The sequence below is a fragment of the Onychomys torridus genome, chromosome X, assembly GCF_903995425.1.
Source record: "Onychomys torridus chromosome X, mOncTor1.1, whole genome shotgun sequence".
NCBI classification, from domain to species: Eukaryota; Metazoa; Chordata; class Mammalia; order Rodentia; family Cricetidae; genus Onychomys; species Onychomys torridus.
In genome coordinates this window covers 51305856-51448705 of record NC_050466.1, presented here as the reverse complement: position 1 = coordinate 51448705, position 142850 = coordinate 51305856, and the positions used below count along the sequence as shown (strand labels likewise).

The window sequence follows — 142850 nt, the reverse complement described above, 5'->3', positions numbered from 1 at the left end:
TTGATGAAGAATTGAAGCCATGAAAAAAAAAATTGGAAATCCTAGAACTGTAAAATGACAGTGACCATAATTCAGAAACCATTGGATAGTTATAGAAGCTGAAGAGTATGCCAAGGAACCAGCTGGAGGATAAATCAGAAGAAACTATTCAAATCGAAGCATGGAGAGGAAAAGGCTGACAAATTTAAATGGGAGGGTGGTGAGATGGTTCAACAGGTAAAGGTTGGCCATCAGCCTCATGGCCTGACTTTGAATCCCAATAACCATGTAAAAAGCTAGCTGTAGTTATATGATGCACCTGTAATTCCAGTACTGGAGTTTACAGCCTAGCCAAAAGGGGGGGGGGAGAAAAGGCAAGTGAGTGAGCCTGTCTGAAGGGAATAAAGCAGGAAGTGATGGAGCAGGGTACTAGACATTGTCCTCTGGTCTCTACACATACACCAACAGGTGTGGACACCCATATATGTGCACACACATGGAGAGAGAGAGAGAGAGAGAGAGAGAGAGAGAGAGAGAGAGAGAGAGAGAGAGAGAGAATGGTACAGTGTCACATGCCTGTAAAAACCAGAACTTGGGAGAGTGAGGCAAAAGGACCATGAGTTTCAGGCCAGTGTGGGCTACTAAGCAAGACCCTGTCTCAAACACTAAAACAATGAATACAAACACAAACAAAAAATGGCCAAGGCTTTCCAAAGTTGAGAGAAAATATCAAACTGCAAAGTAAAGAAGGTTTCAGAACTCCATATAGAATAAACAAAAAGAAATGCTCACTTAGTGACACCACAGTGAAGTCCCCAGAAAACAAAGCAGTTAATGGAGGGCCATTTAATGCTTTCCTTTTGAGACCAGGTACAAGATCAAGTTACTGGTCAGTGCCAATACTATTTGCCATTGTGCTTGAGCTTATAACAGTGCAGTAAGGTGAGGCAAATAAAATTATTTACAGAAGATAGACTGCTCATAAGAAAACCAGAAGAATCTACATATAAATTACTCAAAGTAACAAAATTTAGCAGGATTTGTAGATACAGAATTGGTATACAAAGTCAAAAGAAGCTGAGTTTGTAAAAAAAAAAAAGGAAAGGAAAAGAAAACAGGATTTACAATACTCAAAATATATGATAACCTAGGAATGAATCTAATAAAGATATTCAGGAGTATTTTATAAAAAATGTGGCTGGGTGGTCAAGGCATATGCCTTTAATTCCAGCACTCGGGAGGCAGAGGCAGGCACATCTCTGTGAGTTCAAGGCCAGCCTGGTCTACAGAGGGAGTTCTAGGACAGCAGAGCTGTTACACAAAGAAACCCTATTTCCAAAAACCAAAAAAAAAGTAACAGTTTAAAAGAAATTAAAGTACAAACTAAAAAAATATATATAGGGGCTGGAGAGATGGCTCAGCAGTTAAGAGTATTTGCTGCTCTTGCAGAGGACCAGGATTCAGTTCCGCATGGCAGCTCATGACCATCTGTAACACCAGTTCTAGGGGATCTGTTGCCCTCTTCTGACCTCCAAAGTCTTCTACATGCACATGGTGCACAGACATATATTAAGGCACACATATACACATAAAATAACGTAAAATAATAGAGGAAACTACACCAATATAAACTATATCATGCTCAAGAAATAGGAGACAATATCTTAAAAAAACTTTTCTCTAAAGCATGATTTTATTTTATTTTTGTATTTTTTCGAGACAGGGTTTCTCTGTATAGCTGTGGATATCCTGGAACTTGCTGTATAGACCAGGCTGGCCTTGAACTCATAGAGATCCACCTGCCGCTGCCTTCTGAGAGCTGAGATTAAAGGCATGTGCCACTGCCGCCTAGCTTTAAACATAATTTTAAATTGACAGAAAGGGTAAGAAACATCTTTGATTTAGTAAAGAGCATCTATGAAAAATCTCATGGTTAATAGTAAAAGGTAGAAAGCTTCCCCCTCCCCAGATAAAAAAAAAATCAGACAATTTTTTTTTTTCAAGACAGTGTTTCTCTGCGTAGTTTTGGTGCTTGTCTTGGATCTTGCTTTGTAGACCAGGCTGGCCTCAAAATCGCAGAGATCCACCTGGTTCTGCCTCCTGAGTGTTGGGATTAAAGGTGTGTGTCACTACCACACAGCTCAGACAATTACTTTCAATCAACGTCATACTAGAGACTAAAGTAACTAAAAAAAAAACCAAGTAACTAAGAAAACAAAATAAAAGACAGACAGATTGGGAAACAGGAAATGAAACTATCTCTGTTCAAGGGTGATATGTAGGAAATCCTAATAAACAACTTCTTTTTGGAGACAGATTCCCACTGATCTGGAACTTGTTATGTAGCCTTGAACTCACAAAACTTCACCTGTCTCTGCCTCCTGAGTGCTGGGATTAAAGGTGTGCACCACTATAATCAGCTCTGAAAAAAATTTTAACTTTGTTTTTTTTAACTTTAATTTGAAATTGTACCTCACCCTAGTCAAAATGGTTATCATCAAGAAAACAGAGTCAGTTGGTGGTAGCGTATGCCTTTAATCCCAGCACTCAGGAGGCAGAGGCAGAGTCAGGCAGATGTCTGTGAGTTTGAGGACAACCTGGAATACACAGAGAAACCCTGTCTTGAAAAAGAAACAGAGAGAGAGAGAGAGAGAGAGAGAGAGAGAGAGAGAGAGAGAGAGAGAGAGAGAAGTGGCCAGCCAGGTGTGGTGATACACATTTTAATCCCACGTAATGGCTAAACTAATCTGAAAAGAGAAAAAAGTTCGAGGATACACTCTTCCTTTTTTAAAAACTTGCTACAAAGCTATAGTAATAAAAATTGTAAACCAGGTGTTGTGGCGCAGCACCTGGAATGCAGAGCCAGGCGGATCTCTGAGTTGAGTCCATCTTGGTCTACATAGTGAGTTCCAGGACAGCCAAGGCAACATAGGATAGACCAGCTGGAATACAGTTGAGAGACTAGGAATAAAGAAGTACCAGCCATGGCCAATTCGTTTTGACAAGGACATTAAGTCCATTCAAAGAGAAAAACAATGACTTTTTGACAAACAGGGCAACAACAATGGGCTATCAACTTGTCAAAGAATTCTGAAATTGAGCCTCGTATCCTATAAAAACTGACTCAAATTGGAACAAAGATTCAAATATAAGCTTTAAAATTATAAGACTTTTAGAATAAAATGCAGGTATAAATCTCCTTGGCTTTGGTTTAGGCAATAGTTTCTTGGGTAATGTACCAAGATCACATGACCAAAGAGAAACCACATATTTGGATTTCATCAGATTTACATGATTCGTGCTGCAAATGTTACTATCAAGAAAATGGAAAGAAAACCCACAGAAAGACATAAATTATTTGCAAATCACATATCAAAGAGGACTGTGTCTAGAATATAAGGAGCCCTCATGACCTCATAACAACAACAACAACAACAAGAAGATCACTTTTTTAAATTGGAAAAAAGTTTTACACAGAAAATTTTCTAGATAAGACACCCAAGTGGTTGAGTATACACAAAGAGGTTCAACATTATTACTTGTTAGGGGAAGGCAAATTGAAACCACAGGAAGTACCACTTTATACCAACTAAGATGGCTGTAATTCAAACTTACAATAATGATGGTTGATGAGGATATAGCAAAACTGAAGCTCTCATATGTTGTTGATGTCAATGTGATGTGGTACAGTTGCTAGGGTTTCTCTCTCCTAGCACCCAACATGGGACCTGAATTTCCACATAGGACACGAAAAAGTTGAAAAAAAGAGAGAAAAAATCAACCACATACACAAAGAAACAAACAGACATAGCTCCTTTAAGAGGCACTGCCGTGCAGCAGAACACTTGAGCAGCCAACACAATAAGTAGAAACAGCAAGCTAAGTAAAAATGCCTGCCACAGTGCAAGCATCAACTTCCTAGAGCTATGGAGGTTAAATGCAGCTCTTGGCTAAACACAGTTCCCAGTTAAATGAAGTTCTCAACCTGGCCTGTGGGCTTAAAGCTTGGCTCTTATGGTCTGAGAAGGGGCAGAGCCAACCATGAGAGCCTCATGGTGTAAGGCCTAGCTTCCATTTACCAGTTTAAGGTTTTGGTCAAGCAGTCAGAGAATGCTACAGGTACACAGTAAAACAGGTTCAGACCAAAGAAAACCTGTAAACAGGTTACAGTGTGTGTAGGTACTTAAGAAAGAAAAGAAAATGGTCATAGACAGTCATAGGAAAAAGTAGTTTAAAAATAATTAGTAAAGTCTTTGGAGAAAATAAAATAATATAAAAATAATAAGCCACATAAAGATGGGAAATACATAAGGAGTCTGGATCCTATATGGTGCTTTGTTGACTTGGAATTTTTTAAATGCTGATGAGTGAACAACAGCTGAGGACAGACATGAGATTATAAGAGGGACTGATGAATTAAACCAACCTAGATAATTTAGGGATGCCTTAACTTTAAAATGAAATTCAGAGGCTGGAGAGATGGCTCAGAGGTTAAGAGCACTGGATGCTCTTCTGGAGGACCTGAGTTCAATTCCCAGCAACCACATGGTGACTCACCAGTGTCTGCAACTCAAGCCCCAGGATTTCTGACACCTTCATACAGATACACATGCAGGCAAAACATCTATGCGCATAAAATAAAAAATGGAATTTAGAAAGTGTATTAAATCAGGGGAGAGGTTATGCTTTTTTTTTTCCATAGGAAATGAAAGGCTGTAGATTCCTTCAAAATTGATAGAGACCAGATTTGATTGGGGAATACTCCTTGAAAATCTTGGCTACAGACATAAAGAATAAATCTAGAAACATTACAAGACAGGTGACATGTATGCTGATTCCTTTACATGGGAACAGCTTTGAGACTGGATGAGACAAGGTAACTCTTGTTGGCTACAGAGTCCTCATGATTTATTATTACAAGCCATCCTTTCATATGGCATAGATAGAGGTTTGGTTATACAGTCCAAAGAAACTTATAAAGTTGACATATGCCTTTTACCTACTAAAAAATAATCTTTGGCTGACTTGTGTACAACACCAGTCCATACTTGTATTAATGCAGATATGTACGTTACCTTTGAAATTTTGTGTGTTTTCAGAGCAAGGAGACCAGACACCAATGAAAATGGGTGGCCCATGTGATCTAGCTTTGCAGGGTGCCTCTGTTGCCATTTCCTCAGAGTTCTGCATTCAGGACAACTTCAAGGCTGCTAATTGATAATAAATAGTACCCTAGCCTTTGAATCTCAAGTCTTACTTATAAATAGATCAATAAAGATTTAGTTAAAGCTACCTTTAGTGGCAGTGACAGAACCAGTACCTACAGAACAGAATTCCTGCCAGGTTGCAGCCTGAGTGGCCAGGCCTCTGCCAGAGAAGCAGGCTGGTAACTGGAGACACAATTGCTGGCTGAAATAGCAGTAGATTAAGGCACTGTTTTGGGAGGTTGTGGAATTTTTAAGAGGTGGGGCTTAGCTGAGGAAGTGGACTCCTTCCTTCCTTCCCTCCCTCCCTCCCTCCCTCCCTCCCTCCCTCCCTCCTTCCTTCCTTCCTTCCTTCCTTCCTTTCTCCTCCTCCTCCTTCTTTTTTTGATTTTCTGAGATGGGGTTTCTCTGTGTAGCCCTGTTTGTCCTGGAACTCAGTCTGTAGACTGGGCTGTCCTCAAACTCACAGAGATCCTCCTGCCTCTGCCTCCCAAGTGCTGGGATTAAAGGTGTGTGCCACCATCGCCCGGCTAAGGAAGTGGATTTCTAAGGGAAAGGACTTGAAGTTTATAGTACTGATCTTCCTGTCTTCTCTTTGCTTCCAGATACACCCAGAAATGAGTAAACAGCCTCACACTCTACTGCCACATCCAAGAGTTGTTCCTGTCTCCATGTCTTCCTTGCTACGCTAGACTGTATCCTTTCAAAACCATGAACCAAAACAAACTCTTCCCTTTTAAGTTGCTTTGGCAGATATTTGGTCATAGCAAACAGAAAACTAATACAAACCAAGTTCAAAGAATATGGACAAAATATTTCTGTTCACACAAAGTTCAAAACAAGTAAGATACAAATACATTTTGGGGGATGAATGAACTTATAAAGATAAACACAGGGGTAGGCTGTGACTGTGCATGCCTATAACCCCAGCAGTGGAAGGGGCAGGCAGGCAGGAGAGTCACAAGTTCTATGACAATGTGAGATCTCTCTCTCTCTCTCTCTCTCTCTCTCTCTCTCTCAAATAACAACATCACAAAACACAAGTTCATTGTATTGTTTTTTTATATACTCGCACTCTCAGAGGAGAGAAGATCAAGGTTACAGCTGCCTGCTGGCTTCATGTGCTGCCCTGGCCACCCTCAGCCAGTTTGCCTAATGACCAGTTCACCTCATTACCAGGTCACCTCCATTGAATTTGGAATTCAAATGAAGGAGTTTATTTTCACTTTTTATTCTAACAATAGCTCTTGTTTGATCAGTTCTCTAATGATCAATTTGCCTGATTGGAAAAAACAACGTTATTTGAAACCAGTTCACCAAAGGCCTTCTGTCTGTCATCTTTGCACCAGTTTCGACAAGGATCTAGATCCTTTTCTGGAGATTCCTTTTTCCTGTTCCTTTAAAAGTGGATGTGTCTAGCTGCAACCATGTTTTCTGTATCTCCACACCACAGCCCTTGCTACAGAGCTGTCTATTCAGCCCTGGGGCTCCTCATGGCCACGCCCTGGTTAGGGCCACCTGGACAGTTATCTCTATGCTGAGTTCTGTCAAGGTGACATAAGACTGAAGCACCACACCATATCTAGCTCAAAACTAAATGACTCAAGAGAAAATCCCAAATATCTTCACATACTGTAGGACAAAACACCTTTAGATAAAGTTCTTTTATATGTGAAAGGCAGAAGAAAAGCCCTTAAATAGTCCATCATAGAAGACAGAAAAGGACAAAGGTTGTAAGTGGCAGGGGTGGTCTCTGGACCACTAGCTGACGGAGGAGGGACTGAGCTACAACTGCTTGGAAGCTGCTGAGCTGTGCTAGATTAACCAGAATGGAAGCACAGATGAAAGCCCACTGCACTCACAGTAGTGCTTTGTTGAGGTTGGCCTTGTAGTTTGGAAAATGACAAAAAGTTGGGAGAAAAGAAGGAGTTGTTGCAGGGATGACCACAGCCTGCTGCACTTGGGGCTGCCAGGGCTCTCTCCAGGTGCCTGGTCTGGCCCTGTTCACACAACCCTTGCACCTGGAGAGCTCAGGCCATGGTCTCAAACCTAAGTCCTCTGTCCAGCATCCAGCCTTGCCATTGCCTCCACTAAGCCTCTGCCACCCACAGACACTTGAGGGTGGGACCTAGCTCTGTCCTCCACTCTCTCTCAAAGTGACATTTTGTTAATGGTTTCACTCCCCAACTCAATGAGGGGTTGGTTCAAAGAGTGCCACTAGAAGAGAACTGTCTCCACCGGACCCCTGCCCCCAGCCAGGGACTGCTCACAGGGAGTGAGAATTTGAAGAGCTGGGCTTGGGGATGAGTGTGCTTGCTAGACATGGATGGCAGCCTTTGCCAGTCACCTAGGGTTTCTAAAGGCAGAGGGCTAGCTGGGAAATCAATGATGGGTGCTGGGAAAGAAAAGCAGGCATCCTTAACCCAGATTCTTTCTGCTTTTGCAGCACAAAGCATGGGCCTAGAGCCTGAGAGGGGCCAGGAGGGGCAGGAATCCTTGTCTGGGAACTGGGCTACAGGAACTGGTGAGGCCTAGAGAAGAAGAGTCCCAAAGGGGTGGGACAGATAGACATTATAAAACCCAGACAAAGATGAACACCCCTTGCCTCACCTTTGGCACAAAAAGAGCCTTGCCTGTCTCAGCTGAGGAGGGGCTAGGGTTGGAGCAGGGATGACAGGTCAGGCCACCTCCCTCTCCATTCCAGTCCTTTCCAGCTCTAAGGATGTGGGGAAGGGGGCAGGATTCCAAGGGGATTTGAGTCTGGGCAGAATTTTAATACTGAAAAAGATCAGAAAAGTTAATGGGCGGGAGTGGGGGAGGTGCAGAATACACAGTGAGCGTCATAAACAAATTCTAGTGAATTGCACTAACAGGAAAGGTCTGGAATGGCCGGCAGAACGCCCGGAAGTGCTGGAGGGCTGCGGGCCCAGGTGTAACTCTACCCCTTCATTCTTGGGTTCTGGTGGCGAGCCTGGAGCCTGGCTTCCACCGTGGAGGGGTGGTGGTAGTGTTCTCTTTCTCCCTCTGCTCCAGGCAGGACAGTTCCCAGAGCAGCCCACCCCCTCCTTGGAAGGATAGCTGGCTCTCTTCTTTCAAAATAGCTGTATTGACCTGAAGCCTTCTGACTCCACAAGACATTTTGAATGAGCAAGGGGGAAGCTAGAAGGTGGGGTGGGAACAGATCAGAGTGGACAGAAACCACTGGCTGAGAGGGAGTCCTTCAGTTGTCAAGGCCTTGCTCCATTTTCCTAGGATGATGTCAGGGGCGGACCTGCTGCTCTAGGCAAAAAGGGAAGCTGAAGCAGGCTAAGCTCAGACCCTATTTGCAAATTTCTAGCTCCTCTGAGTCTATTGTACTCTGTTAGCTTGGAACCCCTCTGCTAGGCCTCTGCTGGCCAGAAAAGAAGAAGGGCCCCACAGTTCTGAAAAAACATGTCCAATGCCCAAACCAATAGTATGTTCTATTTGTGCATTTGTTGGCTTTAGCCTGTTTCATCTCCACTGTCTCTCAAGTCCTTTGATCTATGAGCTCAAGAGTATGTGATAGCTCCCATTTCCTCTCTGGATCTTGGTTGGATCTAAGACCAGGGAGTTTGCCACCCTCTGTGTCCTAAGCAGCTCTCAGCTGCACACAGGCCATCACCAGCATCCCATCATGTAAAATGTCTTCCACACACAGGCTGCCTGGTAGCAGAGTGGAAACCATGGCAACAGGAAGCAGAGAGGATATTCCCATCACCCCTTAGAAAGTGCAGCCTATTTCTGGGATCTGAGCCCATTTATTCACAGGTTGTGTACTTTGCTGTGCATTTCACTTTTGGAGATATGGCATTGAGAGGGGCTGGTGGGGGCGGGTAAGTGGCATGCTTTCCATTTTATCCAAAGGACATTAAACTACTGTCTCCAACCTCCAAGGCCATTTTTGAGCTCAAACCTATCTTCAGAGCACAATTGGATCCCCTTTTCAGATAGACAGGGGAAAATGCATTGGAGTGACTGGGGACACTCCTCACTGCCTGAACTCTTCTGAAAACCCTTCTCTCCTGTTTCCAGCAGAAGGGCCCGCTTAGAGCTTCTAGGCCAGGGGCAACTTGGGACTTCCTGGAGAGGCAGGGAGGGACAGCTCAAGAGAGCATGTTCCCAGGAGCCAGCACACTTCTCCAGTTTGTGCCTAGTGCACCCCACCACGAATGCGCACACATCTGCACACACACTCAGCTGAGTGGCTTTTGGTATAGACAACTCTGCCCCCTAGTGACAGGATGTAATTAGCATGCAGGGCAGGGATGGGGAGTAGGCTGCCCTAGCAGCTAGAACTCACTGGGATTCCCTAGGGGGTCTTTGGAAATGAACCATATGGAGGAGCAGACTGGGATCCTCATCCTCTTGATGCTGGGTGCAAGGAGATGCCACAGGTTGAGTTCAAGGTTGAAGATTCCAGGAGGAACTTGGAGTTGCCTGCTGCCATGGCAGCTCTTTTTTTCATTCGTGATCCTCTGCTTGGTGGAAATCATGGCTACAAGATCCCAAAGATGTGGATAACTCCAGGGAGACACTGGCTCCTCCTCAAAATACACATTAGCATGAAACTCACGTTCTCTTTCCTGTAGCTACTCCTGTATCAGACACTGCCTCTTTAGCTCACTCAGTTGCCATGATGGTGGGAAGTGGTCCCTTGCTGTTGTTGGCTGGAAGGTCAGGGAGGACTGTGTGCCAAGAAAGTGGAAACCTTGATCCTATGGCTGTCTGCCAACACTTATCTGCATGAGCTCTTTAGGCTTCCTCAGATGCAACATATATTTTTTTTTAATTATATGACATGGGATGTTACTAAGATAGTACAGGCAGCTGTGTACCCTTGTCTTAGTTAGGTTTTTATTGCTATGAAGAGACAACATGACCACAGCCACTCTTATAAAGGAAATATTTAATTGTGGCGGCTTGCTTACAGTTCAGAGGTTCGGTCAATCATGGCAGCATACAGGCAGACCTGATGCTGGAGCTGAGAGTCCTACATGTTGACTTAGAGGCAGCAGGAAGTTGACTGACACACTGGGCAGTATCCTGAGTATATGAAACCTCAAAGCCTGCCCCACAGTGACACACTTCCTCCAACAAGGCCATACCCACTCCAACAAAGCCACACCTAATAGTGCCACTCCCTGTGGGATTATGGGATTATGAAGGCCAATTACATCCAAACTACCACAACCCTTTAACCAGTTTCTCCAAAGAGTGACATCTTTTTGTTGTTGGTTTCTTGACATGGTAGCTCTGGGTTTCCTAGAACTCACTCTGTAGTCCAGACTGGACTCTCTGTCTCTCAAGTGCTGGGATTAAAGATGTGCACCACCTCTCCCAGGAGTGTTGTCTAGTAGCAACATCTTACAGAACAATGTACAAATCAGGTTCCAGAGATTATTATCCTGGGTTTTCATACAGTGCCACTGAAGTTTGTGCATGATCTTAATTTAAGGTAACCTTTTAGGATAGATTTGCCACACGGCAATAACAATAAAGGGGACTCCACTAAACTCTTTATTAAAAGAATTAATTCATGGCTGGGTGTGGAGGTGAACGCCTTTAATCTCAGAACTCCAGAGGCAGAGGCAGGTAGAACTGAGTTTGAGGCCAGTCAGGGTTACACAGAGAAACTCTGTCTCAAAAAACCAAAATAAATAAGTAAACAAATAAAACAAAATAAAAAATAAAATAAAAAGCAAATTCACATACTATGCCTAATTCACTCAAAACATACAATTCCATCATTCTTGAAATATTCACTGAGTTGTACATCCACCACCACTGTCTTATTCTAGAATATTTTCATCACCCTTAGGAGAAACCTTGTGCTCATTAAGCTCTAATTCCCCTTACCTGCTTCTCCAAACCCTGGCATCAGTTCCTCATTTTCTGTCTCTGAGAATTTACTTAGTATTCTTCCATCCAAGTACTAATCAGGCTGGATCAGTAAATAGAATTTACTTATTTGGATCCTTCATATAAATTGGGTCATATACTACATGTCATTTTCTACCTGTGGACTGTATGAAGGATCCAAATAAGTAAATCTTATCTACAGCCATAACATCCTGGTCACAAAACTTTTTCTTGGAACATGAAACACACATGCCTGCTATCCCTAGTTAGGGAACCCAGGACAGACTAAAGTACAGATACCGCCAAAGTCAGCTTTGTGAACCAATGAGTTTCATTGGTGTTACTCACAGGAATATAGGTGAGGAGGTTACTTAGAGGAGCAGAAATGACTCAAAGGCAGCTGCATCACCAAAGCCCACCCCAGCACAGGTGACAGCTCACGAAGCTGGGAACCTGGAGCACACTACACAGCCTGCAGGCAGCTCAGCAGGTTGGAGAGTGTCCTTTCCAAGTGACTCAGTTGGTCAAAAACTTCTCCCAGACAGGTTGGTTGGTTTCTGTTTCTTCCAGTCTGGTCTCAGAGTCTTCTTTGCAGCCTTTTATCCTCTGAGAGTCTTCTTTGAAGTTTAGCTCATCTGAGAATCTTCTGTACAGCTCAAGTTTCTTCCATTTGAGGAGGACTCTCAGATTTTATTGTTTACTTTGGCAGGGAGGGAGGGGCCTAGTGAATCTGGCCAGGTTTAGGGACTTCCTGATGCTATGTTGAGTTGTCTTCTTACTTTCTTTCTTTCTTTCTTTCTTTCTTTCTTTCTTTCTTTCTTTCTTTCTTTCTTTCTTTCTTTCTTTCTTTCTTTCTTTCTTTCTTTCTTTCTTTCTTTCTTTATGGTTTTCCGAGACAGAGTTTCTCTGTGTAGCTTTGTGCCTTTCCTGGATCTTGCTCTGTAGCCCCGGCTGGCCTCGAACTCATAGAGATCTACCTGGCTCTGCCTCCCGAGTGCTGGGATTAAAGGCATGCGCCACCACTGCCTGGTTGTCTTCCTATTTAAAGAGCTTCCTGCTGGGATGAAATGTTTCACTTAATAAAGAAACTGTTATACAACATCACATTTGATCTCAAAAGCTAAGTAGGGTCCAACCTTTTATGTTAATGGATGCTTTGCTTGCTTCTATGTCTGTGCACCAAATGCATGCAGTATCCATGAAGGCTAAAGGAGGTAGGTGGATCCCCTGAAACCAGAATTACACACTGTTATTAGCTGCTGTGTGGGTGCTGGGAATTCATCTGGAAGAGCAGTTAGTACTTTTAACCACTGTACTATGTCTCCAGGCCCCTTTTCAGCTTAATTTTTGAAACAAAGTCTCTCTCTGAACCTGGGACTCACTAATTGGCTAGAAGGGATGGCCAGTAAGCTTCTGGGATCTACTTGTCTCTGCTATTCCCCACCATACCTCAGAACTGGGATTACAGCCGAATACTGCCAACTCAGCTTTTATGAAGTTGCTAGGGGTCCAAACTCAGGTCCTCATGTTTGACTGGCAAGCACTTTACTGACTGAGCCATCGTTGAAGCCCCTTATGTCTATCTTTGTGCCAAATTCCACACAGTCTTTTTAAAGGTTCTCTTTTGACTTTACTGGCAATTGCCATTTATTTTTAGTTATTTTATTTTGAGGGAGGATAGGGTCTTTCTCTACATAGTCCTGGCTGTCCTGAAACTCACTATGTAGACCAGGCTGGCCTTGAACTCAGAGATCCACTTCCTTCTATCTCCCAAGTGCTGGGATTAAAGGTATGCTGACTGGTAATGTCTTTTTAAATTAATATTTTCAATTACTACCATAAATAATTGACTGATTTTTTACATACTACCACATAGTTTTGATCACTATAGCTTTGTTATAAAACTTGAAATTAAGAAATGTGAGTCTTCTAAATATTTTTTCCCAAGATTATTTTAACTGTCTTGTGTTTTTGGTTCAGAATGAACCCAATGTGAACCCATACAAATATATTTTGCCCATACAAATTTTAGGAACCAGTTTGTTAATTTCTACAAAAATTCCAGGCACATTTTGATAGGGTTTGCATTGGATTTGTAGATCAGTTTAGAACATTGGTTCTCAAACTATGGGTCATGACCCCCTGGGAGTCAAATGACCCTTTCCCAGTGGTCTCCTAAGACCATCAGAAAACACAGACATTTACATTATGATCCATAACAATAGCAAAATTACAGTTATAAAGTTGCAATGAAAATAATTTTATGGTTGGGAGTCACCACAACACAAGGAACTATATTAAGGGGTCACAGCATTAGGAAGGGTGAGAACCACTTGGGTAGAGAGTATTGTCATCCCATCAGTACCAGGTCTTAATCCATGAATGTGGAGGTTTTAAAATTTAGATTTTTATAATGCCTTTCAATAACATTTTTGTACAAATTTGCCCTTCTTTTTAAAGTTTATTCCTAGGTATTATTCTTTTTAATTCTGTTATAAATGTCACTATCTTCTTATTTTTTAGAAATATTCTCTTAATTTTTACTTCTTATGGGTATATATTCATTATACATAGTGCTGAGTTTCCTAAAGAATTTGTTTCAAGTATATAATGTACTATGACCAACTTTATCCATCCTTACTCTTTCCCTTCTTCCCCCTTTTCACAGTCTTCTTCTTTCTTCAGCCTCACTTCTGATTTTATGTCACATGTGTGTATGTGTGTGTGTGTGTGTGTGTGTGTGTGTGTGTGTGTGTTTATGTAACTAAATATAACCTAAGATCCTCAAATGACAGAAAGCATGACATTTGCCTTTCTGAATCTGGCTTATTTCACTTAATATAATGATCTCTAGTTGCATCCATTTTCCAGAAAATGATACAGTTTATGGTTGAATAAAACTTTTTTATGTGTATATACACTTTCTTTATCCCTTATTCTGTTGATGGGCACTTAGGCTGATTCCATAATTTGCATATTATGACTAGTACTGCAATGAATATGGCTGTACATGGTTTGGGGACATTTCTGTTAAGTTGCCTCCACATTGCTAACCAATTAACTTTCACAGTTTTCTTCAGCTATCAAGGTAGACCTTGTTCATTGATCATCAAGTTGTGTTTTGGACCTTAAGTAGTTCCCAATAGCTCCTATGTTGAAGCCTTGATTCCCCAGTTGATAGCATCATTGGGAGGAGAAAGAAACTATAGGAACTGGGCCTTGTTAGAGGAAGCAGGCCACTGGAGGCAGGCCCCTGAAGACTATACTGTGTTCCCAGGCCTTTCCTTTCTCTTTTGCATTCTCTTTGCTTACCAGATATTATAAGGTGAGACATATGCTATGTCTCCATGGTCATGATGCCCTTCTTTGCCACAGTCCTGCACTGATGAGGCCAAGAGACCATGAAGTGAAGCCTTTAAAACTGTGAACCCAAATAAATCTTCCCTCCTTTAAGTAGTCATCTCAGGTATTTTTTCTTTCCTTTCCTTTTCTTTTCTTTTCCTTTCCTTTATTTTTATCCTTTTAGACAGGGTTTCTCTGTGTAGCCCTGGATGTCCTGGAATTCATTTTTGGCCCTGAGCCTCAACAATATGAACTGGAACTAGAGAGGTGGTCTAGCTGATATGGTTGAAAGTGGGAAGCATGGATGGCACAGAGTACACAAGAGAGGGGCCAGGCAATGGTGGTGAAACTGATTAGGCCTTCTCTTTCCAAGTTAATGTGAGGGCATTTAGAGTCAAGGGGAAAACTCAGAGGCAGGAGTCAAAACTCTTAATGTAGAGTGGTACCAACATACTGAGTTACATCAGATAGTTACCTCACCTTGGAGCTGATTTTTTTTTAAATTCAAGGAATATCATGTTATAACTCTCTATGAATGGGACCAGATTTTTGGGAAAAAAAAGGTCTTTGCAGGTATTATCAGTTAAGGGTCTTTTCTGTGTCATAGTGTTGCCACCTTCACTGCAGCTGTCCTCCTGTTCATGTCCCAGGTCTGAGCTCATATGTCTTCATAGAATCTTGAGCCCTCCAAGACCTTTCATTGGTTCCTTTGCTTGCCTAATCACCTGTAATTTTGCTCTCCTACTTCCTTTGTTGGTTAGTCTTGAACTTGTCCACTGGGAAGCTTTTGTCCTTAGTGCCCCAATTGCTTAGTATAATTCTTTTTAAAACAAGAGCTTTATTTAGGTATAATTCACATGGTATAATAGTTACCCCTTTAAACTGTATAATTCAATGGTCTTTAAGTATATTCAGAGATGTTCATCTATCATCAAAATATAGGTCTAAGGGAATCCTCTTTTCCTGTCCCCAGTAGCAGCCACCTCTTAGTCCCTCTTTCCAACACCCAGCAATCATACTTCTTCTTTACTTTCAGGGTTCCCAACACATATCTCTTGCACATCTTGGTGTCCACCATTTAGCATTTCTCATGTCCCACTTGTTCACACACAAGGTCTTATGTATGCCTAGAACTTGTGCTAGTATTTTCTGTATGTTACTGGGAAGGGCCATGATTAGACCTTCTGTGATGAAGTTGCTCTGTGTGGAGTGGGACTGAGGAGGAGGAGGCAAATCTATTGAAGGGAGACTGTTTGCCCATGGTTGCAGCTGTGTTTCCAGCACTAGGCCAGCTGAGTAGGTATATACTTGGATCTAGATGAAAAAAAAAAAAAACCTCTAAAGGGGTTGCAGTGTGTTTAAAAATGTACAAAGGGAGAGAAAAAGGGTATAGACAGTCATCATATATATATAGTTTTAAAATAATAGTAAAGCCCTTAAAAAGGGAGTGAAGTAATATAAAATCACCATGTAAAGATGGGAAATATGCAGAGAATCTGGATCTCGTATGTTATTGTGTTGTATTTAAATTTTTTGGCTGCTAAGAAACACTGGATTATTAAAGTTGCTAGATTAAACCAACTTATATATTTCAAAAATATCTTGACCTCAAAATGGAAGTCAAAAGGTAGGTTGTTTTGGGAAAGAGGTTATGCTTTTATTTCCACAGGGAATGAGAGGCTGGGGATTCATTCCAGGTTAAAGATGATCATGTTTGATTGAGGAAGACCCCCTGAAAATCTTGACTATAGACATAAAGAAATAAACCTTAAAAAACCCACAAAACACATAATGTATATTTTACCTGTTCAAACATAAAAAATCATAACTGACTTGTGAACACCACATATTCCATAGTTGTAATGTGTATTACTTTTAAAAGTTTATATATTTTCAGCTGGGCAATGGTGGTACACACCTTTAATCCCAGCACTCAGGAGGCAGAGCCAGGTGGATCTCTGTGAGTTCGAGGCCAGCCTGGTCTACATAGAGAGCTCCAGGACAGGCTCTAAAACTACACAGAGAAATCCTGTCTTGAAAAACCAAAAAAAAAAAAGTTTATGTATTTTCAGAACAAAGAGACAAAATAGAAATATCAATGAAAACAGATGGCCCAGGTGATCCAGCATCTCAGAATGCCTCTGTTACTGTCTCCTCAGAATTGTACATCCATAACAGCTTCAAGGTTGCTGACTGAGATGATCCCGCCTCACAGAATGCTACAGCCAAGATTTAACAATTATCCTGATTTTATCAAGGTTCCCCCAAAGATACCAGCATCCACAAACAACAAGAAGTAGTCTAGAGAATGACACCCACATGCTCAAAAGATGGGTTATGGATGTTTATCATCATTTAAGTGGGGTTGATTACAAGTTGTTATTAATCACAGTTAAAAAAAAAGCTTACAAATTAAATTCAAAGATCTCTTTCTAAAGGAATAAAGAGGGATATGATACAGGTATGATAGTAAAAAGGGGTAGATTATTGATTCTACTTTAATCCAAAAAATAACTATTAACCTCAAAATATTTTACATTGGTATGGATTTTGGCTTATTGATATACATTTAAAGTTATTTTTATACTGTATGTATGCTACTACTATTGTTTGCGGTATTGTGCTTATGCAGCTCATTTAAGTGTAATGTATAATTAAGAAACACAAGTTAGTAGTTAGTTATCTATAATAATCAAACTTGTAATCATATTAGGTATGTTTTCAAGGTTAAACAGATATATTTAGATAGATAGATGGTCTTCAAACACTTCAAAGGCCTACAGAATATGGTATTTAATATGTTTAATAACCTAAGGCTTTTCATGATGGGCATCAAAGAACCTCCATATGGAGTTTGCTTTCTTTTTTTATTATTATGTGTTTTAATTTTATACATCAGCCATGGGTTCCCCTGTCCTCCCCACTCCCATCCCCACCCCCCCCTTTCCCCCAGGCCCTCCCCTCCATTCCCATCTCCTTCAGGACCAAGACTCCCCTGGGGACTCATTTAAACCTGGTGTATTCAGTACAGGCAGGTCCAGTCCCCTTCTTCCAGGCTGAGCATGTGTCCCTGTGTAAGCCCAAGGTTCCAAACAGCCAGCTCATGCACCAAGGACAGGTCCCGGTCCCACAGCCTGGGAGCCTCCCAAACAGATCAAGCTATTCAATTGTCCCACTTATCCAGAGGGTCTGATCCAGCTGGGGGCTCCACAGCCTTTGGTTCATAATTCATGTGCTTTCATTCATTTGGCTATTTGTCCCTGTGGTTTTTGCAATCTTGGATTCAACAATTCACACTCTTGCAGTCCTTCCTCCTTCTCGACAGTTGGACACCTGGAGCTCCACCTGGGGCCTGGCTGAGGCAAAAGATAGCCATTTGGGCAAGAAACTGCCCTTGCTTTGGCTGCTGACAGTATGCTGTCCAAATTGGACAAGCAGGACACAAAAGAAAGCAACTGCTGAACTTTGCTAAGACAAGGTGGAACAGTCCTTCAAAATACCTGTTTCACAGAAAAGTCTGTCAGATATGCTAGACCTGTAGGTTGTAGATAAATGCCTCAACATTACAGAGAAACATTGGGTGACTGTTCTGGCAGCCAGCTGTTTCTGTCATTTAGTTTTGGAAGTTGCTTGCTCTGTATTTCCTGTTTATAAGGTAATATTATATCCTTCTGGCATCTTTGATAGAGTTGAAGACTAGATAGTTATAATTAAAGTTTTCCTTATTTATACTAAAAGGTAAATTAGGTATAAAACTTTAGATTCACAAAGATAGAATAAATAATAGAGTATTTTCTCTAATTTTGCCAAATACAAACAGACTGGATATTGTAACTGTAATACTCACTTGATAACTGTTTTTGTTGTACATACTTTTACTATGTTAAAGTTAAAACCTTCCTTTTTTAGACAAAGGGGGAAATGTGGAATAATCCTTCTGTACACTCTGTAAATTATACTGTGATTGGTTTAATAAAGAAGCTTACTGGTTAATAGCCGGACAGGATAAGGTTAGGTGGGAGAACCAGACTAAAGACACTGAGAAGAAGAAGGGTGGATTCAGAGGAGATGCCAGAGAGAAACAGAGAAGAAACAGGAGGTGCAAGATGAAAGAGAGGTAATTCCATGTGGCAGAATGTAGATTAATAGGAATGGGTTAACTTAAGTTAAAAGAGCTAGCTAGAAAAAAAAAGCCTGAACTACCAACAGAACATTTATAATTAATATTAAGTCTCAGTGTCAGTTATTTGGGAACTGGCAGATAGGAAAGAAAAGTTTGCCTCCAAGTCACTTTTTCTTAGTTAATAGCTGTCACTGTGGGGAGGGTATGTGGTGAGAAGGATGTGTTTCTGCCAGGGATTGCCCAATCTACCTTTGCTGAGCATCTTCACTCCACTGGGATTGGACAGGAGAAACAGGTCTATGCCTTCAGGGAGGTCAACAATTAAGCTAGGGGTGAGGGGACCAGGATGATATGAGGGGATGTACTACTTGAGGACATTGATGATAAGTGTCATGTAAGTGAGGGACTTTGTGATAGGTGACGCTTGATAGAGGGAGAGCCCTTCTTAGGGGTTTGCTAGCTCTGATTGGTCACTTGTGAATTATTTATTTATCAACCACTGTGCTGAGGCTGCCTGCCAGTAGAGTGCCTTGTGACCTAGGGCTTTAAAAATTAAAGTGTTCATTGAGTCATTCCCTTGACTCACATTCACAAGCACCTATTTATTACTTGTTGAGCATAGACTCTTCACACCACAAATACCCAATGGAGAAGCAGGCATCCACACAACACTGTTTAACTGCAGGCAAGACTCTGAGAGGCTAAGTAGGCTGGCTTTCAGGGGAGGGAGAAACATCACATTTTCACATAGTGTTTGTGTTTGTGTGTGTGTGTGTGTGTGTGTGTGTGTGTGTGTGTGTGCGTGCATGCATGTGTACGCACTTGAGGGTGTCATGTGCTTGAATGTATGGTGGAGGTAGGGTAAGACATTGAAAGGCAGCAGCTTGATCCCCCAAGGTCCATGTCACTTTAGGGAGTGGACTACAAGAGCATGAATTGTTGAATCCAAGATTGCAAAAAGCACAGGGACAAATAGCCAATCGAATGCAAGCACATGAATTGTGAACCACAGGCTGTGGAGCCCCCAGCTGAATCAGGTCCTCTGGATAAGTGAGACAATTGAATAGCTTGAACTGTTTGGGAGGCACCCAGTCTGTGGGACCAGGATCTGTCCTTAGTGCCTGAGCTGGCTGTTTGGGACCTTGGGCTTACACAGGGACACATGCTCAGCCTGAAAGGAGGGGACTGGACCTGCCTGTACTGAATCCACCAGGTTTAAATGAGTCCCCAGGGGAGTCTTGGTCCTGGAGGACATGGGAATGGAGGGGAGGGGCTGGGGGAAAGATGGGGGGGGGGGCGGGAGAAGGGAGGACAGGGGAACCCATGGCTGATGTATAAAATTAAAACACATAATAATAATAATAATAATAATAATAATAATAATAATAATAATAAAAGAATTTCTTTTTAAAAATTTTATAATTAATTTAATTTTACATATCAGCCACGGATTCCCCTGTCCTCCCTCCTCCTACCCCCCAGATCTCCCCCCGAATCCTTCCCCCATTTCCACCTCCTCCAAGGCAAGTTGTACCCTGTGGATTCAGCTCGGCCTGATAGATTCAGTTGAGGCAGGTCTAGTCCCCTTCTCCATCACCAAGGCTGAGCAAAGTGTCTCAGCATAGGCCCTAGGTTCCAGAAAGCTGGTTCATGCACTAAGGACAGGTAACAGTTCCACTGACTGGGGGCCTCTTAAATAGTTCAAGCTCATCAACTGTCTCAACTTATCCAGAGGGCCTGGTCCAGTTACATGGGGGCTCCTCAGCTATTGGTTCGTAGTTCATGTGTTTCCACTGGTTTGGCTATTTGTCCCTGTGATTTTTCCAATCATGGTCTTGATATCTCTTGCTCATATAATCCCTCCTCTCTCTCATTGGTTGGACTCCTAGAGCTCCACCTGGGGCCTGGCTGTGGATTTCTGCATCTGCTTCCATCAGTCACTGGAGGAGAGTTCTATCATAACAGTTAGGGTGTTCAGCCATCTGATCACCACAGTAGGTCAGCTTGGGCTTTGTCTCGACCATTGTCAGTAGTCTATTGTGGAGGTATCTTTGTGCATTTCTGGGGACCTCTCTAGCACGTTGCTTCTTCCTGTTTCCATGGGGGTCTTCATTTATCATGGTATCTCTTTCCTTGTTCTCCCACTCTGTTCTTGATCCAGCTGGGACCTCCCACTCCCCTAAACTCTCTTTCACCCGACCCTTGCCCCCCACTACCCCCCACCCTCCATGTCCAGTTTGCTCATGTAGATCTCATCCATTTCTCTGTTGTTGGGCAATCCCTGTGTCTTTCTTAGGGTCCTCTTTTTTAGATACCCTCCCTGGAGTTGTGAGTTGCAGTTATCCTTTGCTTTACATCTAGTATCTACTTGTAAGTGAGTACATACCATGTTTCTCTTTCTGAGTCTGGGTTGCCTCACTCAGAATGATTTTTCTAGATCCATCCATTTGCCTGAAAACTTCATGCTGTCATTGTTTTTCTCTGCTGAGTAGTACTCCATTGTGTATATATATGACATTATATTTATCCATTCTTCAGTCGAAGGGCATCTAGGTTGTTTCCAGGTTCTGGCTATTACAAATAATGCTGCTATGAACATAGCTGAGCATGTGCCCTTGTGATATGTTTGAGCATTCCTTGGGTATATGCCCAAGAGTGGTATAGCTAGGTCTTGGGAAAGATTGATTCCCAATTTTCTAAGGAAGTGCCATATTGATTTCCAAAGTGGTTGTACAAGCTTGCATTCCCACCAGCAGTGGAGGAGAGTTCCCCTTGCTCCAAATCCTCTCCAGCATAAGCTGTCTTCTGTGTTTTTGATCTTAGCCATTCTGATGGGTGTAAGATAGTATCTCAGAGTCATTTTGATTTGCATTTCCCTGATGATTAGGGATGTTGAGCAATTCCTTAAATGTCTTTCAGCCATTTGAACTTCCTCTGTTGAGAATTCTCTGTTTAGTTCTATAGCCCATTTCTTAATTGGACTGTTGGGCATTTTGATGTCTAATTTCTTGAGTTCTTTATATATTCTGGAGATCAGCCCTCTGTCAGATGTGGGGTTATTGAAGATCTTTTCCCTTCTGTAGGCTGTCATTTTGTCTTGTTGACTGTGTCCTTTGCCCTGCAAAAGCTTCTCAGTTTCAGGAGGTCCCATTTATTGTTTCTCTCAGTGTCTGAGCTACTGGTGTTATATTTAGAAAGTGATCTCTGGTGCCAATGCGTTCAAGACTACTTCCTACTTTCTCTTCTATCAGGTTCAGAGTAACTGGATTTATGTTGAGGTCTTTGATCCACATGGACTTAAGATTTATGCACGGTGACAAATATGGATCTATTTGCAGTCTTCTACATGTTGACATCCAGTTAGGCCAGCACCATTTGTTGAAGATTCTTTCTTTTTTCCATTGTACATTTTTGGCTTCTTTGTCGAAAATTGTATGTTCATGGGTGTGCGGATTAATGTCAGGGTCTACAATTCGGTTCCATTGGTCCACATGTCGGTTTTTGTGCTAGTACCAAGCTGTTTTTATTACTGTAGCTCTATAGTAGAGCTTGAAGTCAGGGATCATGATGCCTCCAGAGGTTGTTTTATTATACAAGATTCTTTTGGATATCCTGGTTTTTCTGTTTTTCCATATGAAGTTGAGTATTGTTCTTTCCAAGTCTGTGAAGAATTGTGTTGAGAATTTGATGGGGATTGCACTGAATCTGTAGATTGCTTTTGGTAAGATTGCCATTTTTACTATGTTAATCCTGCCTATCCATGAGCATGGGAGATCTTTCCATTTTCTGACATCTTATTCAATTTCTTTTTTCAGGGACTTAAAAGTCTTGTCATATAGGTCCTTCACTTGCTTAGTTAGAATTAACCCAAGGTATTTTATATCATTTTGCCTATTGTAAAGGGTGGTGTACCTCTGATTTCCTTCTCATCTTGTTTGTCTATTATATATAGGAGGGCTACTGATTTTTTTGAGTTAATCATGTATCCTGCTACATTGCTGAAGGTGTTCATAAGCTGTATGAGTTCCTTGGTCGAATTTTTTGGGTCACTTATATGTACTATCATGTCATCTGCAAATAGTGAAAACTTGACTTCTTTCTTTCCAATTTGTATCCCCTTGATCTCCTTATGTTGTCTTACTGCTCTGGCTAGAACTTCAAGTACTATATTGAATAAGTATGGGGAAAGCGGACAGCCTTGCCTTGTGCCTGATTTCAGTGGAATTGCTTTGAGTTTCTCTCCATTTAATTTGATGTTGGCTGTTGGCTTGCTGTAAATTGCCTTTTTTATGTTTATGTATGTTCCCTGTATTCCTGATCTCTCCAAGTCCTTTATTATGAAGGGGTATTGAATTTTGTTAAAGGCCTTTTCAGCATCTAGTGAGATGATCATGTGGTTTGTTTTTCTTTCAGTTTGTTTATATGGTGTGTTACACTGACAAGTTTTCATATGTTGAACCACCCTTGCATCCCTGGGATGAAGCCTACTTCATCATGGTGGATAATTATTTTGATGTGTTCTTGGATTCAGTTTGCCAATATTTTATTGAGTATTTTTGCATCAATGTTCATGAGGGAGATTGGTCTGTAATTTTCTTTCTTTGTTGCATCTTTGTGTTTGGGTATCAGGGTAACTGTAGCCTCATAAGAAGAGTTTGGCAATATTCCTTCTGTTTCTATTGTGTGGAACAATTTGAAGAGTATTGGAATTAGCTCTTCTTTGAAATTCTGGTAGAATTCTGCACTGAAACCACCTGGTCCTTTTTTTTATTTTTTATTTTTTTGGTTGGGAGATTTTTAATGACTGTTTCTATTTCCTTAGGGGTTATTGGCCTATTTAAATAGTTTATCTAGTCTTAGTTAATTTTGGTATGGGGTACGTATCCAGAAAATTTTCTGTTTCTTTCAGACTTTTTCAATTTTGTGGAGTACAGGTTTTTGAAGTATGACCTGATGATTCTCTGGATTTCCTCATTGTTGTTATGTCTCCATTTCATTTCTGATTTTGTTAATTTGGATGCTCTGTCTCTGCTTTTTGGTTAATTTGGATAAGGGCTTGTCTATCTTGTTGATTTTTTTCAAAGAACCAACTCTTTGTTTTATTGATTATTTGTATTGTTCTCTTTGTTTCTATTTCATTTATTTCAGCCCTCAATTTGATTATTTCCTGGCATCTGTTTCTCTTGTGTGAGTTTGCTTCTTCTTGTTCTAGAGCTTTCAGGTGTGCTATTAAGTCACTAGTGTGATATTTCTCCAACTTTTTTATGTGGGTATTTAGTGCTATGAATTTTGCTCTTAGGACTGCTTTCATAGTGTCCCATAAGTTTGGGTATGTTGTACTTTAATTTTCATCAAATTCTAGAAAATCTTTAATTTTTTTCTTTATTTCTTCCTTGACCCATTGGTGATTCATTTGGGCATTGTTCAGTTTCCATGAGATTGTAGGCTTTCTTTAAGTTTTGTTGTTGTTGAAATCTAACTTTAAGCCTTGGTGGTCTGATAAAACACAGAGGGTTATTCCATTTTTTTTGTATCTGTTGAGATTTGCTTTATGACCAAGCATGTGGTCAGTTTTAGAGAAGGTTCCATGGGGTGCTGAGAAGAAGGTATACTCTTTTGTATTAGGGTGGAATGTTCCTTAGATATCTATCTGTTAAGTCCATTTGAGTCATAGCTTCTGTTAGGTCCCTTATTTCTCTGTTAAGTTTCAGTCTGGCAGATTTGTCCAGTGGTGAGAGTGGGGTGTTAAAATCTCCAACTACTTATGTATGGGGTTCGAGGTGCGATTTAAACTTTAGTAATGTTTCTTTTACAAATGTGGGGACCCTAGGAAGGATGCATGGATTACCCAGCGATGGAGAAATGGATGAGATCTACATGAGCAAACTGGGGGTTTTGGGGGTGGGTAATGGAAGGCAAGGGATGGGGGATGAGAGCTTAGGGTAGTGAGAGGTTTGAGCTAGATCAGGAACAGAGTAGGAGAGCAAGGAATGAGATACCATGATAAATGAAGATACCATGGGAATAGGAAGAAGCAGAGTGCTAGGTAGGTCCCCAGGAATCCACAAGGATGACTTCACCATAGACTACTGGCAATAGTGGAGAGGATGCCTGAGCTGGCCTCCTCTGGTGATCTGATGGCTGATTACTCTAAATGTCATCATAGAACCCTCATCTAGTGACTGATGGAAACAGGAGTCCAATCGATGAGAGAGAGGAGGCTATGAGCAAGGGATATCGAGACCATGATTGGAAAAAGCACAGGGACAACTAGCTAAACTAGTGGAAACACATGAACTGTGGACCAATAGCTGAGGAGCCCCCATGGTACTGGACTAGGCCCTCTGGATAAGCAAGACAGTCGTTTAGCTTGACCTGTACTGAGGGCGCCCAGGCAGTAGGATCAGGACCTGTCCTTGGTGCATGAGCCTGCTTTCTGGGGCCCAATGCCTATGGTGAGACACTTTGCACAGCCTTGCTGCAGAGGGGAAGGGCTTGGACCTGCTTCAGCTGAGAGTACCAGGCTCTACTGATTCCCCATGGGAGACCTTGCCTTGGAGGAGGTGGGAATGGGGGGAGGACTGGAAGGGAAGGCTGGGGGTGGGAAGAGGGAGGAGAGAGGAATCTGTGGTTGGCATGTAAAATGAATAGAAAATCTCTTAATAAATTAAAAGAAAGAAACTTATAGGGCAAGGAGGACTAGAACCTCTAGAGGAAGCCCAACTGACCCATTGACCTTGATTACCTTTGGCCATCAGAGTGGTGAAATAACACATTTTTGCTGGTTTTGCCACTTGCTTTGTGGTCATTTATTATAGCAGTCCTAACACACTACCCTAGCTGGCATGGGGGAAATACTAAGGAGCTTGTTGGAGGCAGGCCATCTTGAGGAAGGAGAATGAAGCTGAACAGGTTGTGAGGATTTCTGCATTCTCGTGAGATTAGACCAGTCACATATAAGGGCTTAGGGAGGAGTAGCTCTTTCCATATTCCCAGTGATCTGGAATGAGAGCAATTATTTGAATGTATCAAAATGACCCGAGTTAGTCATTAGTTTGGGAGTTCTTTTGATGTCTTATGTTCCTAACGCTTCATGCATATTTCCCTGTTTGTAGAAGACAAATGACATGGGATGTTAAGTAGGTGAGTTTCATATTCAATTTTCTTTCAGTAAACATTTACTGTGTTCCAGGTTTGAAAGGTAAGAAACCACTACATTTGCAACAAATGTTGGGAAGCAGTGAAGGGCAGACTTAAACACTCTTAATGTTTCCATCAGAAAAGGCCATCTTCACATTTTGGTACAGCATTTCCATAGGTCTCATCTGCATGCTGAAACTCTTGCAAATCTGTATTTGGGTTTTGCAAACTAACATTTCTCATTATTGGCAGCTGCCTGCTCTGATGCCACAAAAAAGAGCTCAGAACTTTCTTTCACCTAGGGTTTACTAGGTGCTGTAAAACTCTCCCTGTCCTAAGCCACTAAGAAAGACACTCTGGGCCACCAGACCAGGTCAACACCTTGGTTGGATCATGGGGATTCTTGGGCTACAGTGTCTGGATATGCCTTCATGCCTCAGGGTGCACTCAGTTCTGAACTTTGCTGCAGTGACTACAGTGCTTGTTTGCACCTATTTCCTGGGTGAGGCACTAGGATTCTACAGAACCACTTAATTTTTTTTATTTTTATAATTTAATTTAATTTTACATATCAGCCACGGATTCCCCTGTCCTCCCTCCTGCCCCCCTCCCCCAGCCCACTCCCCATTCCCATCTCCTCCAGGGCAAGGACTCCCCTGGGGATTCAGTTCAGCCTGATAGATTCAGTCGAGGTAGGTCCAGTCCCCTCCTCCCTTCACCCAGGCTGAGCAAAGTGTCCCAGCATAGACCCCAGGTTCCAAACAGCCAGCTCATGCAGTAAGGACAGGTCCCAGTCCCACTGCCTGGGGGACTTCCAAGCAGTTCAAGCTAATCAACTATATCATTTATACAGAGGGCCTGATCCAGTTGGGGGCTCCACAGCTATTGGTTCATAGTTCCTGTGTTTCCACTAGTTTGGCTATTTGTCCCTGTGGTTTTTCCAATCACGGTCTCAACAATTCTCGCTCATACAATCCCTCTTCTTTCTTGCTGATTGGACTCCCGGAGCTCCACCTGGGGCCTGGCTGAGAATCTCTGCATCCTCTTCCATCAGTCATTGGATGAGAGTTCTATCCTGACAGTTAAGGTGTTTGGCCATCCAATCACCAGAGTAGGTCAGTTCGGGCTTTCTCTCAACCATTGCTAGTAGTCTATTGTGGAGGTATCTTTGTGGATTTCTGGGGACCTCTCTAGCACGTTGCTTCTTCCTGTTTCCATGGGGTCTTCATTTATCATGGTCTCTTTTTCCTTGTTCTTCCTCTCTGTTCTTGTTCCAGCTGGCATCTACTGCTCCCCTAAGCTCTCCTTCCCTCGACCCTTGCCCTTCATTAACCCCTCTCAGATCCAGTTTGCTCATGTAGATCTTATCCATTTCTCTGTTGTTGGGCGATCCCTTTGTCTTTCTTAGGGTCCTCTTTTTTAGGTAGCCTCCCTGGAGTTGTGAGTAGCAGTCTAGTCATCCTTTGTTTTACATCTAGTATCCACCTATGAGTGAGTACATACCATGTTTGTCTTTCTGAGTCTGGGTTACCTCACTCAGGATGATTTTTTTCTAGATCCATCCATTTGCCTGCAAACCTCACGCTGTCATTGTTTTTCTCTGCTGAGTAGTACTCCATTGTGCATATATACCACATTATATTTATCCATTCTTCAGTCGAAGGGCATCTAGGTTGTTTCCAGGTTCTGGCTATTACAAATAATGCTGGTATGAACATAGCTGAGCATGTGCTCTTGTGGTATGATTGAGCATTCATTGGGTATATGCACAAGAGTGGTACAGCTGGGTCTTGGGGGAGACGGATTCCCAATTTTCTAAGGAAGTGCCATATTGATTTCCAAAGTGGCTGTACAAGCTTGCATTCCCACCAACAGTGGAGGAGATTTCCCCTTGCTCCAGAGGATGTGATGCTGCTAGAACCACTTTAACTATGTCAGCTGGTGGGCAGTTAGTTAATCCCTTACAGTTTGCACTTTGGGGAGAATGGTAGAGTGTAGCTGGAGACCTTCTCTCTAGCCCCAGCAGTAGACGGTCCTATGGAATGTTACAGGATTGCTAATCTCAATGATATGTAAATTTAACTTACAAGAAGAACTGCAAGACATATCACAAATGGACAGTAGTGTTCTCTGTCTACTTATCCACACTTTCAGAGGGTCATGCCAGCAGGACCACCTTATTTGCCATCTTCTAGAATGGGGGATCTCATGTAGGAACTGTCCATATAACTGATACTTAGGCCTTGAAATATTAAAAGTTCTTAATGATGTTTGAATGGTTTCTTTATAAAGTATTGCATATTGTAAGCACCTGTGCTTACTTACTGGGCCAAGGTCACCTGATGTGGCTGGGAAGAATGAAATCAGGCCAGCTTGGAGGGGCCACAGCACAACTGAGACTGTGACAATTTTATTGAGAGCAATAATACTTTTTACACCTTTGTCTGAAACAGAATATAACAGCAATTGCCAGGATCCATACAGTTATAGTTGCCAGGATACAATGAAGTTTGCAAGTCATACAGGGTATACAAGATTAATGTCTAAGATCAATTGTCTGTCAAGTTTCCATGTTTCCTTGACTTTGAAGGGAACATACAGCGAAACACAAAGCAGCCTGAATGCTTCAATGTCTGAGGGAGTGCATCAGTCTCTCAGGAACTGGAAGGCACATTGTGCCCCAGGAGCCATGGACTCTAACCTGAAAAACCTATGACACATGCCTCTTAAGGCAGCCAGCCCAGGCCAACTCCATGGTTCCCTGCAGTATGTATCATTGTTCTTTGTAGGAGTTACATCTTTGTCCTCTGAAGATGCCCTAATTCCTGGAACCTGTGAAAGTCATCTTATGTAGCAAAGGGGACATTGCAGGTATGAGACCTTGAGATAGTGAGATCACGGTCTATTTTCACTACATCTGTCTGTGTAAGAGAAAGACAAGAGTCACTGAGAGAAGATTATATTGTGAACAAAGCAGTGTTAGAAGATGTCATGCTACTGGTTTTGAGGTAGAGGAGCGAGCCAGATGCAGAGGAGTGCAGGACTCTAGGAGTTCGAAAAGTCTAGGAATCTGGCTTGATGATACCTTGATTTGGCTATCTAAGGTTCATTTTGAATTTCTGACCTCTCCAGGGCTATAAGAATATAAATGTGTGGGTTTTTTTCAGCCACTGAGTTTACTATTATTTATTATTTCTTACAACAGCCATAGAGGACCAATCCAGTTTCTTAGAGAATACTGTGGTCTGTTTAATGCCATTTTATCTTCTCCTGCTTTTCTTCTTCCTCTTTTTCCCCCTTTTTTTTGAGACAGGGCTTTTCTGTGTAACAGCTCTGGCTGTCCTGGAGCTCACTTTGTAGACCAGGCTGGCCTTGAACTCAGAGATCCACCTCTCTCTGCCTCCCAAGCACTGGGATTAAAGGCGTGCACCACTACTTCCTGGTCCTCTTTTTTTTGGAGCCAGTCATATTATGTAGCCTTGGCTGGCCTGGAAGTCACTGTATAGACCAGACGAGCCTCAACTCACAGAGATCCACCACTCTCAGACTCCCAAGTGCTGGGATTAAGGATGTGTATTACGATCAATCCACGTGAGTCTATTAAATGAGTAACAGGATTTATTAAGATATAAATTGAAGAAATACACTCACGATTACAGAACCGAGCAGACAGCAGAAGTCGTCCTCTGATCTGACTGAGAGTGAATCCACCTCACAGGCAGGAGCAGGGAGAAGGGGCATGTGACCCTTGTCCCTCTGCTTTTAAGAGATCACTTACAACAGCAGGAAGCACCACCCACTTCGGGCCATATAGCCTAAGGTCAGGGGTAGAGCAAATACCACAACATTTCCCCTTTTTGTCTAAATAAGAAGGTTCTAATCTTAATGCAAACTATATACAATAAGAATGATTATAAAGTATTGTCCAGGAAAAACAAAGGGTAATAACATAAACAAAAATGGGATTACAACCAGCAAAAACAATATCAAACATGAAAGACATGCTAAGTGTCCAGAAATGTCCAGAATGTAGGTAAATGGCAAATTACCAAGATTACTCCAATTGCTGTTCTATCTTGAACATTCTGACTCTAGTACTAATATGTTCTAGCTAAGATACGAGAAGATTGTAACTGTAACTATCTAGTCTTCAACTCCATCAAAAACCTGAGAAGGAACATAACAATACCTGAGAAAACAGGAGATGGATGCAAGCAACATTTGGGAATCTTTCGAGAGTAGACAGAGACAGCTGGCAGCCTGGACAGTCAACTAAAGTTTCTCAACATCATTGATGCATTCAAATTGGCCACAGGCATAGAGTATCTGACAGACGGTTTTCAGAAGCAGGAATTTTGAAAGCCCATCTTACTCTGTCTTGGCAGAGTTCAGAAGTTACTTTTCCTAGTGTCCCGCTTGTTCAGAGAGGACAGCATTCATTCTGTCAGCCCTAGAGGTAAGGGCAGTTCTTTGTCCAGCAGTCCATTATGTGCCAGGAAGAAGACAAACTTCCACAATACCACTACAGATGTGTACCACCACATTTGGCAAACTAGAACCTGAGTGTGATCTTTGTTTTGTTTGTTTGTTTTTTTTTTTGGTTTTTTGAGACAGGGTTTCTCTGTGTAGCTTTGCGCTTTTCCTGGAACTCAATTGGTAGCCCAGGCTGGCCTCAAACTCACAGAGATCTGGATCTGCCTGGCTCTGCCTCCCGAGTGCTGGGGCTAAAGGCGTGCGCCACCACTGCCTGGCCCTGTGTATTTAACTGTAACACTAGGACTTTTGGCATCTATTTGGTGTCACAGAGGCTCTTTCTTCTATGTCATGTTGGCAGGATTTTAGTTAGGTGAGCTGTGGGTTAGGTGACCTCTAGGTAAGTGCTTGGTCAGATGTAAACAGACACAGGGCAGTGTATTGTCCTTTCTAAGTTTCTGTCTACATCTTGATGTGCCAGCTGGTAACTGAACAATAGTCTGAACTCTTGCTCATGAACAGGATTTTGTACACCATATCATAGGCAGGAGCTTGTGGCTTCTAAGAAGTATAGAATCTCAAAGCCCCAGGAGGCCTCATGAAGGATGTTTGCATTCAAACTCCAGCCTCAAGGGCTTTGCTAGTCCATTGACATTTGAGAAGCCTATAGACTGAAGCATGAATCTATTTCATCTTATCAATAAAAACCAGGAGTCAAATATTGGGGTAATAACCTGAAATATTAGAGCAGCAAAGGAGCAGCCACTGGTGACTTCTTACCTCTCTGAATCCTCAGACTGAAAGGTGGCTGAGATCCTGTCTCAGCCTTATATTCCTGTCTCCACTTCCTGATTGTGCTGGAATTAAAGGATTGAGCCTCCCAAGTGCTGGGATTAAAGGTGTGAGCTATCACAGCCTGGTCTCTATGGCTAACTAGTGGCTAGCTCTGCCCTCTGATCTCCAGGCAAGCTTTATTTGCCAGAACACAAAATATCATGTGACAAGAGATCCAGCAGCAAGGTGTTATGAAGCTAAAAGGTCTTGGTAGGCCATGTAGCATTAGAGCTTAGTCCAGTGAGTAGTGAGCATTGAACTGGAGGACTATCAACCTGTTTTTTTCTCTGTAGGGGTCAAGCTGGACATGCAGTTCATCCTTATTGCTTGTGCAATTTACCACAAATTCTTCTGCAAGATCAACCTGGACACCTATGACTGTTACCTGGTTGCCATACCTTCTATTTACTTGGCTGGCAAATTAGAGGAGTAACACCTGAGTACTCCTGACATCATTAATGTATCCAACAGGTATTGGCATCCTGGGTGAGGCATGTAGGAGAGTATTCCACTGTCCACCCTGGCAAGGAGGGCAGATAAAACTCCTATGTGCTTTGCTTTTCAGGCACCAACAGTCAGGCTTGGAAGGAAGCAGCTGGGTCACCTTGATGCAGGTCCCAAAATGCTAGCTACAAAATCAGAAAGGAACCTAATTAGGGGTCTTTTTAGGAGGGAAGCTATGAAGTCCCCCACCCCCATCTACTCCAGCTGGATATAAGGCTTGAGAAGACAAAGATTGGAGAAGTATGTCAGAGAAGAATAGTGTGGAATCTTGAATAGGACAGAGGAAGCAAGGATGGATGGAGGCAGAAGATCATGGGAGAGAAACTCTCCCAGTTACATTGTGGGATTGGGCAGATCTATAAGGCCTACAGGACCTTGGCTACAAAGAGAGTTAGGCAATAATCATATTTAGATCATGAAAGAAATTGAGTCTCAGTAGCTGAGCAGCCTGTCTCCCCCTGATATTGGTAGTAGACTGCATAGCTAGGCAATGCAGTTATGTTCTGCCAATGGATGCTAGGCCCAGCCTTGAGGTTGCACCAACATGCTGGGGCCCTGGAGACAGCCATGGTATTTAAGGAAAATTACTGACTAGTTGTGTGTCATAGGCCTTTCCCAGAACTCAAATCATTAAAAAGCAAACTATTTTATTCTGCTGCTTTTTTTTCAATAAACAAGTAACAACAACAGCAACAACAAAATCACTCCTCACCCACTAAAGCATGGTGTGTTCACAGTAGACAAGGTGAGGTGAAGATAAAAAACAGAAGCAGAGCTGTAGAAGGGTGTTTGGAGTCTATCTGTAATTGCCTGGTCCCCAGCAGGGAGGAGCAGCAGAAGGGAAATTGTGTGGAGCCCTAATTAGATGTGGACATGGGGAGGGAGATAGTGTTCTGCAGCTCAGAAGGATGAGTCATGGCACAGAGTTCTGAGCACTTGATGTGAACCCTGTTTGTATCCTTCTTGGAGTTCTTTCTCAGGAGGTTGTAGATGTAAAGAGTGTAAATAAGGACAGAAAGTTCTGGAAGAAAGGAAAGACAATATGAGACATAGGAAACTAAAAACACATTCACCTTTCAGAATATACATGTATATGGCTGTGTTTTTATATGTTCCTTGAGCCTGGAGTAAGAATCTTGGGTATTGCACCCCAGATACAAAGAGCCACCCTTCTGCACTACTCACTGTGTTAGGGAACATAACTGGCTTGAGTGCTTGTGCCTCTTGTTCCTCTGGAACCATTGTAAAAGGTCAGTGTTTTTATTCAGCATCTTACTGACAATGCACAGCCTCAGGTTAAAACAGCAGTAGAAGCCTCTCTGTTAGTGCCTGTGACTTCCCTAGCAATGGGCTTTTGACTGCTTACCAGAAATAAATTCCTTCTGTGGAGTAGGCATCAAATTCAGTCAGAAAGCAGTTGGTTGCCCCATAACAGACTTGCCAGTAGTGCATCAGTGGACATCTCTTTCCTCCTGGTTGGTAGTGTAGCATGCAGGATCCATAACTAAGACTGTTGACCATTCCTCCCCAGCAGCCTGCATAGTACCATCTGGTACTATAAAGGCTAGCTAGTTGGAAGGAAGCTACCTGGTCAATTCTAGCTTACTTTCTGTATGTCCTGTGACCAGAGCATGTGGTCTATTCAGCTTTAGGCTTTTAGCATCTTATTCTGGTAGACAACCAACAATTTTACAAGACACTTTAATGTGCAACTGGAAATCATTGCCTTAAGGGCTTGCCTGCTGGAGCCACCTCATTGCTTGGGAATAGGAGGCTATCATTGGCTACTGTAAGTCTTGCAGGGTTTTTTTGCAGGTACTTTAACCAGAGCAGCAACCCTTTGAAGCTGGAATATGGCTTTTGGGGGTTCTGAATTAGCATTGTGTATTGTGAGCTCCTCATGTTGAGAATTTTGCGCTTCCAGGTCTTCTTCCAGCATCCACATAAGGTATCTGTGTGCTGGATGCTAGGAACTGTTTCTAATGGCTCTAACGAAGTTTTTCATACCATAGTCTAGAAACAATCCCCTCCAGTGTACAAAAGCACAACAAGTGAGGAGGATCAAGGACATTGGGAACCGGGGCTCCTGATGGGTCAGCTGACTTCCTCTGCCCTATGTAGGGCTGTCCTCAGCCAGTTTTCATTTCAGCTTCTGCCTTTCTGTACACTTCCCTGTGGCCACATCTGGGCCTCCTTCTGCTTTCTGAAGCCATTGCAACTTCTGTAGTCTGTCTAGATTGGTGCTCACTGACCCTCAGAGAAGCAGGGCTGGTTTTGTGATGAGTTGCTATTGTATCTGACTCTGTTGTGCTTAGAGTTCTATGGGGAGAGCCAGTTATTAAGCTGTATTCTTTTAACTTCCATGGTCACAAAAGTCTCAGCAGAAGACCATTTGCAAAAGCAGCACAGGAGAAGGCCTACTGGGGAGCACTTTGGCACCTTAGGCACATGTACAGGGACATGGAGGGATGGCCTACGGACAAGGGAGCTTGGGCTTGGGGCAGAGCTAGGACTTCTGGTATTTTTAGATGGATCTCTTATGGAGGTAATTACAGATTGACATACAGCTGTAAGAAATATTCAAGAATGATCTTGTGCCCTTTGTCCAGCCACCTCCAGTGAGAACACTATGTCAGACTATAATACAGTGTCATGGCCAAGATGTCTACAGCAACACAGTCCACTGGTTTATGTATATTTAGTTCTGTATGATTTTATTGTGTATCTACATTCACGTGTCCACTACCAGAGCATATGTGTGAAACAACTCCATTCATGCAAGTGTCCTTTAGATTCCCCTTCATAATTTCAACAAAACTCCTCACAATTACAGAAATCTCTTATCTTGGGTTAGCGGGCAGACTGTCTGATCAGCATTCCAGAAGACGGGAATTGCATATTGGCTGAGGTTGTCCAGACAACAAGACTTGGAAAAGAACAGCATTCTGGCCTTGGAAGTTCTATGATCTGGGCCCAAATCAGAGCTGGTGTCAGGTGTTGCTAGAAGCCTGTGCCTCTCTTTGTTTGTTGCAGGCTTAAGTAACAGGTGTTACCCCTCTTGGCATACCAGGATCACATGCATATGGGAGACTCTTCCTGGTATCTTTCTGCACTGTAAGAGACTCAGTCTGAGCATCTGTCTTCTGAGAGCAGGAACTGACCTCTATAATCTGAGAGACTATGGGGATGTGGCTGAGACTGCCATTACTTTGGGTTCTTGTTATGACCTAGGAAAACAAGCCGCCAGTTTCTGGTTGTCCTGAAAGCAGTGCCTTCATGGCAGGAACATTGTACAGGGGAATGATGTCTTCTGTTCTGAAGATAAAGGTGCTGCCTTTAGGAGCACCAGGTTTCAAATGATTTCCTGTCAAACCAGACAAGTGGTGTGTATCTGTAGTCCCAACACTCAGGAGGCTGAGCAGGGGATCACAAATTCAAGGCCTTCTTGGGCTGTAGAGTGAGTTTAAGGCTAGCCTGGACAGGCCATGTGGTGGTGACACACACCTTTAATCCCATTTAATCCCAGCACTTGGGAGGCAGAGGCAGGTGGATCTCTGTGAGTCTGAGGCCAGTCTGATCTACAGAGAGAGTTCCGGGATGGCCAGGAATGTTACACAGAGAATATCCAGTCTTAAAAAACAAACAAACAAACAACCCCCCCCCCCAAAAAAAAAAGTATGAGCAAGTTAACCTGAAGAAGAGATCAGGAACATATGTGGGGATTTGGGTTAGGTTAGATCATTAGAGTGGAGCAGATCTGTCATATCTAAATCCAGGAGGGTGGTTTCAAGGCATTAGGAGATGAGACCAGAGAAGAAGGCAAGGCTTGGCAGCCAATCGATGGCTTTCGAGGTGCCATTGGAGGACTTAAGCAGGGAAGTAACATGATTGGCAGCCTGCCAGAAGGCTGGATGCTGTTGGGAATGCAGTGAAGCAGTGAGGTGGCAGGACCTGCACCTGGAGGCTGATGTGTATGTCTTTGCATTTCCTGCTCCACTACCTGATTTCTGTCAAGGACAGCTGGCAGTGAACCCTCATCTCTGTCACAGCCTGGGCCTTGCTGCGTGATAGCTACCATGGTAGGCAGTGCCTCCAGCTCCAGGCTCAGAACCTAGCTGTGGCAGTGTAATACCCGGCTGGCCCTGCAGGTCTTTGGAGTTGAGGTGCCTGCTGAGGCTGAGGCCAAGAAGCCATGGTGGCAGGTGAGGTGGCTGCTCAGGGCACAGTGTTGTACTTTTCCTTTCTGAAGTCCCTTCAGCTGGATGCTCACCCATTTCTTTCCAGTAGTTTCCTATGAATAAGGTTGTGAGGCACTTGGGCATATTGACTCTTGAAAATAGTCTGTACTAGCAGTCTTCAGCTGGGGCTTTCCTCTTGATACTCTTGCCATCTGGGGCCAGGTTATTCTTTTGTGGTAGAGGCTGTCAAATGTTGACCAGAAGCCCTGGCTTCCACCTAGGCATTGCCAAATGTCCTGGAGAAGGAGTTACTCTGGTAAAGAACAACAGATAAACCAAGAACATGAGACACATATTGAATTAAGTAAGATCTTGGCGTTGATCAAGATGAATGAATAGACCTAGTTTCACCTCAGAATCCTTGGGGTTCTTATTGGCAAAGATGGATTGGTGAACAATAGGAGAGGTGATAGGTCAGATGGAGTGATGGAGAGGTAGACACTACAGGAAGATAGATGATGAACTCATAGGTACCTGAGACCAGTAAATAGATTGTATAGATGGACAGATATATTAGAGGGATGGGATGGATGGATGGATGCATGAATAGATGGATGATATGCTGAAAGTGCCATTGGTAGGCAGCACGCTGAAGTCCTCATTAGAGAAGCTGTGTGGATGATAAGCAGAAAGGCCCTGGTCTCTTACACACACTTCTCTGGCCTGTGTCACCTCTACAGGAGAGCTGACCTTCAAGTTTTCTATCTACTTAATTTTGTGTAAGTTAGGCATAGAGTTGGTGCTCAGGGTCCTTGAGTAAATGTATTTATAGTCACAGTGTCAAGCCAGGAGTTCCTCTCAGGTCATGTGGGATGAAGAGGGCACCTGTGTAGACAGAAAGTACTATTCCATGCTTAGTCAGTCAGGGGCTTTCAGATAAGAGGGCAACAGTAGCCTTGCTTCCTTGGAATCAGGTGGTAGTAAGGGACTGTTAATCCATGGCTCTGCTCTCTGAGGACATCTGGTGGGCATGATGACCTTGTCTCTCCCAACTGCTTGGATCTGTAATGTTACTTGTTCATTTGTACTGGCTTTTCTTTTTTCTTTCTTTACTTTTCCTTCAGTAGCATATAAACTTCACTTGGTACAGCAGTACTCCTTCCACTCCAGTCCTCAGCCCCCTCAAGAGGAATGTTAGCTACACTGATCCAGCACTGCCAGTATGGATCTACCCAGCAATTACTCAGCCTGGGAAGAAGTTGCCCTCTCTGGGGTAGTGGACACATGTTCATCCATCTCTTCTTTAAAAAAATTAGATTTATTTATTTTGTTTTATGTGTATGAGTGTTCTGTCTGTGTGTGCACCACATGTGTGTGCCTGCTGCTCAGAATTCAGAAGAGGACGCTGGATTCCCTGAAACTGGAATTACAGAGAATTGTAATGCTATGTGGGTGCTGGAAATGTAACCTGGGTGTTCTGCAAGAACAAGTGCTTTTAACCCCTGAGCCATGTCTCCGGTCCACCTCCACAGCCCCAGCTCTTCTTAAAGCCTGTCAAACTAAGTTGAGCATTTCTGGCTCACTCAGAGCCACATGTGCTGGGCAGTTGTCCATACAGAGATCCTGCAGGTCATTACACAGCAGAGCCACCTGTACCGTGACCTCATTGGCTCCTTGGTTCCCTAGGCAGCAACCCTCCTGGTGTAATATGAGTATGGTACCCATCAGGGCTTCTTTTAGAGTCTTCAGAGTCCCTTCAAGCTTGATTGCTGGGAACACTCTCAGAACCAAGAGAAGCCATCATAGCACAATTAATTTATTACAGTGAATGGGTCCAGATGAAAATCTGCCAAGGTACAAGATACATAGTAGAGGGATCAGGAGAGGCTTCAGAGAGGTGTGAGCTTTCAGGTGGCCTCTTGGGGAACAGTGCTTTTATCAGTGGAGGGGGGCAGTATGCACAGGGTACTATCATCTGGGAACCTCACCTGCACCCTGGTACTAATATCAGGTATTAATACTTAATAATGGGCTCAGTCATCCAGACATAGAGAACTTGGGTGCCTAACCTGGCTTACTTAGGCCTCAGCCACTCTGAGGTCCAGCTAGTACCATACTGTGTGTTCCACCTCCCTCACTTGAACCCTGCTGTTAGACAACCTGGCAGGGCCTTAGGCCCCTGGCAAACCAGGGCACTCAAAACAGGCAGGATTTCCCAGGGCGCTCAGAGATAATCCCCAGGCACCTTGGGAGAAAGTGTATGGTCCTAGGCATGTGAATTGGCTCTGAACTGCATACCCCTCTTGCTGGGGGCTCCTGAGGATATGCTTCCATTTTATGAGTGATCTCACACATTCATCTGCTCTAGGTTTTCCACAGGCAGGGCCAAAGTGTGGGCCCTAGGTTGTCTATCCAGTCTGTTTCTTGAAATGAGACTCCCTCTTCTTTAGTCAACATCCATTGCCAAGGCTTCTGGAATGTTCTCTACTTGGTGAAACTTTTGATCAGCCCCAGCAGGCTGGAACTGGATTGGCTTGCCAGGAAAGCCACCATAACCCAGCCAGTCAAGTTCCAGTGTACCCTGCCCCACCTGGACAATGCCACTGTGTGCTAGTAGTCAGTACCTTATTGAATACTGGTGTGTGTGTATATGTGTGTGTGTGTGTGTGTGTGTGTGTGTGTGTGTGTGTGTGTGTATGTGTGTGTGTGTGTGTCCCCTAATCAGAGCCTGTTTTCCTTCTCCTTTCTAGGTGTTTAGTGATGATCTTTCCAAGCCAACCATTGATAACATTGATCTCATTCAGGTTTATATCATGGACACAGAAACTCCCTTAGGCTCTGGTCCAGGACTCTCCAAAGAAGCCCAGTATGGTTGGCTACCTGGGGATGGTGCCACTACATCACTGTGACAGCCAGTCCCCAGAGGACCAGCTGAGAGGACTAGGTGTACTGCTGGAGATGGGCTGGTGAAGGTGATGACATGTGCTGCCATTATGACTATGCCCAGCAGCCCTGGTCTAGATGATGTCTGGTGTTGCCTCCAGCCTGGCATACTGGAACTCACAGGAAGGTGGCTGCCTTGAGTCTGTTGGGAAGACTTGACTGCAATTGAAGTGTGATATCATTGACAGGAATGTCAAAGAACAGATGGGACTGCATTCCTAGGGATTTTTAACATTCATCTATTTATTTTGCATCTTGGCCACAGCCTCCCCACATCTTCCCCTCCCAAACCCTCTCTCATCCCCTCTACTCCCACTCCCCAATCCCTTCCTTTTCTGTCTCCATTCAGGAAAGAGCAGATCTCTCACGAATATCAACAAAGCATGGCATATCAAGTAAGACTAAGCACCTCCCCATGTATTAAGCCTGGCCAACACAATGCAGTATGAGGAGCAGGGTCCCAAAGGCCTGTAAAAAGTCAGAGACAGCCCCTGCTCCTCCTGTTAGAAATCCCACAAGTAGCTCAAGTTGCACAACTGTCACATACATGCAGAGGGCCTAGATCAGTCCCATGCAGGCTTTCTGGTTGTTGGTTCAGTTTCTGTGAACCCTTATGAGCCCAATTCCCTGAGCCATCCCATGGTGTCCCTGACCTTCTGGCTCCCACATTACTTTCTCCTCCTCCTCAACAGGATCTCCAAACTCTGATGTTTTGTGGGTCTCTGCATCTGCCTCCATCAGTTGCTGGATGATGCTTCTCTGATGACAATTGGGCCCCTAGGGATTTTTTAAAGCCAGATTTATAAAAAGTATGAATGTGCAACATAGACGGAATTTTATTTTGTGTAATAAAAATGATGTGAATCAACAGAGGTCTCCATCTTTGCGCTACAGTTCACATTGCCCTTGGAGTTTTTGTGTCAAGACAATGTAGAACAAGAGTCCAGGGGCATTCTACCCTATGGCACCCTTCTGATTCTTACCCTTTCAGAAAGTCTGGCTTTGACTATAGGGGCAACAACAGCCTGCTGTGGGCTCCTTGCACCTCTTGCTGGTCTTGATCTGCATTCAGCACATGGCAGCTCCTTCCCCTAATGTGGTAAGTTGTCACCACTGGAAAGGACTCTGGTGCCTACAGGTATGCAGATTGGGGTAATGTTAGCACTTGCTCAGGGAGCTTCAAGCAAGAGGTTCCCAACATTTGGGCCTTACTTGTTCCTGGTGGGCAAAGAGTGCTCACATACTAGGCAGAGTTTGGCAAGGATTTCTTGACTTTACAAAGTGCATGTGTTATCTATCCCCAGGGTGAGGACACCAAGAAAATGTTACAGCCTTCCTGGTAAGCTAGTCTCTCCCAGTGGCCTGGCTTCCATATCCTAACGTTCTGCTCTGAGTGCTAATGATAAACTGATTATGGGTTCCCATTTCAGCTATTCTCACTGTAAACATTTTGAGACAAGCAGTCATGAAACATTTACTGAGCTGCTGCTATGTACAAATTCCTTTGTCAGCTGGAGGATATAGCCACACAGCAACTTGACCAAACTTGCCTCACTTCTGGGAGGAAGACCCATGGGGTGGCAGTGAAAGGCACAAAAGAGGAAGAAGGTGGCTCTCCTGGGATAAGATAGGCTTCAATCCCTCATAGGTCCAGTATGTGCTTGGGTCCTGGCTTCCTGAACACACAAGTGGCAGCTTCATTTATCTCTTCACTGAACACCTGCATGGGAGTGGGCCCTGGCTAGAGGAAGTTCAGGTCTCAGAATGACAAATGACCAACACAGAAATTTGACCTGGCAGGCATGTGGGACTGGATACTCCTGCACACTTTGTGACTCTGAGTTCCTCTTAGTAACTTGCTTGAGTGTCTTGTTCATTACACAGCTGGTCAGGTGACCTCTGGATTTTTCTGAATACAAAAGTGGCATCTTGGCACCATATCTGATGTGGATAGTCTCCAAGAGGCATGTAGAAGAGGGCCAGACTTCTAACATTCCTTCTAGGAGGGCTCACAGTGGTGGACCTGACAAAAATCCCCTAGGTCCTCTTGCCACCCATTCTGAGACACCATTGACCTGCTTTGGGAAGTACAGGTCACCCTTGCAAGCAAGCCAGGAAATGGGAGGGAGGAGTGTGCAGCCATCTCTATCAGTGGTTCTGTACTTCTGTCCACTCCTTGTAGGGCTCTGCTCCTTACAGGCCGTTTGAAGTAGACTTGCTCTGTCACCCACTCTGCATCTTATACTTCCTCATCCTTTCCTTCTTAGCCTTTAACCTGAATGAATGGTTGTGACACTGTACAAATGGATGCGTCTCTGAGTCTCACTGTCCCAAGAGGGTTCCTTTTCCATAGTAACCACCCAGTGCGGCTGAGATACCTGGAGGAGACCTGTGGCAGACCCAGGGCCTAGGGCAAGGGCTCTGAGCATGGAGTGAGGGCTGAAATCCAGCCTGTCCTTCCGCTGTCTGCTGGTTCTAACTGTGTTGCCTGTCCCATTTTTTAGCATTGACTGCCCTGTCTCTGTGCTAACCATACTTGATCAGACTTTCAAGACAGATGTTCTACTCTTGGCTTCTTTTATCTTCCCCAATGGGCTTTTGAGCCCTCTGCTCCAGGCTCCAACTTCCAACAATGCTCCCTGGGCTCTCACATTTACTTGTTTCTTGGTGTGTTTAGGCAAGAAGCCAGGGCAAGTGCTCTATCACTGAATTACACCCCAGCCCTGTACCCACTCAGTCCTTTGAGCTCATCTGACTTACAAAAAGGTGTTCTCTCAGCTCTCTGAAGACTAGCAGTGGTGGATGATGGAAACCATAAAGAAGGCCCTGTCTGCCCACATCTACTTCAGTTTGCTCCACTCCCCTTCTCAGGGCCTCTGTGGAGCATAGAATGGGAGAGACAGTAGGTAAACCTCCCCAATGGTTAGGAAGGCATCCCCAGAGTGCCCCCATACAGTGCATAGCACCTAGAAACCCAATTATTTCCTTTCCTGCTGATTATCAGCAGTTCCTCTTTTTCCTTGGGACTCAGTTTCCATTTGTAAATTGAGCTGGTTGTACCAGATAACCTGACTGTAACTGCTATTTTAGAATTCTCCCATGTGTTGTGTGCCTGTCACACTGCCCAGGAGTCTTGCTGGCCTTACTTGGTGTTATTTGTGTGCTGCCCTCTGGGCCTATCAACTCAGTGCTTGTCACTTGGCCTGTGGGACAGTGAGGAGAAGGTCTTGTTTCTAGGCATCAGAAAAGTAAAGACATTGTTGTACTCTGGGGCTTTTGGATTTTATTTTTTACTTCCCTTTATCAAGACTTTTGTAAACAAAATGATGTAGATTAAAGAATTGCAACCTTCTATCTCCTTTATTTTAGGTTTAAAAGGTCAGCAATGACAGACCAAGATAAGCTATTCTAGAGCCTGAAGCTTCCAGGATCTTGTGGTGAGGAACATATCTTACAGCATAGTGATAAGTGGCTGAGTCGTACTTAGCCCATGAACCCAATGGAATGAGGAGGAGGGCAATCAGGTCCTGGGAGTTGCTTGGCCCTTTCTTCCTGACTATGGTGCATTGAGTTTTGTTTCTCAAAAGATCTGTCCATGTCCTCATCCTGAAATCTATCAGGGTGGCCTTATTTAGAAAAGTTTTTTCACATTTGTAATCAAGCTAAGTGGGGCCACTATGGTGGGCTCTGATCCACAAACTACTGTCCTTGTAAGTGAAGAGACATAGGCAGATATGCATATGACAAGACCGCATGAAGACAGACAGAGGTAGAGGGGAAGGGTCTATCAGTCAAGTAATACCTAGATGGATAACACCAGAAAATAAAAGAAAGATCTGGAACATATTCTCCGGGACACATCCTCAGGGAACATCCTCAGAGGGAGCTTGGCCTTGCTAATGCCTTGATTTTGGACTTTGGGCATCTAGAACTGGGAGAGGATACATTCCTCTTGGTTGTTTTTCCCCCTGACCAGTGTGAGGAAGTCTGCCAAAACAGTTCTAAGACATACAGACCTTCCTCTAATTCCCCAAGCTGCACTGCTGTGGTGTGTTCTTGCTCCCAGCCATTTGACTAAGGACAAATTCATGCTTTATGGGCAGCATCACGTCTTATCTCTTCATGTGGAGCCAGTTGTGTTGATATGGAATCTGTCTTGTCTAGACTTCCTTAGTCTTATGACTCAAGCTGTGCTGCTTGCCTTTTTGCTGCGGAAGCAGAGGCTTAAGGGATCTTTGGAAACATGTTACTTCTTTTTGGCTTTTGCCTTGGAAAATTGTCCTCTGATGCTAACAAATATAAAAGGACATTTTGTGCACCAGATAAATAGAAATACAATGAAGAGAGCCTGAAAGACGGTTCAGTGGTTGGGAGAACTTGCTACTCCTCCAGAGGACCAAAGTGAGGTACCCAACTGCCTGTAACTCCAGCTCCAGGGGATCTGATTCCCTCTTTGAGCCTCCACAGACATTGCACATGCATGCACATACACATAGGCACATCAATAGAAATAAAGGAAAATGAAATAAAAATCATGAATAAAAGTTGAGGACAATATGCAGAGTGCTGTGGATGGGACTCACAGTGCTGTGACCATGGTGGTCATTTGTAAGGCCTAACCACAGAACTATCTATGGGGCTCTACCTGGCCCAAAGAGGGTGCCACAGAGCATTGATGTCTACACACAGGCATTCAGAGGGATCTGGAGAGGGTAGGAAAGAGGCACTGAGAGTAAATGAATGTGAAATGTTGGGCTTTGTTTTTGTAGCTTTAGGACAAAGAAGAAGTCAGTGATCAGAACTCAGGTACATTAGTGATGATGGGGCCTTAAAAAGTTGAACATGGGCTGATGAGCTGGCTCAGTTGGTAAAGTTCTTGCCTTGCAAGAATGGGGACCTGAGTTTGATCTCCAGAATCCTTGCAAAAAAAAAGAAAAAAAGAAAAAAAAAAAAAGCTGTGTGCTTAAAATCCCAGTATTAAGAAAGCAGAGACAGGAGGATCACTGGGGTTTGTTGGTCAGCCAGACTAGCCTAATTAGTGAGCTCTAGGCCAATGAGAGAACCTGTCTCAGCAAACAGGGTGAATAGTACCTGAGGAATGAGACTGGAAATTCTGGCTGGGTATATATATCAATTCCCAAAGGAAAACAGGACCTCAAAGAGCAATTTGTGCACCCAGGTTCATAGTACTATTATTCACAATGCCTAAAAGATGGGAGGAGTCCAAGCATTTGTGATTGTGTGAATAAACCCAGAATGTCTGTGCAAGTGATGGAATATTATCCAGCTTTAAAAAGGAACAGAAGGCTGACATCTACTACAGCATGGACGGCCTTTCAGGACATGATGCACAGTGAAATGAGCCAGTTACAAAAGGACAAATACTTCTCTCATCATACTTCTAGGAGAGGCATTGTATGAGCATGCTGCAGCCAGTTTGCTGACAGACAATAGAACAGGGGACTGGGGAGGAGGAATGGGAAGTTGGTGGGAAATGACATGGAGTTTAAGTTTGGAAAGGTGAAAAAGTTCTGAAGACAGAATTGCCACAGTTCTCCCATTGACTCATTGAAGGACATGGACCTGGATATTCACAGCAGGCTTTACCTGGTCAAATCAGTCAGTGGGAGGCCCCACAGGTGGGGGACCTCTTGCCTGCAGAGCCAGTGTTCCTTCTTGTCATAGAACCCAGCAGGGCAGCAGTCCACAGGGAAGGCCATGCTTGTGGCTTCTCCTACTTTGGCTCAGTGGCATGAAGGTACCTTTGTTCAGTTCTACATGGGAAGTTACCAAATAATAAATCACACATGTGACCCAGACCAAGACTGTAGGTGCCTTTCTTTTTTTTTTTTATACACAGAAATTTTGGTCTATTCTTTAAATTAAGAAATTCAACTACAGACTTTAATTTCTTATGCATCTGTGATGTTTCTTATTTTGTTCATTTTTATAACAAGCAGATAAAAATGTAAAACATATTTGTGAACTGAACACAGTTGACCAAGCCATTCCGTACAGTATAATGCTTTATAAAGAGAAACTTCCGAGGAGACAGGTCTCTCGGTCTGAAGACTGTACAAGAACCAGAACAGATGATGTAGGTTTCCAGGGCCTTTTCTGAACCCCACAGCTCAGCACAAAGGCAGCCTGGGTATCACACAGTTGACACTGACACCAGGCAACTTTACACAGCAGCCTTGAGGGTTGGCTTTTTAATATATAGTGGCCATTTGCTCTATCTGTGTGTCTACAACAGAGGATGACAAGAAGTCCATGAGCATATCTGGACATAGCTGACCCGCTTCAGCTGCAATACTCCACATTTTGATTTCTTGTTGAAGAGCACAAAGACCCTCAGCAAGCCAAGTTGCCCTTTTGCTGTGGTGGTTTAAACAAGGACATCAGGGAACAATTTACAAATGGGAAACATTCTCAATATGCCCTTTAGAAAAAAAAGGGATGGCTTTGAGTGATCTGTAGCTGGCATTTTAAAGTGGAGTTTCTCTTGTAACTGAAATTCTTTTGCCCGAGATGTGACTATCCTGTTCAGGGATGACATGGCATTGGTGTGACCAGTGAGGACAAAGCACATTGCCATTACACTTTGTGTGGATGCCTGGGAGCTGAGACAAGCTTTCTGTGTGGTGGTGTGGGATGGGAGTGAGGCAAATGCAGCTCCTGAGGGTGCCTGTCCTTACTCTCCATCTCTCAGCTCACATCTATCTCCTGCCAGAAAACCTCAGGGCCAAGTGACAAGCATGTGTGGGAGTGGAGTGAGATTCTAGACATCTTCCTGCGAAGTGTGACACTCATAAGTTCAGAAGGTGAAGGGACCTCAAGGGCAGGATGCTGCCCATTTCACTGGTGTCATTGTGGATGTCCAGATTCAGGACCTAGAAGCACAGGGGAGGGTCAATTTTCCACCAGAAAGAGACTCATCAGCTTGGGCTTCCCTGCAGGGCAGCAGACATTAGACCTCTCTCCTCTGCCTTCTTCCCTCAGGTTATCACTTCTTCTAGGAAAGCAGGCTTGGCACAGTGGATACCCACACTGATGGGATAGGTTCCTGGATCCCAGACCTTGCTTTCTTAGCCTCACCTGCCTAGGTGGGCCCAAGTCCTGTGGACCCTGTGCTTAGCCCCCCACAGGCCTAGAAGAGCCACCAGCAAGAAAACAGCAATGACAACAGTAATGAAGGCCATTTCCCATCAGGATCTGTTTCTATAGTGTCGCCTTCTGGGTTGTATTTCCCCTGTGGGCAAGAAGACCTGGGTTGGAAGCATGCTTTGGTGGGTGGCACACCCATGCCTTGGCAGACACGGAGGTGGTCCAGTGAGTACTCACTGTCATTTGCCAAAGCACAAAGTGCAAGTCTAGAGGAATGACTGAGATGAACCTGGACTGTCCTTGCAGTTTGATTTTGATGATCCCTCTTCTTCAGGTGGTCTTTGTAGCAGTCAGGCCTGGCGTCTGTCTCTGCTCTATCATAGCTGTTCCTAGGGTTTTTCATGCTTTCAAACTTGGACAAAGAAAGCCATCAGCCAAAATGAAGGTGTTGGAAACAAAGTGGGAGGAAGCCAAAACTAAAACCTGCTTTGCTTTGTACTGGGGGGGGGGGTTATTGTCATCAATACTTTGGTATTTTCCTTTTAAATAAAAATGCCATTGAAAAGTCTTTTTCCTCTATAGGCAGAGGTCTCAAAGTGCAAAGGTTCTTGCACAACACTCTCCAGACTGCCTCCTCTGGAATCAGCAGGGTCAAGCATGGACATCCTCAGGCCAGGTGCTTGGGGAGGGAAGTACAGTACTGAAAGGATGTTCTTGCAGTCTTGTTCCCTGAAAAGAACCTTGCTACATTCAAAAATGAAACTTCAAAAGGAAAACGCCTGGTGAGAGGAATGGAAATATCATGCCGATAAATAGTTCCTTATTCTTTAAATATGCATTTGCCATATATATATATATATATGTATATGCATATAGACACACATACATATAGACACACGCACACACATGCGGTTTGCAGATGGGTCTAGTGTGCTTTGCAGTAGAAGGTACCTTTGCAAGTGGCTCCCTCCGGTGGCCGGTCTGCACAATGACTTCCTTTTATAAGTGTGTGTGTGTGTGTGTGTGTGTGTGTGTGTGTGTGTGTGCTCGCACGCGCGTGTGTGCAGTAAAGCTCCAAATAGGCTCAGCTAGCCCCTACCATGCTGCACAGCCCAAATGGTGAACACATGGTGGAACTAATTTTTTTTTTTAAAGAAGCATCAGTAGAAAAAAAAGATGGAAAGTGCATCTTGACTCATGCTCTCTTTTTTTTTTCTTCACATTGGGTGAAGAACTTCCTCTCCTCCCTTTTCCTTCTTCTTCCTTCCTCCACCTCCTGGGAGCCTAATGAGAAGCCTAGTGGGGCTGTGCCCTTATTGAATGTAATTGGCTTCTTGCAAATACCACATAAGAAAAGTCTTTAGCCTCTTTAGCAGGTTTCCCCTCTTTGGCAGGTGCATGGTTCCCCTCTCTGTGTGTACATGCACATATGTGTGCATGTGTGACTGTGTGTGTATGTGTATGACCGTGTGTATGTGTGCATGTATTTATACATGTGTGATGAGAGAAGTTCTGGTTAGAGGGATGTCTCCATGCTGTGGAGTGGGCTCCCAGGCCTGGAAGAGAATGCTGAAGAGGTAGCTGACTTGGTGGCATGCGTGGTCAGGTAGATGCCGCTGTCTATGGCGTTGTTGTTCTGGTTAGGGGGTGAGGGAGGCGGGGCCCTCAGGCGCTCTTCATTTTCATCCACATCCGTGTCATCGATGAGCGGGATGTTGTGGGTGTAGTCATTGATTAGAAACTCGGGCGTTGCCATGAAGTTATGGATGCAGCTCTTGGATTCCGGTTTCTCAAGGCCTTCATAAAGTGAGCTACGGAATGCTTTCACCACCCGGATCTGAAGTGGAGGGGGAGGGGCAGACCCCATATAGGAGACAGGAAGGGCAAGGAAGGGAAGAGAAGGGAGAGGCAAGGGGAGGGGAGAGGAGAAAAGAGGGAGAGGAAAGGAGAGGAGACAGTCAATGGGTAGTTGGTGCTGGAAAGTTGTGCCCACATCAGAGGCTGGCACATTGTGTGATGAATGTTCACACACTGGAAGACTTGTAGGGAATGGGCGGCTTTGCTAGACTGTGGTAAGGGTTTGAAGGTCTGGGCCTTGGTGTTGAAAACATTCTGACAGGGATAGATATCCTGGAACAATAGGCTGATGCCTGCTACCTTCCTGGTCCTTACCCTGGGAACAGTAATGGCTTAGGTGACACCTGAGGTCTTTGCTCAATTTGAATTCCAATTTGGTGGATTCTCCAGAGTGTGCCAGTGGCCACTTCTGCACCTGCATCTTAGTTCTTCCTTCAGGAGCACACCACACACTTGACTTCCCATTTCTAAAAACTTTCCAAGCCTCTCTAACATTGTTGTTTCTGCCTGGCCCTCTTTCACTTTACCGGTCTTGGCCTTCAGGTTAGGGCTGGTAGACTCTTAGGCCCAAAGCTCTGGACTGTCCCTGTTACTCTTCTTCTCTGTCCACATCTCTGAATAGTGCTGGAAGCCATCTAGGAATATGGCAGAGCTCTGGGCCTGAGAGTCCACTGGCCTTAACCAGGAGGCCAAGACTAAAAATGGCCACACTTGGATTTGTATGCACCAAGCCTGCTCCTATTCACCTGTCTTGATCTACTAGTTAACCTCATGGTCTTCTTATAGCTCAGGGTCATAGCTACATGTGTCTGATTGGGTCTGATTAAAAATTGGTGCCCTCAGCAGCCCTTTGCAATCTACCTTTCTGGCCCTTCTCCAAACCATCTCCCTCCTCTTCTCCTCATTGAGCGTCTGTTCAGACAGCCCTGTGCTTTGCTACATGCTCCTTGTCCATCCTACTCTTGTTTTCAGTTCACATCAGCATTATATTCTACAAGGAAATGCTTCCCACAACACTTGGACCTCCCCACCACTGTGGCCACATGCTGTGAGCCAAGCTTGCATCCCCTCCAGTCTCCTCTTCCTTCTCTGGCTTTTCCACAGTTACTCACACACTGATTCCAGTCTCATTATTTTTTCAAGAAACAGAACAGCTGCCTCTCTGATGTCTCCCTGGCCCCACATACAGGGCTTCTTCCTGCTTCTAGAACCAGAGGCCAATGAATAGGCCTCTGTTAGATCTCACACAAGCCAGTGCCAGCACTGCTGCCCATATCAACTGGCCCTACTGCAAACACGAAGCCAGTCCTGATGGCCTCCAGGTAGTTTAGAGGACAGTGGAAAGATTGCCAATTCTCCAGGAGGGTAGCTGGGTTCCCCAGATCTAGTTAGTCTCTCCCTGTGTGAAACATTCTAAGTAATTTCAAGGAGCTAGGACTTACTTTTCATGGTTTAGGTAACATATCTGTAAACTCTGGCAAAAAAGTGAATGAACCCTGAACCTCTTCTGGTTTCATAAATAAAGTTTATTGGCGAGCTGCCATGCCCATTCATTTGCATACTGTCTGTGGCTGCTTTCACTCTACAAGGGCAGGGTTGTGTAGTTGGAACAGAGGCCTGGCCTGAAAAGCTAAATATGTTTACTTGTTGGCCTTTTATAGGAACAGTTGACAATGAATCATCCGGGCTACAATGAGTCCCTTTCAACCCTCCAGTCAGGATCTTAGGGCTGACAACTCAGCCAGGTCAAGCACAGTGCTCCTAAATCATTTTAAATGGGGCAAACCTCACAGCCTTTGGAATGGAAAGAAGTAAGCCAAAAGGGTCTAGAAAATTGGGGTTTCCTAAATCCACATCTGAGGTCCAGTTAGAATTTTTTTTGTCATATTGGGGATGGCTAGCTGTTCTTCAGGCCACTATTTTCAGACTGGTTGCTTAAATAGGCTTAACATAGGATTTGAAAACAATTGCCAATTTTAATGAGAAGAAAACAATTCACTTTTTGTATCCAATGCCAATGCTGTTCATTAATTAGGTTTTCTAGGACAAGACTGGAATGTTGGTGCTGGGAACATCACCTAACTCCAGCTGTCAGCCATACCATTATGTCACAAAAAAGAAAGTGAGTTGCACATTGTTGCCCTTGACTCTGGGAGAATCTGTTAAGTCTTCCAGCAATGCCCAGGTGACTGGCCACAACATTCTTCTCAATTGGACCTCATATGGTCAGGCCAGACACCTGTTCAAACCTGTCCATGCGTTTCCACTGCACCTGGCTGAGCTCCAAAATCTTTCCCTGAAGAGAGAAGCCCTGGCCACAAGACAACCTTCATATGCTGTCATTGCCTCTTGCAGCCACTGCTGCTCTGGTCTGTTCCTCCTTCTGCCAGATCCAGGCACAGAGTTCCCAATGTACCAATCCCTGGGAATCACATGCATGCCATGTGTGAATGAGTGCTGTGCCTCTTGTTCAGAGGGCCACCCACTCCACTGTTTTGAGTCATCTTGAAGGTAACATCTGAGAGTGAGTCAGCTTTTTCTTCAGCTTCTTTCTTCCCTGCATTGAAATCTAGAACAAACTGGTTTGCTGTTGATCTTATAATTGGGCTATTTTCAAGCCACCCAAAGGCTGTAGGGCACAGGCACCCCCTGAGAGGCTGATTGAGGCAAAGCAGCAACTGCCTGGAAGGCAGGACTTGTGCCAGGTACCTGAAGGTATCTCCAAGGCCCTGGGATTCCTTCTTTCAGGCCTGGAGTTTGATGTTTCCGGCCAAGCTGTAGCCTTGCCCATGCCATGCCCCAGCTCACAGCCTCCTGCCTGGGTTTCTCAGTGTGCTATGCTCAAAGCTCCTCCACCTCTACTCTTCCCCAGGGCCTTCAGCACCCTCAAGGCCCATCAGAATACCTAGATGTCATCAATGTTTTGAGTACCACATCCATCCAGCACCCCTCCCCTTTTTACATCCCACAACTACTGCTCCCAGGTGTCTCTGTTGGAGGCTCACTGGAATTCTCACTCTCCCATCCTCACCAGCTTTTAGCCTATCCTCTCTACACACTTCACTGTTAGCTTGTCCAATGGGACCAACCCCTAAACATTTCACCAGTGTTCCCCTCCTCCTCCACTACAGCCTCCATGTGGTGCTTGAAAGCTGATATTCTTGTTTGCCTTGGGCCTCCATCCTGCCTCTGTGCCTGACACATAGCTTCTGACTGAGGGCATATGTAGTGGGTAGCCATCCCAGCATTGGCCTGGAAGTTCCAATCCCCACTGAGGCTTTGGTAATGGTTACGCCCACAAGGCGGGGTGGAGGAAGGAAGCGGAAGACCCAGGAGTGAGAGGAGGTCTCTCTTGGTTCTGGGACGCTGGATGCAGGTGGTAGACTGAGCAGAGTTCTCCAGAGAACACCGCCGGACTGCGCCATACCTTTCCCAGACCCTGCAACCTACCTATCCCTTCATTTGTAAGTTACCCCACAAAATAAACCTCCCTTTTAACTATGTGGAGTGGCCTTAATAATTTCACCAATATCTGGCGCCCAACGTGGGGCACAAACCCACGACCCTGGGATTAAGAGTCCCATGCTCTACCAACTGAGCTAGCCGGGATCCTTTCTTACATGTCATGACATCTTTAAATCCAAACCTTCCATTCTGATAAAAAATAAGTTTTTTCCAATAGCAATCTCTGAAGTCTCCAGAAGGAAGATGGGGCCCCAACAACAACAACTCTGCCCAATCCAGAATGATGCCATGGTAATCATCATCATACTACATTTCTTGCCAGAATTTCAGACAATCTTACCCATTACTCTGAGAGTTGCTGCAGAATCTACAGTTAGTCTAACTGAGATTTAACTATCTGAGCTTTCTCACAATACCCAACAGAGATACCATCTCCCCCTAAACAGCAGGAAGCAATTCTAAGAAAACAACGCCTCTTATCCCTAAGGTTTCATATTTCTCAGGGTTATGGATAATGGTTCTAGGGTTGGGGGTGGAAGAAACTGTTAAACTCAGTACTCTCCTTAAGGAAAGAAAATATTTCTCAAAAAAGGGGAGGGGGAAGAAATGGAATGGATAGGTATAAGATATTATGGTAGACTATCATATACATTAGTAAACAAATTTAGTAATATAGCAGCCTTAGATAATTTGCACTGTTATGAATTCTTATATGTTGATACAAATATAAACTTTTTATATTCCTATTTAAGATAATTTGTATATTGATACAAATACAGAACTATGTTTGTTATATTGTACACATATTTTTACTCTTATTTGAAATATTTGTATATTGATACAAATGTGAATTTATATCTGTCATAAGGTATGTATGTTCTACTTCTGTTTAAGATATTCTGTATACTGATATATATTTAGGATTATTATCATATTGCATATTGCACTATACATTCCTACCTCTGTTAAAGACATTTTGTGTATTGTCACAATTTAAAGTCATTGTCCTTTTACTGTACATTTGCTTACAGACTGTTTGCCTTATTTATAGGAAGCCTTAGTCCTTAGGTTGTTTAGGTAGATAAGACTTATAGAGTTATTGTCACCTATGCTTGTCATCTCTATAATTATGTTAGTTAGCTTATCCAGATTTATAAATACATAGGTCGGATGGACAGGTAATCTTCAAATACTTCAATGACCTAGAGAATATGGCATTTAAATAACTTAGAATTCTGTTGATGTGAGACACAATTGCTCCTGGCAGCACCAAGTTGATCCCTAGAGAATGTTGGACTTCTAAGACATTTCCATTTGGAAGTTTGTCTTCTTGGCACAAAATGGCCTACTGGGCAAAGAACTGCCCTAGACTCAACTGCTGACAGTACAAATGCTGTTCTTTCTGGACAAACAGGACACAAGGAAAGCGACCACTATACTTTGCCAAGACAGGGTAAGATGGTCTTTCAGAATTCCTGCTTCTGAAAATGGTCTGTCAGATACTGCAGGCCTGTAGCCAATTTGAATGCACCAACGATGCTGAGAAACATTAGGTGACTGTCCAGGCTGCCAGCTGTCTCTGTCTACTCTTGCAAGACTCCCGAAAGTTGCTTGCATCCTTCTCCCATTTCTCAGGTATTATTATATTCCTTCTCAGGTCTTTGATGAGGTTGAAGATTAGCAGTTATAGTTACAACTTTATGTATATATAATATCTTAGATAGAATATATTAAGTATTAGACTCAGGTTCTTTAGGATAGGACACCTTTTGGAATGATCTTTGTAACATGCCACCTACCCATGCTCTAGACTTCCCTGGATTTTACTATTGTTTTTTGCTTGATATTGTTTGCACTTATTGCAATTCAAACTTATCTAGGTCATTATCCCTCATTACTCATGGACAATATTTGATAACCATCTCTTTGTATATAGTCTTGTATTAGGTTAGAACTTTCTTATTTAGACAAAAGGGGGAGATGTAGTGGGTAGCCATCCCAGCATTGGCCTGGAAGTTCCAACCCCCATTGAGGCTTCGGTAATGGTCACGCCCACAAGGCAGGGCAGAGGAAGGAAGTGGAAGACCCAGGATCGAGAGGAGGGCTCTCTTGGTTCTGGGATGCTGGACGCTAGAGGTAGACTGAGCAGAGTTCTCCAGAGAACACCGCCGGACTGCGCCATACCTTTCCCAGACCCTGCAACCTACCTATCTCTTCATTTGTAAGTTACCCCACAAAATAAACCTCTCTTTTAACTACGTGGAGTGGCCTTAATAATTTCACCAATAGGTGTGATGACCCTATGGTGGCCTGCAATGTCCCATGTCCAGATGACATTTCCAGGCTTTTTGGTCACTGAGTCAGACCTTGTCACTTCTCTATCTGACTACAGATATTCTTGTAAGTGATGGAACTGGCCTGGGTGCTGACTAGGGGTAGGAAATCATTGAACTTTAATTTACAGCCCATTTACCTGTAGGATAAATGACTTTTTTGTTTGATTGTTTGTTTGTTTGAGACAGGGTTTCACCATACAGACCAGGCTGGTTTCAAACTCCAGACTCCTTATTTCAGCACTGTCCCCTTACCCAGTGCTGCAGTGACAGGCATGCACCACAAGAACCAGTTCTGCAGGATAATTTTACATAAAAGATGTTTCTAGGAAAGATAAATAACCCATGCATCACCATTTACTTGTTCCCCACCCCAGTTCTACAGTTTCATTCAGCTGTTGCTTCACTTCAGCAACCCATCATGGCTGGTGTCCCAAGAAGACTTTTGATACTTTATTTTTTGCAATGCAGTCCCTAACCAAGCAAAGTACTTGATGCTCCCTCAACCTCCCCTGAAGTCCTTCCTAGCCACTTTCCCCTTGACCCTTCCCTAATATTCAGGGACTGCTGCCCACCAATAGTTTCCATTTTACTTGTCTTCCATTTGCTCTCTCAGCTCCAGATGTGGATGTCTGAGTCATATCTCATTCCCTTACATATCCTCAGCTCTCGACGATTCACCATTCCCTCTCTTCAAATGACATCCAGAATCTCCCACTTCACACACATCATCACCACTGGCGCGACACCAGGTTCAAGCTGACTGTTGCAGGGAAATTTTTTTATTAGTCTCCCTGCTACCCTCATGTTACCCCACAGTCTATTCTCCGCGTGGCAGCTGGATAAACCTTTCCAATGCAAGGAAATTACTCGCTGCATTTCCCACAGAAGAAGACCTGTGGCCCCAACCAAGAGCCTGCCTTGGGCTCTCTCATTCCATCTCTTTTACTAACTCTAGCCCTGACATGTTCCTCTCACAGGGCATTGTCTGTCTGTTCTACCACAAAGAGTCAGTGGCTCAGAGGCCTCAGTAAACCCCAGGACTCCCTCCTCACCTTTTCAGTAAGATCTACCCTGTTCCTCCCAGCACCCAATCAGTAACAATAGTTATTTTCTCTTCTGTTTCCTCTCAGTGGAAGCTAACCATTCGTCGAAAGATAGGACTTTTTCTGTAGGGTTCAATGGTGGCCCCAACATCCAGTGAGCTGCTAATAGTCAGCAGACAGTGAGTGGGTGTAAAATATCTGGTCCCTCCTTGCTTCTGTCTCCTATGGTAGTGTCACCCCTCCAAAGTTTTCTACCCACTTGGCTTTAGTCAGCTAGCTGAAACCGTTTAGAACAACTAAAGCTCCCAACCCCAACACCTGCTAGGCTCTGACAAACTCCCAAACCCTGAATCCAACATAGCTTCTCCCATATCCACTATAGCTGCCCTTTCTCTTTCCATACCAAACTCAGAGAGTCTGTCCTGAGTAACCTGGAACCTAGAGTAGCACCCCTAATACTTTGAATGGTCCTTTCGCTTCTCCTAGGAGGCCCATGACCATCTACAATACTCCCTTTGTGATCACCAATTCCTGCAGAAGCAACTCACAATGTCTCCTCTCTGTGTGGCCCAGACAGCAGGGCATGCAGAATAAAGGCTGCTAACTTGGCACAGGACTGGTGGATATGCTGCAGACCAAGCCCCAGTTCATAAGCTGCAGTAGGAAGGAATCGAGGATGCTCTAAAGGATGGGAGCTTCAAGCCCTTTCGGGTTACACATGTTCTTGTCTAAACTTTCAAGTGTGTATGTGTGTGTGTGTGTGTGTGTGTGTGTGTGTGTGTGTGTGTGTGTGGTGTCTGTGTGTCTGTGTCTGGAGTTTCCATGTGGAGAGTAGGCTGTGGGTGTAAGGTAGAACAAGAGTGTAAAAGCTGGGAACTAAGTGAGAGATTTGAGGGAAGGCTCATTCCAGTAACAAGAATGAAAAAAAAAAATGAGAAAAAAAAGCAAAGGCTCCTGAATCACAATGGCGAAAGCAACAGTAGAAACGCCTGCCATCTTCTCCCCTCTTCTTTCCAATTCCTTGGCCAGAGAGAAAGTCAACCTGGCCACTGCTACCAGAGGTCCCCCAGGAGGTTTGGCCATGCTCTCTGCTCAGTCTCAGCTACTAAGGCTCATGGAACTCACATACTTCTGTTTGACTCCTTCTTCACCTTTCCACTGCTCTTTACAACCACTAGTCCAGAACCTTCTTGAGAAAAGGGACCTTTCAGGTGCCTTGGCATTCTAGCCCAGTAAGTGTGAAACTGAGGAGAAGCTGGCTAGTTTTTTAAGTTGCTTCAATTGCCTTTATAAGTTACTTTAACTGTCTTGCCCTAACTTCTCAGGACATGGAAAGTAGACTGGCTCCTGACAGCAGCAGTCTGGCCCAAGCATTTCTGGTAGCCAAGGCCAGCTGTGGTGCTAGAATGGAGTAGGGGTGGGCAGGGAAGGTGGGGATAGGGAGGGCTTGAATAAATTCCACAAGCTCTCAGCTGCTGGCTGTGTGGCAGTACTCACAGCACCTACCTGCAGGGCCTCAGACCAGGGCTGCATTTCGTTGTGTGCTTTAGTGATTTCCTGGAAGCTTGTAGCCTGTAGTTCCAGAAAGGGTAGGACAGGGCCCTAACAAGAGAACTGACTGATGCCTTTCCTAGTGTGGAGCCAGTGTGTACACTGTCAAACAGCTACAAAAATGCCAATATACTCTCCCAGGAAACAAACACAAGTGGGGTGATTTGGCTCAACATTGATTAATATTTTGACAATGGAGCAAACTTAAGACTATTTGCCAGCTCCTTCCTTGTTGAGTGTGTGAGAGTGTGATGGGCACGCCTTCCTGGGCTCTGGAAGTTTATGTCCAAGCAAAGCTGCAGGGGCTTACCTAGCTGTGTTTGGCTCCCTTCACCCAATGGGTAAAAGATTTCCATGTTGCAAAAACCCTTTAAAATGAAACAACTGCTGTGATCAGTTTCCAAATTCTTCATCAGAACCTGGAAGAAGCCCCTCTGGTGATATGGTGCTCAAATCTTTGCTGTCCTGTGTCAGAAGGTATCTTATCTCAAACTACTGAGACAGTAAACATTCGAGTATAAAGGTCCAGTGCTGCTATCCTAAGGATGGCCTGGACTTGGCTGCTGGTTGGAATGAGAGGGTTCCCAGGGTGAAATGATGGGGAATAGACTTTGGTGTTTGGCTGGAGAGGGTCAAGGATGTTTACTGTGTGTTCCCATGGGAAAGAGACACAAAAGAACTTATGGGCACTGGAGCTCAGAGAGGCTTCAGTGATGCCAGGATCCAGGCTTGCGTTTCCAAAGACCATGCTTCTTCTGTTCCTACTAGGAGGAGACACTTAGTGCTCTGTTTTTGCTGCTTGTTAGCAAAGCTGGATGACTGCATAAACCCCTCTCCAGATACCCTTTTGAGATTCTTGATACTCACTAGGATAATGAAGTCCTGTAGCCTTAGTGTGTGAGTGTGTGGCTGGGATGAGAAGGGACACCCACAGAAAATAGGATTTCACAGCTCCATTGTTGCCTGAGCCACTCAGACAGGCTGGCCTTCAGGTAATGGTCCAGGTCACAAGAAATGAGGTGGCAGCCATGAGGGGGAAGACAATCCGCCCTGAACCCAGAGGATTATTAATGAAATGGCCGTGACAGGAACCAGAAAGGGAGGAAAAATGGCTGAGTAGGGTAGAGGCTGCACAGGCCGTTCTGGAGCTAGGAGTGAGGAGGTCATGGCCAACTCAGACTGTGCAATGGGAATGTGGAGATGTGGAGGAACTCTTGTGTCCAGAATCAGTAGCAGGAGAGGAGGGGGAAAGAAGGGAGGGAGAAAAGGAGAGAGACGGGGAAGGAGGGAGGGAGGAAGGGAGGGAGGGAGGAAGGGAGGGAGGAAGGGAGGGAGGAAGGGAGGGAGGGAGGAAGGGAGGGAGGAAGGGAGAGAGAGAATGCACATACAGTGTGGGACATTAGAAAGGATGAGAAGACTATGTTGAGCCCAAAGAATCCTGGTCACCTCTCCCTCTGGCCACTGTTTGTATTGGCCCCAGTGCACAGGATGAGTGACTTTTGTCCCTAGAGAGCCTAAGGCTCTTAGTGGAAATACCTTTCAACAGGAAGCTTATCCAGTACCCAAGAACTACAGGCATAGTCCTCTGGACTCTGAGTGGGTGAAAAGCAATGTGGCCTGGAGCAAGTGAAGAGGATGGAAATTTTCTCATATATGGGGCCATGGCTTCTCCTTAGGAAACTTTGTGACTTCTAGAGCTAGTCAGGACAACTGTGGTCAACACGCCTTGCACAATGTTGCATGTTGTCCAGGGGAGCTCCATCATGGCCTTCACCCTGCTTTATTTTTTAAGCATCTCTGGTTCTCTGAAGAGTTCCAAGGAGATTCGTAGGGTGAGGTAGTGGCCACTCTGCCAGGCCTGCCTGCCTATGTGGTCCTGAGTAGGCCCTTGCCCTTGTAGACACCTGTCTTCTCCTGGCTTATGAAGGTGCTGGATGCAGTGATTTGTGAGAGCCCTCAGAATTCAGAAGTTAGGCTCTGAACTCTAGATGGAACTGCTGTATGTATGGCAAGAATAAATTCTGACCAGTGGCTTCCAGAAGCAAAGCACGTCCCATTTGGAGTTGCCAGGTGACCCAACCTGCTTGTTCCTCCACAATGAATCTTTCTTAGGCTGCCTCCCTTGGTTTGTTGGGAAAAGGGACTCCTATACCTTTACAACAGCTCCCTCTTTAGAAGACCCTGCCACTGGCCTCTCACATCTGCGTAGATTCCCCTGGAATGGCTCATGAACAAACAGCAGGAGGGTAGTGTCTCTCCCACTGTACTTACCAGGCACTGTTGGGATCCAAAGGTGTGAAGGAGGGGAACAGATGACCATGGAAGGAAGGAGGGAGAAAAGCAAGGCACTATGGGCCAAGGAAGAAAATAAAGACCATCTGTAGGGAGGAAATAGGAGAAATAGGGGCTGAAGAGGCAGTAGGCTTCACCCTAGGTAGTGGAGACAGGTGAGGAGGAGCCTCAGAGGCTGATTGGCTCCAGTGAGGGCTAATACTAGAGCTTTGGAAGAGGCTTGGGGATGGCATAACTAGAAGCATCTTGTCAACTACCCTCCCACTGAGGCAATAGGTGCACAGGTAGATGGATGGACAGGCAGACAGACAGACAGACAGGTGGGTAGGTAGAAAGATGAGAAGTGCAGAAAGATGATGACACTGAAAAATGTGTTGGAAGTCAGTGGGAAGAAAAGGGCTGAGCAGATCTGTGTGTCCTACATCCACTCCTCATATTGTTTAGAGGAAAGAAGTTGTTGCTGCCCACCTGGACATGGCCAAGGTGTGCTAGAAGGCCACGGGCCATTCTATCCTTAACTGATTTGGTAGAGCCTCCAACTGGCATGTAAAGTATCCCTGAGATCTTTCTTGGTCCCATTTGGGGGTTCCAGGAGCACTGGCTACCCTCTAGACCAACAGTGACATGTGTCAACCCATAACTGTGGCCCAGGTAGGTAGTCCAAGGGGTGTACAAGCTGGAGGTGCATGTGGTCTGTCGTTTGGAGAAGGGATGTCTGTGCACATACATCTATGCTATTCCTGAGGGGCCCTTACCCTTTCTGTAAAAGGGAGAGCAACCCAAAAGAAGAGCTTAAAGAAGAGGAGGGGCACCTCCCACTGGGGACCTCTCACCAGTTCCTAAAAAAAATAAATAATAGAAATAAAGAAAGAAAAGAACAGAAAGCAAGCAAGCAAAAAGAAACCCGAAGAGTCTGTGATGGGAAAAAGGTGAAGTAGTTAAGGCCTTCCGTCTGCGTGGGAGTGGCATGTTCACGAAGGGAGCTGCAGGGGACTCACTGGAAGGAAAGGAAAGACTTAGCATTGAACCATCCCAGCAGGGGCCCTGGACTCATACTCGAAGGTTTACTGTTCACTTTTTGAAACCTCTTGACTTTGTTACCAAAAGTAAGCAACCCCCATAGGAGTGACACCCGCCTCCATGTAGTTGCCTGCATTCTCTCCTGTTGGGGCATGTAGGGTAACAGGTTCAGCAGTCTATTGGCCTCTTCTTTGTCTTTATAAAAAGATGTGAGCAATTGTGGAAGCTTCTATCTAGTCAGGCCAACCTCAGGGTTCTCTTCAAACTGTGAATTGCATGGTGGGAACTTGTCATTGAAATGTCCTGGCTTCTCTGAGGAAGGAGTAGAGAGGATTGCACAAGATTGGATTCAGATCCTCCAGTACTGAGGCCTGTTTAGAAAGAGCAAGATGCTTGAGGACACACAAAACAGCACCTGCCTGGCCTCTGAGCTCCTGTTATCAGGCCTCCTCTAACAGATCCCGGCTCAGGGAGAGGCCTACAGGGCAGGCACCAGCTGCTCAGGAGAGGCACTCTTGGTCACCACTGAGCCCACCTGGGGACTGGAGACAGGGGCATCCTTTGGAAGCCACCTCAAGGAGAATGCTGGAAGTTGTCACTTTCTTCTCCGAGGAGACTGGCTGGATTCTTCTGCTGCAAATGATACCACACTGTGGGCCTTTGCCTACCACAGAAGGGTAGCCCTGGGCCACATGCTTTCCTGACCCAGAACATGGAGCAAGTCCCCAGCCTGACACCAGACACCACTGGAAGAAGCCTGAGTTCATGAAGAACCATGGGCACATGCAGACAAATTCAAGAAAAGAAAACCAATGGTAGCAGGGGTACTAAATGCAAACCAAAACCCAAACAAAGCAAGGGACGAAAGGCCCGGCAGTGCTGTGGGGTCATTTCATAAGAGAGTATGGCTTTGGAGAGACACCGTCTGGTGGGAAGGACTGGACAGGGCAGTAAAGAAGGAACAGAAAAGCCACGGTGAGCAGAAATGCAAGACTGGAAAAGAGAAGGCAGAGTCGGGGAGGCTTTATCTTCCCCCAGGTGCCATTTATGAGAGAAAAGGGAAGTCAAGACTCACTGCCAGCAGTGCTGGTGGGCTTGGCGGCAGAGAGAGTTACGTGAGTAGGGGTAGAAAGATTGGTTACGTCATGGAGCTGGCTGAGGACTGAAGACCGCCGGCGCACAGCACCCTGAAATGACCCGCTTCTCTTGAAGGTACTCACTACCTCCATCTGTGGGAGAGAAAATGAGATAAAGGTTGGCTTACATGGAGGTCCAGGCTACCACACAGGGTGGGGCTGGGTGAGGGCAGGGGCCACACTAGGGACATATAGGGCGAGCAAAGCCTCAGCTACGTCAGTCTCATCCCTGGAAGCTGACAATGCTTTTGACAAAGCCATGACTGAGAGAGGGTTTGCTAGGCAAATGGTTAGTGGTCAGAATTGTGGAGGGAAAGGCTGCTGGTGGAAACACACTGCAAACATTTTGTAGGCAGTCACTTGCATTCACAATACGCTCATCCAGAGCCACTCGTCAATAAGTACCTGTGTCTGGAAATATTTCCTTATCCTACTTCGGTAGTTCTGAACATTTTTTTTCCGCCCCAACACACCTGAGGGATATGACATGCTCTTAGTAGAAAGTGGGAGCATTCTCCAGTGGTATATGGGCTGGAGGCTCTTGCCTGGATTCCTGGGAAATCATTGCCCTTGTTCACAGTCCTCTTAGCAGAGGGTCTCTTGCTCTGTCCCACTTCACTGGTGTGGGGAGTAGATAATCCCCCAGATTTCTGCAGCTCATTGAAGTGAGGGGGACCCTCAGCATAAGATATATTTAGGCAGAAGAGGGGCTTCCAAGAGCACAGGCTTTGTCTTGTCAGAACTCTTCCTACAGCCCCTAGGCATGGAGGCTGGGAGGACTGGGGGACAACTGTGCCTTCTGCCTTGTTCCCACCCTTTGAGCTTCCTAGAAGATGAAGGGGAAGTACATATGTGGAAGATGAGACCCATGGGAGAGCCTTGTGGATAAATCTTGCTAGAAGCCTCCTGACTCATTGTCTTTGAATTTTCTGACCCTGTCTTTGACTATGACATTGTGACAGACACAGGAAGTAGGGTCTGAAGGAACTGTAGCTGAGCAACCATATCCAGTGTTATGGCACTGGGAGACCACATGCCTAGACTCTGGGAGGCCAGAGGCAAGGCCCACTGGCAGCCTCCTCTCAGAGAATGGCCTCAGTGGGGAGAGAATCTTTGAGGGTGGATCCATCTTCTGGAAAGTACCATGTAGTTCACCGAATAATATAAGCAGACAAGCCAACATGTAGGGTCTGGAGTCCAAAGACCCTTTACTGCTGGTCCACCCAAAGCCCTACAGTGGGAACTCAGTGGTTTCCAGTTTCTGCTGGCTTTAACAGCTTCACTGTTGACACCTTCCTCCAAAAAAAATGTCTTTCAACCTTGGACCCACTGTGGAAAGACTTTTCATCCTTTTGTACAACCTGCCCAATGCAGCTTTTCACCCAGCATGACCAACTTCCTCACTCTTTTCCTCAAGAGAAGGTAGGCTCTGAGGCTGTGACTGCATCTGTGAGAAATAGGTTGTACACGTGGTTGAGTATTTCATGGAAGAAAGATGTTTGATGCAGTGGTGTTGCAGACTCTGGGTGTGGGTTTGCTTCTTTAGATTTCAGTGTTTCTAGGCTATGGAGAAGACAAGGGATGGGAAACCTGTCTTTGCTGCCTCAGTCTCCATGATGTTTTCTGTGATGTCCCCTTGGGATAACCGTATCTATGAAAATATCACTGTCACCACCCTACCCCCACCAGAGGCCTCAGCACTGGCCAGGAACAAGGGCTCAGTCATTGGTAAAGAGTCTCATTAATTTATAATGGAATGCAAAAAAGACAGACCACATCATGAACATTCAAAAAGCTACATGTTCTAGGTTTTAGGGACTCTCTTTTATTGTGGAACAGCACCCTAGCATCTGGTGCTTTGATACATTAGTATAGAACAGTGGTGAGAACGGGCATCAAGTTACTTTGCAACAGAAAATGTTGTGCAGGCCTCTGAAATCCGGGGAGCGATTTTGTGGTTCACAAGATCCAGAAATCTTGGGGCAGTTGCCTAGAAAATACATACAACCTGAAGAGCCTCCCACAGGCTTTGGTTCTGTTTTTACAAGCAGGTTTTTTTTTTTAATCAAATAGAGTAAGTTGAGCTTTTTTTATTTGATTCAAATAGTGAATAAGTGACTGGTTCAGTATTCTTGAGAGGCATGGTGACTTTGACATGATAAAGCCATCTTGAAAAGTCATGGGAGTTGAGATCCCATGGGGGAACCAATGTGGCTTTACCAAGGGCTGAGAAGTGTATTTAAGGAACTTGTACTATCCTTGGCTCTCACTGGCTCTTTTGGGCCACTCCCTCTTTCCCTGGAGTCCCATCTCCTTGCTTGCAAAGCATCTCCATGGGCATGGAACAGTACAATGACATGGAACACAAAGACTCCAAGTGGTGGGACCCACTTCTAGTTGTACAGCGGTGGCATACCTAGGAGCTTACAGACACACAAAGATACAATATACATTGGTGGCCAGGCTACCACTGACACTAGGTTGGGGTAGGGTTGCTGTCTCAGCAGGTAGAAATGCTAAGTCTATCTTGCAGAGTGGGGGCACTGGCTTTGCATCAGAACTGGAGCATGACAGATAAGATCTGCCCTGAATCAGATCAGGACAGGTACTGGGAGTGGTCACAGTCATAGTCTCCTGGAAGGTACAGTTAGGTGGCCACATGCACATTGCAAAGATATGAGGGTTGTTTCTGACATTTGCTATGCATTTATGCTAGTGAGTAAACATTTATTACAGGAAACAAATCAAAGCTACTTATGATGCAGCCATGCCTGTCCTGGGCACTGTGTTGAAGGCACTGGCTCACCCCATGTGAATCATAGCTAGGGTAACGGCTCAGTTGTGGACCCAGTATATCCCTCCAGGACACACTGGAGTAGGTTCTCAGGATGCTTGGTCCTTGAGGAACGCCTTCAACTTGGACATTTTTGGTGCAACCTCACCCAGTCCTGAAGGATCCTGCTCTCTAAGTAAGTTCCCCAAGGAATTCTGGCATGCTCAGATTTAGTGTCTTGGCCTCAGTTGTACAGATGGCCCATAGTGGTAGGAGGAGGTAGTATGTAAGAAGGCATAGACTTGGCAACCTTTACGTAGGTTTTTATAGCATGGAAAAAGAGCCCTGAGGGTACATAGCAGCAAGCAGAGAGGCACAGCAGTGTGGGTGGGCAGGGTGTACAACTGGAAAAGCAGCACAGAGTCATAGGGAGAGAAGAGAGAGAGAGAGAGAGAGAGAGAGAGAGAGAGAGAGAGAGACAGAGAGACAGAGAGACAGAGAGACAGAGACAGAGAGACAGAGACAGAGAGAGAGTCAGAGAGAGAGACAGAGACAGAGAGAGAGACAGAGAGACACAGAGAGAGACAGAGAGAGGAGTGGGGTGATGCCAAGAAGCTGGAGCTCGAAGACCACAGTCTGAAGCTGAAACTTCATCCTGGGGATAATGGAGATAAGCTCCACAGGCCTCAGGGTGGCATCAGAGGAGCAAGCATGAACAAAAACAGATGGAAGGCAAGGAATGATCCCAGTGGCAGGCATACCCACAGAGCCTAAAAGGGAGAAGCGGGGTACTGTCAGGATAGATACCATTAGATCACTATAGGTTGTACTGGAGTAGCTGTGTGTACCTTGGAGCCCTGAGGACAGCCTGAGGATGAATTCTGGGCCACGTGTGGCAAGACAGCTGGAAGAATACATGGGGAGGTATGTGGAATCAAGTTCTGTTTCAGTGAATGAGTTGCCAAACAGACTCAAGGAGAATCTGCCTTAGCTGGTAAGTTCCCAGAGAGGAAAAGTGATTGCACCTACAACAGAGGTAGTGAGACTGGCATGAGAGGGAAGGTAGCCAAGGCCTTGGATGAGAAAAAGGCAATGAGGAAAAGTGCCAAGGTAATTTAGAGGATACCAGCTAGGCCATGGGGAGTTGCCTACAGGTCAGTCCAGGAGGCTGCAATGTGAGGGCTGGTGACCTGGGGGCAGGGGTGTTTGGGCTCAGACAGTTCCCTAGCAGGCTCTCCCAGGGATTTTCAGCATGGGACAGCAGGGATGGAGTGGGAGGTGGAGATACCAGGAATATAAAGACAGAGAAGATGGAAACTTGGAAGGAATAACAAGCTGTCGGTATGAGCAGGGCCAGCAACAGTCCCAGAGGACAACTGGGAAGCATGGAGTGGAAGAAGGCCTTGCAGACTGTGGTGAGAGCCGTTAGTGGTGGCCAGTGCAATCATGAGAGGGTGTGAGGGAAATATGAAAATAGGCAGCAAGTATGGAACCTTCTAGTAAGAAAGCTGGCCAAGAAGGGATGGGGCAGAGAGCAGTGTAGCCTGGCACATGGTTTTTTTTTGAAGCCTTTACTACTGCCTCTTGTTGACAGTCAGATGTTTTGGGGAACTATAGTTGATGGCTTTGGCCTTAACTAGCTTAGCCTATGGAGATTTGGAACAACTTGGTGGCAGAGTCCACTTCCTACGGAGGCTCTTGCACAGTAATTGCAGCAGACTCTAGTGAACAGAGAGCTAGCCAAGGGCTCTGTGAAAGGGACATTTTCCTCCTACACCCCCAAATGCAACTTGTCTATTGCCTGAGCAGCTCTTACCAAGAAAAGCAGACAATGGTGGTTTGTATCCCTGAGAGAGCCACTAGCTGCTAGCACATGTTATTATTCAGCTATGAGAGAAGCTACCTGGGCACTGAGGGAAGTGTTAGGGAGAGGTGATCTAAGTGGGTGGCCAGTCAGTGGTGGGCACTTCTATGTACAGGAGGGGAACTAGACACTGCCTCTGGCCAGATCCAGGGAGTTTCCTGCTGGCTTTGGGGTCTGTATGCCCAGTTTCTGCCTCCTGCCTGTTTTTTAAGGCAGCAAAATAGTCACATGGAACAGCAGCTTACCTGTGTCTGGATTCGGTTGAGGCCCCGGAACCAAAGGATCTGGCCTCTGCGGAGCTCTCGCTCAGCATGGTCGATTTCCTCCTCTCCCTCGGCCAGCTCCTCATCAGTCATCTCGTCCTTCCCAGGCCCATGTCCTGCTTCCTTCAGGCACTTGAGCTGGCTGGTGGGGATGGTGGCAATGACCTTGAAAAGCCACAGTCAAAGGGCAGCAAACAGAGGTGGCCATGAGAGCAGGCTCTACTGTGGCCAGGAATAAACCAGGAGTCCCATCTCTCAGAGATAAAGCCCATATCTCAGGCTTGGCAGACCTTAAACTACTTCTTTCCTTGTAGCAGACTTCTGCTCCACAGAGTCTCATCCAGGGCCAGGGAGCAGAGAAACCAATGTATAGCATACCATGTGAGAAAGACAGTGCTTGCCTTTGGCCATTCCTAAGAAGGATCTTGATGTGCATGGGGCATCCTTCCTGAGAAGAATGGGCTCAGTTGGGGCCTTGGGCCACCTGCTAGTGTATGTATTCCTTATGGGACACAGAGGGAATGGATACTGAGGCCAGCCATCTGAGTACTGTATAGTACTCACTATATCCATGTGATTGACCTCAAAGGAAAACTGCACCCCAGTTCTCAGGTGAGCTTCTTAGCTGATAGCACTCCACATCTGCTGGCCTTCATGGTTGCTGGAAGAAAAGCTGGCTGCCACGTTCTCTGAGATTGAGCCCCATGGAAGCTTGTGCCTGGCATTTCCTGGAGAAAGTACTTAGCAAAGGGCTTCCGAGGAGGAAGAGGTGACAAGAAGGGAAGGCTGGGATGTGCCTTTCACTGTCTGGGTAGAGGGTGGTAGGTCATCCTGTTCCTCTTAGGTTCCTGTCAGCATGACAGGAGTGCCTTTAAGGTTCTTTATAGAGATTCATTTTTTCCTATTTTTGTCACTTTTAATGTGTATTATTCTTATAATTAAAAATACCCTGAGCTACAGGCAGGCAGCATGTATCCAGGGGAGAATTGCAGTGGTTATTACATCAGGGAGTTCAAACATTAACTAGAGGCTGGTACGAGCAGGGCAGAGTGGTGTATATGGAGTCTAGACTGCAGAACATGAAGGGACTCCATTGGACTGTCAGGCTTAAGTGTTATAGGAGGGAGGTGCAGTGATGGAAAAAAAAGATTTCTTAAAAATGAGATGGAAAAACTGTGTGACTTGTCTCTGATGATTAATGCCAGGGGCCAGCAGAGGCTAGTATCTGCATAGTTGAAGTGGTCTCTGTGGCCAGCATGGTAGGGGACACACACCAATGGATAAAGAAACAAAATTCATAGTGCTATAACCTAAATGGTACCCTCTTACCCCCTAGTGGTAAGAGTTTGGAAGTATTTGGAGGAGGAAGATAATAAAGGTTAAATGAAGTCATTTGGCTGGAGGCCTGATCCCATCAGATTTGTGCCCTTATGAGAGGAGATACCAGAGAACTCCCTAGGAACACACTGTAAGAAACTAGCTAGCCAGAAGTCAAGAAGGTACCCCTACCAGACACTGAATTAGCTGCCCTTGATCTTAGATGTCAAGCTTCTAGAGCTGTGAGAAAATACATGCTTTCCATGTAACCTGCTTGTCTTTAGTAGTTTGCTGTGGCAGCCTAGGCTGATCAAGACCCAAAAGAAGTAGATCCTGGATGTGGCTTCCCATAGCAGTGTTCCTGAGCTCCGGAGAAAATGCTTTCAGTGAACCATGGAGGGGGCTGGCTTGGTGCTTAAGATTGTACCGGCTGCTTCGGGGCAGTTAGGGCTTTCATGTCTGCAAGTGTCCTGCCACTTTCCATTTAATCAAAATACCTCATTTTTCTCAAGTTCTTTTTGCTCCACAGATGTCATAGCAGGACATTTTTAAATTTCAAATACATTGGGACATCCCAAACCTCACAGGCCGGCCCATCTTCTGTCTTGTTTTTTTTTTTTTTTTTTTGTTTGTTTGTTTGTTTTTTTTTTTTTTGCACTGCTGGGGATAGAACCCAGGACTTTAAGAAAGCTAAGTAAATGTTCTATACCCAGATACACTGAAGTCCTCCAAATATACAGGTTTAGTGGGCAATTTTTAGCTTCCACTATGGGGAAGGAAACTGGATGATTTCCCAGAACAGTGTGACATTTCTGCTCTATGTTCTCATTCCTGAGGTTGTCACTTGTGACCTTGCCCCTAGGTTATAGTATGTCATAGGCCTGAGCCTGAGTACACACCACGTACTTTCCAGGTCATAGGCTCCAAGATTTTGGGGCAGGGAGTAAGGATAGGGGGAGGCATAAGTGGGACAGGATGCTTGGCTTCTTACCCACTCTGAAGGCCATGAACAGAAGAAACCAGAATGAAAGCATTGGTAAGAAAGTTGATGAGGCAGACACTCACCTGTCCCCAGACCAGCTCCCCAACACCAACAAATAGGCACCAGAGCCACTGTTCTGTGGACAGTGGGGAACAGCTGAAGGGCTTCCCGCCAAACTGGACGATGACAATCTGGGGGAAGGAATGGAAAGTGGTGGGCAGAAGAGAAGTGTATTACCAGGGTAGCTCTTGACTTCTCTGTGTTCTGATCAGCCCTCTACAAACTTTTTCTTCCAGATTGACTTTGCCTCCTGGGAGCCAGACCAGCCTGGCCATAGACAAATGTTTTCTGGCTTCCTGCCTTTTTGGTAGACTCTGAGAAATGCCTTGGCATTCCTTATCAGCTCATTCCCCTCTTTTGTCCATCAACAAATGCCTTAAAGATGGCTCCCACAGACTAGCTGCCCAGGCCAAGGATACCAGGCTGGGTCAATGTGTAGCTTCACATGCTGGCACCCAGACCCACCTACCATCTGGTGCCTCCAGCCTCCAGGTGAGACTCAGATGTTTGGACCATCTTTCCAGCTTCAGCAAGGCTGTTTTCTTATTTGCCTGCTCTGCATGACCCTATAGTATGAAGGTCACCCTGCCTTGGTCTCCTGCCTTCCTTTCTGTCTACTTTAGGAGAAGTCCTACACCCAATGGGCAATATTTTTAAATGCTAACTAACCAACTCATAGTAATATCCCAATCTATCTCAGAGCCAGTTTCCAGGCAACCAGGGCCAGTCTATACCCTGTGGTGGGTTAAAATGATTTATGCTAGCCAAGATGAAATCTGTTGACCTTCTCATTCATTTGGTCCTGGGAAGCCACAGTAAATTTCCCCTCTCATTAGTTCCTTACTGGCATTTGTGAGTGGGACCAAGGTATGACCTGCCCCTCCTCTTGGGATCTGTGAACAGTGAACTGCATTTGTATGACAGCCATTTCCTGATTTGTGGGACTTACTGTGAATGAAATTTTGTTTGAACACACTATACTTTAGATCATTCAGACCCACCTGTAGGAGCTGAGCTTGCCATCCTGCCCACAGTGTTGTGGCAGCCAAAATTTAACATGTCAACTATGCGCACAACAAGCATTTCTTAAAGAATCTATAGTTATAGAACACCAAGGAATTAGGTGCTAGAAATGGAGATGGTTGACTCAGAGAGAGTCAAGGAAGAATATTTCTAGCAACCATGTGAGCAGGATGGGAAGATAAAGGCCTTCCATAGCCCTCTGGAAGCTAGTAGGTTAGATCAAAATGATCCCAGCAACGCTTGGAGGATGAAGAACACCTGCTCTAGAACACAGAAGAGATTTGGGGACAGGGAGGCCAACATCAGTGACCCTACACCTTCATGACCTACCTGAATTCCAAAGGTGCCCAAGACAATGGTGCAGAAGATGGGGTTGCTGAAGATGCCATCGAAGACATTCCTCTCACCATGAATCTTGCGAGCATTGATCTCATTGAAAAGCTGCATCATGACGAAGGTGTTGAAAATGATGGTATAGTGTTCTGAGGGTGGCGAGTGCAGGGGTGCATTCCTTCCACTATCAATGTCAAAGAAGAGCTCTCCTGAAGGGAAGAGAGAGGCAGGGGCTGAGGAGGGAGATCTCTTAGCACCAGTGGCCACTCTCCTTCACCATATCTGCCTCAGAGATGTGCAGTAGGGCACATGGTAAAGAAGGGAGGTGTGGGTCAAAGGTACAGATCAGGTCTGTTCTTTTCTGTCTGTAAGTGATGTATCCCCTCCTGTGCCAGACTGAAGTTACAGACAGGCCTCAAACATGAGGCCACAGCAAAAGTGTATTGAAAGCTTTGTATATGGGCTGAAGCGTGTGCCTTAGGTCCAACTTACCAACAAAAAGCAAGGTAAAGATAATGGTGAGCTGGTAGACTGCATGGCCAAGGATGTTCTTCATCATGGTACGTGAGATGAGGGGTTTGTCCCGGCCATATGGCTTCCGCAGCAGCAGTGACTCAGTTGGGGGCTCCGTTGCCAGGGCAAGTGAGGCAAATGTGTCCATGATCAAGTTCACCCACAACATCTGCACAGCTTTAAGAGGAGAATCCTGCAGAGAGGGGGCAGTTACCTTTCTATGTGCTGGCCATGCAGGATCATACAGAGAAACCTTGGGATGGTACGATATGAAAGCCTGCCGCTATTGAGAAGCTCAGCTTTGCCAATATCATGCCAATGAGACCTAGGAATCTCATTCCCAGAAGCCACAAGTTTCCTCAGGCTTGCAGATGTTTTCCACTGGCCTTCCTAATTCCCACTTAACCTCCCCCTCTTCTTACCTGGTGGCAGTGATCTCAAAGGTGTGGTCTGAGGTCTTTTCAGGAACCACAAAGTCCCAACTAGTTACCAGGGCATTCAAGATAGCCCAATAACAGCACCCTGCCTTTGAAACCAGAATCTCTCACCTCACAGGGCAGGAAGAAGCAGAAATGTTGACCCCAATCTGCTTTCTCATCATCCCCATTGAGTGTGTTTTTAAAAATCTGCTTTGCTGGGTGGCAGTGGTGCACGCCTTTAATCCCAGCACTCAGGAGGCAGAGGCAGGTGGATCTCTGTGAGTTCAAGGCCAGTCTGGTCTACTGAGAGATCCAGGATAGGCACTAAAACTACACAGAGAAACCCTGCCTCAAAAAACCAAAAAAAAAAAAAAAAGAAAAGAAAAGAAAAGAAAAAAAGAAAAAAGAAAATCAGCTTCATGGGATCTGAATGTACAACACCATGATGAATGAGTGAATGAAATCAAATGAACTGAGAAATTCACATACAGAGAAAGCAGACGAGTGTTTGTAAGGTTGGGGAGGCAATGGGGAGTGGCTGCTAATGGGTGTGAGGTGTCCTCTGGGAACCATGAGAATATTTTGAGAGTAAATCAAGGTGATGGTTGTACAACAGTGAATATGCCAAGGCCTGGGGATTCTTCACTTTCAAATGTCTAGGATGGTTATTATGATATCATTCATACTTGACTTAGATATCAAGAAAAAGTACCTGAGGGCTGGGGAGTTAACTCAGTAAAGTGTTTGCCTTACAAGCATAAAAACCTAAGCTCAAACTCTAGAGTCTGTATCAAAAAAGCTTGGCATGGTGGTGTGAATTTGTAATCTCAGCGATGGGAAGATGAAGATGTGAGGATCTGTAAGGCTTGCTGCCTAGCTAGCCTGTCCTAATCAGTGAGGCTCGGGTCCTATTGAAAGTCAGTCTCTCAAAAAACAAGGTGGAAAGCAACCAAGGAACATCAGAGGTTTAACTCTGACCTCTACATGAACATGAATACAGGTGTATGCACACCTTGCCAACACACACACACACACACACACACACACACACACACACACACACACACACTTGAAAGGACCAAGATAAACACCAAAAATAGTTAACTACTTTTTGACAATAAAGTCAACCATCCCTAACAAGAAATCAAAAACAAACCCCAAAGGACACATGTCATTTCACTCCACTGATACAAATTATCTAAAATAGGCAAATAAATACAGTTGTCAGGAGCTTGGAGAGGGATGGGGTATGACTGCTAGTAGGTGAAAGGTTTCCTTTAGGATGGATGAGCGTGTTTTGGAACTAGATGGAAATGATGATTGGCACTGTGAATATACTAAAAAAATCTACTAAACAGCTACCATAAACAGATAAGATTTTTGGTATGTGAGTTTGATTTCAATAAAAAGAATCTGAAGCAAACAAAATACTTGCTCTCACCATGACAGCCCTCTTGAGCCCATATTACTCTCTTAGAAACCAACTGCCTCCTGTACGCCCCTGGTGCCCACCTGAGTGATGCAGGCACCCGTGAAGGCCACAATCACAGCCACCACGTTGACTGTCAACTGAAACTGCAGAAACTTCGAGATGCTGTCGTAGACATTGCGACCCCACATGACCGCTTTGACAATGCTGGTGAAGTTGTCATCAGTCAGAATGATGTCAGAGGCCTCCTTGGCCACATCAGTGCCTGCGATGCCCTGGGGGATGGTACATAGGCACAGTGCTCATTTTTCAACCCCTCCTTGGCCACCCAGCCCACCTGGGATGGTCCCCTGCCTTTCTCTTCCAAATAAAGTCTTAATTAAACAGCACTTGCTTTAATCTAACACATTCTATGCTGCAAACTGTATGTTGTCACATGTGGTTGTGAGGTGGCCTTTGCTGCTAAACAACATAATTGCTAACAACATGGCTATCCGTACAGCCTTCCACAAGGCCCAGCTGCTACTGGGTGGCTATTCACCAGTCATTTGTCTGGCTACCTGAAGAAGCCCTGAGAAATGTGGGCTGTCTGTATGGGTAGGGTAAAGGATCCATCCCCTGGCTACATGGCAGATTCTTGCTGCTCTACCACACAAGCTCGGGCACAAGCAATAGACATCAAGTCTGTTGTAGCCCTCGCCCACTCCATCTTGGACCTGGCCTTGTGACACCAGCCACCTTGGGAAGCTGTACTTCCTCATTCCACCACTGAACCAAATATGGACCGAGTAAAAGGTCCTCCTTTCTGCTAGGGTGGGGAAAGGTGGCAGTAGGCTGCTAGCCACTGTGAGTTGGGAACAGGGCTCACCGTGTGGGCAGTGCCTAGAAGGCCTAGAAGGCCACCTTGCTCAGTAAGAAGAGCTAAATCTGAATGAAAATAAAGAGAGAAAGCAGAGGAAGAATCCACTGTGGTCTCTGCTCATCACTCTTGGGGCTAGGGGCTACTTGGAGTGCACTGAGAATAGGTGACAGTGGGTAGGTGCCATTGTTGACAAGCCACTGTTCAACATTTCTCCCTTTCTTCAGTGGTGCAGTTGGGCTCTACTGTCACCTCTGGTGACTTCACACCAAATGTCTTTAAACAAATCACATATACATTTGTTAATGGTCAGAGCCCATACAGGCCCAAGTGGTCAAGATGTGAGTGAAGGAAGCTTCTAGCACTCTGTCACCTGCACTGACACTGGCTCTCCACTTTCTGGTCCAAAGTTAAGTCCAGAAGAAACAGGATTCCATCTGTGTGATGAACTGGTATGGCACCAGGTGACTTACCATGGCAAAGCCCACATCTGCCTTTTTGAGAGCTGGCCCATCATTGGTGCCATCCCCAGTCACGGCCACCACCTGCCGCTGCTCACCAGTTGTGCTGTCGATAATGCCTAGAACATAGAGTGGGTTAAGGTAGGGTTGAAGCTATCTGCCAAAGGTTGATATGGGCTGCGTCTGTACTCATGGTCACTTATGGGATCAAGTCCTCAGGCTTTAATAGGATAACTTCATCCCCCTATTTCCACCAAGGTCCTTTGCTCAGTGACATAGGCTGGCATGATTTGGTAGAGGAGAAGGTCCCACATTGTGTGCATTGGATGGTTGTCTCCCTGTCCCAGCCTTAGTTTCCCCATTTGTTCTAATGAGGGGGCAGCTTCTATGAGCCATTATTCGTTTGATGTTTTCTAGTCATTGGTCTCTAGAATCTTCCATTCAAGAATCTAAGAGCAGGTGACAACATGCAGGGATGCCAGAGGCAAGTACATGTTGAAAAGTGTGAACACATTTGGTTACCTTTGACCAGAGTGTGTTTGTCAGTGGGAGATGACCGGGCGAGCACCCGCAGCTTGGGCCACACCTTGTCCAGCCGCTCCTGTTCTATCTGGAGGAAATAATGGAGACATCAGAGTCTAGGCACCATGGCTGGGAGGGATGAGGAGATAGCAGAGGGATGGGAGAAGCAGCAGCCTGGGACAGAGATGCAGGGAGCTACCTCGCCTTTCTCGTTTCGAATCCTTCTGTTGAATTCCTTTCCTTCCAGGCACAGGAAGTCTTCGCCTGGGTGGATGATGCCACACTTAGCTGCAATAGCCCGGGCAGTGTTAATGTTGTCTCCAGTCACCATACGGACTGTGATGCCAGCACGCTGGCATTTGCGAATGGCTTCAGGGACCTGGGAGATATAAGAATGGTATGCGTGGCTGGCGAGACAAGCCCATATTTTGTGTCTGGTACAGATCTGCAGAATCATAAGTCCCAGCAAATCTGGAAGTATAGTGAAGCCTATTGTTCTAGTGCAGGGTCTCTGGAATGTGGTGTGAAGGAGTTCAGATGATGGTCTGCAGTGGGCAGGTACCCTCCCCAGACCCCGGCCCACTGTCCCTGGCATCTCCTTCACTGTGACTGGCCACAGGAATGAGCAGTGAGTTAGATCTAGCTATGTTGAGTTTCTCCCTCTATTGTCTAGTTTGTTTTTGTTTTTCATCATAGAACTCAACCATTTTCTTCAGGAATTAATCTTTGTCTCAGCTACAGGTTTTACATAATGTACTCACTAGAGAAAGTGGGGCATTACTTGGGATTAGAATGCATGCATTTCTTTTTCAAATGACATAGTAGGTTCTAGAACTAAGGAAGAAGAAAGACAACCCTCAGCACAAAGCACAAAACAAGACAAGAGGGTGGGAAGTCATGAGACCAGCCTGGGCTTTGTAGCATCATCCCAGTAGTGGGCAGATGGAAAGGACAGTTTCCAAACACATGATATGTGTGGCCCTTCAGGCCCTGGGGTCGCAGAAGTAACAAAACAGGCAGGATGGAGCAGTATATGCACTGGGGAGGAGAAAGGCCAGCTCAGAGTTTGAAGAGTTGAGTGAAGAGAGGCCTAGGTCTTTGAATTTCTTGGTGGGTTCCCTGTGCACACTGGTGGGCCAGCTGTTGGACTCGAGGGGGAAAGAATGTAGGAGGTATCTAGATTTGGCATAGTCTTCTGAACTAGGGAGGCTAGAGCAGGCAGGGTGGACACAGAGGGACAGAGAAGTTGGGGGAAAATCAGGAAGGAAGTAGAGGATGGCAAGCAAGAACAGAGTGGTCCCTACTTACAGCTTTGATAGGGATCTGATAACCAAACCAGAACTGTTAAGTGACAGCGAAGGACATGCCTTGGGCAGAGTCTAACTGTGGTAGTTCCTTCACCTGCCCCCTCAACACCGTGTGTGTGTGTTTTGTGTGTGTGTGTGTGTGTGTGTGTGTGTGTATGTGTGTGTGTGTGTGTGTGATTTGTCTCCTCATGCTCAGTCTCGAGGACACATTCTGTTCTCTTAGGGTCTCAAGATGCCGCATAAGACCTCGAGTACAGAGAACTTCCTCTCAAGCAGGGGAGTGAGGCAGCTCTGCAGCTTCATTTTCCAAAATGGCTGGAAGCCTTCTTCTCTGCTGGTTCCAGGTGGCCACGATGAATCTGAAAACTGGGAGCTTTGGACAGAGTCACCCCAGGGTCCAGGAGCAGCCACTACTCCAAGGCCCACCCACACACGCAGTCTCTAAGCTCTCAGCCTCCTAGCCAGGTGGCAGGAACACCACCTCCAGAGGATACTCTTTCTTGTAGGAAAGATTGTTCTCTCCTTGTCTGCTTTGACCTGTTCCCTATTTTTCTCCTCAAGGCTCACAGCACAGCAGGGAGCAGATGTCTGTAGAAGTTTCCAGGTCCACCTGAGCATTCATCTGCTAGAGTTTTGTGGACACAGCTCTCTGCTCCCCTCTGGTGGCCATCCTGTGCTTTCCAGCGCCCAGCAAGTTTGACTAAGACCCATGGAGGTTTTGCTGGATCCCTTGTGCTTGCCCCAGAGCCAGGACCTGATATCTGTCCTCTCCATTGATGTTATTGCTGAACTCCCTCTCAGCCACTTTAAACCACAAAGGAGCTATCCTTGTTCCCTGAACCCCTCTGTTACCACCCAAACTGAGATACGTTCTTGCTGTCCTGAGCTTCTACCCTGAACCCCCCCACCCCATGGTACCCTTTGAGGTTGAGTCATGGTTATATCTTTCTTAACACATGTATACATCTTAACACTTGTCTGTGTTTCACATTTCCTGAGGTGTAAACTTTCAAAAATATCACTGTACAGCTGGCCCTGGGCTCACTCTGCTGCCAGCCCACCCTAGGCCTGTTGTGCTCATTACATTTCTTATTCCATCTCCAACTGAGTACAGGGATATACAATTGACAGTGACCCATGGCCATTCTTTAGACATGGGGAGTATTCACTTTGGAACAGAGTGCCTTTGTTTTGTGACCCTGTATGCAAAACTTCTTCTTCCCTGTCATACCCAAAGCTCCAGAGCAGTTCCCACAGATATATGCTTTTAGGCTAATGGGCAGGATCAAGGTAGTCTAACATGAAGTGTATACCAACAGAAAGGGCTAGGAAAATAGAGAGCCCTTTTACACTCTTGGGTATCCATTCACAAGAATAACATATCCATAAAGACCAACAAATACAACCATCACATGAAATGTGTTCAGGTCAAAGGCTTCAGTGACCTCCCAATGTCAAAACCATCAATAGGCAGACTTGTCCTTTTTCATTCTGTGCTTGCTTCACCCATATGACCCTTGAGATCCATCCTACCCCCCAAATCTGGCCTCTATCACTGGAAGCTACCCTCAGTGATATCATCATGAATAGGAAGATGCTTCTGGGATTTCTTTCCAGTCAGAACTTATGCTCTAAGCTCTCCATTCCCACACCTATATGCCTACTTGACATCTCCATGTGTGTGCCCTGAATCTCATTCAGACACAATCAAGCTCTTGACTGACAACTGCCCATCATATCTCCAAACCAATAGCTCTTCCAATCCAGCTGTTTTTAGCTCCTCAGTTTCCCTCATCTCCTCCTTCAGTCCACTGGTCCTGCAGACACCCAGAATCTCCTTTTGCACCTGGTAGAAATGGAATGTGAGCCTTGCCCAGGGGCCAGGCAGGCCCACAGAACTCCCATAGGTCAAGAACAAGAGGGCTTGGCAAGGGGATCAAAAGCACTGAGGAAGGTCCCATGACCTTGAGTGATCCCAAGTCACTGTTTTCCAGGCTGCTCTATCTATAAATAGGGCAGGAAGAGGTGTGACATCTTGGAAAGTGATGAGAAAGTGGCTCTCACCATGTGTGCTTGTGTCCCAAGCCTATAGTGTGGAAGTCCAGTGTGGAAAAAGCCACCTTGACACCTATTGGACAACCTTGAACATGGGGAATAGTTACTAGAGCAGCTTCTAGAAAAGGGGCAGCTACCTCAGGTCGTACAGGATCCTCGATGCCCACGACAGCTATGCAGGTAAGATCACCCACCACATCATTCTCATTGTCCCAGTCGGGCTCCTGGTTTGCAGGGAAGTCCTTGTAGGCAATACAGATGGTGCGGAGGCCATCACAAGCCATAGGCTCAATGATCTTCTTCACCATGTCATCCCGGTCTCGAGGACGGAATCCTCGGAGTTCACCATTGCTGTTTAAGATGTTGGTACACCTGGCAGGGGAGGGGTGGTAGAGTGAGGTGGGGACAGGGAATGAACAAGAGGAAACAGTGCCAGTCACACTGGATTATGATGGCACCTTAACCAATGACATTTATAAAGAACAGAGGATACAGATGTGCAGAGTCAGGGGAGAAGGTCATGTGACCACAGGTAAGAAATTGGAGTGATGCAGCTGCCTTCTAGTATCAGAATTTGGGAGAGACAAGCAAAGGTCCTCCCTTCCCATTCTCAGAGAGAGTACAGCTTGGCCCACATCTCAACTTTGTATTTCTGGCCACCAGAAATGTGAGGCAATATATTTATGTTGGTGTGTGTGTGTGTGTGTGTGTGTGTGTGTGTGTGTGTGTGTAAGCCAAAAGTCATAAGTAGGGTGTTCCTCAGTCACTGTCCACCTTATTGTTATTTAGTTTGTTTTAGAGACAGGGTCTCTTACTGGCCTAGAGCTTGCCAAGCAGGGTAGGCTAGCTGGCCAGAGAGCCCCAAGGATTAGCCTATCTCTGGTCTGCCTCCCCAGGGTTGGAATTACAAGTGGGTATTACCACACCCAGCTTTTCACATGACTTCTGGGGGTCAGACTCAGGCCTTGTATTTTTTGAGGCAAGAAACTTTACCAATTCAGTTATCTCATCAGCCTAAGACTCCTGTTATCTTAAGCCATCAGGGTTAGGGCCATTTGTTACAGCAACCTGTGAATACTCACACACTGGTTGGCTAAGAGACCCAGGTGAGAGGTGGAAACCTGAGGTTTATTGTACCTTTCCTGCATACTTTATAGGACAAGGGTGTGGAATGTAGGTGAACTCCAAATTTAATGGACAGTCCTCTGGAACAATGGAGCAGGAACAACACATGGCAGCAGCAGTCTCAGCCCTAGCTCTGACAGTCTGGGAGCTTCAAAAGGGACAGGCCTAGGGAGGCCAGCTACAGAAAAGTTGTGGTTGAACTGAATGGGGCCCCATCTGTCAGGTGCCACAGGGAGACTGGTAAAGCTGGCTGTCAAGGTTGGGGGTTGACAGAGAGAAACTAACAAAAGCCACCATGGGCTGACATCTTTCTAAGGTCATGGATTCACTCGATGTGATTCTCAGTACTCCCAGGAGATTCATATTTGTAAGATCTCCATATTATATGAGGAAGCTGAGCTAGAAAGACAGAGTAGTAACTTCCTTATGCCCCATTGTCAGCAAAGAGCAGAGTGGCTGGTGGTCAGCCTCAGCTACAACCTCATAGTACCCATCAAAGGAGTGGCACAGAAAGAGCCAGGGCCTCCAAATGCAGCATTTCATCTTACCCCAGTAGGGACTGCTTCAGAGGAGAGGTGGCCTTCACCATGGGCTGCATAGGCTGTGACTGGGCTGTTTGGGGAGAGTATTCCGAGTAAGGCAACCAAGTAGAGATGTATTTGGTGGTCAGGCCTGCTGAGAGCATGGGGCAGGCTGAGTCGGGGGAGGGGGCAGAGAACCCTGGTGTACTGTTGGAGATTTTGTTTCCAAGGCCCTTGAGGGTAAATGACAAAAGCCATGTGGGTGAGGCAGAGTGATTCAGGAAAAGAGAAAGGCCAAGACCAAGGGGAAGTATGCAGGATGAGAAGAGGTAGGAGTAGCAGAGATGCTCAGGGATGAGGCTCATGCTCCTTCCCTCCTTCGGGTTTTATACAGCTTCACTGAAATACAAGTCACAAACTATACAATTCACCCGTTTAACATGTATAATTCAACAATTTTTAGTGTATCTTCAGATACACACAACCATCACCACAGTCAGATTTAGAATATTTTCATCACCTCCGAAAGAAACCCCACTTCAGATATAGTGGCACATGCCTATTGTCCCTGAACTTGAGAAGCTAAGACAGGAGAACTGCAAGTTCCAAGCTAGCCTGGGCTACACAGTGGAGAGTCCATCTCAAAAACAAACCAAATTGGGGCTTGTGAGATGGCTCAGAGTGTCAAGGTGCCTGATGCCTGCCTGCCTGATGACCTGAGTTCAATTTTGAGGACCTATGTGGTAGAGGGAAAGAATATGTTGTCCTGTGACTTCCACTTGTGTACATATGCACGTGTGTGACACACACATGAATTCACACGAACAATTAAGTAGGAGCTAGAAAGACAGCTCAGCAGTTAAGAGCACTGGCTACTCTTCCAGAGGACAAGGGTTTGATTCCCAGCATCCACATAACTGCCTGTAACTTCAGTTCCAGGGGGGTCTGATGCCCCCTCTGGTTTCCATGAGCATTTCATGAATGTGGTGCACAGTCATACATACAGACAAAAACCTCACATACATTAAAAAAAGGGAGGAGGGCTGGAAAGATGGCTCAGTTGTTCAGAGCAGTAGCTGTTCTTCCAGAGGATCCTGGATCAATTTCCAGCACTCACATGGCAGCTCATAACTATTGTAAGCCCACTTCCAGGGGATCCAATGCCCCATTCTGGCCTCTATGGGCACAGCACATACATGGTACATAAACATACATGCAGGCAAAACATCCATACACATAAATCAACAATAATTTAAAATTAAATAAATGTAATAAAAACCAAAGATAACCAAGTGAACCAAAAGCAACCCACATAAACATCAACAGCAAAAACAGACAAATTTGATTTCATCATGATTTGAAAATATTTGTGCATCTACAGACACTATCAGGAGAGTGAAAAGAGAAAATTATATGTTTGATGAGGATTTAGTAGTCAGTATATAGCAAGGATTTTTAAAAATCACAATAAAAGATAGCCCAACTCTTTAGTGTGCTCTTCCAAATGTTTCTGAACTCCTACCATGAGTCAATCCTAAGTTTTCTTCCACATGACCAGGCATGGTGACAGCAAGGGTCCTAGTTCTTGGTACCAGTTTTCTAAACATCCTTCAGTACAGTAAAGATGACAATCAAAGTGAATTATCACACATATGCCAAGGAATAAAACAGTTGGGTCACATGGCAGTGCCACATTCAACTTTCTGAGAAACCATAAAATATATAAAATATAAAACTATTTTCCAAAATGATACCATTCATGTGTGTGTGTTGTGTGTGTAGGTATATGTATGTGTTTGTGTGGGTGTGTGCATATGTAAGCCAAAGCTCACCTTGCATGTCTTCCTCAATTACTCTCCACCTTACTTCTTTGGACAGGGTTTTTCACTGAACCTGGGGCTTATCCACTTGGCTAGAATGGCTGGCCAATGAAATCCAGCTATCTGTGTGTCTCTCCCCTCCACTGCTGCCCCATCCCTGCTGTCCATGTTCCAAGTTACATAACCAACTTTCACATGAATACTGGTCTTCTTGTTTTTGTTTTTTGTTTTGAGACAGGGTTTCTCTGTGTATCCCTGGCTGTCCTGGCACTCTCTCTGTAGAGCAGGGTGACTTCGAACTCAGAGATCTGCCTGTCTCTGCCTCCTAAGTGCTGGGATTAAAGGTGTGTGCCACCACCACCTGGCTGGAATGCTGGTCTCTTTTGCTTGGTGTGGTAGGCACTTTAACAACTGAGCCACCTCTCCAGCCATGGCAATACCATTTTATATTGCTGTCAGCAACATAGAAATATTCTAATATCTTCTCATCCTTACTAGTATTTAAGAAATGTAAATTGAAATTACTAGAAGATCCTATTTTCTACTCAGGAGACCCTGCTTTCCACCCAGTAGAATGGCAACAATAACAATAAAGAAAGCCTAGAATGTTGTAAGCAGAGCTTAACAGGTAATTCTGGTGGGAACTCAGAGAACTAGAATGCTGACAGGGATACAAACAGTAAGGCCTGTGCTTGTAAGCTTTCAGATGATAACACAAATAATATTGAGAGTTGGACTAGAGACCATTTGTATTACGCTCTGGAAAAGATCTTCTTTACACTTTTGCCTACGTCCTCACACTCAGTGTGAGGTTAAATGTAAGGTGGTAGACTAATCTGGCAGAGGAAATTCAAGCATCCCAGCATTCAGTTTGTGGTATAGGTATTATTAGCTCTTTTTTAGCTGAATTTAATGTCATCAGAGCAAGAAAGAGGAGAGGGCTGGTGAGATGGTTCAAGGGGTAAAGGCATTTGCCTTCAAGCATGATGACCTAACTTTGATCCCCAGGAACCACATTGTGGAAAGAAAGAAACAACTCCCACATTTGTCTTCTGGTCTACACACATGTTCACACATACATTCTGTTTTCTCTCTCTCTCTCTCTCTCTCTCTCTCTCAACAAACAAACAAACGACAAACAAACAAATGTAATTTTAAAATTGTTTTCAAGATGACATGCAGTTTTGGCCAGAGAGGATGTGTTATAAAGTTCCAGCCAAGGGGGATGTTGCTGAAGTGATAGTGCCATTTTAAAAGGTCAAGTATTGCACTGATACTGTAAGAACGATGTCTGGAGAGAATCTCAGAAATTAGCAAGGCCCCAGTCATCACAGTTCAGGAGTATATAAATACAAGTTGCTTTTAAAGACTTTCTAGGGCAGAGTCTTTTGAGAGGACAGTTCCAGGAAGCCCTGCTTGTCCTAATATGTCTAATGAACTGTGAATTGTTTCCCTGGGATTGTCCTACTCATTCATCCAGGAAGGAACTCAGAAGCCACTGCAGCTGTGTTCAAGTGGGCCCAGATGTAGCTCAAGCTAGTGGAAGGCCTTGACATCCTCCATGCGGTGTTTTTGCATATGTTCGAATGGAAGAGTTGCAGAGTTGTGGATGTTTCCACCTAGATTTTAAAGGAAAGCCTGGGTAGCCACAGATAGATGTGTGGTCGTGTCAGGATCCCTCTAGGTAGTGCACATAGCTGTGAGAGTGAAGGTAAAACTACAGTAGGGACTGCAGGAAGTTAGATATGGTCAGACTATGTAACTCCTGCTGAAGAAAGCTGCAGGAAGCCAGTTCAAGAGAGTGAGGCAAGACCAGAGAGGTAGGGCTGTGTAAGCGCTTGGTAGCCTACATCACATCACCACATGGCTCAGATACCATTGGAGATGGAGCTACATGATTTAATGCTATGCTGGTTTTCTGTTTTGGTTCAATCTGCACTCACTGTGCTTCCATTCATGCCTTTTGGAATGGGAATATCTACTCTGTGCCATTGTATGTTAAAATAATTTGTTGTTTGAATTTTATAGGGACTCAATACTAATACTAAGTGTGAGTGAGACTTTGAACTTGGACTTTTGGAACAGTTAAAAAAAACATTGAGGAATCATGGGAGTGGACTGAGTGAAGTTTGCATTGTGAGATGGACATGAGCCTTTGGAGGGCAGGGATGGAATGCTAAAATGAATCTATAATGTCTTCCAAAACACCTAGTATAAATGTTTGCTCTTCACTTTCACACTGTTGGGAGGTGGTGCAACCTTTAAGATGGGGGCATTTTAAGGAAATTTTAGGCCATTGGTGGCATGCTCTTGAAGAGATTTGTGGTACCGTGGTCTCTTCCTCTTCCTTGTTCTTATCCTAGCCTTTTGCTTCACCACATACTCCTTGCCATGGTGTTCCATCCTGTCACAGGTCCATAGGCAGTGGGGGCAAATGACTATAGACTGAAAACTTTAAAATTATAAGTCTAAATAAATCTTTTATGAGTTGGCTTTTCTCCTTTTTTGGTGGTGGTGGGAAGACAGGGCCTCCCTATGTTGCTCAGGTTGGTCTCAAACTCCTATATTTAAGACATCCTTCTGTCTCATCATTTGAGGCAGCTAGGACAAGAGGAGTGTATCACTGTGCTCAGCTCAAGTATTCTAATAACAGAAAGCTGACTGACACAGTGTTGCCCCAAAGGGTTGAGAATGTGTACTCAAACTCATACCTGTGCTTGAATGACCATAGCACCATTGACAAGAGTCCGAATGTATACACAATCTGGGTATCTGAGAATAGATGAATGGCTGAACCAAATGTGGTGTTATCCATACAATGGAAGGTTGTTCAGCCTTCAAATGTCAGTGAAGTTCTGATAGACAAAGGAACTTTGAGGACATTATGAACTATGATGAAAGCTAGACACAAAAATATACGAAGTACAGAATTCAATTTTTATGAAATCTCTGGAATAGAATAGGTGAAACCACAAGGGCAGGCCAGAAGTTGCCAGAGGAAGATATGGGGCAGGAAAATCTCCTTAATATGAACTAGGGTTTCTTCCGGGGGTGATAGAAATCTTTTAGAGTTCTATAGTGGTGATGGATGCAAACATTAGGAATATACTTTATGCTACTGAACTGAATACTTTAAAGTGGCTAACATGGTCAATTTTATGTTAGGTCTACTTTACCACAAAAATAAAACAAGAAATTTTATACCCTTTAGCTAGCCTTCAGCCACCCGGCCCCTGGCTCCTTCCTGTTACCCACTCACTTTTTGAGCAGGATCTCTGAGGCTCCCTTGCTGAAGAGGCGGAAGCTACCATCAGGCATGTGGATAACTGTGCTCATGGACTTGCGGACTGAATTGAAGGTATACACTTTGTAAAGCTTATCTTCTGGAATCTGCTCCCGTACAGGTTGGAAGTCTCGTTTCAGGTCCAGGACAAAGCCCAACAGAGCACACTCTGTTTTGTTGCCCACTTGGCGTGGGAGAGCGCCTTCCTTCTCTGGAGGCTGTAGGCAAGGACAGTCAGCTTGGCATCAAGGCCCAGAGTACCCTCTGTTCCATCCCCAAGGCTAAGGTTCCCATTCAGCTTTGGCCATCATAGAGCTAGGGGGCAGCGGCATGGAGTAGAGTGAAGCCACCCATGTTGACTACACAGCCTGGCTGCAACGTGCCCCTATAAAGGTAGCTTTTCCATTTACCATGCTTGGAAAGGACTTCTAGAACCCACCTACCCCACCCAGAAGCATGAGTACTCTGTCAAGCCAGGGACAGGAAGAAAGGCAACCAGCACCCTAAAGGTTCCTCTTGAAAGTTCTTGGTATTTCTTGTTTTGTTGAAATGAGGTCTGTCACTGGCCTGGAGCCCCTGATTTCTGCCTGTCTCTGCCTCCCCAGTGCTGGAAGTATAAGCAGATTGCTGTATATATTTTTTACATGGGTTCTGGTGAGTGAACTCAAGTCTTCATGCTTGTAAGGCAAGCACTTTACTGACTGAGCTATCTCCTCAAACTTGGTTTTTACTTTTCTGTTGTGGAATAATCTTTTTGTATACTGTGAAGATGTGTCACTCTGATTGGTTTAATAAAAAGTTGAATGGTCAATAGCTAGGCAGGATTTCCAGGCAGAGAGGATGCTGGGAAGAAGAAGGCAGAGATGCCAGGGATGCAGAGCAAGCAGGATGGGCACTACAGAGATGAAGTAATAAAGCCACAAGGCAGAAAGTAAATTAATAGGGATGGGTTAATTTAAGTTGTAAGAGGTAGTTAGAAACAGACTAAGCTATCAGCTGAGCTTTCATAATTAATACAGGTCTCTGTGCCAATATTAGGAGGCTGATGGTCCTAACAAAAACGTCCATCTACATTTTTCTCCCCTGCTCTGTGTTTCTTTTTATAGTATGATGGGGCAAACCATTTTTGGTCAAACCTCATGTTCACTAGGCATATTCTTTACTAATACCACTCAGCTATTTTCTCAGCACCCCCAGGTTTATAAGTGAGCCTAGTAAGCCCCTCAGGGCAGTTCATGCCATACCACCAGCCCTGCCCCCTTCTCTCATCTGCCCTCCTAGCCCTGCTCACTAGTATTTTGGTGGTGTAGGCACTGTTGATGGAGATGGCATGGACCAGAAGGTCAAGGATCTTGGGGGTCAAGGCGCTGGGAGCTGGAATCTCTTTGTAGTGGGTATCTCCTAGGTAGGACTGGACCACGGTCATGCGGTTGGTGGTGAGTGTGCCTGTCTTGTCAGAACAGATGGCTGTGGCATTGCCCATGGTCTCACAGGCATCCAGGTGGCGTACCAGGTTGTTGTCTTTCATCATTTTCTGTAAAGGGCAAAGATAGAGTGGGAGATGCTTAGTTGTTTACTCATAGGGATAAAGGCAATGTGAGTGACACTAACAATCTATTTGGTGGCCTTGGTCATCTCTGGTTTGGGTGGTAATCAAACTGAGAGAGTAGGTATGTAAGACACAAGGGCTGCTATCACATGGGGAACAGTGAGCTTCCAAGAAGCTACTCTCTGCATGGCTGACTTGGAAACTATCTGCCAGAGCTCCCTCTCCAATTGCCTGCTACCTCTGTGTTCCTCCACACTCCTCTGGTTCTTCTTTACTCTCCCACTTCCTCCCAGTGTCCCAGAACCTTTTCTGAGGCCCCTGCCTCTCTGCCTCTGCCTCTGCAAGCAGCACTATCCCCCCCTCCACTCTTTTCTTGGCTTTTCCAACTCTTCCTGTTAGTATTCCACAGATGCCAAGCCCAGGTCTCTCTCAACATCAGTTTGTTTTCTAGTTCCCTTCACTGTGTCTAAGGGATGGGTGGTCACAGTGGGACCCTCTGTTAGGATGTATTAGCAAAGTCCATTTCAGTCAGTACCCTTCCCTCCTTCCTTAGCTTCCCCAGCCTTCCTTAGTCCCCACTACACCTAAGGTGCTTTGATAATATCCCACTCTAGTTTTGTAGTCTATGTGATGGAATTAATTATAAGTGGCAGCATTATTACCTTGACAGAGTAAGCCAAGGAGATAGTGACAGCAAGAGGCAGGCCCTCAGGGACAGCCACAACCAACACAGTGACTCCAATAATGAAGAACTTCACAAAGTACTGCACATAGACAGGTGTGCACTCTGCCAGCCACACCCGGCCATCCACGACGAAGGTCTCAATCACAAAGTAGAGGACCAGGATGATGACAGTGATGGCAGACATCACCAACCCTGTCCGGCCATGATGGAGAGGGGCCACAAGAGGTAGAGGAGAAAAGGAAGGAAGAAAAATTGAGGACAATGTAGCCATGGCTGGCCTGAGCCTGGCCAGGGCCTTTGCAAAGGGTTGATGTATTTGAGTCATATTTTAGGATAAATAGCTTGAAGGATGACTCCATGGAGTGAGAGGTCCTAGGGTAGCCTTTGCTCCAGTTCCCCGGGACAGTGTAGTGTAAAGAGCAGAAAGCCAAGGGTATGCTAGGCACATCTATGAGGAACTAGCCACCCTCATATTTTTGGGCTCTGGCCAGCAGGCTTTCAGTAAAGTTGGCTGCCTCTTGACTATGATGTAGTCAGAAACCTTGAATCAGGGAGTCTGATAAGTAATACATGAATGTGTGGCTTAGGCCTTTTTGGGGTGGAGGGTGCTAAACCAGGATTTGGTAGTCATGGTTGGCTCTGGTCTGCACCTCTGGCCCTACAGTATATGCCACATTCTTCTGGTATACTATCCATTTCTCTGTATACAAACTTGCCTAGGGCCAGGACAATATTCTGTCCTTTGAATTCACAGCATCTGGAACTGATGATACTACTTCCAGGAGCCTGTTGTCCTCCAGGCTTCTGGCATTCTGTGTCTGGCTGAACATACCTGCTTTCCCAATCTGCACAGCCAGTTTTGTGAGCTTCCCTTGTAGAACTGACTTCTCCTTCTTGGGTACGTTGGTTTTCTTCTTTTCTCGCTCCTCCATTTCCCCACCCTCAGCACTCTTCAGGGGCTGCATTTCCATGGCAACAGCCCCGTCCTGCTTCTTAGCTGTACATAGAGGAAACCCTTGGCTGAAGTTAGGGCCTAGCAAGGGTAAAGGGGCTACAGAGGACTATCACAAGGAAAGACATGTCTCATCATATGAGATTCAATGGATCACTTTTAATTTCAAGTTTTGCAAAGGTAATCTGTAGGCTTATGTTGCATCCTAAGCCCAGGCCCTCCTGAGGTAGGCAGGCAGTTGAAGTATTGTCCTAGGTGGGACAGAAAGATGGTTCTTTTATGGGAAGGGTGGACAGACACTAGTACAAGGAACTTGTGCACAGACAAGTTGGCCAGTCCAATAGTGTCCCAAATCTCAGTACCTGAGAGAAGTCCTGTGGTTGGTCCAAGGAATGTTCTGGAACCAAAATCTGACTCATTTGCCCACAGATATCCAAGCTACCTATACTTTCCCCTCAAGGACACTAAAGGGCCTTAGTGTATGCTCCTCTTAGCTCAGACACCACTGCTCAGCTTGCCTCCTCCCATGGAATCTGTGGGAAAGCCTGTTTTGTCCCTCCTACCATTTCCCTACCTCCTTCTTGGATCAGGTGGCTCCTCTCACTCCTTCTTTTTAGGCCCCTCAGTTTTCATTCTTGCTGCCTTTGTTGTGGTGATATAGGTGCCTTATCTCCTCCTTTGCGAAGCTTTACACATTCTTTGGGTTTGGGGCTTTGGCTACACTGCCAAAAGTAACTATGTCCACTCCACCTGCTTCCTCTACTCTTCCTAAGTAAGGGGTGGCCTGACCTAGCAGTTGTGGGGGTTCCCCAGTTTGTTTTTTTCTTTTATTCTGCATCCCTTCACCTCACCTGGCAGCCCAAAGCCACTTACAGTAAATAGCTCCTTCCTCCTAGCAGCCTTAGGACATGCCAGACCCTGTCTAGCTGGGTCACTCTAGCTTTGAGTCCCTACCTACTGTTATCCCACCAAGCAAGGGCTCTAGCCAACAGGATGCCTCCTGTCCCCAAAGCCTTACCAATCTCAGTTATCTTCCAGGTTCTAGCCGACTTCTCTTACCTGGAAAACTCACAGGACTGGCACCTAGGAATTTTGACAAGTTACCCTCTCTATGCCTCAATTTCCTTATCTGTCCAAAGTGGTCTCAGGGTGTCCATGGTTAATTTTCATACATGGACAAGTTCAAGCCATGCTGATGGCCTTGGCACTGACCAGCTGTTTTCCAGGTGGCTCATCTAGGGTTCATGAAAACAGTGTCTGGTGGAAACTGGAGCATCCTCCAAGGGTGTCCCCTTCACTGCCAAGCCAGGATAGGACTTTGAGGCCTACTCACCTGTCTTTAGGTGCTGCTTCTTCCCTGGCATCAAGTGGTCCCTCCCAGTTCCCCCTTCCCCCTCCTCCCCACAAGCTTCTCAGCTACCCTGAGTCATGCACATACATTACCTCTGGTTTGGCTACTGTCCATCGCCCCATCCTGCTGCTTGCCTACAATGGAAGAGGAATGACAGACACGGAGAGACTTGAGAACACCCATGTGGTCATGACATACACAGAAGCACAGGAAAGTAGGAAGAGCTTGGGCACATACAGCAGTTTGTAGCTATATGAGGTAGAGGAGGGAAAGGAGAGGCCTGATAGCTGATAGCCATGAACTTGCCTATGGAGGGGCCTTCTTGATGTCCTATACTTTCCAAGAGCAAGAAATCAGTACCTCCCAACACATATTTACTGCATACCCTCTGGGCTTCCTGGGCCAAGCTTCTACCCAGTGTTTCCCACTGGGCCTTGACTTCAGCTCCACAGTGACTCTCTAAAGCCAGTTCTGGATGGGCTCTGGGTCAGGTGAAGTAACTGTGGACAGTTTCTAGAAGGCCTTCTACCTTAAGGGATGTCCTCTCCTTAGATGCTTGACCTTTCAGACCCAACAGGAGGTAACTCCCAAGCTCTGGACCAACCAACTCCTCTACTCTTCTCTGAGGCCACTATTAGGAGATGTGTGTCCTTCAAAGGGATAAGGGCTCTGTCTGTTTTAGGGTACATCCAAACTGTGGGTTCAGAGCCACTGTGCAGAGGAGGTCTAAATGTTGAGTACCTAGCAGCACTAGGGGGAAGGTGTGAAGACTAGACTCCAGGTGGCCCTGTCTGAAGCCTCAGGTTGGGTACAGCCCACAGTGCTAGCCACTCTTTCTGAGGGCTGTACAGCTTAGGTGACAGACAAGTTTATCTGCAAGCCACATCTGCACTGGTCCCCATTTAGGGAGGAATCTGCCAGCACAGGATCAGTTTCCACCCAGTAGCTCATGTCACTGGGCAATCAAAGGACAGACAGGGTGTCAGGTAGCTTCTAGGCAATAGGACCATGGTCTAGGGTCCAAAGAATGAGACACCTCCAGCCATAAGTATGACATATATTGTACCCTTTCTGCTCAGGACCCCTGTGGGTTGGGGGTAGTTTAGAGGTGAAGAAGATTTCTTTCTTTCTTTCTTTCTTTCTTTCTTTCTTTCTTTCTTTCTTTCTTTCTTTCTTTCTTCCTTCCTTCCTTCCTTCCTTCCTTCCTTCCTTCCTATCTATCTATCTATCTATCTATCTATCTATCTATCTATCTATCTATCTATCTATCTATTATTTTGTGGTGTGTGTGTGTGTGCGCGCGCGCGCGTGCGTGCGCGCACGTGTGTCCATGTCTCTTTTGTGTATGTGTGTGTCCATGTCAATGGAGGCCAAGAAAGGACGTTTAGGGTCTCTGGAGCTGGAGTTACAAATGGTTGTGAGCTTCCCAATATGGGTGCTGGGAAGCAAAGTGAGCATGACTAGAAGAGGTAACCTGGAATAAAGCAGAGCACAGGTCAGGAGGGAGGGACTCTGGAACAAAAGGGTGTGTAGGAGTCATGATAAAAGGCAGGAATAGAAGGTAAGGGTGGCAAGTTGATAGGGAGCAGCTTCAGCGAATGCTCAATGGGTTAACAGAACCACAGGAGTAAGTGAGACAATAGAAGATGGAGGAGCACTGGACAAGATAGATGCTGTTCCCCAGAGTCCTTCAGGGTACTTCTTCAGGAAGTTGGCTCACTCTAATTCCCTAAATCTTACAACCTAGCAGTGCTGGAGAAGTGCAAGCATCCTGTCTGGGAGGGTTTGAATGAAGAATGTCAAGTTCAGTGAGGAAGGAGGGAACCTAGGCCAAAGCTGTGAAGAATATCTAATGGATAGAGCAGGAGGCCAGGAGCTTGGAAAAGAGCTACCAGGGACACCAGGAAAGTACAGGTGATGTCAGTTCAAGGGAGAGACCACTGTATTCAAGGGGAGGGAGTAGATTTCCCAGAGGGCCTTATGTGGAAGGGGCTCCCTGTCAACCAAGCAGAACCAAGAGAGCACTAAGCAAGGTTATCTAGCCTGAGGACTCAAGCTAAGCTCAGCTGAGGCCCAGAGCCTACTTATCATTTATCTGTATATTCCTGGAGCACATATTGAAGTTGTGGGATAACACTGGGGGGAGCTCAGTGGAGACTGGGGACTTGGGGCAACTGGCAGAAGGCCTGGGCTGCCAACAGCAGGGGTGTGCTCATACAAGGAGACACAGGACCAGACTGCCAGGGAACAAGGATAATAGAAGCTTCCCAGGGATCAGCAATTGTAGCCCTGTCAGCTCATGTCTCTTGGCTCTCAGGGACAGGCGACCTCAAGAAGCAGCCTAAAGCCAGAACTACTAACTTCTCCTTCCTCATGCCAGTCTATCCCTAAATAGTGTAGAACTGATAGCTGTGGCTCCAGGTCCTCTAAGATGGACAGGAATGCATCTGGAAATATCTGCTCCCTAGTCACCCAGGAATGTGGAAAAGAACTGGGGATAGATTGCTCACCAGAGCTATGGTGTGTGCCTGAGTCACAGAGGAGCAGGGTCTGGTAAAGGGAAGTTCTGTGACTCCACAGTTTTGAGTGCCATAGCTAGAAGGGGCAGTATGGTAGCTTTTTGCTAGGAAGCCAGGGCCATAAAGAAGCTGGAGTCTCTAAAATCCTCTGTTTCTAGCCATTACTGTCCCCAGGGACAGGGCTACCACTTGCTGGAGAGCCTCCCCTGCCCCACCCTATCCAGCATCCCCTGGTCATGGCTGTCATTTTGAGACCTATCCCTATCTGCTCAGGAGACTTCCACTTTGGATCTTGTGATTCCCTCCCCAACCCCAATCTTCCCTATGGAAGTTGAGTACCTTTAGGGTAGGCATGAAGACCCCAGCAGCATCTTTCAAAGTTGAGATTAGAGGTCACATTTCTGTGACCACACTTCATCCCAGGGACAGATGTACCAAAAGCCATCAAAGAATAGCTGTCTAAGGAAAGCTGCCCCCATATAGGAGTCATTGACATGCTGGCTTTTATGGAAAATACCAGAATGATTCTCAAGAAGAATCAGAAGAGGGTGGTAGCTTCCAGTCCATGTCCCTGGAGCCAGGATTGGTCAGCAGGCAGTTGAAGAAGCAAGAACAGTAACATAGAAGAAAGTTGTCTCACCATTCCAGGCACTGGAGTCATGGCTGCCGCCTTACCTTTCTTGTCTTTCTTCTCCTCCTCCTCTCCACCAGCTCCAAGTAATGTAAAGATGATGCCTGTCTGGGAGTTCACACCAACAGCTGTTACCACCATTCTTCCAGAACCTTCCATGACATGAGTGCCTAGCAAAGAAACACAGAGGAACTAAGACATATTTGCACAGCCTGGTAGGACATACTCAGAACCCATAGGCTGGCTTTCAGGGTTTTCCCGAGGCAAGTGCTTGTCTTGCAGAAGTCACTGCTGCCATTGGCACCAACATCTAGACTTCAACCTGTTTCCAGGCTCGGGGGAGTGAGAGTAACCCAGAGGAGCACAGACTGTCAGGCCTTTGTCAGAAGCATAGACTGAGCCATTCAGTTTCATATCACACTTCCCACTAAGATAAAAGTGGCCTGAATGAGAACCTTCTAGAAAAGGAACAAAACACACACATGGTCATCTTCAGAGTCTATATGTGGAGGGAGCACAATATCCCAACCAAGCTCCCCTTGGGATATCCCATTCCTGATATCAAAGGCCCTCTTGAGCAGGGGAGACCCATTTCTTTGCCCTGTGGCTGGAGCCACACTACCAGGCCTCCAGTGACTTTCTCTGGCATGGCAGTGGGTAGCATTCTCAGACTCCCCAACTAGAAGAGCTGTTCAGGGAGACCCTAGTTAAGGCAAGTCCATCAGGGTGACTTGGCTGGGGATGCTGGGCCAGGATTTCAATATGACCTTGTATTGGGCTGGTTGAGAAGGTGATCCTTACCTGAGAGGAGCATGGGATCTTTGTCTGCTGATTTGCGCACATGGTCCGACTCGCCAGTCAGGGAGCTCTCGTCGATCTTGAGGTCATTGCCTTGAATGAGCACACCATCGGCAGGCAGAAGGTCTCCTATAGGCCAGCCCAGGCCAGAACCAAAGGCTATGGGTCCATGGGACCTCCCCACCCTTATTTCCTCCCGCCTTCTCCAGAGGAGTTCATGTCATCTAGGAAAGGACTGGGGCGGGGGCGGGGGCTCTCTTCTTTAAGCCTCTCCCTTTGAGGAGGATCATCCACCTCTAACTATGTCCAGTTCTGAAGGAACAGGGGCAACGCTTGTATCCTAGAGTAGTAGGAGACCTCTTCAGAGTGCTTCCTGTGGGCACTGTTGTGTCTCAAACTCCTTTTCTGTCCCTAACCACACCCTTTATGCTCCAATCTCAGGCCCCTGTGGGTGAAAACACACAGACTTCTGGGGAAACAGTCTGAGCTGGGGAGGTTCCTCTGGCTCACCCTTCTCAGAAATGGTATTCAGGCTTTCTTGGTAGGGTGGATGAAGATGGGCACACTTACCGTATTTGACCTGGGCAATGTCCCCCACCACCAGTGCTGCCACAGGGACCTGGAGGAGCTGCCCATTTCGGATGACAGTAAACTTCTGTTCCTGTTCAATACGGCTTTGAAGACCTCGGAACTGCTTTTCCTTGCTCCAGTCATTGAAGGCCGTGACCAGCACCACACAGATGACAGAGAGTAGGATGGCAGCCCCCTCGATCCAGCCAGCCTCAGCCTCTCCCTCGTCCTCTGCCCCACCAGACACATTCCCACAAGCTGTGTCCAAGGGTGGAGGAGAACATAAAGGAAGGAGAAGTCATGGGAGCCAAGATCTGGGACCCCTCATTCTATCTCAGAGCCTCGCCCCTCACCTTCACTTTCCTCTCCAGGTGGTGCATAGAAGGAGAGGCCCAGGGAGACGATGGCAGCCACCTCCAGGATGATGAGAGTCACGTCCTGCAGGGCTTCCCACACCAGCTGCAGGAAGGTCTTGGGCTGCTTCGGGGGGATGAAGTTCTGCCCATAGATCTGCCTGCGTTTCTCCAAGTCATTGGTGTTGTCTGCCAGGCCTACACAGTGTCCCGGGAAAGTGGCAGAAGCACAGAAGAAGATGGTACAGGCTAGCCTTTGGTACCATAAACATCCCTGACTAAGCTTCTGCTGCTGCAAGAGTGGCCCTTGTGGCTCTCTGACTAAAGCTTGCCTCTCTAGAACTCTGGAGCAGATGCTTAGAGAAGGCAGAGTGGTACAGGCCTAGTACTATAAGCCTTTCTGCAGACCCAGGACTAAGCATAGGGGACCAAGCACAGCCCTCACAGGGAATACCCAGCCTGAGGAAGGGATGGTAACCCAGGAAAGGGGGTTATCAATTCCCTGATACAATTAAAAGACAGTAGGCCTAGGGAAGGAGGCCTTGGGACTGTGGTTGTCTCAATTGCTGAAACATTAGCCCACACCATGCACCTTCCATGTCTGCTGTCACTTCCATGTCTAAGCTATCTTCCAGGGATGCTTGCAGGGAAGTGATAACACCCAATAAAGGAAAGGGCAGCAAGAACCAAGGAGGACACTATGTGGCCAAGGGTAGCTGAGACAGGAGCAGAACAGAGCACCCAGTGGTTCCCTGGGTTGTGAGTGGGTAGGGAGGTGAACCAATATCTAAGTGGCTTCAGTAGATTTGTGAGGAGGTTGCCAATCAAACTGATCCAGGTAATACTAGCCCAGTTTCACCCAAGGGCCAAATAATTGGCCAAGGCCCTCTCCAAAGGGATCAGACAAGCTATCTGTCTCCTAATACTTAAATTCCATGTCTCTTTCAGAGTGCCGGTCACTTGGCCCCATACAGGCATGAAAGAAAGGACTGTGTTTGAGACACTGGCACTTTGAAAGTAAGGCAGTCTCTGGACCTTGGCCACCCCAACTATGGCCTACTGTTTCCAAAGACATTCAGGGCTATCAGCCTAACCTGCAAAAGGGGCAAGGCACAGGGAAACCTGGGACCAGGGACATTGGTGTGTCCAGAAGCATAGCTGTTGAGGAAGATAGAGCAATGTCTTCTGGAAATGGGGACCTACTTTCTAGAAGTTTCTCTGGGAAGGATCAGAGAGAATGAGTGTGAGAGCAAGTTCTTAGGTCCAAAGACCTACATAAAGAGACTGTCTTATGAAGAGAAGAGGGAGGCTTGGGAAGTCCTTCAAGGTGGAAGTATAGGGCCTGCAAGGAGAAGCAAAGGCAGAGGTTTGTGGCATCTCACACCTAGGTGTGGCCTGGGGAACTGATTCTCTGGTAGTGCAGGGAGGCTGCTCCACAGTGGGGAAGGAGGGACTCTGTTTAACAGTTTCAGAGGAGGCTTCTGAGACTGGAGTCTGAAAGGACCAGCACCAGGAAAGGAAAACAGAGTTCCTCAGAGGCTGAGCTACTGTGACACAGAGTTGAAGCGAGGATGACCCAAGGTCTGGTACCCACAGTGCCCAGGAAATGCCCAGGCAAATGGCTCCCCTATACCTAACAGCTTCTTAGGATAAGAGATGGGGATGGCTGAGGCTAAGGAGATTGTCAATGGTTCATGCAGAGAACAAGGAGAGGAAAGGAAAGTGAATTTCCAGCATAGACCCTCTCAGTCCTGACATGAGAATCCAGGGGCCGAGAAGTCCTTAACTCCTGGCTCCAGGGCCCTGGGGGTAACCTCTATATAGATCTCAGACCAGTGAGAAATTGCTACACCCTTACCCTTGGTTGGCAAACTTCTGTGCAGACTGACCAGCCCCTTCTTAGGACTCTGGTGCTATATCCGAAAGAGACCAGGTCTATACTGACACCTAGTGGATGGATGGCAGCTTGAGGCTTCCACCAGAGTCACTGGCATGGCTTCTACCACCTGCTGAAGGAGCTGAGTGGTGAGCAAAAGGGACATCTAGTCCATGGAACGAACATGCATAGCAGGCTGGGTTTAGGAAGGCTCATACGACTCAGCCCCAGATCGCTCACCAATAAGAAAGTGCTGACAGTGGGCCTTCTGCAGAGGATCAGGGTACAGCTTGAATGAAGTGGAAGGACTGACAACAGCAAAAGTTGCAACCAGCACAGCCTTGGCATGTCCACACCATCTAGCCACACAGTATCCTTCCCACCCAGAAGGGCTGCAGCTGTCCCTGCCTTTCCTCCCTGGCCTTATTGAGCCTGGGCTGGGCTGGCAGCTCAGATTTCTGCTAGGCCAAAGGCCTCTTTCTGAAGGCCCACAGCTTTCCCAGTACGGTGTCTGGGAGACCTCAGCCTCTGTGGTAGTGACCAAGCTGAGGAGGCCCAGCCTTTCTTCTATATTGAGTCTTTTCTCCTTCAACTGCAGGAGCTATGAGAAATTCAACATTACAGGAAATGCACCAGAACTCTGAGTTCCTAGACACTTGGGGTCTACACTGCCCTTGGCCTGGAGCCCCCACAGAGAAGTGACCCATTCTAGCTTCTAAAAAGCCTGAGTCCCATGGCATCATGTGACTCTGCTTCCTGACTGTCCTGCTTCACATGCCCAGATTGTTCCTAAGGCTAGTGAGGTCCTTAGTCCCTTTCCCCCAGAGGGATCTCCCTTCCCCTCCTCTGCCTTGCCCTTGGCCTTGGATTGTCCTTGCTACTGTAGCAATGCTCCCCCATCCCCTTTGCCTGGCAAAGACTGGCAGTTGCCTTCAGATTGACCCTGAAGCCTTGACCTTTCTGTAGGGTTGAGACCAACAACTGCCACAATGGCCGTGGTACCATTGTTTGTGTGTGTGGTAGAGAAGGCAGCTGTGGCCCTTTTGGTTCCAAACACATGCCTACCTAGCAGGCCCAAGACATGGGGGCAGAGGCTGGGTGGTTGGCATGGACACAGCTGGGCTATTCTCGCAGAACAGAGGCCAGATACCATAAGAATTGGATTAGGACTACATTGTGTCAGTTCTCAGCTAATCGGCCCCATCTTTTTTGTGGCTGCCTATGGAGAGTAGATAAGACAGGGTCAGGGTGCAGAGCTCTCTAGCCAGTCTACCCTGAGGTTCCTGACCAGCAGGCAGGTCCTTCTTCAGGATGGGTTCTGGAATTCTTCTGAATCTCTACAGAGGCTGAGAGATTAATGGATTGGTGCAATAACTGCCGAAGTCCCCTCCATCAACATGTCAACATACCTACCTGGCCCCCTTGTCCTCTGTCAAATCCCTTGAAGATTGGCATGGGGCCAGAAGTGCAGTTAAGTCTGTCCCTCTCACTAAGAAGGCCTGCTGAGGAACCTGCTTGCTTGAGGTTTGCTGTGCTGAGGAAATGGGGGAGTGAGAATCACCTGCTCCTGGCCCCAGACAGCTCTGTCCTAGGAGCCTAGGGGGAAGGGTTGGTCCCTGGGCTACTATGGGGACCTAGGGTCTCAGAGGCCTGTCAGGGGCTGATCCACGCCACCCACCTGGGCACCTGTCCTTCTTCATGCCCACCCCATTTATAGGCACTAGATGAGCTTTGGAGCTCTGTGGCAGAATTGGGCAGGTTCCCAGAGGCCTTGACATTTTAAATATTTAACAAGGCCTGACAGGCAGAGGGAAGAGCTGCCAGCCAAACCCCATCTGCTTCCTTTGATCTGGGAGAGGCCAGAGCCCTTGTGGCTAAATGGCCCTCTACCCCAGCCTTCTCAGAGGCCCCACGTTCTCGGTGGGGGGGCAAGGAGGAGGATGGAAAGAGATCCTTTGGCATGAAGCCCAGCCATCTGCCTTGACATAATGCTGCTTCAGGCTGGTGTATGTGTGTGTGTGTGTGTGTGTGTGTGTGTGTGTGTGTGTGTGTGTGTGTGTGGTAGGCAGGCTGAATAGGCTATCAATGGGTGCAGCAGCTCTACATCTCAGTTCAGGAAGATCCAGATGGCCAGGGAGGCCACCATACCTGGAGTTCTTAATCTGGCCCATGGGCTTACCTTCTCTTATCTCTAATGCTCCCTGGGGCCCATGCACTACTTCCTATGGACAGATGCTGCTTTCTTCAATCTACTTGGGGCAAAGCTAGAGTAAGAGCATCTGGTGTGTGCCCTAGAGACTTTGAATGGAGGCAAGGGCAGAGCAAGGAGGCTTGAGGCGATGAGCATGAGTGTTGTAACCAATGGACTGATTTAGAAACAAGAATGGGCAAAGCCTGGTGATAGGTGAGACAGGGGAGCCAGGGAGCAGGAGGAACCCAGGTGGTGGACAGGACTTGCAGGACTGGGGGGGGGGTGTCAAAATGCCACCACTGAGATGGGTGGCTGATAAAAATCAATCAGCACTGGCTGGGAAGCAGGCCTGGCATCAGATTGGGATAGGTCCAGCAATCCTTCAAGACCAGTGTCAGATGAGCCATAATGGGTTCCAGCTCTTGAAATCTGGGGCTAGATTCATCTCTTTGGGAACCCTGGTCTCACAGAAGACCCCAGCATTTGGAAGTTGAGGACCCAAGATGACAGTCAGACCTAAACTCTAGATCTTTTGGAGGACTCTCACCATGTTTCTTCTGTAGACTCTCACTGGTGTAATTCTTGCACTGCCTCAGGCTTGTACCTCCCTGGGACAGCCTGTAACTATTGTCACTTTGTGTGTGTGTGTGTGTGTGTGTGCGCGCGCACATGCTCATATATGCTCATGTATGTTCATGACCAAAGGTCAATGTCATATGTCTTTCTCAGTTGCTCTCCACCTAATTGTTTGTGACAGTCTTTCACTGAGATTGGAGTTCACTGATTGGCTAGACTCATTGATATACAAGCCCCATGGATCCCCTCTCTCTGCCTCCTCGGTGCTGCAGTTACAGGACCACACTCTATGATCAGCTTTTTACACAGGTGCCGAGAACTCAAGTTCATGCCCTAAGGTTTGCACAGCAAGCACTTCACGTACTGAGCAACCACCCCACTCCCAACCACTGCCAATGGTGCCATATGACCACTGGGCTCTACTTTTTGTCTGCCATTCCCACAAGATTAAAATGTCTCTGTGCCATCCTTACGTAACCCCTCCCTTCCCATAGAGAGGACCCCTACAACGTGAGGGCTTCCACACTGCATTCTCTTATTTTTGGTTCCTCTTAACTGAGCCCAGATTTAAGCACATGAAGTCCAACTATATAGACAGAGGCCATGGTTTCCTCTTCCTCCAGTAGAAGACAGTTGACACCGCTGTTTCTTGAAAACAAGTCCAGAGTTTCTATTTGGACCCTCCACATTTAGTGGTTCTCATTTGCCCTTCCTTTCTTTTCTTTTTGTAGGGTGGAAAATGACTGATCACAGAGGTGTGGAGGAGGGCTCAACTCAGACCCTCAGAATTTAGTTGCACAGAGGATGACAATCTCCCCCTGCACAAGGCACCTTCTAGTCAAGACAAAGTGGCTGAGCAGAGGATGACAATCAGGGTCCCAGTTTCTGTGTCCTCCAAGGGTAAATTATGCCTTACCTTCACGGAGCTATTCGAGGCAGTCATAGCAGCAGCACCATGGAGCCCCAACTGTGCCCCAAGGGTAAGGCAGATTCTGTGTTCCTGGGATATCTCTTTCCCTGCCAAACCCAGTGTACTTACCCTCAGTAGGCGAGGTCTTCAGCCTCCTGCACAGCCCGCTGACATCTCCATAAGCTTCCTGGATCTTCTGCAGTGCCTCGGCACCTCGGAGCTCCATGAGGCTGCGTAGCTCTGCTAGTGTGCACCCAAAGCCACCCACATGGGGCACTTCCCGCTGCTGTTGGGGCTTGGGGTGGAACTCAATGGAACTGTTCGCCATGTCACCCATCCTGTCAGGCCTCCTCACAGGTGCAGCTTTGACTCAGTCGTAGCTAGGGACAGGTGGCCACCTAAGATCCCAGTGCTCAGGTGAGGCAAGGTGGTGGTGGGAAAGAGGCTAAGTGTGAACACCTGGGGAGAAGGAGGCAAGAAGAGGCCAAGGGTCTGGTTTGGACAAAATGAAGGCCCAGGATTCTGGGATTATTCTACCCATCTTCATTCAGTGTACTCTATGACTCACAAATGGCAAATTGACCTCCCAGGTCTCACTTACTAGACCAGCCCCAATCTAGTCCTGCCTATCATGAGAGCTCAGAGCTAGAGGGTTTGTTAGGTGGGGAAGCAGGGTGTGGTGGGGTCCTTCTGCCATCAGCACCAGCCAGCTCTCACTACCTCTCTGAGCCACTTGAAAACCCATTTGGAAGTAAGGCAATATATTTGGGATTATCAGTAGCTATTCTTGCTTCATATGCCTAAGAGATCAGTGCCCATCACCAGCTTCTTGCTTGACCCTCTCACCTTAGTTCCTATTCTTGCCTGAATAAGACTTGCCCAGTGCCACTGCCATGTTTTAAATCCCCAGAAGTCCTCAATGGCTCAGGCCTGGGCTGTGCAGGGCTCCAGGGGACAGACTGAACCATGGAAAGGACCAGCTGCACTCCTTGTCAAGGTTGACTGTGCAGGGTGTTTCTGCAAGCCTCAGGGTGCCTGGGGGTGGGAGGAGGCCCAGTGGCAAGTGGAGAGCAGAAAAAAAGGGTGAGGGAGGCAAAGAGGTAAGGAGGAATAGACAGGTAAAAGAGGGTAAGGATAAGGGGAATCAAAGTGGAGGAGGCTGGTATAGGGCACAAAGGAGAAAGTCCAAAGTAACTACAGGTCACTAGTGACTGTGCTGACACCCTGATCTCTAGGGTATTGCTACCACACCCTGATGACAAAGGAGCTAAGGTCTTCCTTTCTGAAAACATTCAGCTAAGTGTGGTGGTTCACACCTTTAGTCCCGGCACTTGGGAGGCAGAGGTAGATGCAGGCAGATCTCTGAGTTTGAGGCCAGCCTGGTCTACAGAGCAAGTTCCAGGATAGCCAGGGGGCTGTTACACAGAGAAACCTTGTCTCAAAAGAAAAAAAAAACCCAACCCGAAAAACAGAACAAACAAACAAACAAACAAACAAAACCATCCAGACCACTGCCAGGTTATAGCACCTTCCCCTTTTGTGGGCTTCCTGAGGCTGATATCTATCTCTGCACCAGTGCTCCTTACCTTGTCTAAGAAACTGAGGCCCCTCTAGTTGCCATCTGCAGCCTTCATGGGGTCTGACAGTGAGGCCATTAGGCCCTATTGGATGTCTCCTCCTCCACATGCAGAGCCATGTGCCAAACTTGCCACATTTGTCCCCCTAGAACTGAATTATTCTCAGAGCACAGGGTTTGGGCCTTTATATTGGCAAACAACCCTCCTGGCAACATGCTTGGCTGGACTAGACCTCTCACCTTTGGGTGAAAACTCCTGGCTCAGAACAATACTCTCAAAAACCAGAGCTCAGACATCCATCTAGGTTTTTTATCTAGAACCACTCATGGGGAAAAAAATAACCCAAAGCCTAGAAGAAAGGAAGAAAGGCCCTCATACAGCTAAAGTAGAGGTGGTTAATTCCATGGCCATCACTATCAGGAGGGCCTAGTGGGTTAGATCCTTTGAGCACTATGGGGTGCCATAAACTGAGAATATCACATCTAGAGGAAGAGCAGAGGCACTAGGGGGAACATTCCCAAACATACTCTAAACATGGAGACTTCAGCTCTCAAGAAAAATTGTGTGTGCCTATCTGCAAGGGCTGGTGGGTGGGGTGAGGGGCACTTGGGAAATGTCCATCCCAATTGGTCACCATTTCACAGTTTGGACGCCTGAGTATTAACTGTTTCATCACTTTCTACATGGACCAGGTTTCACTTCTGGAAGATGTGGGATGAAAATGACAAACACAAAATGACTTCCCCATCTTCTCTCAATCCCATGCACCTCTCTCCCACCACTTTTTCCAGTTGGTTATCTAAAAAATATTTCTTGGGAATCTATTACATGGCAGGCACTGACATTTTGTGCTAGAGGTCGACAAAACTAAACTAATTGCTTTTCTCTGTGTGGCTAAGCTATAGAAATAAGGTTCGATCCAGAGGCCCAAAGCCCTGGGGGTTCAGAGAAGGCCTCTAGGAAGAACAAAGGGAAGAAAAGACTGAAAGGAGAAATAGCTAAGCAAGGCTGGGGGAGGCAGGGACTGTGGTCCTTCTGCTTGCTTGAGCAGCAGCAGCCAAAAGCACTGGCTGGGGATGGTAGAGGCAAGCAGTGGGCCCACGGGAAGCTGGGCAGAATGTGCTCCTTCCACTGGTGCTCTGTGACTTTGCCATGCCAACCACCTAGGAGGGGCTGACAAATATCACTCTCTCATCAGTGTAAGACGTAAAGGCTTGGTTAAGAGAAAGGACAGAGCCAGAGGAAATTAAGACCGCTGCCTCAAGGTAGCCATGTTGGTGATACCTGCTTCCCCAACCCTACCCCAGGTGACCTTGCCTTAGGATGATGTCCTTACTACCTGAAGGTGTTCCTCCTCCCCTCCTCTCTCTGACCAGTGCTCCATTGCTCCCCAAAGTCCCAGTTCATAAGCAGCTGGATGTACCTGTCAGGTTTGAGCTCTGTCCTCTGCTTCTGACACCCTCAGCCTGCTGGCTGCTGGAGAAGATGAATGGGTCTGGTTTGTCAGGGTAGACACTGTCTTCAGCCAGCACAGCCCTCCCCCCACACCCATGAGTCAGCTTCTTAGTCCCTAGTCAGGCAAGACTGCTAGGAAAGGCCAGATCAACAGGGCTATAAGTACCCAGGTACTAGAAAGTGAAAACATGGGAGGGTCCTTCCTCATTGGCCCTGAAGCCCTTTCAGCCCTTGTGGAGGGGTGCCCAGTACTTGCCTCAGGCTCTGATGCTCTCATAGGCAAAGGCTCAGTACTACATTCACTCATACCAAGCTTGAAGCCCCAGGGCTCCATCTGAGAACCTGCATGTCCCCAACTGAGTTGCCTAAGGACTCTACAGGGACTCTTTGGGAAAGGGAAGCCAGAAGAAGTATTTTACTCCTTGGAAGCCATTAATCTCTTCAACCATTTTGCCCACCTGGAAATAAGGGTGCTCTTAGGCTTGGGGTATGAAGTGAACAGCCTATTGGGTGAACTCTGAGATGGGTGCATGTTCTTCAGAGCAGGTAGCTGTAGGTCACCCAGACTCAGGAGTCCTGGAGGAGGACAGGGCTCCCCTAATGTAACTGAAAAATTTTCCCATCCTCCTCCTCCTTGTCCCTGACCCGAAGTGTAGAGGTACTCCTGATTTTGGAATTCTGCCATTGCTGAAGATGGCTGGACCTTTGATGCCTCATAGTAAGGACCCGGGTAGGGAGGTAAAGCCATTGGTTTGATGAGGTCAAGCCATATTACCTCCTTATAGCCAGAGGGGCTGGAGCTTATAGCACCCCTGCTCATGTGTGACTGTTCAGGGGTCAAGTTGTCCTCCCCACCTCAGTATCCCCCAATACCCTGACTACCAGGCATGGCTGGCTCCTTTTTTCCCATCTTCCACTAAGCAAACCTGACATCCTGTCTGCCAGCAGAGTGATCTCCCTACGAGCTAGCAACTAGTAGCCATGCTACCCTGAAAACTCCTTCCCCTGGTTTGGGCACCACCACTCCAGGAAATTCTCCTTATAATCCATGATTAGTTCTGCCACACACTGTTTCAATCTCCAGCCCCAAGCAAAGCACCTTCCAACTCTTCCTCTGCCCTTGGTGTGTTCCCCATGCCCCACACCAGCCTACCAGTGGCCATCACTCACTCTACCAGAGACCATCTCTGAGCTCCAACAACACATCCTTCTCTTTCATCACCACCTGCTGACATCCTATGGCTTCCATTAGTCACAGTTCTCTACAATGTATTTAACAGTTTGTTTTCCAGTCATACTTAATTGTTTTTGAGCCCAAGATCCCATGATCCATTCCTACTTCCCAGAGCTGGGCATAGCCATGAACAGAAGTACTTTTACTTGCATCCTTAATTCCTTGAGACACATTGTTGACCACTGAGTTGCCAAAGGGCACTGAGTAGTCTATCCCAGATGGTGATGGGGCTGGATGAATTAGTGACTGGGCACCTGGTCTACAGAGAAGGAGCTTGGAGCTCTGGAAGGTGGCAGTACTATCCTGGACATCATGAAGCCAATAAGTGTGGTTACAAACTTTCCTCATCTTCATTTACCCAACAGGCCACAGTTCAGATAGAAGGCATCAGTTAAGGGGAAGGCCCCCTTTGAGTGACTCTTGGCTGCTGTAGAAAGCAGAAGGCATGTTCTCTTAATCCTTGGGTTGTTTGTAAACCTTGATGATGGCCTCCTCCAGTTTTAGTAAGGACAGCAGCCATCACTGAAATGGCCAAGAACAGAAGTGACCAGACCTATCAGTTCTGTAGGCCTGATAGAGTTTCCGGCCTGGGCTGGCTGCCGAGAACGGCCTGTAGGCATCAAAAGGGCAGGGAATGTACCATTTCTGTGCTCTTTCATCTTTTAGACCTTAATTGGCTTAATTGAATTGAGAAATTCCTCAGAGGGGCACTTGAACCTTCTGGCATTTGCTCCATCCTGGCACAAATTGGCCAACATCATGGGGTAGAAAGAGAGCAAAAACCTGTATTGGGTTCCCTGGCTTGGCTTACCCTCACAGCTTGACTGTCAACAGGTTGCTGCCTCAGAAGATGGTAGGGGTGCTGAAGACAGCACAAGTCCAGACCCATCACACAGATGCCTTCTGGACTCTTCCCCCTAGTGGGGCCTGGACACTTTAATCTCTTCAGATAAAAATGGAGCACTCACTCTTCCAGTGACTCAAATCTGCTTGACCAGAAAACCAAGGCTCTTCCTGGTATTTCTCTCTCTGTCTCTCTCTGTCTCTGTCTCTCTGTCTCTCTGTCTCTGTCTCTCTCTCTCTCTCTCTCTCTCTCTCTCTCTCCCTCTCCCCACCTCCTCTGTCTCTCACACACACCACCTTAAATGGGTTCTATGACAGCTCCTTCAATTTAATATGTGTGTGCTTCCCCTGACCCTAGACAGCCTGTACCCTTCAGGAAGCTGTGCAGTTCCTGACTGAAGGCGCCTCTGCTTCTAGGATTCCTCTAGTGACACCACTCTTAACACTGAACTTTGAGTTATCAGTGTGCATGGGATAACAATACCTACAATATCCACCAACCCTTGCTGCAGCTCACTATGTACAATACCTGTTTCACAAAGGGGGAATTAGGGCTCAGTTGGGACCAGAGACCTCAGACATCAAGTGCTTGTTTGATGGCCGGAGGTGAGTCCTAGCCGCCCACACTAGGACACCTTGTTGCTACCCTGAGCAGCTTCCTTAGCAGGTTCAGATGGAACCCTTTGGTCTACTTTCTCTGTGGAGCTTCCTAGCCTCATGTTCAGAAGGGTCTAGGAAAAGAGAGCAAAGTCCACTGCCATCTCCCATGTCAGAACTAAAACAAACAAACAAACAAAACATTAAAATCAAGTTAGAAACAGTGCAGGGCTGTCCTCACCTCTAGCACCAGACAAGTCTGTGGAGACACATGTCCCATACTAGTCATGGGGCATCTATCCCCCAAGTGCTGCCACTGTCCCTAGTTTAGATACAGCTGGGTACCAGCACCAGCTGCAGGCCAAAATGTCCCAGTCCCAAGTTGTTTCCTAGTGTCTGGGCCCTGAGTGATAAGAACAGTCCCCTTGCACAAATCAAGTGTATGGCGCCTGGGCTTGCCAATGTCCTGGTGCTAGAGCTGGGTCCAGGGCTTAAAGCAACAGTCCATCTGGATGGGCAGGAGGTAGAAGCCTGGGCTGATCTGGTACATGCTTCTACCTTGAGCCCCCTCACCACCCACTAGTATCTCCCTATGGACTCACCAAGTTAGGACTCTTCTTCCAGATATGACTAGGGCTCAGCAGTGTGACTCACTGGGGGTTTCTTGAATTAATAGGTGCTGGCCTCTCTCTATCTCCAGGCACCTAGAAAATGCCAGCCTGCCCATGTAGTGGAGAAAAGAGATCCAATCCAAGAGCAGGAGCAGAGGCCTAACTCCCGCCTTATAGTCAGGCATCCCAGTCACACTTGCACACTGGGTGGGGCCTGGGGCTCAGCTAGGCAGCAGGTGGGGAGAAGGTCTGGGAGGAGGGAATCTTGTAAGGCAGCTGGCTGTCCACTCTTGGGTCTACCATGATGAGGCAGATATAGGCTTGGCTTGGGGCCCAGGGGTGGTGCTTTAACCCTTGATTTCCCACATCTTCCCTTTCAGCGCAGGGCTCTAATTTTCTTGTCCACTTTTGCCCACCCCTCTGCTTGATGCACCTGGTGACCACCCAAGGACAAGGCATGCATGCAGCCAGAGAGGGGGAGGGAAGGAACCAGGCAGAGAACAGGCTCATTAATATTTCAGAGACACTGTCACTGCAGCTCCTGGGCCTTCACAGCCCCACCACTTTTGCTGGTAGAGAGAGGAGGATGGGAAAAGAGAAAGAAATAAAACCAGAAAACAGATTTAAAGGGACAGCCCCCCCTCCATTCTGTCCTCCTCCTGTTCCTGGTACAATCTGTGCACACTCTGCTGTTTCTGCCACTGCTGCAGAATAGCTCTAAGCCCAGAACAGCTTTGGGCAAAAACAACAGAAGAGGGTCAACTGTCACCATGGTACCCCCTCCTTGCTCACTCATCCACCTGCCTGAAGTTCTGCCCTTGCAAGCAAATCTACCAAGGCAACCTGGAAAATGGCTGGTGACTTTCAGCATGGCAATGGGGATCCCGTTCATTCTACAGAAAGACAGATGCACATAGGAAAAGTAGAAGTCCCTGTTGAGGATCCAGTCAAGGAATATGGATCCCAGAAAAACCCACATCCAGAATCATGGGGTTGGTAGGGATCCAGACATTGCTTAATTTTACCCTTGCTTGTGGGTAGGTCAACCTCAAACTGATGGCCAGTCACTTTTGTCTCACCTAGGGCAGCCCAGGCAAGCTGTGCATGGCCTTTCCTACCTGGAGAACGGCCTACTCCAAAAGGGAGTTTGGGACCTCCACCCAATCTAATACCTCTCAAGAGCACCCCATGCCAAGCCAAGTTTGTGACTTCATATTTGTCTGCTTTCAGAGGTTCTGGGAGTGCCCCAAGCTCTCCAGCCTAAAGAGGCCTCAGGACAGAATGATAGATACTGCAACCACAATGCAATACAGCATGGCAGTTTCTGAAAAAAATTCAGCATCATATTACAGCAGCTCCTCACACCCTAAGAGTAGGAGGCAGAGACCCACATAGACTTGTATAGCCCCATTTGCAAAAATATTACTCACTATAGCCAAAAAAATGGAAACAGCCCAATGTCTATAGATGGACAACTGAACAAACAGATTGGGTGTCTCTCCATTTGCATATAATGGAACATCAGTCAGCCTTTAAAAGACATGGAATTACCACACATGCTATAATGTGGTTGACATAAAAGGACAGAGCCTGTATGGATTCACTTCTGAGAGGTCTTGAGAGTCACCAGCCTTATAGAGACAGGCAGTAGGATTATGGGTGCTGAGGACTGGGGAGGAGGATAAGGAGCTGGTTTTTAGTAGGGCTGAGCTAAAGCTTGGGACAATGATGAAGTTCTGGAGATTGATGGTATTGATGGTTTGACAGCAGTGAGGATATGGGGCATGCTTTCAAGTCTTTTGGCTCTAATGGTGGAAATGTCCTGTTTTGTAGGGTGTGTGTGTGTGTGTGTGTGTGTGTGTGTGTGTGTGTGTGTGTGTTCTATAATGCCAAAAGGAAATAAACCCAGCTAGCCACTTTTCTCATTTGTGTGAGAAAAAACAAAAACAAAAACAAAATATGCCTTTGGAAGCAGATCCTGGTGGTCAAGACTTGTGATTCCAGATACATAGCAGGCTGAGATGGGAGGATTGAAAGTTCAAGGCCTGACTGTGCTGTAGACTGAATTTAAGGCCAACCTGGGTAACTTAATGGGACTCTGTCTCAAAATAAAAAAAAATAATAAAAGGAAGGCTGGTGTAGTGGTTTGAAAACAGCCCCCAAAGGGAGTGGCACTATTAGGAGGTATGATTTTGTTGGAATAGGTGTGGCCTTTTGGGGGGAAGTGTGTCACTATGGAGGTGGGCTTTGATGTCTCATATATGGTCAAGATATGCCCAGTGTCTCAGTTCACTTTCTGTTGTCTTTGGATCAAACTGTGTGACTCTCAGCTCTAGCATCATGTCTGCCTACACACCACCATGTTGCACCATGATGATAATGGAATGAACCTTTGAAACTGTAAGCCACTCCAATTTAATGTTTTCCTTTATAAGAGTTGCCATGGTCATGGTGTCTCTTCACAGCAATAGAAACCCTAACTAAGACAGCTGGGAACACAGCTTCATGGTAGAGCTCTTACTTAGCCATCATGAGGCCCCAAGTTCAATTCCTAGAGCCGAAAATGGCTTTGGGAAGTGCTAATGAACCCCTAGAAGGTTCTGGAAGAGACTATATAATATTTTGCTAGCTAGATGTCTTGATGTCCAGTCCATGACTGTACTTTTGACTCTTTTACAGCTATATATGACCATGTAACTACACTTTGGCCATAAACAGAAGTGACTGGGACAACTTCAAGGTTCAAGTTGAGGCATGAAAGAGAAGGGACATGTTCTTCCCTGCTCTTCTTCTGCCTGCTGGCTGAAATGCTGATGTGAGGATCAGGTGGTAACAGATATCTTGTGTCATCTTGCACATGAATCTATGTGTATCATATAGGAGCCCACATCTCTATATACTAAGATGCCATCACAGCAGACACAGATTGTGCAGCTAGACTTCTGTGTGAGCCAGGAATTAACTTCTTTGCTGACAAAGTTGCTAATATTCCTGATCTTCACTAAAGAGGATACCCACAACCTAAAGAAATTGGAGATGCAGAGGGAAGAACTAGAGCCTCCACCTTTACTATGTGCCAAATTCAGGCCTGGTTATGGGGAGTTAGGAGGTTTTCCAAACTTTCCAGGATCTGCCAAATCTCACACTTTCATGGGTTCCCTGTAGCGTGTGGTCATCTGTAGCCTGTCTCCCTTTCATCTGTATTATTTGACGCTGCCTAGATGTTCTAGTCAAAGCAGAGGGAGAAGACAGGACCATAAGAAAGAGAAAAGGTCAGTCCTGTCACATGCAATCCAAGCCAGTGGGCTTTGTTGAGTACTGTGCATCAAGGCATTGTGTGAATGATTATGATTGCTCTGCACAGTGAGGCTCTGTCATGGGATGAGGATGTCTATTGTGGAGTAGAGGCATCTAAGGAATAGAGATTGAGGTGCTTATTCAGGGTCATATTGCCAGGAAGGAGTAGAGTAAACTTGGGATAATCTGGCTTCAGATTCTGTATGGCTCTTCTGCTAAGTAACTGCCCAGAACATCCAAGAAAGCAATGGACACCTGATTAGAACCAATTCAAAGAGTTAATAAAGTGGCTGGATAGGTTGTATCCTTGTGCAGCTCAAGCACTGGCTGCAGAATCATTCAGCCTATCTGGAAACAGGACTTCATTTTCCCTTGCTGAGTTGGTATGCACCCAGTGCAGATCTTCATGGGGCTTTATCTGTTTCTCTGGAGGCTTCCCTCTGACCATTAGTCCAGGGAAAATAAAGCAGGCCAAGGCTCTTTGTTCAGTCTGTCAGTTCTGCTTCACATGTCTTTCCCAAACCTTCTACTTTTGTCTATCCTGAAGCTGATATCAGCCAGACCCTAGAGTTCAAAGGTCAGGACCAGGCTCTACTGCTCAATCCAGAACATTCTGCTTGGCCTCAGGGTGGGGCCTCCCAGGATGTTTTCCATTTTAGGGGCTATCCCTAGGCCTGCTTGGATCCCACATGGCTCTGGGGTCCCTAGAATATTTTTGTGGGATAATTTAACATGCTGCATGGCCCTGGGAAGTTAGAAACTCCCTTCTGGCTGGGGCCATGCATTATGGTTACTGGGGTCATGACTCTACATGGAGAAAGGGGTCAGTCATTTGTTTTCTACCAGAGATGGCAGAAGCTGAAAAAGGAGAGAGCTAGGAAGCAGGAGCTGGAGAAGCCGATGGGCAGGAAGCATAATGACACTAATTATCCAATTACAGTGAGCTGTGCAGGCAGAGAGCTGCATTGCAGCATGAGCCAAGTCAGGCCTGTGCCTCGCCCCCACATGCGTCTTGCACATGCAGGCCCTCACTTTCCCCTGCCCTGAAGCACAGACAGTTGGACTACCCTGTGGTCTCTAGAGAGGTAAGGGGACCAAAAGCCACCATGGCTAGCCTCTGTGAAAAGCCTCCTACCCAGGAGGCAGCAGGTTCTAATCCTCCAGCCCTTCATATCCAGAAAACTCCCTGCTGGAAGGAAGGACACCCAAGTCTCCCAGCTCTTCTGGCTACTGTGGTACCAGTCCATTCCCAGAGTCATCCTAACAACTGGAAATAGCCAAGGTCCAAACAGGTAATTAAGGAAATTAGAGACAGCTGGAAGCCATTGGGGCTACAGGCCAGGCTGAGTCCTTCCAGCCAGGACAAGCAGGGACTAGATAAGAAGACCATGAGGACATGCATGTGTAGGGGTTTGTTTCTGGAAGCAGGTTAAAGTCCTTGGCCAACAGGCAGAGGCAGGGGTATGAGGAATTCACTGCTGTCAAGGTCAGGAGTTGGGGGTGTAGGGGTCCCAAATGCTCATAAAGTAGTTTCTTTAGGCCACTTTTGTTACTTTGCTTACTCACCCAGAGGATCGATCCCTTGTGGAAAAGGAGCTGTAAAGAAATGGGCTTGTCACTGTGTGGGGTTCTGAGGCCACAGGGGTCTCAAACCTACTTTTCTTCCCTTTGAAAAGTCCTTGACCATGATATTCTTAGCAGAGAAGAGGGCAAGGGTACTGGGGATAGAAAGGACTAGAGATGGGAATCAACTGTCACTGCTACCTCTCTGACCCAGAAGCAAAGGCTCAGCACACTCAGGTCTCAGTAGCCCTTCCCCAGGTTGTCCAAAACCGTCCAACTGCTGCCTGTTGTCAAATGCAGTAACAAAGGAAGAAAAGGCTAGTGACTCATGGTGGCCCCCAGAAAGGACACCTCAGAAATTGCAGCTAAGGGAGGGTCACCTAAAATGCTGCTAGGCATAGCTCCAGCATCCTTACCAATCCCAACTGGCTGTGATGGCAGGACCTGAAGTTCCCCCAGGGCCAGGCTGCCACTGGGATCACATAGACTGAGCTTTGTACAACAAAGGTCATGCAGTGTCCATGGGGTGGTCTGGGAGGGGCTGGGTCCTGAAGAGGCCCCTTCACATCAGGGCACATGAACACTGTCAGGAATCGAAGTACACCCCCTTAGTAGGCCACAAAAGGCCATCAGGGGCCCAACCCAGGCCCTCCTCTAGGTTCTCCCACTTGCCCTGTAGATGCTCATGAATAGATGCCTTGTGAGAGTGAGAGCTGGGAGAAGCAGTGATAGGTAGTGAGTCAAGGCTTCTCCCTGGGAAGTAGACATGTAGAGTTTCTCCCACTCCTCCCCTAAGGTGATCCCAATGATGCTATCTATGGTTATGCTTCCTCTATGGAAGGGTGTCAGGGAACACAGGAGATAGCCAGTAGCCCAAGAGTTCTGACCATGCCTGGACTCACATGCTCAGACAGCCCAGTGGACCTCCCAGGGACCATCAGTCCAAGGATTCTAAGCAGCCAACCCCAGGCCACCCCTCTCTCTCCTTGGACCCAAAGAATAGAATGTGGTGGCTATTCTTACTCTGCTCCCCAGGATACATAGGGCCTTTTCCAAACAAAGGTCCAGCCAATGTTCATTGAGCTGGAGGCCAATGAGTCATGGGCCACAAGGGAGACTAGATTTGTGAGACAAGTGCTGAGGACAGAGTTGTTCTGTCTGTGTGCCATATATGCCCCCTTCCTTTGTTTTCTGCACTAGTTTTCTATTCCTAGTGGCAGCCTTCTTCTTGGAAGTCCCCAAGAATCAAGAACCCTGCACCAGCTGTTCCTAGGCCACAGTCATCCCTTCCAGACCTGTGACTCCAAGCCAAGATGTAGTGTGTCTGGTCCCACATTCTACTGGGAGAAATGGAGCTGAAGCCTATGGGGATAGGAAAGGACCCTTGTGCCTGAACAGACAGTCAGTTTGAGGTCTGAGATGTGACAAAGAACCCTAGCTCTGCCATGGAAACAGAACAGTGCTCTGAAAACATCAAATGGTTTCAGCAGTGCTGGCCTACGCTGGAACAAGAATTCTCCCTTCTCTGTCATGTCCCATGCCACCATCATGGCCCTGGCCATCCATCCATGCAAACTTTGGTTTAGCAGTATCAAACTAATCTCAACACATAACCTGAGTCTGGCTTATGTCAAAATACCAGAGTGAAAATAATTCTGAGTTCTGGGATAGTCCAGGGACTAACAAAGTTCCAAAGTGAGTTCATAAAGGGAAAATTGGATGGCTCATTCTCAAATACTTTTTATTCAGAGAAACAAAGAGGCCAGTGGCCACCATTCATCACCTGGAATGGAATGGCCACAGAGCCTTCTCCATCTCTGCTTTTCCTTGATTCCCTCCATGCTTTCCTGTTTGTTTAGTCTGGAAGATCGGTTTGTAATTTTGCTGTCCAGGAACTCTAATAATACCAGCGGGTATGTCAATAGGGGGGGCGGTATTTTGAGGGGAAGATGAAAGATCCAGTATAAATTCTCCAAGGAACAAGGGACTTGATAAGGGAATGGGGACCTGTGGGTAGCAACCTGGCTAAGGGGACACAGTGCTTTCTCACCTCATAGTCCTGAAAATGAATTTCTTTTTAATTAAATGAGGTTCAGTAACTACAGCTCAAGGGCCAAATCCAGCAAAATGTGCTTGTGAATAAAGTTTTATTAGCACATTGTCATACCCATTCATTTTCATATGATCTGTGTCTATGTTTGTGCTTCCATAAAGAGCATGGTAGCTGGGATAGAGACCATGCACTCTGCAAAGTAGAAAATATTTACCATCTGACAGTTTACCAAAGAAGATGCTGACCCTGGATTAGAGACTTAAATATTTTACCAGCTGTGGGACCACATAGTTGTAATTCCAGCTATTGCAAAGGCTGAGGCCAAAGGGACTGCAAGTTCAAGGCCAGTCTGGGCAATAAATTAAAACTCTAAATTAAAAAAAAAAATAAGGAAGGACATGGGGGTTTGGGATTTAGCTCAGTGGTACAGCACATGACTAGCAAGCACAAGGTCCTGGGTTCGGTCCTCAGCTCTGGCAAAAAAAAAAAAAAAAAAAAAGAAGAAGGACCTGGGTGTAGCTCAGTGGGAGCATGCCCAAGGCTCTGGCATCAATCCCTAGTATAGAAAGAAAGAAAAAAGTTAAACACCTTAAGAAACATAACTACAAGCTGGGCAGTGGTGGTGGCACATGCCTTTAACCCCAGCACTCGGGAGGCAGAGCCAGGCGGATCTCTGTGAGTTCAAGGCCAGCCTGGTCTACAGAGTGAGTTCCAGGACAGGCTCCAAAACTACAGAGAAACCCTGTCTCAAAAAACCAAAAAACAAAAAACAAAAAAAGAAAGAAAGAAAAGAAAAATAACTACAAAAGAGGAGGGAGAACAAACGTAGAAATGATAGCTCTTAGAATTTTGTAAAGAGAACATGTAATGGGGCTGGAGAGATGGCTCAGTGGTTAAAAGCATTGGCTGCTCTTTGCTGCTCCTACAGAGGATCTGGGTTCAGTTCCAAGCACTCACATGAATGCTCACAACCACAACTCCAGTTACAGGGAATTTGACATCATTTCTGGCTTCCTTCAGCACCAGGCACAGACATATATGTAAGCAAAACCCATACACATAAGATAAAAATGTTAACTAAATAGAAGAGATTCTATAAGCCTAGAATCCACATAAGACATCAGAAAAGTGTTTATCATATGAGTTGAAAAAAATCAAAAAGTGAAGAATCAAGAAGTTAAAATGTTTTACAGCAAATATATCACACCATTATTTCCCTTGTATAAATTAATTTTCATTTCAAATACACAGGAAATGCATTGAAAAACTTAGCAAATAAAGTTAAGACCAGATATTTTACTAAAAACAAAATAGATCCAATTTAGAAACTTGTAGAAATGTTCACCCTTAATGGAAATTAATTGAAGACAAAGCAAAGTAGATGTTTTCTGACCTAGATACCTATGGCGGCTTGTTTGACTGGAATACCTAAAGCTGGCAAGGCTGCATCGAGTAAGCCCTTCTGGCACATTCAGAAGCCCTTCTGGAGAGCCACTTGGCAGGCTGCACTATTGTCTGGGTCCTCTCTCTCCTCAGGACAGAGTGAGTGTTCTGTCCCAAGATGCTCAGTAGAGTCTCATGCAAAAGAGTGAAACAAATCCAGCTGCCTAGATTTCCAAAAATAGCCAAATAATTAAGTGAATTGCAATCTCTTGAGAGAATACTATTTAGCCATTAAAAATTGTAATTACTGAGGACTGCCCTGATACATCAGTGTGCCTGATAAATAACTGTCAGATAAGTGAATGATCATTTGCAGTTTCTTTGTGGCATAGTTCAAGTTGACTTTTTTTGTGTAAGTACCTTAACAAAGTAAACTATATCCATTTTGGAAAAAAAGTTAATTTAAGAAGGGATTATATTAATAAGAAATGCTTATGTGAAGTAAAAAATAGAACACTCAATTGAGCTCATGGTTTAATTACAGTAATGTGAAAATAAATAGTTTATACAAAGAAAAGAGAACAGAAATGAGTCCAATAGAATGGAAAACTGGCTTGTACTTTGGTGATAGGATGAAGAGGAGCTTCCTACATCTTAGAGTTTTTTGTGTTTTATTTTTCTAATAATCAAAATAGAGTATGTATATAAAGCATTAGTTTTTTTTGGGGGGGGTTGTTTTGTTTTGCTTTGTTTTGAGACAGGGCTTCTCTGTGTCATTTTGGTGCCTGTCCTGGATCTCGATCTGTAGAACAAGCTGGCCTTGAACTCATGGAGATCTGCCTGGCTCTGCCTCCTGAGTGCTGGGATCAAAGGTGTGCACCACCACCACCCGGCAAAGTATTAGGTTTTTAAATAGGAGGAACATAAATGTAGCTGGAAGTTTTCCTGTGTCCTGCCCAGTCCTGCAGCTGCTCAGACCCAAATAAACACACAGAGGCTTATATTAATTATGAACGGTATGGCCATGGCCTATGGCTCAACCTTCTTGCTAGCTAGCTCTTATAACTAAACTCAGCCCATTTCTATTAATCTATATGTTGCCACATGTTCCGTGGCTTTACCTGTGTGCTTCCTGGACAGTGGGATGGCATCTCCTCTGCCTTTGCCTTTATTTTTAGATGCTGAGTTACATCCCTAGCCCCATCTTTCCTTTAAGTATCTTCCATTATTATATCACTCTATGTAAGAATGTATTTGTCCCAACTGTGGCCCTGGTGGGACACAGGAAATCTTTTGACTATGTAAATGTTATTAAAAAAAAAAAACCCAGACAACACCTTACCCATTTATACAGAGCTTCTCAGGTCTCTGAGCTGTGGCTTCCCAGTCATGAATCTTCTTCCCAGATACCAAATGCAGGGGTACCCTGAGTACATGGTGGAGACTAATAAGGACTATCAGGATCTTGTAGTGTTAGGATTTGGGGCTGACTCCAAGTTGGGTGTGTAAGGGCCCCTGGAGTCAGCAGGATGCCTGGCATAATTATTCCACCCCTCCCAGATAGATGGGCTTCACACTCTTTTGAGTGTCTAGATACCTAAACTGGTCCTTGTGAAGCATCACTCTGGCCCTAATGAACTCTTCAAGGCATAAATGAGCTGACCTGGAGTGTCCACATCTGCTTCCATTACTCCCTTTCAAGGAGTCAGGAGAGAGTGGCTCAGGATCTGTGTAGAGACTTTGGCACCTTGTTGAGCATGTTGGAATGACTAGATAGTCTCTAGTTTCTATGGCCAATCTAGCAAGCATCAGCCCTGTGTGGCTCCTGAGAAGCTGGAGCTCAGGCTGTCTAGCTTAGTCTGAGTTGCTTAGCCAGGATGGGCATGGCAAGGGCGAAGCTGGGGCCTGAGCTATGAGAGATGCAGCCTGGCCTCACAGCCTCCACCCAAGCTGCTGAATCCAGCCAGCTGGGTGCTTTGGTGGCGGCATAGTCTTTGATGAACACAGTTCTATATGAGGGCAGGAATCACATTTGCTTTCCTCACTGCTCTCACAGAAGCAAACACAGGGCACAAGGGTCACTATAAATATGGTTGAATGATTATGGAACAGAGTCCCCAAGGGCCATCACACCAATAAGATGTGGCCCCTGGCATGGCTGGCCATATCTCAACAATAGAATATATTCATCCTGGCACCTTGTGTCCTCAGTTGTTAAGCCCTCTGATCAGAGCCTAGATAATCAAAGAACACTTCCTCAAATGTTCATCAGTGCTCATAACTCCCCCAGAGCTTCGTTTCTGGCAGGTTTTCTGGGAAAGCCTGAACCATAGTTGGGCTACTAGTAGTTTGAATGCCACAGGGAAGTGCCATACAGATGGCTTCAGGACCCACGTCAGGACTTAAGTCTGCATACAAACTGAGATGTTACCTTTGGACAGCAATGGGGACATTTACATTCCTCATCTGATAGGGAAGCCAGCAGCCATACATGGCTACTAAGTACTTGTAACACATTCAGTGCAACCAAAGATGGGGACTTGTAATTTCACTTTAATTAAACTGCCACTTGTGGCTAATAACTGGCACATCAGTGTTGATTTAGAAAGTGTCTCAAGACTGTGGCTCATGAAAGAATTCATTTGAAGGAATGTTTGTCCATTTCCTGGGAGAACCAAGAACAGTGGGTTCTATATCCCTTTGGAAAAGGTACACTTCAGGCTTGGACAGATGGCTCAGTGCTTAAGAGCACTTACTGCTCTTGCAGGGGTCCCGGTTTGGGTCCCAGCACTCACATGGTGGTTTGCAACTGCCTGTAACTATAGTTTTGGGGGATCTGATACCCCTTCTGATCTCTAGGGCTCCTGCATGTACATGGTATGCATTAACATGGTACACATAAATACACCCAGGCACACACATATACACATAAAATAAAAGAAATAAATACTTAAAAAGAAAAAACAAAGTTTGAGGTAAATTGCAGTATCTCCCATTTACACACCTTTGATTTGGGCACAAGTCTCCGGAAACCTTTTGGGCTCCAAGAGAGTCTACTTGCTAGCCTCAAGAAGTATGCCTGAACCATGTAGCTCTTGTTCAGTTTTGCCATCTACTCAGCCATGTGACCTTGGACTTGTTCCCCTCCCAACCTTGGCACAGTCTCAGATACCCAAATTCCTCTACATCTGAGAACCTCCTTCTCTCTGTTTTGGTGATGTGTGTCTCAGACCTTTCTCCCCAGGCTTCTTCCTGGCCTGCTGCCAGCACTGTCCACCCAACAGAAGGTACCCTAGCAAGGGAGTGCTATCCAGCTGGGCACTGTTGGCCTGGCTTACACTGGCCCAATCAGGCCAGGGAGGAGGGCTACAGTGAGGAGCTGGGAAATGACAGGGGACAAGGAGGAACCATCTGTACATTGCAGGTCTTCATTTCCCATGGCCAGCCTGGGGTACAGCTAGGGCTCACTCTGAAGTCAGAGATGGCACTGGAGGGTCTTCAGGGGGGCTTTGTTGCCACAGTCCAGGTCTCCATTCATTATCTGCTCTTCTTCATGGGTGTCCCTGAAGCCATCGCACAGATAATTTATTGAAAGTAAATCATTCTCCATGTGCTTTGGATAGGTAGAAATCACCTTTTATCCTTTTTTCTCAGTGGGGACACCAATATCTCAACTTCTGAGCTGAAAAATGTTCCTAAGAATTTTTAGCTCTACCACAGAAGTGTTCCCCAGACAGTTAGCTCAAATAATGAGTGCTCCCTTCAGTAAAGTTCAACACATACTTCTAGAGACAATGGAAGAAACTTCTGGAGACATTATAACAGGTGGTTTTGCCATCCTCTGGCTGTGTGACCTTGAGCAAGTTATCTAACTTTTCTGGGCCTCAGTCTGATAATCTGTCAGCCATAGATAATAACAGCATTTGCTTTATTCAGTTATTATTTTTATGAAGGGAAGGACAAAGGATGTCTGTGGAGCAGTTGGAACAGTATCTGGCACAAGGTGACTCCCATTGTTAGTGTTATCACTATTGCTATTTGACTTGCTAGTAACCTAGGATGGAGACAGTAACCATTTCTGGATCACAGGTTCCACTAGCATAAAATCAGAAGGGTTATATACAGTACACCAACTTGCTCTGAGAGGTAGAGGAGACTGGAGAAGCTGGACCTGGCTGCATTAGCTCCAAGAATCCAGCTAAGCTCATCCCATAGCAGCCATGATCAGAGGGGCTTTGATGGCTCATTAAAGCCCCCTTTGGATACCTCTCTGGCTGGCTGGGCCAGATTGGAACAGTGTGCAGTGATCCACAGACTGACCTCTCCTGCTCACTGACTAGTTTCACTCACTGGCTAACTTTTCAGCTCTTCTGCTCTCTCAAATGATTCAACCTAGCATCTCCAGCTAGGAATCCTGAAATGTCAGTGTAGGACTTGCAAGGTGCACCCTGCTCCTCAGATTTAGATAAGGAAAGGGACTCAGCCAAGGTCACAGAAAACATCAGGCATAAAGCTGGCACCATACCCTAGAGCTCCTGTCATTAGGGACCAAGATAGGTGTCTGCCATAGGCTGCTGGTGCCCCTGGTTGCCCCCAGGGGTTCATAGTGGCATTCCCTCTGCTGAGGCTGGCATTCTTCCAAGCATACTCCCAGCCTTAGGGGCTCCCTTCCCTGAGGACCGGCTCTCCTTCTGGCTCTGTGCAGAACCCCCTCCCACGCCCCCCCTGCTCCCATCTGCCTGCCTCACCTCCTTGGTGCCAGAGCTTGGCTGCCCTCCCCTCAAACCACCTGGCAGGGCTGGGATTGGACCAGATGGAGCTAATCAAGACTGCCTGTGCCCTTGGTCCTCTCCTGCCTCGAGGCTATTGGCAGGCAATCGATCCCCCAGGACCACAAGTGCCCAGTTCCTTCCGACTGACCAGCTAGCTGTTCTGGTGAAGACATAAGGGGTCAGCTTCACCCTTGGCTCCTCTGCTAAGCCTAATCTGGGCCCCAGGGGAACTTGGCAGACTCTCAGACTGCTCCTCCAGGCTCCCCTTTCCAAGCCAGGAAGTCTTAGTTTCCTTGTCTATGAAGGGTGGTGGTGGTAGGTGTAAACACATCAGTTCACGAATATGGTTGATGGAAGGCTCCACCAGGGGGTCCAGGAACCTGCTTAGAACCATGTGTAGATGCAGGAGGAGCTCAGGAAGGGGGATGATATGGCATTATTCATACACACACACCCCATAGATATACAGAAACATCCCCAGCTATCTGCTCAAACAAAACAAAGGGACCTCCATCTATGCTATCAGTGTACTGCCAAGTCTCTACCCTCCTGGATCCTCAATGATCCTGTCTGTGAAATGGGGACAGAGATCAAGACTTTGCATCTTGTTAGTGAGTCTGCAGATCCAGCAGAAGCAAGGTCATGAAAGTGCCACACAAAAAACAAGTGCCCACTTTGTCAAACCTGTGCCAGGCACCTGGGAAATCATGTAGATTAGGAATCAAACCTTTGCTTTAAATGGTCACATACTAGGAGGGGCAAGGCCAGAGATCCAGAGCCCAGAACTATGGGGTGGCAGTGTATATGCAGGTGGCATCTGCCAGGCTGGTGCCAAACTCCTTGTAGAGAGATAGAAGAGACTGGGGTGGGGACTTGATCATGTACCACCCACTTTAGGTCAGAAACCCAAGGCCCCATCTGTGAAAGAAGTAGTAGCCTTATTTGGGGTCTGGCCTTGGAGTGGCAAACATTCAGTGAGGAGTGGGAGATCCTGGCCCTGCCTACCTTGAAGCAGGAGTATGACAGAGACATGCCAGAGCTCCCAGTCTAGGAGTTCCTGCCTGTCTGTTCTGCCTAGGTGAGGCACCAGGACCCTGACCCCTGACCCTGCCTTCTGCCTCTCCCCTGTTGGCTGAGTCACTAAGCCCCATAGTGGCTCACAGGATAGGGAGAGGAGCCGGTCTTCCTGGGCTCCAGAGATGTTGCCAGTGACTCCACATCCCAGAATAGCAGAGCTGGAGCCTTCAATCCCAAGAACACTGAGGCTCCCCATCACAGAAACCCTCTGGCCAAGGTCACACAGGTGAGGAGAGGAGCTGTTGGCAGAGATGAAGGACTTGTTCAAGTGTGGCTCTGCCACTTCACTTGCCCGTGGCACTGTCCATGCCAGTGGCAGGGTCAGCTGGGCAGCTATGTGGGCGTGCAGGGAACAGTGTAGGAACATGTGAGGGGGAGGATGACACAGTGCAAGGAGGCGGGGGAGGGGTTGCCTTGAAGCCCTGGGAAGGTGTGTGCGCAGGGGCTAGACTCTTGGCCCAGGCCTGGCACCCCTGGCTATGCCTGCTTGGAGCCCCAGCCCACAGTCCCCAGCGGCCTTGTTCCCTAGACACAGATGCGCGTGCGCGCGGGATGCGGGGTGCAAGGTGCAAGGTGCGAGTGCGGGTGCGGGGTGCTTCCCACCAGCTCTGAGGCTCCGAGGTGACACACACCCGTGTTGCCGCAAGGACACGCAGGCCCGGCCCTTAGGGAGCAGGTGCCTTGGGCGGGATCCTGCGTACCCCCACCTGCCGCCGCGCCACCTACTGGGCCGCCCTCTCGCCCCCGCCTGCTAGCGCGCCCACCCCTTCTGCTCCCGCCTGTGCGCCTGGGCACCACTTACCCCGGCATGGGCACAGCCGCCACCGCGGCCTCTGCTCTGGCTGTTGCTGTTGCTGCGGGAGGGCGCCCGGAGGGCAACGATCCGCTCCAAGGACAGAAAGGCCCGGGCACCTGACGGCCTGACCAGCAGTGGGGAGCAGGACCCTCCGCGGCAGGCGAGGGCTGTGTCCTAGTGCTCCCCACGCTCCGCACCAGCGGCGGCGGGCGACGCTGTGCGCTCGACTCCAGCCGCAGCTCTAAGCGCGGAGGGAGGGAGGAAGGGGTGGGGGAGGGAGGGAGCCGGTGGTGGTGGTGGTGGCGGTGGCGGTGGCGGTGGTGGTGGTGGCGGCGGCGGCAGAGGAGGAGGAGGAAGAGGAGGAGGAGGAGGAGGAGGAGGAGGAGGAGGAGGAGGAGGAGCAGCAGCAGCAGCAGCAGCAGCAGCAGCAGCAGCGGATGGAGGGGCAGTGCACTGGTGAACAGGCTCTGGGGACAAGGTGCTCCTGAGCCTTGAGCCTGGTGTGCGCCCTTCTGTTCACAGGATACTAGGGAATGCCAGCACTTCCTAGCCTGGCATGGCCCTCCAAGGACACTGGCAGAATAGTGGTGGGCGTGGTTAGAAGTGGGGGCTGAGCAGCTGCTGGTGCAGAAAGCCCCCTCATGTGACTGGGGCCGCAGGTTGTCATACCTCTCAAGACCCTCTCTACCCTTTGGGGTTTGGAGCTGATTTGTAGCTTGGGGTCTCTGGGCTCTTGGTGGGCTCCTGTGGTTGGTGGTTGTCTGAAACTGCCTGGTAAGCAATGGGAGTGCAGGCATTCAAACAGATTTTCCTAGAGGGAAGCTGGAGCTTATAACAGATTTTCACTCTGTGACCCCTAAAGATTGTCAAGTGAACATCATTTTCCAGGACAAAGTGGGCTATGCTGCACACAAGTGAACACCCAGAGGCAGATACAGGGGATACCCTAGAGAAGACACCCTCATGCACCCACCAAGACACATGCACACCAATGAGAGCAGCCACCCTTGTGTGCCCTTGGACTTCCAGAGGGGAGCTGCACTTGCCACTAGTCTTTGTAGCACTGAGCTTTCCAGCTGCTTGGATAGCAGAAGCTGACCCCAGATCCTACCTTGCTTTGGTCTGTGAACAGGGTTAAGGGCTGAGGAGAAGGCTATGGGCCAAACCTTGGGGTCACTTCACTTGCTGGAGCTCCTGGAGACAGAGAGGGAAAAGGCTGAACACACAGGGCATCAAGGGAGCCTATGCACCAGGCTGGGGTGGGTGTTGGGGCTACAATGGTGTCTACTGAAAGGGAGTGGGTGGCAGACAGTGACTACTAAGATCATTGGGATAACGGATATGGGGAACCATTAACTTGGGATGACATAATATGGTTATGGAGTTCAGAGAAAGCAGTTTTTGAGGTGCTGCCACAGTGCAAAACACCTATCTGAAGTACAGGAAGGCACTGCTGTGGTCTCATATTGAGCTAGAGAAGGTCACACCCCTCTAGCCAGCCTCTCCCCCAGGAAGCAGCTAGTTCTGTGGAAAAGCCCATGAGGTCTGGTGTCCTAGAAAGCCAGGGCCAACACTGGCACTTCTCAGTACAAGCAGACTACTTGCATACTCACATACACATTCATAGAGCTACCCCACATTCACACAACATGAGCACTCATACATTCACACCCATTTCATACCAGCATGCATACTCAATAGCCATTCCACACTCACCCAATATGAGCACTCATATTCACAACTACCCCAAACCCAATATTTACACTCACTTGCTCACCTACACTCACACCCAATATGCTCATTCATGTGCTTACTCGCACACCCAACATACACACTCACTCATTCACACCCACTCACATTTGCCAAAATGCACACTCATATGCTCATCCCAACCTACACTCACCCAACATACTCACATTCACCAACATGCACATTCATATGCTTACTTACAACCTACACTCATTCAACATGTATATCTAGGTGCTTGCCCCCATCCCACAGTCACCTAACATATACACTCACTCATTCACACCTACCCGCATTCACTCAACATACTCATTCATACCCACCCAATATATACACTCATATACTCATGCCCGTCCCACATTCAGTCAGTTGCATACTCCCATGTTAATTCCACCCACATTCACCAACATGCACACTTATATGCTCACCCTCAGCCCACACCCACCTGACATGTACATTCAAGTGCTTACCCACACTACAATCACCTAACATGAATATTTGTAAGCTCACTTCACTCCATATTCATCCAACACATATTTTCACATGTTCACCCACACACCCTCATGGTCATGCTCATCCAACTCACACACATGCTCACTCACACCTCATATTCTCACACTCATTAAGCACCACTCATACCTACATTCATACACACATGCATCACACATTCTCACTCACTCACAGAAGGTCACTTACACATATTCTCTCATGCTTGTATAAGCTAGCCTGCATACATTCATCCACATCTGCTTATTGATTCACAAAGTCACATACTGTCATCTCTCTCTCTCTCTCTCTCTCTCTCTCTCTCACACACACACACACACACACACACACACACACACACACTCACACACAGGTATTCACACACAGGTATTCACACATGGGTACTTAGACAGTTACTTTCCACACAAATGCTCACTCAGTTTTCCCTCACACTCCTGTTCACACCTTTGCTCACACACTACACTGCCTTCTATACCCTTTCTTTCTGTTCCAACAGAGGTGGCTCTTCCCGGCTATTGGCTATCCTCCAGGTGAGAGCTCCCCTACCCCCAGCACAATGTCATTGGCTCTGCTAGAGGATCCAATGCTATCCTGGAACTTGGACGTGCTTGGAATCAGCAGCTGGTTCCTTAGGGACTGGGTGCACTTCAGAACCCCCGGCACACCCCATGACTTCCACTGCCTAGAATAGGGGGACTAAAAGTGGAATCAGCCCCAGCTTCTCTGAAGAGCAACTCTGGGCTGTAGACATCAGATGTGGCTAATTTCCAGTTGCTCTTCTTTGTCACCCACATTCTCCATAAACAAGTGGATGATTGGGCGTGTGTGTGTGTCATGATACACCAGGTGGAGAAAGTCAGGAAATGAGGTGCCAAATGAAGGTAGAGGAGCTGCAAGCACAGGGTCATGTCCTGAGGGCTATGGCCTTCCTCCCCCAACTCACCAGACTGGGTCCCCTTTGTGGCCTTTCACAGTGTGTGGAGATCCCTGGCATCACTGTCTGTTTGTGCCAGTCTTGAAGGCCCTGGGTCCAGAGTGAGAAGAGGGAGGAACCAGCTATTAGTGGCCTTTGCTTGAAAGTTCTTACACAAACCTCTGTCCCAGTTCCCTGCATTGGAAATCCTTAGGGAGCCAGATCCAGAGATGTCCATGATGGGGACAGCCACTAGGCTGACTCTCTGCTCCCTCCCTGTCCTTTTCCTCCTTTCTTCTTGGTCCCATCCTTACCCTACTGTGTCTGAATCTGCCACTCCAAGACCTAATCTTGGTCTTTTCCTGTGCTGTTCATGGCTACTCCTGGGCAACCTTAAAAAAGGTCACCTTAGCCTAAGAAATTTGCATGAAGCACCAACCTGGACACCTTCCAGGCTTGTCTCCTTGTGTCCAGACCCTCTCATTTTACTAAGTCTTCAGTCCACTCTGTCACTACCACCAGTCACCCTCTCTCTATGGACCCTGTGGCTTCCCACCTTGCTTCCCTTGGCCTCCAGGCCATGTCCCCTGATTGTTCAATTTCTCATCTGCTACTTGGTATGGCTGTCACAACCTCCTCTGGGATAGCAGTTTCTTGGTCAGGGCCAGATGCCCTGGTTCCTTTGGTAGATCCTGACCTACCCCCCTTCATCTCTACTCTTTCCAGGGTGACACCACAGCTTTTCTCCAAGGCTCCAGGATCAACATCCACCTGCATCCCTGGAGCAGGTTGACAGCAACCCAAAGACTCATTCTGGCTGATTGCCACTGCTGGAATGGGCTTTATTTGAAAATAGGGTCATTGCAGGTGTGACTAAGTGAAGGATGGTGAGCTGAGGAGATGTTCTCTGGTGCTTCAGGCAGGCCCTGTGTGCAATGATAGTGTCCTTCTAAGATAGAGGCAGAGAGAAATTTCCAATGCATATAGAAGAGACCATGGACAACAGAGGCTTAGTGAGCCACAAGACAAGGAGTCACCAGAAGCTGCAAGAGGTATAATGTGTCCTCCTAGACCTTATCAAGGAGAACCATCATGCCAACATGACCCATGAACCACAAAAGAATAAATTATACCGTTTTTGTCAGCTTCAATAATTTGTCACAGAAGTCCCAGGATACTCATATAAACCCTAACTTAGTTACCCAGGAGAGTCATCTTTCAAAGGATTGTCCACTGCATACCTGCCACCTCCCAGCCTGCTTAGCTTCAATAGATCCCACACCTGGGACTTTTGGAAAGCTCTGGTCGGCTATTGTGTGTGTGTGTGTGTGTGTGTGTGTGTGTGTGTGTGTGTGTGTGTGTGTGTGGTGTATTGCATACAGACATACACACACAAAGACTCTGTAAACACCACTCCTCTTGAGCAGGGACAGCTCACTATCTAGGGCACTACCCTCTTCCCTAGTCACCCCTTGTGCAGTGGACACTGGAGCCCTTCAGCATCAGGCTACCTTGGATTCTCTGGGTCCATAAGGTATGTGTGTCCTCAGAAGCCAGGGGAAACAAGGGCTCTACCTCATGTGTCCAGAATTGAATCTTTACCTCTTCCTATGGTTTCTATTTTCCCAACAGATCCCAGAGTGCATAGAAGAACCTGGAAACTATGGGGAAAGCCTGAGTCCACACTTCAGAGCAGCCATGCTGCCCCCACTCCAGGTCCTTCACCTCCTTTGCTCAGGTCCTTCAAGGAGAGATTTTCTCCTCAGGGGTCCTGTTTCCATCTAGGCCCTGGTCCAGGATACCTGGCCAACTGCCTCTTCTACAAGATCTGACTTGTTTAAACCTAAGCAGTGGATTTGGCTTAGGCTCCAGCTGGGACCCACTGAATGCAGAAGGCACCTGATCTGTAGTTAGTGTTCAAAAAAATTCGTTATTCTAGCCCCATGCCTCTCAAAGGCCACTCCTTGGCAGCTACTTTGTTCATAGAACAGCTGTTCCCAATGACACACATTACTATGTAATCTGTGTATGTACTTCTACATGCTCATGTGTCTATTTGTGTTTCTCTCTATGCAGTGCATAAATGGGCATGCCTGTGTAGCTATATGTTTGTTTTATATATGTTCATGTGCACATGTGTGCATACATTGCGTATCATTAATGTGTGCTTGCCTGAGTTTCTATGCACATGATGCACATGTGCTTCTGTCTTCATACATAGACTTGGATGTGCATATGTGCTTGTGTATATATTTATGTGTACTTGTGTATGTCTTAATTTGTGTCTTGTGCATGTGTGTTTCTCTCTGTGCATGTGTGTTCATGTATGTTTACACATATTCATGCATGCCCATGCACAAGCTTGTATGCTTGTGTGTGCATCTATGTACTTCTGTCTCAGTGTGTTCATGTGTGCACATGTGAGTGTTCACCAGTTTAATGGCTGCCCAGCTGGCCTCTGCTTTGAGCCACATATGAACATGCCCACTACCCTTGGTAGCTCTGGTGTTCACAACCCTTTTCCCTTTCCCACATTGATCTCTACTCAGCACATCAGGTTGTTTTGGTGCCATGACCCTGCAATGTACTCTTCCTTTTACTCCTCATTCAATCTGTCCTAAAGTCCAGGAACTCATATTCAAACAAATGTTGGGCTAGAACTTGTCTTCTATGCTCTGTATAATCACCACCATGGTGCTTCCAATGATCAAAGCCAGTGCCTAGAATATAACCCTACTTTTCAACCCAGTGAAAATGAAGGTAGAGGACTGCTGGGTCCCAGGGACTATTTTAATGTAATTGTGGATATTTTTTAAGACTGAGTTCCATGTAGCTAAACTCATCCACGAACTCCTGATTCTCTACTTCCCAAGTGCTAGGATTAGAGTGCACCCACTTTCATTGTGATTTTTTTCAGTTCATTATTATCTAATAATTTGAAATGCATTCAATAGTAGAGTGAGATTGAAGAATTTATATATATATGTGTGTGTGTATATATATGTGTGTGTGTGTGTGTGTGTGTGTGTGTGTATATAAATGGAAGATTTATTTATTTTTATCTTAGGGGTATGTGTGCGCCCAAGTGTATGTATGCTTCTCTACGAGAGCAGCAAATGCTCTTAACTGCCTAGCCATCTCTCCAGTCCCAAGGCAGAGGAATTTATCCCAGTGGCCAAGACCAAGTGCTATGAAGATGGGGTCCATCTTTAATCATTACCTACAAGCCTCATGGGCTCCTGTCTGGGGCCTTACAGCCTTTGGTCCAGACAGTGTGGAGCTGTCTGTGGAATCCTTTTTCTGAACTTAAAACCTATGCAACATTTGTCTTCTGAGCTGCTGGTGGTGGCACTGCCTTCCTGGGTTCCTGATTTGAGACCTGCAGAGAATATCCTTGTAAACTTTCTTGAAATGAGAGAAAGCCTGAAATGAAAAGAAAGGTGAATAGCCACGGAGAGAGGCAGGAAGGGAAAACAGATGCAGTGGGGCTATGAAAGACTTGTTGAGGTGAATCCTGCCCCCAGAACACACCCTAGAGAAACACACTGAAGGCTTCATCTTTCTGTCTCTACCAGGGCTCATTGCTGCCTGCCCCTCCTTCCTACCAGCACGGGGACTGCACTGAGGACCTGACTCCTGGCCCTAGACCAGTGCCCTTGCCCTGTGTCTGCTCAGCTCAGCAGAGATTGCCAGGCTGTGGAGCACATGCCCCAGAATAGTGCTATGATGCTGCTGGGTGACATTCTATCTCTGGGCCACCACACTGAGTGGTGCCTCCCATCCCCAAAAGGAGAAACCTGGGCACACTGGGTGCATTGGTTGCCAGGTCAGGCATAAGGGTATGGCTGTGTGTGAGAAGCCACAAGTAATGCCTCTAAGTGAACCCCTTCTGGTCTGTCAACTCACCCTAGCCTTGGCTGCTCTATTTTTGCTGTCTGGCTGTCACTGCATAGGGAAGCCCTAGTTCCCATTACCTGAGCAGTAAACCTTGTGCTTAGCCCAGGCCCACTTCAGCCCTCAGAGGGTCTGTTTATTTTCAGGGCATGCTCCCATGGACCCAAACTAGAGCCTTTCTCAGAATCCAGCTGTAACCTGCTCTCAGTTCTCAGGGACCTGTGGGGTGCTGGGTGGGAAGGCAAGCCAGGCTGGCCCAAGTAGCTGTACCGTTATACTGCCTGATGCCAAGGGCTTCTCCCCTCTGCCATTTCCTAGTGTTAGCATAGGTACTAGTCACTTCCCAGGCTGCAACAGGATTCTGGAATTATTCTGTTCTCCTAATTCCATCTAGACAGGCAGCCAGGGCTCTTCTGGGGTATTGAAGTTCCCCTCCTGAAGGCAGTGGGACCTAGCTTGGTATCCCATAGCCAGAAGGTGCTTGACAAATGCTCCACTCTGGGAGGCCTGCTTTATGGGTTCAGATTAAGAACAGCTGGGGCAATGGAAGGACAAAGAAAGGATGGGGAAAGCAGACAAGACCTGGGCCTTACGTCTGGTCCCTTGGTATGTGCTTTTATAGCTCTGGGCCTGAGGGTGAGGAGGGCCTTCTTCTGAGAGCAAGGACTGGATGGGGACATGGAAAGGCAGAAGGTTAGAGGTGGCCTGAGGAGGTCTCTTGCTTCACCTCTGCTCTCCTCTTGATGCTCATTGATGTCCCAGAGAAGTAGTACACAGAGTCATATTGCACAGTGTTTCTTTAATTGAAAGACAACTGACCTTAAAAGCAGCACTCCCTCCAGCTGGGTGCAACTGCTCACCAACCCTATCACAGCAGGGACCCAGGGGTGAGGGAAAGGGACCTAGCCATCTTGTAGAGAGGGCAAGGGCCAATGCAAACTGGGGGCTCTGGTGGCCTGCTGAGCCTCTCCCAGGGCTAGGAAGCTTCCTGTTCCTCATCTTGACAGCAGAGTATGGCCCTCTTCCTGGACAATATGGACAGGATTCTGGGCCTCCACCTTTCAGCCTCCTCCGGGGCTGGGGATCAAGTTCTGGGCAGGGCAATCAGGGAGATAGTTGCCCCCAGATTTGTTTGTGCAGGGACTGGCCAGGGACCTATGAAGCAGAAAGCAGCCAGGAGATGGTCTGTGTGTGTGTGTGTGTGTGTGTGTGTGTGTGTGTGTGTGTGAGAGAGAGAGAGAGAGAGAGAGAGAGAGAGAGAGAGAGAGAGAGAGAGACAGAGACAGAGAGAAAGACAGAGACAGAGAGATACAGACAGAGGCAGACAGAGACATATGCAGAGAGATCCAGAGACAGAGAAATGTGAACCAAGTCCAGAGAGACAGCAGGGGACATATCTATTACCCTAGAAGGAAGATAACAGAGTTGGAGAGAAGGACTGATCCAGGAGTTAGTAGAGACAGGTGATGTCTGGGATGGATAGGTAATGAACTTGGGGTCACCAGAGGCCAAGGACAGCAGGTAGGGTCCAAGAGAGCTAGAAGACAGACATGGGTGAGAAAGAGGAGGAACATATGCCTGGATAGAACAGTAGCTGTGGTAGAGTGCTGTGTCCACATTTGCTAGCCCCTCCTGCCACAGACATCTGGGTGTTGAAATGGACAAGAAGAAAGATTTATAGGGAGTCTTTGAGTGGACATGGAAGGTGAGTGTTAAATCTCAAAAGCTGAGAGGAATGGGTGAGAGGACCAGGCCATATGCATATGTGCATGCTTGGGAGCCAGGGGGAGGCTGTGGTAGGGCAGTGAGTTAGTGTTGGGGAACAAAGGTGTGTGTTGGGGGGTTTTGCTTCTTTGCTTCCCCTTTCCCTGTGGAACATCTGGCTATGTTCCTCAGAGACCTTCACCAAGGCCACCATTGTGGTTACCATTGCCTCTACTTCTTATAATTTCCAAACTGGATGGCCAGGCGGTCAGTGACGCAGCGGAAGGTGGCTGGCTGCACTTCCCAGTAGGGCACAGGGTTGTTGAAGAGGCTGATACCATTATAGTAGGCCCTCTTGACTCCGAAGCCCATGGGGCAGAAGTCGTTGATGCCCACCTTGGTGATGTTGTTGGAGTGCAGATAGACCACCTGGAGGAAGAGGGGATGTGGCTGGAGCTTATCATCAGGGCTCAGTATCACAGACCACCCTTCCCAGTCTGTCCCAGCCTAGGCAGAAGTTGTTGTAGGTTGTAGGCAAGTTGAAGGGCAGATGTAAGAGGGGTCAGGCCTGCTTCCATATTTGACTCCATCAGTCACTCCCTAGTATCATTTCATGGTCACCCTTTGATGACCAATTGGTGATTTTCTCCACGATTGAGAAAAAGACAAGGACCTGAGTATGTTAGTGGGTGTTGGCTGTGGTTAGGGTACTGGTGTATGACTGAACCCAGGGCAGGATGAGGGGCTCAGGTGAGGTGTACAGAGAGTGGTGAGTTGGGATGGGTGGGGTGGGGGTTGTGTTTGGTAGAATGAAACTGCTGTAGGAAACAAACATTGATCCTGACAAGATATCTGTGTAGGAAAGATGGTACCTTAGGTTAGGAGCTCACTGGTGGTACTAAAGTCGCCAGCCACTAGAGGGTGCTCTTAGCCTGGCATGGGTTGTGCTGCCCAAGGGGAGGATGAATGTGCTTTCTACCATTGTGAATGGAGCTGAGATAAAAATTGAGGTCCAGAACAGGGTTGGGAAAGACCTAGTTTGCCCATGTGGCTGGAGACTACGTCAGTGAGGGAGAATCCCTTGTGAAGGGATCCCACAGATGGGAGTTAGCACTGCCTCAGTGCAAACACAGAATGGGCACTGTTCCAGTGAGGTCTGGATGAGGACATGGGACCCTGGGAGTAATCTAGGTCCTGTTATGCTGTCTACCCTGGGCCCCTGTAAAAAAAATGGGGTCAGGGGAGCCAGGCAGTTCAGAGGCTGGTGCCATGACCCCACCCAGTCTTGGAAAGCCAGCTCTCACCTGGAGGAGCTTGAGGTCTGGAAGGCCAGCAGGCACCCGGGACAGTTTGTTGTTGTCTAAGTGGAGTTCCCGCAGGATAGGCAGAAAACTCAGGCTCCCATTCTCAATCATCCGGATCTGGTTGTGGCCTAAGCCCAGCCTGAAGATAAGTACATTTAGAAGTCATCAGAGGCTGGAGGGGAGGAGGACTGTGGAATCGAGCACAGGGTCCTGGGTGCCACTCTATGATCTGCCCTGTTTGCTGCAACCCCCGAGAACTGCCCCAACCTCACCTGTACAGCTTGGAGTAGCGAAGTAGGTCCTCCAGCTCAATAGCCTGGATTTTGTTGTGGTCCAGGTGAAGTTCATTCAGGCTCTCAGGGAGATCTACTCAGAAGAGAGCATACTGGAAGGTAAGTGCAGTCTGGGGCAGGTAGAAGGTCTACTCTGTGCTCTAGGAAGAGAGCCCTGATCAAGTATAATGGGCAAACCCCATTCAATGCTCCTGGAGGTCAGGTATTGACACTTTCCTACCTTTGGGGATACCAGTTAGCTTGGCCTCTGAGATGCGCAGGTAGTTGAGCTTCAGGCCATCAAAGGCTCCTGGTTCAAAGCCACTGTTCTCCAGGGGATTCCCACCCATCTCTAGGAGAGAAGCCCTGTCAGCCTGGAGCCAATCAGTGGCACCCCACATACCATCAGAGCCTGTTCTTTTCTGGACTGGGGATCTACTGATCACTGGCTCTTCCCACTTCCTCTAGAAAGCAGTTTAAGAATTTGCCCTGCTAACTAATTGAAAACTCCAGCTGTTCAAGATGACTAGCTCAAGGACTCTGGCACTGTTCTAGGCCTCTGCGAGCTAGGAAGCAAGAGGAAAGTGTGGAGATCCAAAGATAAAGTCAAGGCCTCCAGAAAGCCATCCAACTCTTGCTGCTGTGGTAGTGCACTGCCCTTCTCCATTCTCTCTACCAGCCCAGTCTTCCTGTGTCCTATACCCTCCCTCCACCCACAATGATTACTCAAATTGGGGTTTTGTCAAGAGACATAGTGATCTTCTTTTAGACTATTTTTGAGACTCTTTCTTGAACTGAGCCTTTAAAGCTAGCCCAGTCTCCTTCATCACGTCCTAAAACAAGCTTCTGGAACATCCTGAGGCACACAGGGCTTCTCCATGACTGCACAGAACAATCCAGAACCCCTCTGCCCTGGATGGAAGAGATCTCCTCTACCTGGCTCCTTTATGCCTGATGCCAAGGTACAGACTACTCTCACCAATGCAATTCATGTTCCGGAGCCCGCTGAACACGCCCTTGGGCACTTTTCGGATACGGTTGTCATGGATGCGTAGCTCCACCAGGGAGCTGGGCAGGTTGGGAGGTATCTCCACCAGGTGGTTCTTGGAGATGTAGAGTTTCTGCAGCTTCCTCAGAGGGCTAAAGGCCTTCTCATGGATCTTGGAGATCTTATTGTTTACCAGGACCAGGGCCTGAGGCAGGACAGGGGACCAAGGTGAGCATCTCCTCCCTTGACTCCACCTCCCCTCTTCCTCTGCCTCCTGAACTTACTACTAATGGCACTTGAGACATCTGAACCTGTTTGGTCTCATAGAGGTCAGTCTGTGTTTGTGAGCAGAGTGCATACCAAGGAGCTGAGGTTAGCTCCAAGCTGCCCTGGGAGTGCCATCACTGCCTAGCACACTCTGCTAGTCAGTTTCTCCAAGAGCTACAATGGGATCTACTCTTTTCTGTGTTGCTCAGAGGAGCCAATAAAATGCAAAGTTTTCAGGCAAAAAGGGAACTGACCTGAGGGATTTTTAACTTGCACCCGTACTCATAATCCATGGTCTTGGGTGTTCCCAATCCAGCCAGCCTCAAATTTACCTCAGCTCCATTGGTTCCTAGCCCCTCTTCTCAGCCCCATTTGTCAGCACTCCTTCTCCTAGCCAAAGAAACATCAAACTCTTCCTAGCTCCTCAGAAATGGCAGGGGACAGGAGGAGGCTTACATAGAGGTGCTGGAGGCCTTTGAAGTCATCCTTGTGGATCTCAGAGATGTCATTATTTTGCAGGTCTAGCAGTGTGGTGTCAGGTGAGATCTCCTTAGGCATAGTCTTCAGACCTGGGGATCAGCACCATCACCAGCATAAGCCTGGCTCATCCAGTCTGTTGTCACAGTGGTGGGCACACATATTCATATGGACACACAGAGAGACACTAGTACAAATGCAGGGACTCTGAGCTAATGATTGCCAGCTTCAGAGCTTGCACATTCTACTTGCTTTTCACATGCCAGACACTGGACACCCTCAAACATTCATACCATAATACCTCAGCTTGTGGTGACTCATAACATTACCACCCCTACCATTCTACACCCCTCTCACAAGATAGCCCACGTGTCCCCTTTAGTAGGTCCTCCCAGGCAGGGCCTATGCCTCTCTGGACACTCTCACATTAAATTGCCTAGTGACTCACCCAAGTCAGAGCACTGAACAACACGCAGGTGGCAGTGACAGCCGAAAGGACACATGGCACTGAAGGTAGGTGTAAGAGAGTCCATGTCGGGGACACCTGAGGTGGTGTCTGAGCCTGAAGCCTCCTCATCATTCATCATGAGCAGCCCATCATCCAAGGTGAAGTCCCAGAAGCCCTTCTGCTCAAAGGGCAGGGCCTGGCTCAGGGCCAGCATCAAAGTGAGTAGCCACAGGGAACTCATGGTGAATGTTCCTGGGAGCAAAAAGTGAGAAGGGCCACTATGTTGTCACTGGGATCCCCTATCCCTCACAAGGGATGGCTAGGAGGCAGCAGACGGGCGAAGTATGGATAAGAGGCACCAGTCAGGGTAGGAGTGCTGGCCAGCTAAGAGGGATCCTCTTTCCACTCCCCTCCCCTTCCTGGAAGGAGTTGGTTTCACTGGGCAATGAAATGTCTTCCCAATTATCTCCAGGCTGCCCCCACTGCCACTGAGTCAGACAGAGCCTGCTCCATTGCCTGAGGGTTGGAGGTCAGTGAGGCCAAATGGAGGCTGAGAGGAAGCCTAACTATTGGACCCCTGGCCACCTGGTTAATCCCTCCCAAGAGTGAGCTTGGAAGATTTGGGTGCTATTAGTTGAACTGGGTAATGAGTGAGTCATCCCCTGCAAAGTCTGAGTCCCTCCACAGTGCCCAAATTGTGTTGTTCTGAGACGGTCCAGAGGCCAAGACATGAGGTAGATGGAAAAAGAGAGAGAGCAAGAGGGAGGGAGGGAGGGAGGGAGGAAGGGAGGGAGAGAGACTGAGAGACATACATACATACATACAGACAGACAGACAGACACTCAGACAGAAAGAGAGAGAGAGAGAGAGAGAGAGAGAGAGAGAGAGAGAGAGAGATACATACATACAGACAGACTGTGTGTGTGTGTGTGTGTGTGTGTGAGAGAGAGAGAGAGAGAGAGAGAGAGAGAGAGAGAGAGAGAGAGAGAGAAGATTGATTCTCCAATGCTGTGGCAACACCAAGCCAGAGTCTTGGGAATTAGGGCATCAGCACTTGACATCTCCCTTCCTCTCATTTCCCAGGACTCAGCCTGCAAAACTCAGGGCTCCTACATCTATCTCTGCTCTTTCTTTGTGCCCATGGCCCTGGCATCATAGAGAGGATCCCAAGGAGAGTATGCTGCTGCCAGAGTAACAGGGCAGGGTTGGGCTTGTCTTGAGGCCCCCAGGCTGAGGCAGTGGGATGGGGGTGGACTTTATGCTGCCTGAGCCTGCCTGCAGCACCCACATCTCCTGTTTCTTCCTACTGCATTCAACCACCCAAGCAGGGCATAGTCTGCAGGACAAGGCCAGATCCCCTGCCTCTCTTACAACTCCTTGCCTAAATTCATGGCAAAGGCTCAGGGTATTTTGGTTTGTTTACCCCATCTTCTAAATAGGGAATCCATGTTGGCTTTGCTAACCTCCCAGGCTTGGATGTCTGGGGTTGTCCTGGTGCATGTGTGGACAGGAAGCACTGTCTCTTGAAGACTTAAAACAGTCCCAGCTCAGGGAGGCCTTGTATGGAGCACATTTTGGTGGGGAAGCTGGGATATTTGGGGCTCCATCTGGGCTAAATAAGCTCCTCTGATCGCGACTGCTGGAGGCAAAAGTGGAAGGAACCCAGTTGAGAGAGGGCTGGGCTCATTGCTGCTTTGAAATCCTCAGCACCAGTGAGGAGGGGTTTGGGACACCCCAATTTGTTTAGGCACAAGCACTGCCTATCTAGTAGATGTCAGCCCTAGAAGAAATCTCGCTCTGTGTTGTTGCTTGAAAAGTCCCATTTATGTGTGTGTGGGGGGGGACCCCCCCCCCCCCACAGAGACCCATCCCCAGTTCTCAAGGCCAATCCTAGCTCCCATCTTATATCAGTGGACAGAAGGGCCTGCACAGAGGTTAGTGATGAGCTGCTTCCTGGAGAGAATACACAAAGGTCACACAGCAAAGCAGGGGACACAGACAAAGGCTTGGCTCAATTTCCTTTTTATATGCAGAAGTGGGTATGGTGTTGACCTCAGCTGAGTGAGTGTCCAGCCTCCCTCATTCCTCCCAAGTAGCTTCAAGATGCTCACCTAAGCCTGGCCCAGCAAGACACAGCAGATTACCCAGAAAGTCTGGGCCCCAGAGTAGCTAGAAAGACCAGTCATCTCTCAGCCTATGGCCTCCAGGACAGTGTAGGGAACTTGCCCAAGGCAGATGGACCAGAAGGGCAGGGAGGAGAAGCAAGAGCAGTCCAGAGCAGTCAGAAGAGGCAGAAGGGAGGCCAAAGAGCAAGACGGAATGGCAGGGAAGGAATGAGGAGTGAGGCACCCTCTGCACTGTCCACCCACCAGCCTGTCCCCTCTGCCAAAGCTACCCTGCAGGAGGATGAGTCAAGGCTAGAATTTATGCCTATCTGAACTACAGGACCCACAATCCACCTGGATAGGCCAGGAATCAGGGGAGATGGCATGGTAGGAGATGGAGGTGGACAGATGATCATCTTTGTGGAGCCAACCCAGATCCTTTGGAACTTTAGAGTAGCCTGGAGATCTCCATATGGCATCTTTTTCCTAGGCAGAAATCTCCTGAAAAACCTTTTGTGGCCCACAGACACTCAGAGCATGATGTTCCTCTGTAGGCACTGCAACCTGTTCAGATTGTAAGCCTCCTCCACCCAGAGAAAGGAGTTGTAGAACATTAGGTGGGTTTATATAACTAGATTTGAGAGGATGTTGGTGTAGGGCTCCACAAGTGGCTAGGAGAATGATTCAAGGAGATCCAAGTCTGTCAGTCCAGGCTCAACCTGGGGTAGGAGGCTCAAGGCCCATGCAGAGGCAGGATGGAATTTGGCTGCGTTTTCAGGGCTCAAGGCTTAAGGGGTGGGGAACAGGCAGTCTTCCCAGTACAACCCTCATTTTCACTCAGAAAACTGGCACTAGATTCAGTACCCACATTCTGCAGGAATGGGGCATACCAGACATAGAACCCAAAAAAGGGGATTCCATTAAATCAAGAGAGTGCAGAGGGTAGGCCTTCTTGATGTCTGCACCACCAGTAGTGCCACTTTATGGATGAGAGAACTGAGGCCTACAAAGATGAACTGATTTCTCCCAAGTCCCCTGCTTACTCAGCCTAAACAGAGTCCAGCTTTGGTCACTCTAGGGTCTGAGCTTTCAGTACTGCTTCTGGTCCATGAATGAGGGTAGCTTCTGGGAAATTCTGGGCCTGTAAGTGGGTAATGCAGAGACCCAGAATGGGTGAGAGAATCACTAAGTGGGGTTATGGTGACAGTGGGGGTGCTGCAGATAGTCTCATATGCCTCCCTTCCTCAACTCCCTCAAAGTGAGCCCTCACCTCCCCCATACACTGAGGAAGCAGGCAAAGTTGCAGTCAGGAAGGGATCTTCTGTGGACAGACCCTGTAAGACCTGTAGAGAGTTCCTACAATTCCATTTTACCTTTCCACTGGGACTTCCAGACCTCAGTTTCCCTTCGTTGGCATCTTTAGCTGTCCTTATGCTCCATCAAAGTGAGCTCTGAGCTTGCTGGGCAACAGCTCATCAGAGCAAAGGAAAGAAGTGGTCATCATGGTGAGCTGAGCTTGGCAACCGCAGGTGTGAACAAGGGAAGGGAACGGGCTTCCTGGAGCCTGTGCCACCACCCCAATAGGGCCCTCCTTGTCTGTTCCTCTGAAAGCCAGTGTAGTTCTTCATGCAGGATTTCTCTGGGCCACAGCCAAGCAAGACATGCTGTCAGTCTCTGAGAACATGGAAGGGCTGTGCCAGGCATTGAGGCCAGGCCAAGGGCGGCAGGCTATGGGAGCTTGCCTGCAGATGTGGGGCTGGCAGCTGCCAAGGAGCAGACACCAAGTGCAGTCTCAGCAACCTCCTCCTGGGGCATTGGGCCCTGCTGAGCAACTGTACCTCAACTGTGATAAATGTAAGATGCTGCCTTCTACCAAGTTCTGCTGGCTTCTGGGATTGTGTAGGTGGGGAAATGTGTGAATGACAGGAGATATTAGGCACTGTTTTTCCTTCCTCTGATCATCAAAGGCAAGCTGACAATTGATCTGCTTCCTTCTGCCCTCTAAGGCCACCTAGCTCCAGCCTAATATTTAAGTGTCAACCAGAAGGATGGGATGTATGCTTTCCTGTATGCCACATGGTGAGCACAGTTCAAGCCAAATTGGTCAGGGTCACATCTTACTACCTGTAGCCCTGGCACTGATAGAGTAGCTGGGCAGTCAGATACAGCTCTCCAACAGACTCGGGAGTGGGCTGTACCTGAATGCATGTGTCAGAGGTGCCTGGGGTATATAGAGGTGGTGGGTACATTGAGTGAGAACTTTCTATTGCTTGTCCCTGCCCTACTGAGAAACTTCTGGAAAGAAGCCTTACAGCAGATGATTGGAGGTACTATGTTTCCTAGTCCCTTTGCACCTGACCCATGTGTCTTCCCACCTCCTCCCACTTACTAACAAAGTCTAGGCTCCTACTCACCATGTGCTAGAATTTTCAAAGGAGAGGAGGATGCTGTCACTTCTCAATGGTGGAAAAGGAGAGTCAAATGATTTCTTTACCTAACCAACCCCTGGTGACCATGACACTTTTAACATTTGATAGGTGTCTAGTAAGCTGAGGCTAAGATAATTTGTCCCAAACTCTTCCCCACAGCCTCACAGTGAGGTAAAAGTCAGGCTGAGATGTCACAGTGTCTATCTGTCTACCTGCTCATCCTAAGCCCCACTCCTGGAGAGAGTAGCAAGGCAACAGATTCCAGATCCCAGAGAGCCCCCTTTCTTCCCATGTTTTGGGGTTCCTGAACTCTCTCCCCAATACCAGGTCCTGTACTGCTTTCCAGGAACTCTGGCTGTGGTGGGATTCAGCTTCATGCAGGCATCTGGGAAAGGCCAAGAGCCTCTTCATTTACTGTCTTCCCAGGCTGACTGGGTTCCTGGATGCTTGCAGCCAGGCAGCCACTAAAGCACATGGAAAGGCCACATCTGGGGCTTTCTGGACTTAGAGCAATAAAGAATCAGGAAGAAGGTAATTAAAGTGACCTGGAGTCCCAGATATATCCAAGGAGCCTTTGGCTGTGGGCTATAAAAGTTGGGTAAGGGACTTATTGGTCTGGAAGAGGACAGGAGACAAAGCCTTGTTCTTAAGCCCCAGAGGAGTTGGCCCAGCAAACCCCAGCTTTCCTCTGAGGACACCTGAATCTGTTGCTTTCTGGAAGGCTGGAGGATGGTCTGGGCTCTGAACATGGGACAGTGTGAGCCACACTTTCCCTCCTTGTGTCCCACCCCCACCCTGTGAGATTTGCAGAAAGGACTCTGTGGGTGGCCAAGGTGTGATATGTAATGCTGCTGGCCTTCCCCAGCCCAGTATGTCTGAGCACAAAGGACTATGAGTCTCCTGGAGGTGAGGAATGGGTAAGAAACAATGCTAGCTGCCCCAGAATTCAGCAGATAAGGCCAGAGCAGGAGTCCCTTGGTTAGCTTGTCTTTAGAGGGAGACTATACCTGCCCTGCAATCCTCAGTACATCCATGACTGGGTATCCAGGAACATTCATTCACACTGACCCTACTTCTTAGTTTGAGGGAGGTCCTGTGCTGGAGTGTCTTCCTACAACCAATTGGCCTCCATACAATGGGGAGAGCCTGCTGTTAGGACTATTGGGATGTGGAGGCCAGACTGGAAGATGGGTGGGGCATTTGAGAGCAAGGACAAAGGAGGAAGAGCAGGAGGGAGTCGTTGTCAATGTGGAGGTAGTCAGGGGGTGTTGTGGGTGAGCAAGGAAGCTGAGAGGTTGCAGTAGTTGGAGTCTTAGAGGCTGTTGGTATTGCTGCCTTATGGGGGAGGCATGCTGAGAAACCTGTGGGGCCAAGGACTAGTGACTTCTGGGATAGACTTGTGGTACTTTGTTTCTGCAGGGAGAGAAGGTGAAAGACCATGGTGGGTGAGCCCAGGCAAAAGGGAGACTAGAATGGAGTCTAGTCCTCACTCCACCCCAATACAGGGAGGATCCCAGTGCAGATTGTCAAGTATAGCCTTAATTATTCTTCTGAGGATTTGACACTGTGATTAGAGGGATATAGACATTGTCACAGGATGGCTACAGAATGTTGCTGACGAAGGCTCTTTTTAACCTCTGAAACATCCCTCTTCCTTCTATCCCGTCATGTTGCCAATCCTTCAACAGCCTAGGGCTTGTTTTGGGAGGGACTGAGGAAATATTTGGGTCAGAGTTAGCAAGTTATCTGAAATGATGGTCAGTGGCTGGCACACTCATCTGGGCCCCTAAAACTAGCAGGTCCAGATTCACTTTGCAGGCAGTAGGACTTTGACCACTGTTATGGGTAGGGTGCAGAAGCAGTGGTAGACTGGAGTCCTTTAGTGTGGAAAGTGAGCCAGTGTAGGAATGGGCCAGAGAGGCCCAGTTACCACACCCAGATAGCCAGCTGGCTATGGAGCCCCTCTGCTCTCTGGCTCAGAGTCTCCTCCTGTTGCCTTGCCCTAGTGGCTTAGAGGCAGACCTACAACCTCCTGTGAGCATAGCTACAATGCCTGCCTTCAAAGGTTCACATCATTTGGCCTTCAGCAGCCATACACAGTCATGTTCCACACAAAGTACCCCTGCCCACCCACAAGTTCTCCTAGGGAGTGGGTGGCACAGGCAACTGATCACATGTCCAGATGCCTATCCCTGGGAATCTTGCTGGCATCTAGGGAGTGTCTCCAGCTTGTCTCAATTCTAGTCATTATACAGCAGAAAGCCAGCAGGCCAAAGAGGAACACAGGCAGAAGCTCCTAAAGATGAAATTTGAGTCACCCAGGTGCTATGTCCTTGGCCTAATGAAGATTTCCTCTGCCTGCCCCCCCTGCAGCTCCCCCTGCAGGGCTCTATGACTCTTACTCTGGGTAGATGGGAGAGAGCCTGGTCCCACCCCTGGGGCAGTGACAGGGTACTCCAGTCCCCCAATCTTCACTAGACTTGGAGCATGGCCAAATGACTCTGTCTCTCCATTCCTCTCCTGAACCCCTTGACAGGCCCCTCAGGGCCCCAAGCCATATTTGTCTGTGTGAACATGGCACAATTGCCCAATATTCTACATCCATCTCATCCTCTGCCCATTCTGCATCTCAGCTCAAGAGGGTTCTGGAAACAGATAGGACTGAAGGAGGAACCAAAGACCCCCATAGCTAGGGCTCTGTGGACCCACACCTTGCCCAGGAGAGGGTGGAAGCAGGGCATTAGTCTGTGGTGAGTGTGGAATATCAGGGCAAGTTGCCTGAGGTATGCCTGGGAGCACAAGTCTCTCAGACTACTCCAAGTAAAGACTTTGTCAGTGCTGAGTTTTGCATTGGCCCCATCCTCCCTGACCTGGCTAGGTGCCAAGCCCCCAAGAAATGCTGAGCTGGGAGAGCAAGGCTAGCAGGAGTGGAGGGTATGCCTGGTCCTTGCCATGAAGGGATAGGGCTGTAGGTAGAGCCAGCATGCCAGCCACCCAGCCCTGCATCAGTGATGTTCGGGGAAGCAGCCCAGGGGAAGCTCCCTGCCCACCCCCCAGAGGCAGAGAGGCAAATCATGAGTGAATTTAGCAACTAAGCAAGGCCAGAGGGGAGAGGGAAGAAAGTTCAGGGAAGAGGGTGGGGAGAAGAGGGGATAAGGACCAAAAGGGTCACAGAGTGTGGATGAAAGGACACAAACCAGGAGCCTTTGGTGTAGAGAGAGCAGTAATGAAGCCGTGGAGGTACAGACAGTGGGACAGTAAGACTACAGACTGAGGAGGTATCAGATGGAGCAGGGCTGCTGTGGGAGCAGCAGGATTGTCAGCATCTCTGGATTAGTGAGGTGACAGCATAGCCAGGAATGAAGACAACAAGGACAAACTGAGGTCTTTATGGGAGAGTGGAGTTCGGGGCTTGAGCAGGCCCTACCTGGGGAGGGGGAAGGAGCCAGGTGCAGGCTGGTTAGTTGGTGGGCTAGGACGTCGGGCTGTCGGTGTGTCTGTCCGTCAGGCAGGGCCAACCGGGAGCAGCTGCTCACTCCTGGGCAGTTCGAGGAGAGAGGGAGACCGAGGCGGTGGGAGGGAGGCTAAAGGCTGGGCGGGCCGGCCCAACAGGGAGGGGAGGAACAGGGAGGGGGCGGAGAGGGAGACAAGGAGGGAGGGGGGCTAGTGGAGCAGACAGGGAGAGAAGGAGGGAGGAAGGGCAGCTGGGAGGGAGGGGGCAGGCTTCTGAGCCCCCTGGCAGCTTCAAAGGAAGCAATTTTCTTGTAGACGGCGGCGAGGCTGTGTGGCACCCCTCCCCCTATGTCCCCCATTCTGGCCCCTGCCTCAAGCACACTTTGAAAGGACGCACACTCACTTACTTAGGGACAGACCCTTGGTGTCTCTGGGCAAACAGACTCACAGAGTCAAACTTTCCACTGCTCAAATAGGGACATTGAGGTGCTTGCTGGCATGCTGCCAAGCAGAAGAAAGTAAGAGGAGATGAGGGTGGTAACCTTATGGCTAGGATAGTGAGTGGCCCTGAAATTCTCTCCGGTCTGAAACAAGGGGCTGTTTTGGGGACCAGAGAAGTAGAGGATTGTAGGCTTCTAGAAGTGCTTGATCTAGGCTCTTAGGGGCCCTGTAAGCCTTTCCTCCCCATCCATTCCTCCTTTAAAAACGGATTTGTCCCCAGATTCTGGAGACCTTCTTGGCTCACCTCCCTGAAGACTTTGAGAAGTTGCCAAAGCTGATCAGCAGAAGAGAAACCAAGTCCCTCATCTTCCTGCTCAACCCCTACAGAGTGGTCAGGATACCATAACCATGGTCTCTGTTGGGGGAATTTCCTTTGGTCACTTTCAGGAGTAACTGTGTCAGCCTGCTAAACCTCAGCTGCTTCTGGAGGGCCCAAATGAGTCATGGTCCCTAGTGTGGCATCTACCTATCTAGTGATGTCCTACCTCTCCTTTGCTAGTGCAGCTTCCAAGATATAAAGGTGAGAGCCCTTAGATGATGGGAGAGACTGAATCAGGGAGCCACACTGAAATCTGAAGGAATGAGGGACCAAGAGTAGGGAAGGGCAAATAAGGAGGGAAACAGAACCCCACCAGATAGAGATCAGGGTGAGAGGTGAGGGGAAAGGGTCACTACAAGTTCCCATCTGGGGACAGAGGTTCTAGTAAGGATTTTGCCTGGAGCCAGAATCAGCTCAGTGTTCAGCACTTTCCTTCAAGAGGCTTTTCCTTTGCTTCAGAGAGGAGAGAAATGGAAGAAGCTGGATATGTGTTGGGAGCCTGTGGATGCCTTTGGATTCTATGTTCCAGACCAGGAGACTGGGGAGCACAAAGGTCTTCCAGACTAAGGCTGTTGGTTTTGTCTGCTATTTAATGTGTGTGTGTGTGTGTGTGTGTGTGTATATATATATAGATAGATAGATAGATAGATAGATAGATAGATAGATAGAGAAAGAGAGAGAATGAATCTCATGTAGCCCTAACTGGTCTTCAACTGACTGTCTAAGGAAGCTGGTCTTGAACCCTGATCATCTTGTCTTTGTTTTATGAGTGCTGGGATTACAGAATACCATGTCCCATTTGGTTCCTATCTTTCAGGTTTTTCTTTGTTTTCTCTTTCCTTTTTGTCTTTTCAGTACTAGTGATGGGAGCAGGCTCTTGTGTATACCAAGCAAATGGTCTCCCATTGAACTACCCCCAGCCCCTGGCTTTTGCTTTTGTTCATACTCAAACATACCTGGTCATTGGCAGAGTAACATCCTGGAAGCTACAGAGCTTCATGTCCCCTCAGATTTTCTATCCACAACCACTTTGTGATAACTCTGGCCCTACTCTCCAGTGGATTTGGACTCTAACACCTACTTATCCAGGCTAAACATATCAGCAGAGACCAGGGGCAGAGAGGCAGCAAAGGCTGAAGCAGGTCCAAGGCACATATGCAACATTCTGCTTGGTGAGTTCAGTCAATGGCAAAAGGCCACAATACATCTGGCCTGTTCTTGTGAGATGTCCAGAATAGGCTCTCCAATAGAGGCAGAGAAAGAGCAGATGGGTGGGAATGGGGGAATAGAGGAGTGACAGCCAAATACATGGGTCTTCTAGTCTTAAAAAATTATTGTATTTTATTTATTTTGTGTGTGGGAGTGGGTAGGTGTGCATGTCATAACATGTGAGTAGAGGTCAGAGGACAACCATTGGGAGTTATCTCCCTCCACCATGTGGGTCCCAGAGACCAAACTCAGATCATCAGGCCTACTGAGCCATCTCACCAGTTCTGAATCTTCACTTTGAACCAATAAAAGTGCTCTGAACATACTGAGTGAAAAGCACTGAGTTGTTCATTTAAACTGTATGCTTTATGTTTTATGTATCTTTTATCTCTTCTTCTTTTCCTGTTTTTGAGATAAACCCTCACTAAGTAACCTTGAACTTGTGGCAATCCTTCTGCATCTGCTTTCTGAGTGCTGAGATTACAGGAGTGGGTCATTACCCAACAAGTATATCTCAGCAAATCTTATTTTGTTTTATTTTGGTTTGATTTTTGAGATAGGGTCTCCTGTAGTCTATGCTGAACTCAAATTTGCTTTGTAGTCCAGAATGACCTTGAACTCCTGATCCTTCTGCCTCCACCTCCTGCATGCTGGAGTTAGAGGCATATGCCACCATGCCTAGTCAAAGTTTTTATTTTAAGGGTGAAACCTCACAGAATATATATTCACTGCCCCCAGGCACCTGTCTGCAAATTCCTT

General features: G+C 46.8%; 3 protein-coding genes across 10 annotated transcripts; 1 reads left to right on the top strand and 2 right to left on the bottom strand.

Annotated features, from left to right (window-relative positions):
* The first annotated feature begins 31166 nt into the window (after nucleotides 1–31166).
* On the top strand, nucleotides 31167–38566 carry Ccnq (cyclin Q). Its single transcript, XM_036175577.1, is given in 6 exon segments — nucleotides 31167–31185; nucleotides 31269–31446; nucleotides 33295–33427; nucleotides 35465–35614; nucleotides 35616–35681; nucleotides 38408–38566. Coding segments are annotated over 6 exon segments (705 nt in total).
* Nucleotides 38567–46938: 8372 nt separating this feature from the next.
* Atp2b3 (ATPase plasma membrane Ca2+ transporting 3) lies at nucleotides 46939–119845 on the bottom strand. Of its 8 annotated transcripts, none has more exons than XM_036173997.1 (22): nucleotides 119562–119845; nucleotides 118844–118998; nucleotides 98427–98756; nucleotides 92745–92942; nucleotides 92392–92649; nucleotides 91825–91950; nucleotides 91068–91193; nucleotides 87966–88007; nucleotides 86403–86567; nucleotides 85548–85762; nucleotides 84628–84870; nucleotides 83313–83554; nucleotides 76725–76959; nucleotides 73425–73604; nucleotides 73226–73313; nucleotides 72716–72822; nucleotides 71467–71658; nucleotides 69515–69728; nucleotides 69020–69231; nucleotides 67690–67797; nucleotides 65290–65472; nucleotides 46939–47544 (listed from the first exon to the last, which is right to left on the bottom strand). In XM_036173997.1, the coding sequence occupies exons 3-22, from the start codon at nucleotides 98632–98634 to the stop codon at nucleotides 47224–47226; spliced, it is 3663 nt and encodes a 1220-aa protein (XP_036029890.1). In that variant the 5' UTR covers nucleotides 98635–98756; nucleotides 118844–118998; nucleotides 119562–119845; the 3' UTR covers nucleotides 46939–47223. The 8 variants fall into 8 exon arrangements, with proteins under 8 accessions (XP_036029890.1, XP_036029897.1, XP_036029889.1 ...); XM_036174004.1 differs by lacking the exon at nucleotides 118844–118998 and adding an exon at nucleotides 60387–60500; XM_036174000.1 differs by lacking the exon at nucleotides 118844–118998 and adding an exon at nucleotides 60347–60500 and having other exon boundaries at nucleotides 47445–47544.
* A 7549-nt stretch (nucleotides 119846–127394) lies between these two features.
* On the bottom strand, nucleotides 127395–140202 carry Bgn (biglycan). Its single transcript, XM_036174631.1, has 8 exons — nucleotides 140037–140202; nucleotides 132076–132327; nucleotides 131607–131719; nucleotides 130875–131088; nucleotides 130137–130247; nucleotides 129896–129989; nucleotides 129624–129762; nucleotides 127395–128748 (listed from the first exon to the last, which is right to left on the bottom strand). The coding sequence occupies exons 2-8, from the start codon at nucleotides 132314–132316 to the stop codon at nucleotides 128551–128553; spliced, it is 1110 nt and encodes a 369-aa protein (XP_036030524.1). The 5' UTR covers nucleotides 132317–132327; nucleotides 140037–140202; the 3' UTR covers nucleotides 127395–128550.
* Nucleotides 140203–142850: the final 2648 nt, after the last annotated feature.

Bases quoted from the DNA above. Each gene is read 5' to 3' on its own strand.
- Atp2b3 (XM_036174004.1), bottom strand. From the start codon at position 98,634: ATGGGTGACATGGCGAACAGTTCCATTGAGTTCCACCCCAAGCCCCAA. The intron at 83,555-84,627 runs GTGAGCAGGGCT...CCTTGCCTACAG, and splicing joins CCTACACCACCAAAATACTA to CCTCCAGAGAAGGAAGGCGC. The intron at 73,314-73,424 runs GTAGCTCCCTGC...TATTTCCTCCAG, and splicing joins TTCGAAACGAGAAAGGCGAG to ATAGAACAGGAGCGGCTGGA.
- Bgn (XM_036174631.1), bottom strand. From the start codon at position 132,316: ATGAGTTCCCTGTGGCTACTCACTTTGATGCTGGCCCTGAGCCAGGCC. The intron at 131,089-131,606 runs GTAAGCCTCCTC...GTCCTGCCTCAG, and splicing joins AAGGCCTCCAGCACCTCTAT to GCCCTGGTCCTGGTAAACAA. The intron at 130,248-130,874 runs GTGAGAGTAGTC...CTTCTCTCCTAG, and splicing joins CCGGAACATGAATTGCATTG to AGATGGGTGGGAATCCCCTG.